Here is a 144,179-nt window from a genome sequence, read left to right on the forward strand (position 1 = left end):
TTTTGCTACTCCAATCCAAATGAATTCTTTTCAAGATTTTTTATACACGATCGTTTACTTTTTATAACAATCGTTTACATTTGGCTACTCCAATCTAAATGATTTTTTTTCAAGATTCTTTATACACAATCTTTTATTTTTTTTACAGAATCGTTTACTTTTTTTACACGATCGTTTACATTTGGCTACTCCAATCTAAATGATTTTTTTCAAGATTCTTTATACACAATCTTCTAGATTTTTCTTCTTTTATTTTTTGTACACAGTCTTATACACATTAGATTTTGCTATTTTGTTTACATAGTCTTGTACAAAGTCGTTTAGATTTGGTTACCCAAATGCAAACGCGTAAAAAAAAAAGAAAAGTAGAAAGGCGATGGAAAGAAATAGAAGCAAAAAAAAAAGGAAAAGAAAAACGATTGAAAGATTAAACTATGTAAATAAAGAATTGAAAAATAAGAAAGATTGGAAATAAATCGCAGAAAAGAAAAAGAGGAAAGAAGAAATACGAAATCTCACGGAAGAACGAAGAAGACGAAATAGAGGAGGAAGACGAATCACGGAAGAAAGAAATATGGAAGGACAAACTTGGAATATTTAAAAAATGGCTAATTTTATGGACTTTGTTACACAGACCGTAAATAGTTTGGTGTTTTGTTACATTTACAATAATTTCCTTATTTTATTCTGAGATTAATTTCGAATTCCACTTTTTGAGATAATTAAACATATTTAAATATTTCAAATTCAGATTTTACTCTCAATTTTAAAATTAAAATTTGGGTTCAAAATCCAAATCAAATTAACTTGCATATATGACCTCTATTTTTATCTCAAATTTAAATCGGAGGCATTAATCTAACTTTATCCCAAGATTGAAGTCTCCTATTTATCTCAAAATTAAAATTAGTTATTCCAAATTCTTGGTGCATCCTCAAGACAAATTAGGATATGGTAGAAACCTCATCCTTATCTCAAATTAAAATTTAGTTAGTTCTAAATTTTATAAAAAAAGTCAAATTTAAATTTTTATGCTCAAATCAAAGTAAGCTAAGGATAAAATCTTGAACTTTTCTCAAATTAAGGTTTGATCATATTCCAATCCTTATTACAAATTTAAATCAAACTCATGTACTAAATTCATAGTTTGATTAATTTGATATGTCTAGTTGAGGAAAAAAAATGCTTCTATTTGACTTCAAATTTATCATTTTCGAGATTCACCTACCCATAGAGGTGCATGAATCTCGAAATGGGGGAATTTGTTAAATAAGAAATTTTGGAACCAATCACAAATTGTCACGTCATTTACTAAAATAATTTGATTTGAGATTAATAAAAAATTGGCATCTGTCCCAAATTAAAATTAAACATATAAATCGACCAATCCGGATGATGCCTCATGTCTTTTAGTATGATTGTTGGATTAAATTAATTATTTTGATCCATTCAAATATTATTTACTTGGACTAAAATTCAATTGAACCTAAAAATAAACTTAATTTAGCCCAAAGGCTAAATATGACCCAAACTCATGTGGTTGAGTCCATGGGTCTAGTCCATGGACCGACTAAGCCCATGTCCATAAAGGTCCACCAGAGAACTCTATGAATAGAGGAATTCTTTTCATTTGTAAGGATTGAAAATTTTTTACTTTGGAAGGTCTAGAGAGGATTCTCCCAAGAGCTAAAGGACTCCCAACTCTTGAAGTCAATCCCCCTCGAAGATTGAAACTCCTTTGAAGATACAAGCTTTCTTCCAAGACTCCAACTACAAGAACATCACGTGCTCCGCTTCCTCAAATCAAGCGTAAGCATCCAACCGAAAAAGAATCTGAGGATCAAATTCTAGAGATCAAACAACAGTACATTGCATCAAATCAACACAAGCACAACATCAACACAAGTTCAACTCCATGAATCAAATTTCTTTAGAAATATCATGTGAGTAGCCATAAATGTCCTCGTTACTCATATACATTTGATGCACCTGATACATTTGATGCACCTAATACATTTGATACACACCTGAAACTCCTTGATACACTTGATATACATTCGATACTTCTTGATAACCTTTGGACCTTGATACACTTGATGCACCATGATACTCTTTAATACACTCGATATCTTTTGATACAATTGAAACACCTTGATACCCTATAGGCCTTGATGTCACACCCCTCCTAGATCACCTACTCTAGATTCTAGAGATAACATGAAGTAAACCATATCGCTCCCCTTCTGAATGATACCAACTGACCTTTGGCCTTTAATCTTAAATGAAATGCAAACGGAAGCTAAGAGACAAAGTTTAAACAAAAATTGTAGTGCAACCCCTTTTATTAAACAATTTTCATAACCTTTAATATTCTTATAAAAGTCATTTGACAATGAAATCATAAAATTACCCACAATTTCTTTTAAAATCACTCATTATAACTTAACAACTCTTTAAATAACTAAAATCAAATTGGCCTAGCAACATTAAGTCTAGCACTCCGAGCAACACAATTTGTACCTTGAGAGTGGAAAACATTTTAAAGAGTGAGCTAAATGAGCTCAACGAGTGATAGGTTTTTTAAATAACTTTTCATAAACCTTTTTAGACAACATTTTAAAAATCATTTTAACACTAAACATCATGACAACATAAATACTTTAAGTAAACATTTAGGAAACAGTAACTTAAATCCTTATTTTTCGTATTTGAATCAAAAGTATCTACTCTTGGGAGGAGGTAGAAGTTACTAAATGCGCACTCCAAATTTCAGATAGGCATTGCCAATCCCTGTTCTAAGGAGGTAGGTGTCCCTAGCTCTAATCTTAGAGATAAGTGTCATGTCAAATTTCTTGGCACCCCTTGTCCTATCCCACTAAGAACTATTTGAGACATCTTGGATTCGATAAAACATTTATAAAATCATATGGTTCCAACCATTTAAGAATCATTTTGCATAAAACAAAACTTTCAAACATAGTCTTGCCGTGATAAACTCATTTTCATATAAGCCTTAAACATTTGACAGTAAACATATTTGAATGAATACATTGATAAAATAACATGCTTTGAACATCATTCATAAATTAGATCATTTAGTTCAAACATAACTTTAAACAACAACTTTAAGAACATAATTTGAAATTACTTAATAAATTCATTTTTCACTCACAACACTTGGTTTGATCCTTGGCTTAGAATTCCTTCCAAATTCTCCTTGACCCCTTTTGGCACGCGCACATCCAATCCTTCCACATGGTGATGCTCGACCACTCAGCCCCTTGGCCGAAAACTGTGAAATTTTCATATTTTAACACTCGACTTTCAATGCTTATAAATAAACCTCGAAATGGAAAACTTTCTTCTACAAATTTTCTTAGAATTTTCTTAACTTTCTTACCACAAAATATCATCTTAAAATTCCACAAGACACGTTCTGTGGCTTTAAAAAACTGAACCTTGCTCAATTTCTCCATGAAAGTGACATTTCCACCTTTTCTTAGCTTAAACGCACTCCTCCTTGCAACAAATTCGTCTGAAAGCCCTTCAGTTATAACCAGACTTAATTTATGATCTTTTGAAAGTAATTTGAGGTAAAACACACAAGTGGATTATGAGAATTTCTATTTGAAGTTGCCTATTTATAGTAAATCCTTGCATGAATTTGAAATGACACCTTCAGCTTCCTTAATTTCCTTAATCCACCTCCTACTTGGTTGCAATTTAAGTCTTTGCATGTCCATACTCCTGGTTCCAACTCCATCAAATAGTTAAATTATAATACTCTCAGTCGGAATAGGTCCAAGATCATCTCGAGCTCTTCAATTAAATCCTTTTCTGTTTCCAGTCTCGGTCAACATAACCCTGAGATATCCCTGAGATCCTTCAAAATTTCTTTATTACCTTCAATCTCGATTGGACTCGAGCTCAAGATTGCCCGAGATTGTACTTTTTAAGCTTTTTATCTTTAATGTTAGTCAAACCAGCACCGAGATGACCTTGAGTTTTTACTTTTGTCTTCAATCTTGCCAAAGGTTCCACACTATTGCACAAGATCCTTATGTAAAAAGCATTATGTCTTTCCTCTCGACCGAGCAAGACTGAGTTTTACCCCGAGGTCAACCTTCTATCTCAAATCTCGATCGAGATCTCAAAATGTTGCCCCAAGATTCCCTTTTGGAGACACTTACTTAGCTACCCACACAAGCCTTGGTCGCGTACCTATGTCTAAAACGTCTAATAACCTCTTAATGCCTAATACACAAGTCCTTGACACTTAGCCAAATTTTTCTCTTTTTTCAATACCCATGACATACTTCTAATGACACTTTTGAATCTCTTATTAACTCCAATAAACACTTATCCCTCCAAGCTCTTCAAAGGACTTAAGTTTCTTTAGGATTCAGAGTTTACAATATGACTTTGGGAACATTTGGATTTTGTTTTTCAATCTCTCTCTTCAATTAATGTTTATGATACTTTTGAAGGGATGAGAGCCTTTGCATAGTGGAAAACTAACCAATACCATAAACCTAATTTAATAGGGAAGTTAAAAATACCAAATACATTGGCAAAAATTATACAGAAACTAATTTTTATTATAAGGCTAAGCATGCTAAAAATTACATACATAGAAGAGGAAGAACACTTACTCTCGTTGACGACTTTGGATTTGCCAAACACCAAATTATTGGAGTACCACCACTTGGAGATCTTCCTATTCTCTAAGCTAGAGATCTTGATTTGTGGGAACTAGAAACGGAAGAGAATATTTTCAGATAGAAATTTTATTCCTTAAAGAATTAGGGTACGCAGAAAATTAAATGCTTCTATCACATTTGTACCTTACCTTTCTCTTCTTTAGGAACTCTTATTCATCCTAAAGAAAGAGGGAGTTGGAGAGATTCTGGAATATGTGGGAAAACCACCCATGTTCCTTAAATAACACCCTTACTTAAGAGAGCTATTAATTTAATTTACTAAAAATAAGCTAAATTTAATTAAAATAATATTTAATTAATTAATTAAATTAAATTAATTAGTTAATTAAATCATATTTAATTAATACTTCATTTAAATCATATTTAAATGAATATCTCTCACATAACCTTTAGTTTTAATTTAATTAATTTAATTTAATCAAGTTTAATTAAATAAAATTAAACTAAACTATTAATTAATTATCCAATTAAGGGGTCTTTTCAATAATATAACAAAGGGGCAAATTATTTACACTTTATAGAACAATTTCATAAAACAAAAAAGCCCACAGGCCTACAATGCGAAATACCAAAAATACCTCAATAAACGCATGATTAATCGTCCGCGCGTGCCCGATTAATGTTAATAAACAATTATTAGACGCCATCGTGTAGAATAATATATAATTGATACACGATCTTGTAGATTAACAAATATGTAAACAATCAAAAAATAAACTCTAAAGAATAACAAAAGACTTTAGATATAAACAATCAAATAGATTATCTTTAATGATTATCTCGTATGTGCTTCTGATCAAGTATGAAAGTATAAACGATCGAAAACAATCATCATACACGAACTTGTACATAACCATATATATAAACAATAAAGTAATAAACAGAAAATGATGGCAAAAAAGTTTAGACATAGACGATCATGTAGAGTAGCTTTAACGATCGTATATGTTAGTATAAACGATCATTTAGAGAAACTAGCTCCAATAACTCATAATTACAAAAATACCATCAAAATCAAGGCGCTATAAAAAGCTGAAGGAACTTGCTCAGACTTTTTATTTTCTTTACAATCTTTTATCTTCTTCACTACTTTTTCATCCATCATCTTCCTCGTCAATCGTTTATATCATCGTAACTACTTCAACAGAATTGTCTCGATCTATCATAATCCTTCTCACATCCAAACAGGTCTGAATCTATATCCTCGTAATCTACATTCTAATCTGGAAAAAAGGAAAATTTAATTAAATATTTAATGGTGAAAGGAAAAATTAGATAGATATCTATCACAGAATAAGAGAATAAAATGTACTAAACAATAAAAATAAACACAATGCAAAAAATAAATAAACGATCGTGCAAAAAAGATAATAAATACTAAATGATCATTTAACAACAATAGACAATCGTATAAAATAAATTAAACCATCGTATAGAATAAACTAAACAACCGTTTAAAGACATTGATCGTTTAAACCATTATTTTGACTTAGATACACGATCGTTTAAAGATGCTGATCATACAAAATATTGAAAATTTTCGTGTTCATAAAGATGAATGATCATGTTCATATAGCAAAAAAATCATCTCTATATTGATAAATGATGATGTTGATAGAGGTAAACGATCAAGTAATTCAATGAAAATTATTGTGAAAAACTTTAAACTATCGATCTTCATAATGAAATACACAATTCTTACAATATTTCTTAAAAGTTCTAAACGAAAAAAAAAACTTTAAATTCTTACAAACAACAAAAAAACAAAAACAACATTCATACTTAAATATAAATTCTTAGTTCAACGTAAACAATCATCAAAATCTTCAACGATCTTCACAAGGAAATACAGGACGTCTTAGATTAATACCTACATATTCTAAACATTCTATCTTGACACCGAAATATATAATTTTGAACGAAATTTTATAATCAACTAAATAGTTCAAACAAAAACAATATTTAGAATACTCACCGAAAACAAAATCACTAAGACGATATTAAGATAGCAATATAGACAATTTTGATTGTCCAAGATGACAAGAAGAGAAACGATGTTATCAAAGATGATGAGTATGAAAGCGAATGTTGTCAAAAATTACGAAAAATGCAAAGAATGATCAAAGAAAGATATATAAAAGATGACATGAATAACTCGGAAACGACGATCGTGAAAAAATCGGGAAGAAGATCTATCAGATTTGAAAAATCGTTATAAAAGAGTAAGGGCAAATAAGGAATTCTAAAAAAATAATTTTCCTTAATGGGCTTATTATATGGGCCGTAAATAGTTTATACTTTTGTTATATCCATGAAAATTTTCTATTAATTAATTTCTAAATTAAATATCGTATATTTAATTTAATCCAAATTTGAATCATATTTAAATATAAATTTCTCTCATAATCTATAATGTGTATCATATATGCATTACACTTTAACCTATAGTTTTAGTATGAATCTAATTCACATTAAATTAATATTTGAACTCGTTCAAATATTTTATTCTCTCATAAATTAATTTTAAATCATATGCAAAATTAAATTTATATAATAAAGTTTAATTAAAATATAAATTTTATATTATAATGTATCACCATACATTATATTAATTCTTAATGTAAATTTGAACATTTCAAAATACAACCAATACAGATAAATCTCATTACCCTTTACAAGCTAGGAAGAGGACCTAATGGACCTACAAATCAGAAGCTACAACGATATGAGATTAATTGGCTAAACTCATTAACCACATTAATTAGTATTCGTTAACTGTGTGTACACCTCCACTAAAGACTTACAACTAAACTCTTCTTGCTGTAGATATATTTCTGTGTCCATGGATATAGACCAATATGAGTAAGTTAGTCATTCACGAATGTTCGTAACACCAGCTGGGTCAAATTACTGCTACCCTTAGGTTACTTCTAGTCCTTAAATATCGGTGCTCCTCTAATGAACAACCTATTTATGGTCCAACTACTAAACAGAAACCCCTCTTGTACCATAGAGAGGGTAGTGCCTTTTATTCAAGTCCCGAAAACACTATTTAAGGAAACACTCATCTACTTACCATAAAGCCAAGAATGAGTGAATTCCATCTTATGTGATTGTGTTCCTAGCTCCCCATTTAGTTTTGTCCTCAAAATGATAAGCATATTGAGTTGGCAATCTGGTGACTCTCACCCATACAAATCAAAGGACAATCCATCGTGAGCAGGTGTTCATAACACACTTAAGATTAATACTAAGTTACCTAGGTCATCCTAATGAAATAGAAACATAACTAGTTAATGGAGTTACATCTAGTGGTTTCTATTTCGTGGTCCAGTCTTATGCAAACTAATTGCATAGGATACCCTTACTCACATGTCACCTACATGAACGAGTTGGATCATTGCTTTTGTATCAAATATAAAATAAGTCGTATCCATAGTGTTACTAGGATAAGGTACTCAGTCTTATCCATATACTATAGACCCTTTAAGTTGTATCTCAAACATTGATCCATGTATGTCTCTACATATTGTTCAAGACTCATCAAATAGTTTAAGATGTTAGTTTTTTGAATTTAGGTTATTAAGACAAAACTAATAATATAACATTTTATTATTAACGGTCAGTGGATTATATTTACTATCTACAAGTTTTGTTTTAGGACATAAAACCCAACAACTTTATCGTTATTGGTCTCATTTTTCCATTTTTCCCTTCTAATATTTTTATTTGATATATAATGGTGTGCAAGTATAAAAGGGAAAGTAGTTAATGTGTTTTACATTGTTGTGTTTGTGTAGAGTTGGTAGAGTACGTTCAAATATTCAAGATTATTCGCTTGGAATAGTATTCTAAGTTTAAAACTTCTAATTTGTAAGAAAACTTAGTTGCTAAGAATCACACCTTCATTACTTGGTAATGATATACTTCTTTTACTGTAGAATTTGGAAGCTAACTTCAAACAACTGGTTTAGAGTATATTTGTATTGACTTTCAAAGTGCTTAAGAATACTTTATTTGCACTTTGGATCACTTATTTAAGTTCTAGAAAGTCAATTCACTCAATGCCTTAATTTTTTAGTAGAAATGTGCATAAACCATTTTCTTAGATGGATGTTTAATCTTTTTATTTGTATTTATTTTGAGTTGTTAGTGTTTGCTCTAGCTTTTTGCTTCTGAACATTACATATTTGTTTTTTGTTTATTTTAGCTCATTTGCTTATGACGAGGCTGCTAAGGAGGTGTCAACCCTAGTTGAAATGTCTAGGTGCTTCTTTTGATCTTTGGTTTCTATACTCATTATATAATCCTTTTATACTATGCGCTTCTGTCTCATTATTTATATATTAATAAAGAAATGGTTTCCTTTAAAAAATAAAAGCAACTGCCTTACCTTTAACAATTCTACTTTGTGCATGACTTCTCAATTTTGTCTATCACATTAGTGTCTATCACATTAGCTGTCAACGTTAAGTTAAGGCCTAAGTCCTAAGTCCTAAACTTTCATGGCAGGCCTTCATTTCTCGCTTGTATGTTGGATTTTTGCATGTTTTGCATTTGGTCGGGAGGTTTCATAGACAAGTGACTAGATGACCACATATCACTGAACATCGTTGACATAAGAACGTTAGGTTTCAATGGAGATGCATATACCGATCACCATCTTTTTTGTAAATTTAATTTTGTATATTTTTTCTTCTTAATGTTGGAAGTTCAAACCAAGAGGTTTTAAACTTAAGTTCTTATGGGGTGGGGGAAGTATAATTTGAATGTACTTGAATTCTCTATGATGGTACTGTAATGTTGAGGTTCAAACAGATTGTTGTGGTGCTTCGACTTGGCATTGTGTTTTGCCTTGGCTTAGAATTCTTTCCGTAGTAGAATTCAAAAACAGGGTCCTAAAAGGTTAAATCAATGTCACTATTGGGCACGTTTCAAGTACGACCCCTTTGACTCTATTATTCTATTAGCTTTTGTTCTCGATTTTGTCTAGTATTGCTCTTTTTCTTATACGAATACGAGTGTCTTTATTAATGTATAAATAAAAGAGACCAATACTCAAAGTACAAGAGAATTATATTAAGAGCGAAAAGAAAGATTGCAAACAAATGTAGAAACGGATGGACCAATATGACAACACAAACAAAATCCTGAGCAAAACAATAGAAAAATAAGAACAAAGCAAAAGTAAAATCTTTGAACAAGAAGCCCAAAAACACTTGAAGATTAATGCAGCCTAAAAACTTCAAAATGGATACGAGGGAAACACCAAGGGAGAGAAAACATCCATGCAGCTTCAAGTTGAGAATTAAAAAATATACCTTCTAAGTAGTCCTTAAATCATGGGTGAGTGACTCGAACCAAAAAATTTCAGGAGTACATTAAAGGTCAAAATAAAAGAAGTATTTAACGAATCTCTCGTGATCCACTATAAATGACTTAAAAAATAATTTTCTGAAAAAAGAACTATTCTAAAATCTGTATTCAAACCAAAATAATTCAGCATTTCTCAACAATTGACTTCAAGTGATTTGAAATTTAACAGTATTGAGCTTGTGAGGGAAATAAAGAGGCTTGTTTCTCATTAATTAAATGCCCATCTGTCTGAAGGTATTAAGATTAGATTCTAAAGTATCCTTAATCAACTAATCATTCTTCTCTACTAACTTTGGCATATGTTCGCTTTCCTCGTTGCTCATACTAAAAGGAGAGTCTAAGTCTCATACACTTCTTTTTCAATGAAGAAAATGGAGTTTTCACATGAGAAGCTCTAAAAAAATTTACCTTTGAATTACATTATTTAAAATGAGGATAAACGGAATTCTAAGGATCTGGCCTGTTTCATTGAGAATGGGATTGAACAAGGACACAATTTGCCTCTAAAATATATCCAGAATCAATTTGTCCTTGGTAAACATTTTTTTAAGGTGTCCTTTACCCTTTTCCTTATAACAAAATGCTTTTGGGGAAGTCTTGAAGGGATGTGGGAGAACCCTTGATTTTGGTATTTTTAGACCTAGCCTTTGTCCCAGATTTGGTCAAGGATCAGAGGAAGACGAAGAAAAGACCAGTGGAGGAAGAGTTGGAAGTAGAAGTTCTTTTAGAAGGGATTTTGGTGGGCACACAACCAACAATGGGAATAAAGGCTAAAGGCTATGACGAAGCAGAGAGAAGTAACTTGCCAAAGGAAGGAAGAATAAACGGCAAAAGTGTTGTCTTCATCTAACTTACCTTTCCACCTATACTAAAACTTGGAATTCTAATTAGCAATAAAGAATCCTCGACCTTAATATTCTTTTTCCTCTTTAAAAGCTTCTCGTTGATTTCCTCTACAATTTTCCTTTCACTTTTGAAGCCCTTTTTTTTTTCTCTCCTCTTTAAAAGTGACTCTTCAGTGACCTGCGATTCTTGGGCTTCCTTGTCAGGGCTTACAATTGGCGAAGTTTGAATACTACTTTTCAGCCAAGAGGATGTGCGACCTTTGGCTTACTTCCAAGAGCTCTAAGGACCGTCATAACCTCTCTTTTCTGAAAAACATGAGCTGAACTTTCCTCTTGAATCTTTAACCATCAGCGAGAAGAAAGTTCATGGGGAGTCTCTGTTTTTAGGTTTCGGTGAGATCTGAATATAGTTTTCTTTTTTAAGCATCAAAGAACAAGATGTTAATGGATTTTTTAAAAATTTTCTAGGTTACAATGGGCAGGTAGATAAAACCCTATCGAAAATTGTAACGCCCCGAATTTTCGAGGTAAATTTTATCTTTTTGTGGGAATACGAAATTTTTTTTGAATTTAATGTTTTGTAAATTGCTATAATAATAATATGATATTAATTATATTATTATTATTATTTATTATTATTATTATTATTATTACTATTATTTAATATTATTATTATTATTTAATATTATTATTACATTATTATTAATTAATATTATTATTAATTATATTATTATTATTATTATTATTATTATTATTAAATATTATTATTATTATTATTATTTCATTTAATATATATATATATATATAATAAGAATTTTTTTTAAAAAAAATAACCCTAGCCGCGCGACACCCCCCCAGCCGCTCCTCCTCCTTCTTCTTCTTCTTCTTCTTCCTACATCGCTCGCCGCCGCCCGCTTTTCTTTTCTTTTTCCTTCCGTTCGCGCACATCTCCATCTCCTTCTCTGTGGTGGTCGTCCGTCTCCGTCTACATCGTCGAACTCTCCAGCTTCAATGTCCGACCACCGCGGCCCCGTCCGTTTCTGATCTCCTCTCGGGCTCACGACGCCAGCCACCGGCGTGCGCCCCTCCTTCGATCGTCAGCCGCATTGGAGCAAGGCCGGTCGTCGAACGCCTCCAAGCTGTGATTCTTCACGGTCGTTGAACGTCGGAGATCCGTCGCTCGTGGTTGCCCCGTTTCACGCTGCAATCCCGACCCGACCCGAGCTAGCCGAGCCACCACCCATACCCGAGCCGAGCCAAGTCAAGGACCGAGTTGAGCCGAGGACCGAGCTGAGCCGAGCCGAGCCGAGTCGAGCCGAGGACCGAGCCGAGCCGAGCCGAGCCGAGAGCCGAGCTGAGCCGAGCCGAGCCGAGCTGTAAACTGATCCAAGCCGAGCCGAGCTGCGAGCTGGCAAACCCAAGCCACCAGCCGAGCCAAGCCGAGCTGGACACCTCCAAGCCAAGCCGAGCTCCCTGTTCACCGAGCCACCTAAGCCTTCCTTCCTCCACTCCGGGTCACGGTGAGTCTTCGGTAAGGATTGTTTTGATGATTTTCCATAATGTTGCTATATCCGATTCGAGTTGAATATTGGAATAAGCTTTGGTCCTATCTTTCATCCCTTGAAGGTATTAAGGAGTTGACGTTTAAGTTCTCGGGTTCTGCGGCAGGCTTGTTTGGAGATAGCTTTCTTTTCCTTGGGTAAGTCAACGGTTGTTGCTTTGGGCCAAGTAAAATGACTTCTACTAGTATCATCGTTTAAAAACCCTTGTGTTCGTTCAGGTGGATCCGTTGAGCGTGGACTCGATCGAGGGGCATAACCAAGTTTCAGGTAAGGGTTTTTCTACTACTGGACCTCGGATCGAGGCTGGAAACGTAGTAATCCACAGGGGATTACACGTTAGTAACTGTACCGAATAAAAGTATGTGTGTTTGACTTTTAAGTATTGTTGCTATACTCTTGTCTGATGTAAAGGTAACGCGACCGCTAGTTGTAGCTTGTGTGCTATCGGGTGTAAGGAGTTGCTTGCGGATAAACCCCGATGCTGGGTGTTTGGTATAGGGTGGTTATGTTAATGGGCTACGTTGTAGATTGGGGTTTTATGTCGATGGACCCTGAAGTTTACGATTAGGTACGTGGTAGTCATTGGTCTGAACATTTATCACGGAGTTTGGTCGGGGAAGGACGGTGAGTCCGATTTTGATTGATTAGTTGACTGGGTCTAGGGGTTATTAATGGTGTGCGAATTGGAAATGCGTATAGAAACTGCGGTGTAGTTGTTTAAACCTATACTATCTGACTGGCAAAGCCTATGGCGGAACTGTAATATGAATGTCGTTGGGGTATGACTGTGTTAGACGGTTTAGTATGGACTGAGGGGTAACGGTTAGCTTCATCTATGGGGTAGTGTGCCTTACGGATATGTGCATCCTTCGGGAGCACTAGACTGACATGTGCATCCTTCGGGAGCACTAGACTGACATGTGCATCCTTCGGGAGCACTAGACTGACATGTGCATCCTTCGGGAGCACTAGACTGATGTGTGCATCCTTCGGGAGCACTAGACTGATGTGTGCATCCTTCGAGAGCACTAAACTGATGTGTGCGTTCTACGGAACCACTAGACTGTTATGTAGGGTACCCCTGAATAGGAAGTTAACTGTTGTTCCCTAACGGGCCCAGTAGTGGGTCCCTTACTGGGTATGTTTATACTCACCCTTTTCTCTTCTTAAACGTTTCAGGTAAGGGCACAGCGAGGGGCAGACCGACGAGGGGCAGGAAGGATGCGTGAAGGCCATATGGACGCGTCTGATTTTCTTATTGCTTCCGCTGATGTATTTTGTTAGAATATTTACCTTTGTGATTTTGAGTTGATGACCTGAGTTTTTATTTGAAACTTTTGTGACTGTGATTTAAAATAGGGCCCGATATTGTTTTTTTTTTGCAATATTTCTAACGTTTTAAGAAATCGTAACCGGTCTGTTATAAATTTTTGTGTTGTATGGTCGAGTCTTAGTACTGAGTAGTGACCTCAGCTTAGTCCGGAAAGTTGGGTCGTTACAGTTGGTATCAGAGCCTAAGTTTTAGGTTCTGTAGACTGACTTATAATGTGAGTCTGTGTTTTGTGTCCTTATGGCTAAAACGATCTTTGCCACTCGTCAGGTACGCTCTCATGAAATTATATGTATAACTCTATATGCATTACCTTACCTAAGTTGAACTGCGAAGTTAATTACCATTTATGACTAAAGGGATCATTGGTGGTTGTTAGGGAAATGCCGCCAAGGAGAGGTGCACGTAGGGGTGGCCGAGGAGGCCGAGGAAGGGGAGCAGGACGCGTTCAGCCTGAGGTGCAGCATGTAGCCCAAGCCACTGACCCGGCTGCGCCAGTTACTCATGCGGATCTAGCTGCCATGGAGCAGAGGTTTAGAGATTTGATTATGCAGATGCGGGAGTAACAGCAGCCTGCCCCGCCAGCTCCAGCACCAGCTCCTGCTCCAGCTCCGGCTCCAGTACCAGTTGCGCCCCAGGTTGTGCCGGATCAGTTGTCAGCAGAGGCTAAGCACCTGAGGGATTTCAGGAAGTATAATCCCACGACATTCGATGGGTCTTTGGAGGACCCCACCAGGGCTCAGTTGTGGTTATCGTCTTTGGAGACTATATTCCGATACATGAAATGCCCTGAGGATCAGATAGTTCAGTGTGCTGTTTTTATGTTGACTGACAGAGGTACTGCATGGTGAAATGGCTTTTTTGAAAAAAAGAATCTATCTTTTGGTTTTTGGTTCAATTCTGAAATGGCTTCATGAAACCATCTAAGCTGGGGGATTGATAGTGATAGGAATATGCTGACTTCTACATCTTCCACTTGAAATGATCCACCTTCTTACCAAATGTTGAAAAGCAAGCTTTCCACTTCCATCTCTGGTTAAGAGTCAAGCGTCCAAAACGGGAAGAGTCTGAAAACACACTTGCTGGAGAACTAAAATCGATGGTCGTCTTGCCAGAAAATTGAGATGAGTGGTGTCGGGGAGGGGAGAGGAAAAGGAGAGTGAACTTTCTTTTCTTCCTCTTCAAAATTGGGGTTCCAAGTGTTGCTGGTATTGCTCTTTGAACCCAGTTTGTTGTGTGTAATGCAATTCATGTTTGCTTGGAAGGAATTTTGATTTAATTTTCTTTCTGTATTTTTATTTCTTGATTTTTGATTTGTAGATTGCGACAATGTAATGCAATTGTCCCAATGTATTTTGTGCTCTATATAGATATAGAACTGGAAGTACAGGATCCTTGTAGTTTGAAATTTTAAATCAGTGTTGAGAATATTTTTGTTTTTCTTGCTCGGGATGAACAAGAGATAAAAACTGATGAGTATCTTAAATTGGTGTAATTATACCTTTAGTGACTTACAACACTTGAGATAATCTGAATTTATTTGGAAGAATTGTGCAAGTTAAGTTATTGAAGTTAACTTTTGATTTAAATCTCAATTGAAAGTTCTGTGTTGTCATGGGTGGAATTGTAGGCTCAAAACAAACAGTAGTTTCGAAGATTGAACTGCTGTTGAAGAACTTGTTGACATCATCCTTAGCTCGCCAACAAGTGTCGTGGTAGGCATACAACGCCACTGAAAAAGCCACACCGACGACAAAAAAGTATGAGAACCATGAGGCAGAGCTTACTCAAAGGCTTCCATGCTCAAGAATCAATTTTACAAAGGTAAGATTTGTGAAAAAATTGCCAACAGGTGATTACTTTTCTTATGCTTTGTTTAGTTCTTAATACTTGTTTTTATCTTACCCTATTTCATTCCTAGTTAATAGTATTTACATTCTTTTTCTGTTTTACGGTTGGTTTGATTTTAATGACTAACTTTGACGAAATAGTGTTAAACTATATTACCTGTTTTGCATCTAAACCTCAATTGAAAAAGTGTGTTGCTTGTACCAATATAAGATTCCCATCCATCTTTCTCAGGCGATCAATGAAGGTTTAGATTAGATGTTTATCTTAGTTCAGCCTCTTTTTAAATGTTAGGAAGATTGCAAGTTGTGATTAAAAAGTGTAGATTTTGTACTGTATAGGTGTCTTGGTTATTATTTTTAATTTTAATTATTCTTTTTTTTTAGACGTTGTTTCCATTTATAATTAGCTCTCTTTAGTTTGGAATTTCAGTAATAAGAGAAAATGTAGTTTTTCTCAAATAACCAAAAGCGATGAGTGAAGGTGCTATGCTAAAGGGAACACAAACAACTATAATATTGAAAATACTATCTTTGCCTATTGAAAGACTTGGGTTTTTTGTCAACTTTGAATACAAATTCTTTTCTAAGTGATTAATAAATATTTAAATGTGTTGATCAGGTTAAGAAGATCTTATATTGTAATTTTGTTTTGCTTCACTTGCAGCATATATTCAAAAATAAGATTAATAAATTATACTTAGACTTTGTACAGCAAATTAGATGAATTCTTCTGTGGATTGACTTTCTAGACTCAATCAACAAAGCAATTAATATATACCTATATTCTGATACCAAATGATACGAAAACTCCATGATTTAAAAATTAGAAACCCAATTGGTGAACCCCTAATGTCACAAATCCTAAAATCCTCAAATCAATTTGATAACAACCCAAGGTTAGATTTGGATTACGCCCTTTGTTCGAGAAGACCCAAGAGATAAGGAGAATTAGTTCCTCACTCCAAGTTTAAACACACCACAAGCAAGGTGATTAAGAATGTTCTTGGCCATGCAACCTTGATTCAAGAGTTGCAAAAGAAAAAAAAGCAAATGGACTATGTGATCTACTAGAAAATTTCTATTCATAGAAAAGCCCTAAATCTTCAATTGTCATAAACTAATTTAGACAATCTAAAGGCAAAACTTAACCTCCCAATAAAATTTGAATGCATTGTTAAAAGACTAAATTAACCCTACTCGAATGTTATTAAAAAAGATAAAACTTAAAAATATTGAAATTACATCACAATTATTAAATTAAAATCTAATTAATAATTTTTATATGTTTAATTAGTAGGTTCATATCATCCTCTCCTTCTTTGGAGGATTCGTCCTCAAATCCAAATCAAAGCCTTATAAAGCAATATTAAAGTCATGAGATGTCAAAGGTCAATTGTTTTCATTATGTTGCGTCAACTGGCTCCAATTATAAATATTTTGATAAATTTTTGTTGCTCGAATCCTCTGAATTGATTGTACTCTTCTTGACAGTGAGAATTTAATGCTAACTCTAGTTTCTTGGCTATGGAACGAGTGAATGGTTCTGAGGGTAACACAGGGGCATCCTAGTTCATATCAAACCTCTAGGAATAGAGTTCTTATTATTAAGTAGAATTAGCCTTGTAATCTTGTTTGATCAACCCATTTCTTGTTATTCTTGAATTTTGAGTTGAATCTTGGCTTGCTGATCTTGTAATTGTATTGATCCTTGATTTCTTGATATTGTTCAAGAATTGATCAAAATCTTAAAATTCTTGGGTGCTTCAATCCTTCAACTTGTCCGAAAAATCTTTAAGTCTTCAAATAGACTTTAGTTTCCTAAGTCTTCCGACATTTGAAAGATTCATGTCTTGAAGTAGTATGACTTTAAAAGTATTTTTGTTCTGAAAAATAACTTTGATTATCAAGAGTTTCAAAGAGTTGTTCACTCTTTAAGAGTTTCAAGATCTTCTAACATTTCTTTTTCATTATTATGAGTTTCTAACGTGTATGAAACTTTAGAATGGAGAGAGCACACCTATTTATAAAGTTATCTATGACCGTTTGAATTTTGTATTAGTTGGTTTAGGGTCTAATTTATTGGCTTTGGGCTTTATTGGCCTTCAATCTACTATACATTTAGATTTGTTTTTTAGGCCAAATTATCGTTTGATGAACTTTGTTAGACTTAATTAAATTTGGATTAAAATTTCATGACTTAATATGTGAAGTTCGGCTAAATGGCCACTAATAAGTTTACTTTTTCGGACTTATTTAGCTGTGAAAACCTAAGTTAATGAATCATTTTAATATTTTCTTTTACTTACGCTAGGAAAAAATTACAAGAAAATATAATTAATTATTTCAAGTAAGTTCATTGGAAAAACTTTACTCCATTATTTTTTGGAGTTTTTATTTATAATTAAGAAGATCAAACTATACAACACTTCAACCAAAACCACACTTGATCAATGCTAGGCCAATTCAAAAAAAAAAAAAAAAACTTGAATGAAAACAAGCTAAAAAGTAAAAGAGGAATTGATCCACTCTGGAAGATTTTAGAATCTGGTTTGTAGTAGCCCCACAACCAAAGAAGGGAAGATCTTCATAGATGACGATGGTGGTGAAAGAGAGACCTTCGATAGCATCAATAAACTTAAAGGACGAAGAGGGACGTCATAGATTTGTCAAAATTAGTTGAAAGCCTCTACAAACAATAATTAAAGCTTCTGACAAGACTACAAATCCATAAGCAACATATGTATGTGACAATCATGAGACATCTAAAGATACTTGGATGATTGTAAACATACATAAAACCACAAACTAATCATTTGGCAAACACAAATGTTAATGGCTTGACCTATGTAAAACATAATGGGTATTGTTATCAAAGATGAAAGTCTCGACTGTAAAAGTAGTATACAGTAATAAACAAATGGTGGTCAGACTTTCTCTATAACCATGATTAAGATTTTTAGTGTTGAGAGATTGTTAGGATTTTCCTTCTTGCGAAAAAATTATATTCTTGTATATTGTTACGTGGTACAATGACATTCTTACATAAAAGAGAGACCATAAAAATAAGGAAGAAGAATAAAAAGTATGGACAAATAAACATTTACTCCTAAAATATTTAAAAGAAATATAATTTTCAAAGTATAATATTATATTTAAACATTTGTACTAAAAAGAAATGGGAGATCTAAAATATTTGTTTGATCCCAATGTTAATATATATAGACTATAAACTAAAAGGAGTCATAAAAAGCTAACTAACAGATTACTTCAGAAATTTGATTCTCCTATTTTACGAAGATCCATTAGATACTCAAAGTGAGTATAGCTTTTTATACAATTATAAATTAGGATTAGTCCTCTACCCATTCCCTTTTCGACCACGATATTGATAACTCACTTCCAATATTATACTACAAATAAAATTCCACTATTTCACAAAGGTCCATTAAACATTCACCAACTGTAACCTGCACCACTTTTTTAATCTTATTAAATTTATTTAACATAATATTCAAACTCAATAATTGATTCTGTTAGGTCACCCATTCCACAAACTAATCATTATAATTTTCAATTTCTTCTTCGATCTTCACAAAAATTTCCCCAAAAAAGGAAAAAAAAAAAAAAAAAAAGAAAAGAAATCGAAAGCAAGAGAAAATAAAAAGTACGTCGTAAAAACTACAGATTGAGATCGAACTTAAAAGCTTATATCAAAGATCAAACATTATTTTCTCTATTTCATGTTTTATTTTTTTATTTTTATTTTTAATTTTGGGGGGGGGAGGGGATTTTAATCCTATTTATTTGCTTGGAAAAATTCTTTCCTTCTCTGGAAAAATCCAATGTTCATCATCGTCAACCAGAGAGAGAAATGAAACGGCTTGCGGATCAAGCAAGAGCCCGGCGGCGGATTTGGTTGTCGGCAGCGGTGGTTGGAGTGGCCGGACTAGACCTCAATGCTCTTGGGGAATCTAAACTCCGACGGAGGATCTGTCTCATAGCACTTATGAGATGAGGCGTCGGGTCCGGCGGAGGGCCGACGGCGGCAGCAAATTTCTTACAAAAACTCATATGCTTTGCTATGGCTTCTTCCGTGGTGATAAGTTCATCGGACTTGAGAATCTCATCTTGAACCGCCTCCGAACACAAACCGCAAATCCATTTTCCGTCGAACCGGCGGCGGATTCCCTCAATATAGGCCCCTGTACATTCCTCTGTCAGCCCACAACACTCACACTTGGCAAATTCAACATCCATTTGCCCGATCAGAACCGCCGCTGCCGGATTTTCCGGCACTGGCGGTGATATAGCCGCCATTGGTTCTGTGATTAAAGTCGCTGACATTTACAAAAAGAAGAAGCTTTAGAAATTGCTCTGTTCTGTTTCATAAGCAGAGAAATCCCCAACCAATTGAGAAATTTAGGATCAAATCAGAAGAGAATAAGAAAAAGGAAAAGATTATTACCTCGGAGGATTTTACTGAATGGTGTTTGAATTTATGTTTCCCTTTCCCACTCTCCAGCTTCTTCCTCAGAAACTTTGTCTGTAAATCTAAAATCAGACATGAAAACCATTTGAAAAGGATTAAACTTTATGGGAAGAAGGCAAAGAAAGAAACTCAAATTAGATCCACTTTGTATTTTCTTTGTTGGAACAATCAAAGAAAACCCCAAAACCTTTCTCTTCCCAATAATTGGGGAGATAATCCAAGCCAGTATGGGAAAGAGAAGAGAAATCTTTTTTTTTTTTTTTTTTTTTTTTTAAATTTTAGTTCTAAAGATAAAAATTTGAGAGAGAGAGAGAAGAGGTAATGATTGATCGATGTTTTAAAGGGGTGAACTGTAGTGTAATCTTCATAGGGGCATCCATTTCGGCGTCATTAAATCGTGAGCGTTGAGTTTTTATGAGCCAGCAAGGGAACAATTTCCTGTTGATCTACCCATAATGAACCCTTTTGTAACGGTTAATTTTTCAGAATCAACTGAGACGACACGTTTCGTATCTCTTTAAAATATTTTAAAATGTCAATTTTAATTCCTTTTTATTACGTTTTCTTTTCTTTTCTTTTCTTTTCTTTTAATATTTAATTTGAAAATGAAATGAAAAGTATGTACTTTTTAATTCTAAATTTGTAGTCTCTGTATTTTAAGCCACTTTCACTTATAGAAAGTTTTTAGTTACTCACTTATCCTTAACTTATCTCATATTCATTCTTTTACAAATATATATTCATAATGCTTTAAATACTATTTTTGTTTTTATATATTTTTAGTTCCCATTCATTTTTTTGTCCTTTTATTTACTTTTTAAACTTTATTGGCTTGTTTTGATTTTATAATTTTAAAATGTTCGATCTGAGTGCATTTTCGTCCATCAATTTTTAAAAACGTGATCAATTTTGATCACTTAAAAATGAAATAAACATGAAAATGAAGGTATCAAAATTGTCACTTTTTTACAATACAAAAACGGAATGAATCAAAATTAATAATACAATAACAAAGTGAACATCTTGATAGTATACAGACTAAAAGAGTGTGTTTGGGCTTCCGATTTAAGGAAAAAAAAAGAGTTTGGCCCAAGTTTTTGTGTAAAACGAGGATTAGGGTTATCCTAATCCCCATTACCCTACTTCTCTATCCCTCATTCTGTCGTACACCTCTCGTAACCCTACCGAGCTGCCGAATGAAATCCCCGTTTTCTTCTCCTTTTCTGTTCCTTTTTCTTCCCTTTCCCTTTGATTGTCTTCCCCTTTTCCGATCTCTTCTCCTTCCTCTTCACTCTTAACCAAAATGAAACATTTTCCTCCCTTTTTCGAAGCATCGAGTCGTGTTCGTCTTCGGCCCACGTCCTATTCTCTCTTATTCTTTTGTTCATGCCTTTGAATCCCATTTTCGTTTTGCGATGGTTGCGTTTCGACGCTGCCTCCGAAACGGTTCGATCAAAATCCTTCTTCTGTTTTTGTTAACCAGTTGTGATGCATGTCGTTACCTATGAAACGTTTCTCATCCTCTCTCCATCTTTCCATACGCTTGGTCTTCCGATGAACCCTTGTCGATCCTAAAATGAGTTTATTGCACTTTTCTTTCCACGAAACAGCCATTACGGTGACAGATGCTACACTAAAATAGTGAAAGGAATCGAAGTAGGGGCATGGTGGAGCATGGTAAGGGTCTTCGGTCTACTCCGAAGGTATGATCAGCCTATGATGAGTCAATTGGTGGTGCCTCTGATTTTTATTTCATATTTGTTTATTCTTTAGGTTCAATATACAATTTTTTTGCCATTGCCAGTGATGAGTTTAATGTTAGGCACTATATGATATGATTCAATTATTGTGTTCTGGAAAATGTATTCGTTTGATTTGCCTCCCTATGTGATAAATTCTGTCATGCATTCCCGTTTCCGTTTTATGAACCTTGCATCTAAATTAAAAGATGAACCATTTTTTCCTATGTTTATGTGTTTCTATTACACTCTGTTTTAATGGTCCCATGTATAGATTAGAAGCTCTTCCATTTCCATGGTTTCATTGACGTGTTGTTTCTGCCTTTTGGTTTGTGATTGAATTCTCTATTCATTACCATCTTGTTTTGAAGATGATGTATGTCATGTCTATTGTGTACTTGTGTTGAAAAATATGACCATTGCTACTTTCTTCAAGTTTGACTATAACTTTTATTCAATTGTCACCCTCGTTTGTCAAAATCTCTATTTTATGGGATTCACTTTCATCTTTAATGCTTGCTGCCCTATTTATTACTATCATCCCTTTACTATATATTTGGCCCTTCCCCTTCTTGCATTCCATTCCTGAGTGTATTCTATATTTGGCAGATTTTCATTCCTCTTTGGTTTGTGCATCAAATGCTATCCTTCTTACTTGTTTTTCACAATATATAATCTACTTCACTTACTCTGTTTTCTCCCTATTGGTCTCCATCTCATTATGTCTAATTTTGCTGTTTTATTTTGCTACTACACTATAATTGTTTATGTCTTACATGCTCACTAACCATGTTAAAGCATCCCATTTCTCACAACTGTTGTATATGTCTCCTATGCTGAAACACATGATGTTAATTGAGCCCCTTTTTTCTGCCTTTTTTGGCCTTGTATTCAATTCTTTAGAACACACTATTTTTTTCACAATGTTTGCTTGTTATTTTGAATGATCCTTTACTCTTTTCAACGATCCATTCCTCTTGGTTTGCTCACTGTTTTGTCATAATGGCTACTATTTTGTTACCATCTCTGTTGCCATTTTTAATGATCTCGGTTTTTGACTCTCTTTGCTTGGTCTGCTTCTTCATATGATGTTATCGAGTCCACCGCATGAAATTCTACCATAAATGCGTTCTTCTCGAATGCCTTTGCAGGAATTTCTTAACTCTGAGGCTACTTTCTTTCCCTTTCATTATCTAACGCTTCTGTTATTTATTGGTATTTTACATGCATTTGTAAGGTTCTCCTTGCAGTTAAGGTATGTTTAGTACGCATTTTTCGTTCATTTTACATTATGCAACATATATGGCACACATATGTAATAACTTGGAATTATTTGGGGTGTATTTTCAGGTTGTCGCACTTAAACAATTCGTAAACGAGGTAGTACGGCTATAAACCTTTTTCATTTATATAGTCGGTTCTTTGTGTGGTCTACTTAATTGAATTTTGTAATAAATTCATTTCTTTCCTTCGTCTTAATGTTTGTTTATTAAAAGCTTTGTATAAATTATGTAAATTAATTGTTATTTGCTTACTATGTTATTTGCTTACTATGTACAATTATAATTTTGTTTATTAATTCATTTGCATACTACACTTACCATGTCTTGGCTTTTGCAATGGCATTTACATTAATTATGTATAGTTTTAAGAAAAAATAATTTCGTGGTCACATGTAGTTGTTTGGAATTTTTTAACCCCCTAGACATAAAACTATTGTTTAGGATTTTCACCGACTTCCGATATAGAAATTAAACAACACTAGGGAAACATAAATAAAGGTTATGTGAATTGTTAGAACATCAATATGTTCTTTACACATTATGGAAGAGTTATAAACTTAGGTCTTTTATAGGGTTTTTACGTACAGCTCGAACGTCTTTTTAGGATTCTTACTAAGTTACGTAAGTTTGATGGATAAAAAAATCAATTGAAAAGCTATTTTTCTTGAAAATGCGCATACTACCTAAAAATATGACTTTTTATAACTAAAGTTAGCTTATTTTAAACGAAATTTTTTACACATTGTGTTTCAACTGAACGGTTGTTTTGAAAAAAAGGCAAAAAGTTGGAGAATTTAGTTAACCACCACGCTTAAAAAATCCATAAAATGCGTTAACTCACCAAACTGTTTTTACGCTTAAAAAAAAATCGCTATATAAAGTGTGTGTCAAATGTCATTATTTTCAAAATGGGTTTACAAGAATATGTCGCAAGATTTTTTACATGGTTTTTTCTACACCTAAAAGTGTTACAAATGCACTTAGTTCATTTACATAATGCGTTTACAAAAAAAAAAATTCAACACATTTTTACAACCTATTTTTAAGAAAAAAATATTTACAAACGCACTTAGTTAATAATCAAACATATTTTCCAATTTCACGTACTTAGTTTATAAAAATGGGTTTCCAAATATATATAATGAAATATGCACAAATGCCTTTTACAAACAATGATAGAAACTCAATTATTTAATTTGTAAACATATTAATGAAACTCACTTACTTAACTTACAAACATATTTTAGCTTTGAAAATATTTCCAACATTTCAAAACCTAGATTGCTAATATGTCATTAGGATAACAACATTCAAAATTAATGTGTTCTTAGGATTCTTTTCCAACAGGGTGTCAATCTAGAATTTATAATGGACGAACACGAGTTGGCGTCTATTGTAAATGCGTCCATAGCATCCCAATGTCAATTGTTACTAATGTCGGAGCTGTTGAAGAACGACACAAAGAGGATAACGCACAACTCGCATGAAAACTTGGCATAGGATTAGACAGTTAGCTTATGTTCGCATGATTCATGCCTCAAACCTTGTGTGTCGCCAGAATACGAGAATGGACCACAGATGTTTCACCATTATGTGTCACCTACTGAAGACCATTGCTAGACTAACGTCGATGGAAGTCGTCGATGTTGAGGAGATTGTAGCAATGTTCCTCCACATCCTTGCGCATGACGTGAAAAATCGTGTCATTCAATGGGAGTTCATGCAGTCGGGTGAGATAATTTTCCGTCATTTTAATATGGTCTTGTTGGCCATTATTCGACTTTATGACGAGCTTTTGAAAAAACCACAACCAGTGCCTAACGATTGCACATATAAAAGATAGAGGTGGTTTGAGGTACACATTTGTCTGAAACTACGTACTTCCAACACAACGACGTTAGTTCTTCTCAATAATTTTTAGTTATGCGTTGCAGAATTGCCTAGGTGCATTAAATGAAAGTGATCGGGTTAGGTATAGAACACGCAAGGAGGAGGTGGCCACCAATGTGTTGGGGTTGATGCCCTAAATCTCGTGGTCTTGTAATTTGTAATTGTATATATTATACAAACTTTTTATTTATCTAATAAAATAAAGTGTTTTATTTTATTTGACATTTCGTTGCATTAACTCACAAAACCAATAAACTAACATCAAAGGTTATCTTCTATAACCTAAACATGTATGTGGAGACATACAAGTGGATCATGTTTAAGTGATAACCTAAATGGTCTGTAGTAAATGGATAAGGCTGGATACCATATCCTGGTGACACTACGAATACGGCCTGCTTTGTAGTTGTTACAATTGTTCTAAAGTGCTACAAATGATTTGATCCTAATCATTCATGTCGAGACATTAGAGTGGGGGTATTCTATACAAAGAGTTTGTATAAGACCGGACCATGAAATGAATAGTCTCTCTTATTAACACTGTTACTAGTTGAGACTACATTTCACCAGGATGACTATAGGTGACTTGACCTGAATCCTGAGTGAGTTGTGAACTCCTGCCTATGAAGGTGATCCTTTGATTTGTATGGGTGAGTGTGGCCTATGTAGCCGGCTCAATATGCCTACCATTTTGGGGATTCGTCTGATTGAGGAGTTGGGAACGCAGCTACACAAGAAGGAATTCACTCCTTCTCTATAGATAGAGTAAGTAGAGAATTTGCTCTCTTAAGGGTTGATTTTAGGGCTTGAACAATGTGGCGCCACACCCTCTCTTGGCCTGAGAGGAGTTCAGTTATAGTAGGACTATAATTATTGTTCATTAGAGGAATCAGTGGTACTTAAGGAGTTAGATGTAACTACAAGGACAAAACGGTATTTTTTGGCCTAGCTGTACTTACGAGCAATTTGTGAAGGGTCATTGCACTGTTGATTGGTTATATCTAATGGACACAGAAATATATCTACAGTAAGAAGAGTGCAACTATTAGTCTTTAGTGGAATGACTAATAGTTAATGAATAGAGATTAATTTAATTAAAGAGTTTAATTAATTAATCTCATTTCATTGGAGCTTCAATCTGTAGGTCCATAAGGTCCACTTGTTAGCTCAATAAGGATAAATGAGAATCAAATTTATTTTGGTTTAATTTGAATTGTTCAAATTGATTAAAGGGAATAAATTGTATATGATACAATTAATATAATGTATTTGATACATTATAATGTAAAGTTTTTATGAGAGAAGTTAATATTTGAATATGATTCAAATAATAATAATAATATGAATAAGATTCATAAATAAACTATAGGTTAAAATTGAATTCGATTCATATTAGAACTATAGATTATATGAGAGATCTAAACCATTGGTTATATTATATATGATATAATATAAAGTTTATATTATATGAGATATAATTAAATTTATATTGATTTTATATTATATAAGATATAATATATATTAATTAAATTTATATTGTTTTTATTTTATTTAATATATATATATATATATATATATATATATATATATAAATAGAATGAATAACTCCCTTGGGAGTTATTCTACGTGGGAAAGAATGGGAAGTTATTTTGATAACTTCCCCTTCCATGGTTAGGATTTGTTTTTAAAAAGAAAAAAAAAATACAATCTTACGATCTCTCTGTATTTCAAAAAAGGAAACAAAAATTCTCTCAAAAGCTTCTTCCCTCACCAAAATTACAGAAGCCCACAACTCTCTGTGATTCTTTACTTGGAGAATAACGAGGAAGATTTAGTGGTGTCTCGAAGCTTGGAAGAAGAATTGGTTCTACAAGGTTAGTTTATTTTCACCTTTTCCTCCATGAGAAGCATGTTTATTATTTTTCTTTGAATTTATTAGTTTCATAAATTGAATTTCACTTGCACGGCGTTCATACGCTTTATCGCTTTAGGAATTCCATTCCTTCACAATGTACTTGGCGTGTGTGACACGATAGGAGATTTCGTTTATGTACTTACCGATTGGGAACGATCAACTGCAGATTCACGCATCCTCCTTGATGCCATTTCAAGACCTAATAGCCTGAAGGTGTCCAAGGGTAACTACCAACGACATTGTACGTATAAATGCAATTTTGCAATTAAAAGTTGCAACATTTTAATCGTGTAATGTGATCACAGGCTATTACTACCTGGTTGATGCCAGGTACCCAAATGCAGAGGGTTTTCTGGCACCCTATAGAGGCCAATGCTACCACTTGCAGGAACGGCGTGGCGCTGAAAATGCACCTTCAACATCGAAAGAGTTCTTCAATATGAAGTATTCGTCTGCTGGTAATGTAATCGAAAGAGCATTCGGTGTCTTGAAGGGTCGATGGGCGATATTGCAGGGAAAGTCATACTACCCTGTAGAAGTCCAATGTCGCACAATACTCGCATGTTGTCTCCCCCACAACCTTATTAATAGAATGTTGACAAATTTTGATATAGAAGACAACATAGATGAGGTTGATTTCACATGCGCGGCCACTGCCGCCGATGACATACATTACATAGAGACGTCTAATGAGTGGACTCAGTGGAGGGGCAAACTTGCTCAAGAAATGTTTAATGAATGAGAGTTGTGTAACCAGTAGAACACTTAAATATCCACCGTTCATTTTCATACTTAAGTAGTGATTGCACTGGGTCTTATTTTGTCATAATTTTCGAAATATATTTGTTTTAAATGTATTGATTACGCAAGTAAATTAATGGCAAACTATTTTTCAGTACGAGTTGAATTTACTAAGTATGTGATCGTAGGAAATTAATGAAACTAATATGTTTGCATTTGATTTCTAGCATGACAAGTTCATTGAGACTACCTAAGTACAATTGGACTAAAGAGGAAGAGGCAGGCCTCATCGTGTGCCTCGTGGAGTTAGTTGATACTGGTGGGTGGAGGTCCGACAATGGGACGTTTCGACCCGAGTACCAAATCAGCTGGCGAGAATGATGGCCTTCAAGATCCCAGGTTCTAACGTCCATGCTTCAACGATCGATAGTCGAATAAAATTGTTGAAGAGAATATTCCATGCACTTGTGGAGATGCGTAGCCCAACTTGCAGTGGTTTTTGGTGGATTGACGAACAAAAATGCATCGTCGCGGAGAAAGAAGTCTTCGATGATTAGGTCAAGGTGCATTACTAGTCATTCGAACAATTACTATAGTATATTTAAAAAATGGACTAACAATTTATTATTGCATTTGTACAGAGTCATCCGACAACCAAGGGCCTCCTTAATTAGTCGTTTCCCCAGTATAATGAACTTTTGTACGTGTTTGGTAAAGATCGTGCAACGGGAGGCTGGGTCCAGACTTTTACGGACGTTGGGTCAAACTATCCTGTTGGGTACGAGGCATTTTCCGCTGACGCTACGCCGGATACGGACTTCTAGCCAATTTACAGTCAGGGATTGAACATGTAACCTGATGAATCGATGGGAACAAGAACCGCTCAGGTAAGTGAAGGTGGTATTTTTCGAGCGGATCTAAGTGGAAACGTGAAGGACAGGCCGCAAATAGTGGGGAAGTAGTTCGCACTGCGATTGAGTACGAAAATGAACAACTTAACCGCATTGCTGAATGGCCTGTTCTAAAACGTCAAGATGCAAGCCAAACACGTCAAGAGGTTGTCCGACAGTTAGAGGCCATCCCTAAGCTGACATTGATGGATAGGTGTTGCTTAATGCGGATACTTATGCGTAACGTCGACGACATGAAAGCTTTCCTTGACATTCCCGACAATATGAAGTACCGTACTGCAACATCATTCTTCAAGAAAATCAATGAACAGTTTGTTTGTTGTATTTGTATAAGTGACTTTTCTAACTTCGACTATATGTTCTTCTTCTTACTTGTTTTGTCTTATTATCTCATGAACTTCTCTTTCTGTTCAAGCTTTATGGTTGTATTTTCATTTCGCTTTCCTATGTAATGGTATCATATTGTTGTACTACCGTATTAATGTACTGTTTTCGTTGAAGTTCTTTTCTAAACATTTCTAAATTGCGTACACGTGAAAATAATTTGTTTAAATGCGTTAATGAAATTACATATTTACGAATTAATTTTGCATGACATAACATAAGAGAAGAAACAAAATTATTAAATGAGAGACTCAATATAACTATTTTAGAAAACAAATATTTTGTTACTCACAGGCTACGTCAAAAAAAAAAAAAAATTCAAAACGTATATACATAAATATTTTTGGGTTATTCTAATTACATAATTGAATATTGTTCCTTTAAAAAAATTTAAATTATATATTTTTTATTCTTATATTAACATTCCTTATTTAAAAAAATATTATAATAATACTAGACTCATAACTCTTCTTCCAAACACATATTATAATAATACTATAATAATAATCCTTCCCCCAAACACATATTATAATAATACTACAATAATAATTCCAAACACATATTATTATAACACTACTACAATAATCATTTTCCCAAACACATATTATCATAACACTACCTTTCATATTTCTTCCCCCAAACACATTATAATAACACTATCAATAATAACTTTTTCCCCAAACACATATTATCATAACACTAGGATTATAATAATCAACCTAGGATTATCATAATCATTTTCCCCATAACTCTTTCCCTCCCCTAAACACACTCAAAGAGTTAAAAGCATAGAGATTTAAATAAATATTTTTAAATTATATTGATTAAAAATAAATCAAAATTGAATGGGGAGTTGAATTAATCAAATTTTAATTTATTTGTTTTAATTTGTATTATATATTTATATTTAGAGGAAATCACCAAAATGTAATTTACCAATAACAAAGAAGAAAGATATAGGCGTGGGTTTTGGAAGTTTCTCTACCAACCCAGAATTTGAGATTCTCGACGCCAAATTTGAATTAAATATTTCAAATATGATTATTCTCAATAATTTGTAACGCACCTTATTTAACTCCTGTATATGGAGATTTTATCAAATCACATGTTTTTACTTCCCATCTAACCACAAAAATATTTGATTCGGATGTGTATGCATTTATTCTATTGAAGATAAATTTCATGTCTTGCGTTATTCTATTATTCACACTATTGTTTTTCGATAATATATAATTAAAATTACTTTTATCTATTAAGTTAAAGCTTTTAAATTTATTGTCATTTAAGATTATTTTTTTTTCGATAAATATTTATTTTCACTTATTAGGTATTCTCTATATTTTAAGTCCACAAAGTGAAGTAGTATTAGATGATTTAAGAATTACCAATATTATTGGGAAGTAGGATGGCCCTTTAAATCTAATAGTCAAGTGGGTTTCTTTAAATTTACTTGAAATGTTGTTGAACGGAGATCTCTACACTTATACTTCTTTTTCCTCTCAATGTCATTCACATTGGTTCCTAAACATCTCGACTGGCCTAGAGGGGTATTTTTTGAGACTTTGGGCCAATTGCTTGGTGTAATGGAATGTACAAGTGCGTAACGTAGATTATTGGAAATTTGTTTTGTATGTAGCTTCATCACTTTATTAGCTCAGATCAGTCTCCGTTTGTAAAATGTCAAAGCATAACATAATTACTATCCTATACTTTGAGAGCTGGATGGTTGAAGGTTAGTATAGGAACATTGGCAAAGAGTTATGCTTTGTGTTGAATGAAGGTGGACCTTCAAAAGGTTTATGACTCTTCATTCTAATTTCATTTTTGGCACCTTTCTAGCTTATGGGTACTTGTCAAATTGCGATTTCGGTTAGGGTCTACATCACATCTCCAATGTACTCGGTTTCTACTCGTATGTCTCATGAGAAGTATTTTCATTGAAGGAGATGCAGTTAAATTTCAAATTTGAGTCATTCATCAATTGCTCTAAAAATAAAATGCAGTTAAATTTAATGATGGAAAATGTATTATTCTTCGTTAGAAAAATAGTAAGATGGTAGTGAAAGTTAATATGTATACATCAAAAGATTTTCACATTGCATCAAAAAACGAAGATATTATTCTATGAAGTGGTCACAAAGGATTTTGTTTCTCAACCTTCTCAACAGGATGAAAATATTCAAGATCCTAATGGGCAACAGAACTAAGAATCTGAGATCACTAACTGGTCAGGTTCTCCTGACCATCAAAGAAGTAATCAAGTTAAGGTTCTAAAACTATATCTTGGAGTTGAAGAAAACAAGAAAGTATAGCCTTATATTCAACTCAAGCAGAATATACAATTGCAACTAAAGCTGCTTGTGAAACAGTATGGTTAAGAAGAATTCTCCCGGATCTTCAAATGGAACAAGTGATGCCAACAAAAATCTTTTGTTATAATGTGTCAACAATTGCAATGACCAAGAATTTTGTATTTCATGCTCGGTCAAAGCACCTAATTGAGTTATGTCGTCACCATTATATTTGAGATTTGGTGAACAAAGAAAGAATTTACTTGGAGTTCATCAACACAAATGATCAACCAACTGATATGTTCACACAAAAGCTGTTATATATGGTAAAGAAATTTGAAAAGTTCAAGAGCTTTTGAAAATTACAAATTAAGAGGTGTGTTAAATGATATTTGTAATTTCCAAATATTCCTATTGAGTTATTCAGTAGGATATTTTGGAATATGAAAAAGATAATTTATTATCCAGAGAAAATATTCTAGGAATATGAAAAGGTAATGTAATTTTTTAGAGTCTATTTCCAAGGTCATTAATTATTGTTTTCTAGAGTTATTTATTGACACCTAGAAGAAAGCTTCAACTGAGCCTAAATGCCAAAACGAATAAAAACTAGAACAAATAAATTTACCTGAAAACTCTACAAAAAAAAACTATAAACAAGAAACAAATTCATTATTGAAAAATTATTATAATCATAAAGAATAATTTTCTTTCTCATGATCTCAATTACAAAAATACTCTCTCAAAGTTTTTCGCTACTCTCACCTTTTACCTGCTCTCCAACTAGAGAATAAAAAAAATATTTAATTAGAGTCAATACGTTAGTTTAAGCTTAAAGTGCTTCTAATTGAAAGAATTGAAAACCAAGGCGTAAGTTCTCTTTACAACTTATGACTTTCCAAACCTTTTTTCAATGCGGATAAACTATGACTTTCCTAATCCTTTATAGTGTAGGACAAGTTCATGACTTTTTTAAACCTTTTCTTTTATGATGGACAACTGCACTTTTAATATTTTTACCGGAAGAACATGACGCCTCGAACGTTCTAACCTTATTAGAGATATTGAATTTTGAATAATAAAGATTGATTTCACCAAACACACGGAAGTGATCAATGTAGGGGTAGGGGTATTTGTTTAGTGATATGATTAATTAAATCCATCTAAAACAGCACTAGTTCCAAAAACATTACCTAATTCTTAATTTACATAGAATTGTTTCTAAGCTTATAAAGTTCAATAATGTCCCATTTGTTTATTAATTTAGTGAATTATCACTTTCAAATGTGGTAAATTAATAAACCGTCGACAGAATTCTATTTGATTTCTTAACAAATTGGAAGTCTCTGATTTAGAATAAAAACTAATATTCATTTAATAAATGAACTATTATTCTTTCTAATCATTGAATTTTTTATTTTTTAAAAAAGAAATTGAAAGGTATACATGAGACGTAGACTGTCATGAGTAATATAAACAATAAATAATTCAAACATTATTTATTTTATTAATTAAAAAAAAGGTCGAAAAAATAAAATTGGAATTGTTAGGACCTCTATTAACAACCTGCAAGATTAATATAATTCTTACGTTATAAATGATCTTCCAATTTGTGAACTCTATAACCTAAGTTCATCACCTATTTGAAATGACTTTAAAAAAATGTTTTTTAAAAATCTGTTTTCATTTTAAACACTTTTGATAAAATCTCTTTACAACAAAAGCATAGGTGTTTTGCAACTCATTTTTCAAAAGAATTAAAAATTTATTTTATTTGTTATATACTAAAATTGATTTTATAATTTCAAATTATAATAAAAAATTTGTCAGTGGAAGTTCTGATGATAGTTGTTAGTTGCCAAGCATCATCAAGGATGGTGCTTGGAGGTGGTCGAAGACGGTCACTATATGACAATAATTAGAGATTCGCGACAATGGTCATCAATAGTTAGCCGAAGTAGTTATCGAAAAACAATTGATGAAAATTGGCCAACAACGGTCATTGAAAACGGTCGACCAACAACTGTTATCGAAAAATGATCGATGAAAATTGGTCAATAACGATCACCGAAAATGGTCCACGAAAGTTGCCCGACGACATTCACCGAAAAACACGATGAGAGTTTGTTAGGCACGATTAGCAAAGAAGAAGTCGACAGAGGCTGGTCGAGGGCAATGCCAGAAAATGATGATCGAAGGTTGAAATAGTGCTCACGAGAGACGATTGTCAAGAGGTGGCCGAATCATCAAAAACAATAGTCAAAAGTGGGTTAATGAAGGTCACTAGAAGGTAGTTCTCAAAGGTTGATCGACAACAATTACAGAAAAAGTGGTACACGAAGGTTGGTCGTCAATGGTTGCCAAAATATAGTTGGCAGAAATGTTCTTCGAAAGTTGGTCAGTGGTGATTTTTGGAAAGAAATCGTCGGAGGATGGGTGACAGTGGTTACTATAAAAATAGTAGACGAAAGTTGATCATCAGTGGTCGCAAAAAACATGATGTTAGCTTTCTTATGTTTTTTTCATGACGACCAACTTCCGTTCAATTTCTTTCATGACAACTTCATCTGGCCTTTATTGGTTGTCACCATGTTTGATTTCTTATGTTATTTCATGCTTTTGTATCTTACTTCTAGACTTCGTATCTTCATCTTTGAAGTCATGACCGCAAATATATGTGTTTTTCAAACATTTATGTTTGAGTGGTGCACAATATTTTGATTGTTGGAAACAATTGTCTTATTCTTATATTGTAACAGTGTCTTAATAAAAAATCATTGGAAAAATTGATTCATGTCATACGGAAAATTGTGTAGTTCATAAAACATTATCCAATAGAAAAAGAAAGAAAACAAAATGGCTAAAAGCATAAAAGAGAGGAAAAACAACAAAAACCTAAATTTAAAGCACTGGAACTTCCAAACACTACACACCATACACAATTTTCTCATTCTCGAGCATCGGAACCTCCCAAAATTTTGACTCCCACAGTTAGGGCCAAACATATCTACATCTTTATACAGTTGATGCCTCTTCCCCTCCCCCCATAAGTTTTGTTGCCTTGTTTTTATCTTTATCACTGTAACGACCCAACTCCTTATGCTAAGTCGAAGTCATTACTATTTAGGAAGAACATATAAGTTTGTAAAGTTTTGAAAATAAAATAAGTCAAAACCTCAAGCTTTCAAATAACATAAAATATTTAACACAGAAAATGTGAAACAAGCGTAAAACGAAGTCCTAACTCGGGCCCTATCTACTTTTAACGAAATAAAATAACCAATAAAAATAAACAAAAAAAAAACTGAAATGCAATACTAAAACCCAATTTTGACACAAGCGGAAGCAAGCGTGTCCCTGTGGCTTACCACGATCACTTCTGGTCACTCGCGAGCTTGCCCTTGTTCCTACCTCTGCCTCTGCCTGAAAAAATGGAAATGGAAAGAGTGAGCATAAAAATACTCAGTAAGGGACCCCTTACTAGTCCCACTACGTACCTGTTAACTCCCTATTAGAGCCCTGAAAGTGGTACACCTGAACTGGCACGTTCCCAAACACGTGCAACATGTGCCCTCGTAGGGACAAGCTGGTCCATAGTAATTTCTAAGGGAATACCTAAGACGCTTGGGCCGCGAGCGGTCTCGTAGGACTACTCACGTCATGTCTATGTCAATGTCAATGTCAGACTGGTAATTCTGTCGGACTACGCAGTCATAAGTGAGAGCGACCCCGTCGGGTCTCTCCATCATGTCAGTGTCATAAAAGTGATGATCCCGAAGGACACCCATGTGCGTACGACTCTAATAAGAAGCTAACATACACCCTACACATCGCATACACACGACATCTCATCAATCACAACATAACTTGCCATGCATATCATAATTCCATCAATACATACTATAACATATCAACCATAACGTAGCAACCCTAACACATCATTTCCGTCATCCTCAACTGCTACTATGTCTCTAGAACGAAGACAGTAGCATTGACATACTATTTACGTTAACCATGAAGTAAATCAGCAGGCAAAACGACCAATCTATCTTTCTTTCTCTCTCTACAAACCTAAGACGGGTACTTAGCCATCATCAATACGTAACCATAAATTCAAACATGCGGTTCCTTTGATGTAAAACAAAGGTCTAGTAGGAGAATCTCTTACCTGGAGATTACTTACCTGAAGATTACTCGACAAGTCTTAGTAGTAACAACACGCTCCCCCAAGCGTCGAAAGTCCTAAAGGATCAAAAGTCCACAATTTAGTAATTTACCCTCAAGGGAATCTGGTCCAAAACTTACTTGAGGTGACTTACCCAAGATCAAGGTTGGACTTGGTTTGGAATTTGTTGGGCAAAACCCCAGCTCAGCTTCCAATTAGCTGAGTCAGTTTAATCCAACGACAAAATTAGTTAGGGTCAAACTACCTTAATTGGATAGGTAAAAATAAAAAGCAAACTACCAAGGCCTACCGAAAAGTGTGGGTCGAAACAGGGCTAAAAGGGAGCTTGGCGGATCAACAGGGAGGATTTCAGCTCACAAATGCGGCGTAGGCGCGGCTTGGGGCGCAGAGCGGGCGCGCGGCTGGGGTGCGGAGCGGGCGCGTGCCTAGCGCAGCTGGGGTGCGGAGCGAGCGCGCGGAATGTGCGAGCGACGCGGGGGCGGACGGCTTCACACGGTGACGAGACGCGGCGTGTGGGTTGGATCCAGTTCGGGCGACGGGTGAGACGCTGGACACGGACCTTCGACGATGCAGCGTTGGCTAGTGGTCGACGGTTGGAGTAGGGCGGCGGCGGCGGCTAGGGTGGAGGGATTTGGGATTAGGGTTTACTTGGGGGAGATGATGAATAGTCTCCCACGCTTCCCAATGCCCCTTTTTAATGATAAAAAAATAATAATATAATAATTATCATTTTCTTTTATCTCTTTCCCTTTTTTTTCCCTCCAAATAACAACCACCCATCGTCTCTCTTCATTTAATCCATCAAATCTCCCATTTACAATCAAAACTCTCCCTCTCTCCATATCACATCACTTTTACCCTTTCAACAAAAATAAATAATTATATTACCTTCACAAATAATTATTTTATTTTATCCTTAAACCTCATCAATTAAGTATCCAATACATAAAATCTAAGGCCAACCAAAACAATCATTAATTCCAACATTTGGACAAATAGATATATATATATTTTTTTCCAAATATCCAATGGGATAAAATCTCCATAAGGTAAAGTACTTCCTCATTAAATAACGCTCAAAATTCCAAATTTACCCTTAAGCTAATAAAATTTAAATTTCTCGGCTTTTGAGGCGTTACAATCTTCCCACCTAAAAAAAAACTTTCGTCCTCGAAAGTCCTAGTCCTCGAACAGCTCGGGGTACTAGGCTCTCATGTCTTATTCTCTCACCCATGTGGCCTCTTCAACTCTGTGGTTTCGCCAAAGAACTTTAACCAGTGAGATTCCTCGATTACGGAGCAGCTTGACCTCCTTTGCCAAAATTTCGACCGGTTGCTCCTCGTAGCTCAAGTCTTCATTAATTTGCAATGGCTCGAAGTCAACCACATGTGTCGGGTCTGCAAAATACCTCCTCAGCATGGAGACGTGGAACACATCATGTACTGCAGAAAACGATGGGGGCAACGCCAGACGATAAGCTACAGGGCCAATCCGCTCTAATATCTCAAATGGCCCACAAACTGTAACGACCCAACTCCTTATGCTAAGTCGAAGTCATTACTATTTAGGAAGAACATATAAGTTTGTAAAATTTTGAAAATAGAATAAGTCAAAACCTCAAGCTTTCAAATAACATAAAATATTTAACAAAGAAAATGTGAAACAAGCGTAAAACGAAGTCCTAACTCGGGCCCTATCTACTTTTAACGAAATAAAATAACCAACAAAAATAAACAAAAGAAAAACCGAAATGCAATACTAAAACCCAATTTTGACACAAGCGAAAGCAAGCGTGTCCCTATGGCCCACCACGATCACTTCTGGTCACTCGCCAACTTGCCTTTATTCTCGAACCTCAGGACACCCTTCATGGGTGCTACCTTCAGAAAGACCATGTCTCCCACCTCAAACTCGAGATCCTTACGCCGTCTATCCGTATAACTCTTCTGTCTGCTCTGTGCTGTCAACATGCGAGCTCTAATCTTCTGTATGGCTGCGTTGGTGGTCTGAACTAACTCGGGGCCTAGCATCCTCCGGTCACCAACCTCGCCCCAGCAGACGGAGGACTTACAACACTTACCATACAGAGCCTCAAATGGTGCCATGTCGATGGTAGCCTGGTAGCTGTTATTATAAGCGAATTTCATTAAGTACAAGTGGGAATCCCAACTCCCTGAGAACTCCAGAACACAGGCTCGCAGCATATCTTCCAAAACCTGGTTCAACCTCTCTGTCTGACCATCAGTCTGAGGGTGGAAGGTTGTGCTGAAGTCTAACCTCGTGCCTAATGCAAGTTGAAGTCCTTTCCAGAACTTCGATGTGAAACGAGCATCTCTGTCTGAAATGATAGATACGGGTACTCCATGTAGTCTCACTATCTCCGTCATATATAACTGCCCCCACTTACTGGCAGTGTAAGTGAATTTCCCTGGCACAAAGTGGGCCGACTTCGTGAGTCTGTCGACGACAACCCAAATGACTGTGTAGCCCTTTAGGGTCTTGAACAGTCCCGTAATGAAGTCCATCGACACGCTCTCCCATTTCCATCCTGGCCCACTCAAGGGTTGCAATAGCCCTGCTGGCCTCTGCCTAGGTGCCTTCACCTGCTGGCACACCAAGCATCTACTGACGAAGTCTGCCACTTCTCTCATGTTCCTCCACCAATAGACACACCTCAAGTCTTGGTACATCTTCGTACTTCCAGGGTGCATAGCAAATGGAGAACTGTGAGCCTCCTTCAAAAGTTCTTCTTTGACTGCGCTGTCTTCTGGCACGCACAAACGTCCATCGAAAGTAAGTTCGTCATTAGAGGATATGGAGAAATCCTCACTTTGCCCTGACTCTACTAATAGACGCTTCTCGACCAAGTAAGGATCATGTAGCTGAGCAACAATAATCCTCTGTCTCAAGGTCGGCTGCACGGTCAACTGAGCCAACTGTGAGGTCACTTCCCCTACAGAGACTACAATCTCAGCTCTCTCGAGATCTCTTAGCAAGGGAGCTTGCTTGGTGATAAGCGCTGCGGAATGCGCAACCTTTCTACTCAACGCGTCAACTACCACGTTTGCCTTACCTGGGTGATACAAAATCTCGCAGTCATAGTCTTTCACTAACTCGAGCCACCTCCTCTACCTCATGTTCAACTCCTTCTGGGTGAAAAAGTACTTCAGGCTCTTATGGTCAGTGAAAATCTGTATCTTCTCACCGTACAGGTAATGTCTTCATATCTTCAGTGCAAAAACCACTACTGCCAACTCCAGGTCATGGGTAGGATAGTTCTGCTCGTGACTCTTCAACTGACGGCAGGCATAAGCAACTACCTTGCCCTGCTGCATCAGCACGCAACCCAGTCCCTTCTTGGAGGCATCACTGTAAATCACAAAGTTACCCGATCCATCTGGCACTATCAGGACTGGTGCAGACACAAGCTTCTGCTTAAGCTCCTAGAAGCTACTATCGCAAGCTGGGCTCCAAACAAAAGGGGTCCCTTTCCTGGTCAACTGCGCCAAGGGACAGGCTATACAAGAGAAGTCTTCCACGAACCTTCTGTAGTAATCTGCCAAACCCAGGAAACTACGAATCTCGCTAACTGTCGATGGTCGAGGCCAACTAGTAACTGTTTCGATCTTTGCTGGATCTACAGAAACTCCCTCACTGAACACCACATGTCCAAGGAAAGATACCTTCTTCAGCCAGAACTCACACTTTGAGAACTTGGCATACAGTTTATTGGCTCGAAGAGTCTCCAACACCTGGTGCAAGTGCTCCTCATGCTCAGCCTCGGTCTTGGTGTAGATCAAGATGTCATCAATGAAAACTATGACAAACGTGTCTAAGAAATCTTTGAACACCCTGTTCATCAAGTCCATGAATACCGCAGGGGCATTAGTCAACTCGAAAGACATCACAATGAACTCGTAATATCCGTATCTCGAACGAAAAGCTGTTCTAAGGATATCACTGTCTCTGATCCTCAACTGGTGGTAGCCTGAACGCAGGTCGATCTTAGAAAAGACGGTGGCTCCCTGCAACTGATCGAACAGATCATCAATCCTGGGCAAGGGATAGTGATTCTTAACTGTCACCTTGTTCAGCTCTCTGTAGTCAATGCAAAGGCGCATCGACCCATCCTTCTTCTTCACAAACAACACTGGTGCTCCCCAAGGTGACACACTTGGTCGAATAAAACCCTTGTCCAGTAACTCTTGCAACTGCACCTTCAACTCTTTTAGCTCAGCTGGAGCCATTCTGTAAGGAGCCCTCGAAATAGGAGCAGTGCCTGGCTCTAACTCAATGGCAAAGTCTATCTCCTTGGGAGGTGGAAGTCCTGGAAGCTCGTCGGGGAAAACATCGGGGTACTCCCTTACCACCGGTTCGGAGGACAGGGAAACTTCTAGTTCTCTGGTATCTACTACACTTGCCAAGATGTTCCAGGTACCCTGGCTGAGTAGTTTACTAGCTTTCATGGCTGAGATGACCTTGGGCATACAAACGATTCCTGCCCCCTTAAATTTGAAGCTAGTCCCAGAGGGAGGGTTAAAGACGACTTCCTTACGGAAACAGTCTATGCTTGCATGGTTAGCAGACAGCCAATCCATGCCTAGTATTACATCGAAATCCTGCATGTCTAACACTAGTAGGTTCACGTCTAACATATGACCCGCTACCCCTACGTGACATGCCTTTATCTTTTCTTTTGACAACATGACCACCTTCGATGGGGTAGAAATCAACAAAATATTACCCAACGGTTCAACTTTTAATCCCATTTGTCGAACAAAGACTACAGATATAAAAGAATGGGATGACCCAAAGTCAAACAGTACAAATGCATAATGCCCCAAGATTGGGAGCGTACCTGTCACCACTATGCCAGCTCGCTCGGCCTCCTGACGGGTAGTGGCAAAAACTCTTCCCTGCTGTGAAGCGGAAGGCTGGTGCGAGGTAGTCCCGATGAGTCTCTATGGACAAACATCGGCATTATGCCCTGCTGCTTGCACCTGAAGCAAACTCCGCTCCCTATAAAGCAACGACCTCCATGAACTCTCCCACACCTCCCACAAGCAGGTAGCTCCCTCAAAGTCTTCCCTGCACAGCCAGCTCCTAACGATGTCGCTGGAAGATACCTCCTAACCTCAGGTCTCGCTGCGGTGCCAAGGCAGGCTGCGACTCAGCCTTCCTCTTCTAACCAAGGTTCAACCCTCTGCTTGCAGCCTTGGACGGGTCAGCCCTCTCCTGCAGGCTCAAGTCCAGTGCTATACGTAGTGCATCAGCATGAGTGGCTGGCCGGAGGGCTCGGACGATACCCTAGAGGTCTAGTCTGAGACCTCTAATGAATTTCTCAGTCCTGGCAGCCTCATCCCTTACTATATCGGGAGCGAAACGGGATAATATGTCGAACTCGGTGTCGTACTGCTCCACGGTCATGTCACCTTGCTCCAAGTTTAGGAACTCTAGCAGCTTGGCGTGCTTCACGTTGGCAGAGAAGAACTTAGCGTAGAAGTTCTCCTTGAATTGCTCCCAGGTTATTTTGCTGACGTCGCCCCCCAGCATCCTCTCAGCAATCTCCCACCAGGCGGTGCCTCTATCCTGCAGGAAGAAAACTGCACACTGCACCTTCTAGTCGTCTAGGCACTTCATGTACCGAAAAATAGTTTCTATGGATGTCAACCACATTTGGGCCTTGGTGGGGTTGTCCATGGATCGTCAAACGTTTTAGGATTATACTTCCTAAAGTCTCTCAAGTGTTTGGCGTCGACTGACAGTTGAACTGGCGCGGACTGAGCTTCCACAGAGGCTAGAGGAATGACGGTCTAGGTCTGAACAGGGGCGGCCTGGTTCTGCTGGGCAGTGAGGAAAGGCGCTAGAGCAGCTTGTAGCATGTCCTGATAACGCTGTTCCATTGCGACGAGATCCGCTTGGGTGACCGGTCCGTTAGGATCGGCCGCCGGCACAGCAGGTTGCTCCTCCGACTGTCCACGTCCTGCTCCTCTGTCTCCCCTACCACCTCCTCGGCGTGCACCTCTACGCGGCGGCATCTTCCCTAAATTGTGGTAAAAACTTTTCACCACAATAACATAACACTCAAATTTCTATGTCTATTCTATTCGGGCAAGGTTATAATCTTAACATTAGCAAAGCTTTAAGACATAACTGGCGAGTGACTAAGGATCGTATAGCCATAGGGTAAAATAAAACAAAACAAAACAGAGACTTACATCGTAAGTCAGTCTACAGAACCCAAAACACTGGGCTCTGATACCAACTGTAACGCCCCAACTCCTTATGCTAAGTCGAAGTCATTACTATCTAGGAAGAACATATAAGTTTGTAAAGTTTTGAAAATAGAATAAGTCAAAACCTCAAGCTTTCAAATAACATAAAATATTTAACAAAGAAAATGTGAAACAAGCATAAAATGAAGTCCTAACTCGGGCCCTATCTACTTTTAAAGAAATAAAATAACCAATAAAAATAAACAAAAGAAAACTGAAATGCAATACTAAAACACAATTTTGACACAAGCGGAAGCAAGCGTGTCCCTATGGCCCACCACGATCACTTCTGGTCACTCGCCAGCTTGCCCTTGTTCCTACCTCTGCCTCTGCCTGAAAAAATGGAAATAGAAATAGTGAGCATAAAAATACTCAGTAAGGGACCCCCTATTAGTCCCACTAGGTGCCTATTAACTCTATATTAGAGCCCTGAAAGTGGTACCCCTGAACTGGCTCGTCCCCAAACACGTGCAACATGTGCCCCGTAGGGACAAGTTGGTCCATGGTAATTCCCAAGGGAATACCTAAGACGCTCGGGCTGCGAGCAGTCCCGTCGGACTACTCACATCATGTCTATGTCAATGTCAATGTCAGACTGGTAATTCCATCGGACTACGCAGTCATAAGTGAGAGCAACCCCGTCGGGTCTCTCCATCATGACTGTGTCATAAAAGTGGTGATCCCGAAGGACACCCATGTGGGTACGACTCTAATAAGAAGCTAACATACACCATACAAATCGCATGCACACGACATCTCATCAATCACAACATAACTTGCCATGCATATCATAATTCCATCAATACATACTATAACATATCAACCATAACGTAGCAACCCTAACACATCATTTTCGTCATCCTCAACTGCTACTATGTCTCTAGAATGAAGGCAGTAGCATTGACATACTATTTATGTTAACCATGAAGTAAATCAGCAGGCAAAACGACCAATCTATCTTTCCTTCTCTCTCTACAAACCCAAGACGGGTACTTAGCCATCATCAATACGTAACCATAAATTCAAACATGCAGTTCCTTTGATGTAAAACGAAGGTCTAGTAGGAGAATCTCTTACCTGAAGATTACTCGACAAGTCCTAGAAGTAACAACACCCTCCCTCAAGCGGGGAAAGTCCTAAAGGATCAAAAGTCCACAATTTAGTACTTTACCCTCAAGGGAATCTGGTCCAAAACTTACTTGAGGTGACTTACCCAAGACCAAGGTCGGACTTGGTTTGAAATTTGTGGGGCAAAACCCCAGCTCGGCTTCCAATTAGTTAGGGTCAAACTACCTTAATTGGATAGGTAAAAATCAAAAGCGACCTACCGAGGCTTACTGAAAAGTGTGGGTCGAAACAGGGCTAAAAGCGAGCTTGGCGGCTCAGCTGGGAGGATTTCGGCTCACAAATGCGACGTAGGCGCGGCTTGGGGCGTGGAGCGGGCACGCGGGCGCGGCTTGGGGCACGGAGCGAGCGCGCGACTGGCGCGGCTAGGGTGCGGAGCGGGTGCGCGGCTGGCGATCTGGCGAGCGGCGCGGGGGCGGGGGGCTTCACGCGGTGACGCGACGCGGCGTGCAGGTCGAATCCGGTTCGGGCGACGGGTGAGACGCTGGACACGGACCTTCGACGATGCGGCGTTGGCTGGTGGTCGACGGTTGGAGTAGGGCGGTGACGGCGGCTAGGGTGGAGGGATTTGGGATTAGGGTTTACTTGGGGGAGATGATGAATAGTCTCCCACGCTTCTCAATGCCCCTTTTTAATGATAAAAGATAATAATATAATAATTATCATTTTCTTTTATCTCTTTCCCTTTTTTTTCCTCTAAATAACAACCACCCATCCTCTCTCTTCATTTAATCCATCAAATCTCCCCTTTACAATCAAAACTCTCCCTCTCTCCAAAGCACATCACTTTTACCCTTTCAATAAAAATAAATAATTGTATTACCTTCACAAATAATTATTTTACTTTATCCTTAATCTCATCAATTAAATATCCAATACATAAAATCTAAGGCCAACCAAAACAATCATTAATTCCAACATTTGGACAAATAGATATATATTTATTATATTTTTTTTTCAAATATCCAATGGGATCAAATCTCCATAAGGTAAGGTACTTCCTCATTAAATAACGCTCAAAATTCCAAATTTACCCTTAAGCTAATAAAATTTAAATTTCTCGAATTTTGAGGCATTACAATCACCCTATATAAAATCGAAATACTTCTCTTTTAAAATGGCATATGGAATAGTCTAAGTAGACTCAAATAGTAATAAAACCCTGATCAGAGAGGAAGATATTAAGTTCATTCAAAATTCAAAGTCATAAGTAGAGGAACAATCACCAAAAGGAAAAAATCATTGGTCCAAATAGAACTCTTGTTGCACTTCGGTCTTTCAATGCACGATAAGTTCAGATTCAGCAACAGGTATGGTAAAGACAAAACAACAATGACACGATGAATTAATTGAGGAACTAATAACTGCAAAACAGAAAAAGATTAGTATCTGAGTCACGGAACACGTTCTCTTTAAGACGTTTCGCAGCTATGGTCTAAATTGTGCAAACTGATTGTCGCCTCGTCGTTCCCAGGATAAAACGGCCTCACCCTTCAGTTGATTTTGCATGGAAACTAAGTGGTAATCAAATAAATCACTCAAAGTGGAAAGACATACAATTGCTTGAATTATAGAAAAGGAAACAGAAGAGAAGAATGAAGAACGAATTTTGTTGTGTATTGAGATGTACACCAAGGGATGTATATATAGTGTGGGGAGGATCAACCAATGGTCAAATTCATAAACGTTAAAACATTTCATAATTCTTAAAAAACGTTATAAAATTAAGAGATATTTTTAATTATATATATATATATATATATATATATATATATATCTCCTCGCATGTGTGGAGATGTATGCATATCCTTATTTGCCTATCTCCTCCCTCCTTCCAAAACTTGGGTGTCCTAAGGGCCCAAACCCATTGGCCAAACAATATGTATATGAAAGAGCCTCCACATTCTAAATTTATCAACGTGGAAATGCTTTTTAGAATAAAATAATATATTTTTTCTTTTTACAAATTTTTCATCCAATAATCCCTCACTTGAAAATTATTTACTATCAGTCCCCCCCCCACGAAATTTTTTAAAAACATTTTCATCGAGTAGTGTCTATCTCTATAGTGTTGTGCTTAAGTAAAGGTGTCTGATGACTTGAACCTTTATGTAGTGACAATAATTTAGAGTATTGTAAAGTAACTCGTAGTTTTGAACTTTACTTCTAACGCTATCACACACATAGCATTATTTGAGTGAAGTTCAAAAACAGCCCGTGCTTTATGGCCTTGCACGTATATCCCAGTTTAGTGAATGAACTAGAAATTTGTCCAGAATTCCATAGGAAGTGGCTCTCACTTCCACATTCACAAAGGTGACACTACTACAAAAACTGACTCTCTTGACGGTTTTAAACTGTCAAGAATGAGTATTCTTGACGCTTTCAAAACCGTCGTTGAATCCAGTGTCAAGAAAGGCTATTTACTTGACGGTTGTAAAAAGTGTCAAGAATTGATATCGTTGACACTTTTTAACCGTCAAGTATTCAATTTTTCATGACAGTTGAGAACCGTCAAGATGATACGTTTTTATGACTGTTTTGAACCGTCAAGAATGAGATGATGAAGCCCGAAAACCGTCAAGAATACGATTATTCATGACATTTCAAAACCGTCAAGAGTGCATTTTTCATGACATTTGAAAACCGTCAAGAGTGCATTTTTCATGACATTTTAAAACCGTCAAGTATTCGATTTTCATGACATTACAAACCGTCAAGAGTTCATTTTTCATGACATTTAATAACCGTCAAGAGTACTCTTTTCCATGACATTTGGAAACTGTCAAGAGTGCTTTTTAATGACATTTTAGAACCGTCAAGAATTTTGTTATTTATGACATTTGCAAACCATCAAGAAATGTATTGTTAATGACATTTGAAAACCGTCAAGCAATTTTTCATTTTTTAATTGTAATTTATTTTATATTATTCTTCCTGTATTATGCTCTCATTGGTCCAAAAATTCAACTACATATAAACGACAAATATACATCAAATGGAAACTAAACATCATCCATTCAATATCATTTCCAAAACTTTGCATCATATTCATATATCATTTACAAAACCAATATATATATATAAACAATTTCAACAGATTTCCAAGAATTGAACTAAACATCATCTATTTAACTAACCTAGCCCAAAAGTATATCATCCCCAATCCATAAACTTTCATAATGGCAACCCCCTACATATATGAACAGTTCACCTATCAACAATTCACCTAAACTCTAATCCTCTACAAAGTCTCAAAAGTATATCAATCAACCCCTCCCCTCCATATGAACATTTCAAAAAATCAGCCACAAAAAATAAAGTTAATTTCCTTTTTCAGATATGACGCCATAAGTCCTAGATCACATGTACGAACCCAAAAACTCTACCAACTCAACCCGCACCTCATCTAACTCGGCTTGTGAGTATGATTTTCGTGTATCAATCTGTAGACATGCAAAATAAATGAATTAGTATTCATGAAAATTATTATACGTACAAAAGAAATAGTTTGATATATAACATACCGAATCCGAGATGACAATGCTTCCCCTATTTACAATTTCTCTCATATACTTCATGACATAGTATCCACACGTAGTGCTCCCGACTTGTAGTGGACACTATAAAAACAATAAATTAGAATAACGGACTAGTCTTAATTGCTAGTAATCTACAAAATACAATTGAATTTAAATATTTATACTTGCCTTTACTGTTCGCCATAAAGTTTGTTTCCTGCTTTTATTAATGTTCTTTTGCGAGTGAAATATTGCTATTGCTCTGTTTTTCCAAGATAAGATTGCACATATCTTAGAATATTGTACATGCATTAGAATTAAGAGCACTACATGATATAAAAGATTAAACTTACGTGTCGGTTACATATCTTGTAGTTGCTTTTGATGTCGTCCTTAGTGAGTCAAGGTAAAACACTGTATCCTCATACGCATTTATAGCAAGGAGTGCCCAATGACCCCTAATTATACAAAAATGTAAGTATTATTTTATTGTCAATGCAACCAATACCCTAACTAAACTTACCCGAGATTAAAAAGAGCAAGAACTACTTGGTCGGGTTTGGACACCATCAATCTACTACACAAGTTTCGAATTCGAGATTCTTGTGTGTTTCCAGAAGAGATTAGGGACGGATCTACAAAGACATACTGCATATTTTCTTTCGAATCACTAACAGATGAATACAAGTACCTACAAAATATATAAACTCGTAAAAGAGATACATAAATTTAGATGCAAAGGAATGAAATTGACTTACATCATATAGGCCACCAATGTAAACGTTTTCACTTCGTTCATGTTACAAAGATCAACGATATCCTCTCGAAGCACAGAAGTCTTTCGACTAACGCCAAAAAGGTCAGCGGGTAGTGAAAAAGTGATGCTGGAATCTTTCTCCATTACCTTCTCAGCATATCTGAGAATCGACTTCAACGCTAATGGCAAAGTTGATGTCGATTCACATACAACTTCTTTTTCTGTAGACATTTTTATTAAGTCCCTCTCCTAATTCAAGAACATCCAAATTCAGTAAGACGTACAATATTAGACATTCGAGTTTAATAGTGGATTACATACCTTCAAGACGTCCAACTCTGGTTCATTCATCTTCATCACCTCCTTCCCTTTCTTTTCCTTATGTTTTGGTTTGTCCAACGATTCCACTTCTATTCTCTTACCCTTCTCTTCAATCCCCTCTAACACTATTGGCCTTGAACAACTCCCGTGTGCAGACAATGGTGTAGATAAGTTTGAGCGAATTTGTGCCTCTAATTCACTAACTCGCCTACGGAGTTCTTCATTCTCAACTAGAATGTTTACCTCATATTTTGATGTTTTCTTAACTGAATGAAAGTACGTTGTTGGAGTAACGTATCCACCAACCCCATGCACACGACCATTGTGCTCTTTCGTACCCAATGCTTGTGTTAATACATCATTCGAACAGTGTCTATTCACAGACGATGAATCTGTATTCATTGATATCTCATCCTAAAAAGATAGCAAAATTAATGTAAGTTATAGAAATGATTGCTTATGTAATGGATAATTGAAATGTGTGATTTACATGTAATGACTTACTATTTTATGGATGACTTGCTGAATGTCGTCGTTGTCGTACTGTCCTTGTTTGTTAACTCGAGCTTTCTTCCATAGTTTAGCTCGATCAACATAAACTTCATTTGAACCCTCCTTCTTCATTCGAGAACATGGAGTTCAAGTGGTAAACATATTAGCTTGTATGCCATTTTTGGTATAAAGCAAATTTACAAGAAACAAACAACAAACTTACAACTTTTTATGCAACCCTTTACAAGAAACAAACAACCCCCCCTCCCCCCTCCAATGACAAATTCGTACAAGAATCCTAGTTACAACTTTTTATGCAACCATTTACAAGAAACAAACAACAAACTTACAACTTTTTATGCAACCATTTACAAGAAACAAACAACCCTCCCCCCCCCCCCCACACACACATCACAAATTCGTACAAGAATCCTAGTTACAACTTTTTATGCAACCATTTACAAGAAACAAACAACAAACTTACAACTTTTTATGCAACCATTTACAAGAAACAAACAACCCCCCCCCCCTCCCAATGACAAATTCGTACAAGAATCCTAGTTACAACTTTTTATGCAACCATTTACAAGAAACAAACAACCCCCCTCCAATGACAAATTCGTACAAGAATCCTAGTTACAACTTTTTATGCAACCATTTACAAGAAACAAACAACAAACTTACAACTTTTTATGCAACCATTTACAAGAAATAACAAACTTACACCACGCAAGCAAAGAGGAGCATTACACCAGATATCCAACCAGACATCCCAAATTCTATAAGGTTTCTTTGGCAACAAAGAAAGAACAAACTACAAAAATGGGTGTTTCCTCCTTAGACATCTAAACATCTTACCATTTCCTCCTTAAGATTGGCATACCCTTTCCTTGAGATTCTATGATTGTATTTATTCTTCGATCGTCTATCTTGTTGTAATTTTCTTTTTTCCTATATCCAAATGTATTTGTTAATGAGAAAGTAGCAAATATTATTCCGAATGATTTTCATGTATAAAAATTATTCATACCTGAAAGGTCTTTGATAACCTTGACCTTACAAACTCTTCCCAGTGATTTTGCTCAATGAAGGAATACTTTTCAGGTGGAACTTGAAGCAATTGTGGTTCATCTTTATGCGGGATGATGTATTTCGTTGTTAGCCAGTTCTTAAACTGACAAAACAAAATACCTGCAGTTTGGAGAACGTTTTTCCTAGATCTTGGATCAATGACGAATGCAGCCTAAATATAATAAAAGTACTTAATCAAGTGTCCATACAGCAAGAACATTATCAAATATAATAAGTTAACATTATCAACAAGAACATTAAGTGTCCATACATAATATTAAAGTTATATATACATCAACTGTAGTGAATATCTTATCTTTCAGTTTTGCAGGCACACTTTTCCAAGACATATATGTGATAGGGACATGATAATGGGTTGCAGACCCTATGAAAGACTTTAACTTCGCTCCATTCTCACCAATAGGTGCTCCGTCTTCATTGTACCTCACCACCTTCTTGTCTCCCAAACTTCTAATGCGAGTTACATCAAACATAATAGTAGGTCCTCGTCGTCGCTTCAACTCTTTTGGGGTTTCTTCAACTGTTGCATTCAACTCACCGACACCAACTTCTTCATTAAGATCGTCCATATTATATTATGCGAAGCTGTCAATCAAAATGAAGAAAAAATTAGCATGATATACAAATTTTAAACAATAATAAACAATAATAAATCAATCATAAATAAACTTATGGTGTACTTGTTTGAAATTGTGAACACACCATTATAATATTATGTAGGTATCCATGTGCCTTCACAATCTGACCTTACGTACGTTGAGACATTTTCATCCAAATCATTGTTTAAATAGACATCTGGCATATCATTGGGTATTCCTTCACACCGGAGTATTGTATCACCAAGTTCATCGTCATTATATCTATCTTCAAAGTCTCTTTGTGGTGGAGTAAGTACAATTGACCATCTAACATCACTTGGATCCTCAACATAAAACACTTGCTTTGCTTGGCTTGCTAGTATAAATGAGTCTGACTTGTGTCCTACTCTATTTAAATCAACTAAAGTATAACCAAGTTCATCGATCCGAACACCACCACTATTCTGAACCCAATCACATTTAAACACCGAAACATTAAACGTATTATAATTGAGTTCCCATATCTCTTGTATCACTCCATAGAATGACATATCTCCAATGACGGGATTTTTATCTTTAGAACTAGACACTTGCATTATTTTTGCAACTAAACTAACTCCACTGTTTTGTACACTTCGATCCTTCTCAGAAGATTTTGTGTGATAGCGACATCCGTTTATTACATAACCACTATATGTAATAACAAATGGATGAGGGCCATGAGCAATCCACCTTAAGTTATCTGAAACTCCACTATTTCCAACTTCAAGCTCAGTTGATACCTACCACAAGAATTATTATTTCAAGTTCAACACATAACATGTATAACTAAATTACAAAGTTGAACACTGTACCTCTTCTCGTAACCAATGTATAAAAGTTCGATTATGTTCCTCTTGAAGCCATTTCTGATTTTTAGACTTGTTCGGATATTGTAGTTGCAAAGCCTTCATATGTTTTCTTTGTAGTCATCATTCAAACATTGTAATATAGTTAGATTTAATTATTTAAAAGTGAATGAAAGAATGAAGAAATCAATGAATAAACTTACTCCATATATGGTTGAACATCAATTGTATTTTCCAACACATATCGATGAGCTTGACGTAGAAGTTCTTGTTCAGGTTTGAATGGAACTCCCATGGACAACGGCCTACCAATGTTTGAAGTGTCTAAATGGTCTTGTGACTTGCGAGTCCCAAGCCCAACGGGATCCACTCCAGATAAGAAATCAGAACAAAATTCAATAGCTTCTTCTATTAAATAACTTTCGGCAATACAACCTTCTGGACGATATCTATTCCTCACAGAGTTTTTGATGACTTTCATGAATCATTCAAAGGGATACATCCATTAAAGATATATAGGGCCACAAAGTTTGACTTCCCTAACTATGTGTACTGTGAGATGAATCATGATTGTGAAGAATGAAGGGGGAAAATACTTTTCAAATAAACACAATGTTACCACAATATCTTCTTCCAACTTGTCTAATTGTTGCGCATCTAACACCTTGTTGCATACAGAATTGAAAAAGATGCACAACCTAGTTATAGCATAACGAACATGTTTCGGTAGCACCGATCTTATCGCAATGGGAAACAACTGTTGTATGAGCACATGACAATCATGAGATTTTAAACTATTAAGTTTTAAATCTGTCATTGACACAAGGTTTCTAATATTGGAAAAGTAACCTTCGGGAACCTTTATTCTTGACAAAGTCTTCAAAACACATCGTTTTTCTTCCTTTGTAAGAGTATAACACGCATGAGGAATGAATATTTTCTTCTCACTACTAATAGGGGCAAGCTCTGGTCGAAGTTTTAGATCAACTAAATCACGTCTAGCATTCAACCCATCCTTACTTTTACCAGGAATATCAAGAAGCGTACCTAAGATATTCATGCAAACAGTTTTTTCGATGTGCATCACATCTAAACAATGTCTAACATGAAGATCTTTCCAATATGGCAACTCAAAAAAGGAAGATAACCTATTCCAACAAATCTTTTCACTTCTGTTCATCGATAGGTTCTTATGGATCTTCTTTCCTTTAGGAAATTCAAGATCTTTTAATTTCAAGTACACATCCTCTCCAAAAAGTGGTTCTGGAATTGTACCAAGTTCTTTTTTACCGTTGAATGACTTTTTTTGTTGTCGATACGGATGATCGCGTGCTAGAAATCTTCGATGTCCTAGGTATGCTATTTTCTTCCCATGTCGTAACCTTATAGAATTTGTATTATCTCCACAAATTGGGAATGCCTTATACCCTTTAACACAACATCCACTGAGGTTACCATATGTAGGAAAATCATTGATTGTCCACAACAAAACCGACCTTAAGTTGAATACTTCTTCTCGATAAGCATCATAACATTCAACACCATTTTTCCATAAAAGTTTTAAGTCTTCAATTAGTGGTGCTAAGTATGTGCCTATATCATCCCCTGGTTGTTTTGGCCCTGAAATTAGCATTGATAGCATCATGTACTTTCTTTTCATACACAACCATGGTGGAAGATTATAAATAACCATCACTATTGGCCAACAACTGTATTTAGAACTCATGTCACCATGAGGATTTACTCCATCAGCTGACAATGCTAAACGAAGATTTCTAGGTTCAGAACCAAAGTCTGGCCATTTAAAGTCTACTAACTTCCATGCTGGAGAGTCCGCGGGATGTCGTAACTTACCATCCTCAATTCTTTCACTAGCATGCCAAGTCAGGTTTTCAGCACATTCAATACTTCTAAATAGCCTTTTGAATCGTGGAATGGGTGGGAAGTACCATATCACTTTTGAGGGAATTTGCTTTCTCTCTTCATTTCTATCCTTAACGTTTTTCCACCTCGATTGACCACATTCAGGACATTCTGTTGCATTAGCAAATTCTTTTCTATAGAGACAACAATTATTAGGACATGCATGAATCTTTTCATATTCCATTCCTAATGCACCTAATGTTTTCTTTGCTTCGTACAATGAATTTGGGAGTTCATTGGTAGTTGGCAGAATTTCCTTCAAAGTTTTAAGTAATTCTGAAAAACTAATATCACTCCATCCATATCTAACTTTTAAATTATACAATTTAACTAGAGTAAACAACTTGGTGTACTTTTTACATCCTTCATACAATGGTTTTTCAGCATCAATAAGCAACTTCTCAAATCCATTTGGGTCTTTTGAATACTCCTCGTGGGCAACTTCAATCATTTCTTTTACACTTCCAACATCATTCTCTTCACATGTATGTGTGTCAAACTTTGAACATTCTCCATAGAAAGATGAGTTAGGAAGTGCTTCACCATGCCAAAACCAAATTTTATAACTTTCATCAATACCATTAACATATAAATGATCTCTAACATCCTTTCTACTATGCTTTTCACAATTCCCACATTTCAAACAAGGACAACGAATGTAAGAGGTACTTGTATTCGAAAATCCAAATTTGATGAAATTTTCCACGCCCAACTCATATTCTTTGGATAATCTACTTTTATGCATCCATGATTTGTCCATAATTGTAAATCTATTGACAAATAAAGTAAATTAAATTAGTTCAAAAAGTCTTGTTGAAATATATGAAAGAATACAAGAAATTTATAATATGAAAGAAATTCATAATATGAAAGAAATTCATATGAAAGAATACAAGAAATACAAGATTTTAGCAACTTCTACTAACAAAAAGAATACAAGTTACTATAGGCCATAACCAAATCTATAACATTAAAATCCAACAATCAAAATACAAAGGAATAAGAAACAAACATCAAGAAACTTCATATCCCCTCAATCTCCTTGCCCAAGTCTATGGATGGTTGAATCAACTTAGAAAATTTGATAGCAACACAAAAAGGGAAAAAAAAGTGACAAAGAAAGTTTGGGATACTATAAGGTTTAGTTACTTTCAACCTTCTAATTTTTGCTAATATCAACTTGTAACATTGCCATTGGTCCTCATTACCAACTATTTTATCCCTTTAAATGAAGGGCCTTCTCTACAATTAAACATAGAGAGATGGACCTTAATGAAATAAAAAGGTATACAAAGTTTTCTTTAGCAAAAGTATTATAAATTTTCCTTAAAATATAGACAACTTTAGAGCACATGTCAATGGTGGGCTTATTGGAAATGGATAAAAGTCACCTAAAAATGCATATAAAACTGCCACATGAATTCATTAGAGTGATATGTTTTTCTATCTAATAATTGCAAGGTGGAGATATTAAATAAATGTATTATTGTAGATTTATAGATATCATTTAATGAATGTAGTGTAAAACATATATGCACAAAAATATAACGAAAGGTAAAGTTTTGGGTGATAGTTTTCAAAACAATGATAAGAAATGAAAGAATACAAGGAAATCTAATCCCATAAAACACCTAAAGATAAGGACTCCAACTGAGTAAAATGTTTCCTAAAGAGTAATCACTAATTACAAAACTCCGTCAACATTGAAGCCTATAGAGATACATTAAACCTCACCGGGGCCCAAAGATCATTAAGGTCCTATACACCCTGAACACTCAAATTTCTCTCCCAAAAGAACCCATAACAAAGCGCACACCCCTGCAAGCAACAAAAAACAGCCTTTCATTGAAAAGTGAATTGAGAAGGAACTTCCTGATTGTATCTAATCTACATTATCCCTCATGTGAGCATGCGTGAACCCAACTCCAGACAACAAACAGAAACTGCTCCCCTTGGGTTTCGCAAACAACTTCAAAGGAATTCATTAACAAAAGGAACAAGAACAGTCTAAAGGGGTAGAAGGTGCCAGCCTAAGTATGACATGAGGGCCCAAATCGAAGATCTTAGTTGCAAAAAATGCATAATAAAAGATCCGAAAACACAGCTAAGGAGATCGTGACAGATACAAATGTCCTACAAAGAAAATTTCTGTGACGCAAGCCATTTGCCTCAATTTGACTACCTTCCAGGTGATTCAACATAAGAGACTGAAGAATTTGTATATGAGGAAGATACAAAAGAATCTTAAGAGTTTATCTTAGTTAATCATATTTCAAGCTTTAATTTAAATAAGTAATTACTATTAGAATCTTTTCCAGCTTGACAAATTAGGAAATAAAAAATAGCTGACTTACGGCTGGGTGGTCGTTGATGAATGAGGCGACGCGGCGGTTGTCGTCAGACGAGAAACAATGGATGGTCGCAGCCCGATTGACGTGATGAATGACGCGAGGCGGTGGTTGTCGTCGAAGCGTGTCGCCGTCGAAGCTGCGGTCGTCGAAGCCTGTGGCCGTCGAAGCTACGGTCGTCGAAGCGTGCAGCCGTCGAAGTTCTTCTCGTGGGAGCGTGCGGCCGTCGAAGAAGTTAGATGAGGAAGAAGAAGAAGACCATCGAAGAAGGTTAATTAGATGAATGTCTAGGGTTTTTTTTTTCAAAAAATAAATTTAATAATAATAATAAAATAAAAAATAATATAAAATAATAATAAAATAATAATATATTTTTAAAAAAAATAGGTTTTTTTTAAAACATTCTTGACGTTTTTAAAACGTCAAGAAACATCAATAAATTTGAAAATGAAATTTTTTGACGTTTTAAAACGTCAAGAATTTATCGACATTTCTTGACAGTTTTAAAACGTCAAGGATAAATATATACATTTGACGTTTTAAAAAACGTCAAGAATATCGAACTCGTGATAATTCTTGACGTTTTAAAAATGTCAAGAATGTAAAATAAACAACTTGACGGTTCCAAAACGTCAAGGAAAAATTGCATATTACTTGACGTTTCAAAACCGTCAAGAATTCTGTAAATTGCCTACCCTCCGCCTTTTAATCAAAATTCTTGACGGTTTTTTCATTAAACCACCCCTTTCTTGACGGTTTTTCAAGAAACCGTCAAGAAAAGAAAAAATCAACCGTCAAGAAAAGAAAAAATCAACCGTCAAGAAAGGGTCTTTTTCTAGTAGTGTGAATCTATCAAGATTACACCTGTAGCTAAGTACCCTACTTGATATCAAGTATAAATTTCATTAAGAACAAAGTTTAGCCTCATCATACGCTTCAAGATTTCATGCTAATCACTAAATCATAAGAATGAAACTTTTAATTATTTAGCATGATTCTCGTCATATTACTTATGATAAGTTATTACCCATTGAACTTGTTTCTTGGGATCTCCAGTCTTTCAAGTTGGGTTTACCTCACAGTAATTCAAATTTTAATAAGCTTGAGTTCCATTCTTTCTGAGGTTTTAAAAACCTTTTCTCTAGCAAGTCCTTTCGTCAAAAGATCAACCAAGTTATCATCAGGCCGTACATAATCCACTATTACTGCACCAGTAGGGAGCAATTCTCTAATAGTATTGTGCTTACGACGTATCGGTCATCTTTTACCATTATAGTAACGATTCTGAACTTTTGCGATAGCTGCAGTACTATCACAATGGATTAGTATGGCTGGTATCGGTCTTTCCCATGTGGAAATCTCTGATAGCAAGCTTCGAAGCCAACTTTCTTCTTCACTAGTAGTAGCTTGTGCTATCATCTCTAACTCCATCATTGATTAGGCTAAGATTGTCTGTTTCTTGGATTTCCAAGCAACAACTCCTCCTGCTATATTAAAAATATAACCACTTGTAGCCTTTGAGTCATCTGAGAGGGAGTTCCAATCAGCATTGTTGTAACCCTCAAGTACAGTAGAAAACTTATTATAATGCAATCCTAGGTTTTGGATTTTCTTAAGGTATCTCATTACTCTCTCTATTGCATTCTAGTGTTCACTGGGTCTGTTGGTAAACCCACATAGTAATCCTACAACGTAAGCTATGTCTGTTCTAATGCAATCGGCAGCATACCTTAAACTACCTATGATACTAGCATACTCGGATTGGTTAACACTGTCACCAGTGTTCTTGAATAATATCACACTAGAGTCATAAGGTGTACAAACTAGTTTACTTTCGAAGTATTTGTACTTCTTTAGAATCTTTTCTATGTAATGAGATTGATCTAAGGAAATTCCATTTTCAGTTCTTATAATTTTGACGCCTAAAATTACATCAGCTTCACCTAAGTCTTTCATGTCAAAGTTTGCACTCAACATAGATTTTACATCATTTATGACGTGTATGTTTGATCCAAAAATTAACATGTCTTATAGGCTTATGGTGATACATAACCTACCTTCAGTCTTATAGTAGATACATTTGTCACTTTCATTTACTTTGAATCTTTTTGACATGAGTAAGTTGTCAAACCTTTCATGCCATTTCTTGGGAGCTTGTTTTAGGCCATAAAGGGATTTATCTAGTTTGCAAACTTTGGATTCTTGGTCGTGAACTATGAAACCTTCAGGTTGTTTCATGTAAATCTCTTCTTCTAAATCACTATTTAGGAAAGCAGTTTTAGCATCCATCTAATGGATTAAGAGATTGTTCAAGGCTGCTATAGATATCAATACTCTAATAAAGGTGATTATAGTGATCGAGAAAAAAATATTAAAGAAATTTATGTTCTCCCTCTGCCTGAATCCTTTTGCTACTAATCTAGCCTTATACTTATCTACTGATCCATCGGGTTTGAGTTTCTTCCTTAAAACCCATTTGCAACCTATAGCTTTACATCCGGGGGTAAGTCAACTAGGTGCCAACTTCTATTGGATTCAAGAGAGTCCATTTCATCATTGGTAGCTTCTTGCCATAAATTGGCATCTACTAAGAATAAGGCTTCTATTAGATCTTTTGGATCTTCTATGTTATACGTTTCGTAGTCTTCTCCAAAGTCTTTTACTGTTCTAGCTCTCTTGCTTCTTCTAGGTTCAGGATCTACTTCATTGTCTTGGGTTTGGATCCTAATTGAAGGTAAACTACTGGAACTTGAGCCCCTACTAGCTTGACCATTTAGGCCCCCACTATTTCTAGATTTAAAAGGAAATCTATCCTAAAAAAATCTACATCATTCGATTTTATGATTACTTTGTTTTCTAGGTCATAGAACCTATATGCTTTACTGTTTTCAGCGTATCCTATGAAGACATATTCATAGGCTCTATTTGCTAATTTCCTTCATTTTGGATCAGGTATTCTAACATAAGCTAGACAACTCCAAGTTCTAAGATAAGACAAGTTTGGTGTTTTATGTTTAAGGACTTCATATGGTGAAGTTTTACTATTTGATTTAGGAATCCTATTAAGGACATAACTAACAGTTGTAATTATTTCACCCCACGAAGATAGTGCTGCTCCTTACTCAAGTAAGATAGCAACTACTAACACAGTTAGAGTTCTATTCTTTCTTTTTCAGTTAGAGTTCTATTCTTTCTTTTTGCTTTTCCATTCATTTCAGAAGAGTAAGGTGTAGTAGTTTCATGTATTATTCCTTTTGACTTATAAAACTAATTGAAGGAAACTGAATCATATTCAGTTCCTCTATCACTACGAAGTTTCTTAACTCTTTTGTTAAACTGATTCTCTATTTAAGTTACAAAAACTTTGAACATGTCATAGACATCACTTTTATTTTTAAGCAAATAGATAAAAGTGTAATCAGAACAGTCATCTATAAAGGTAATTACATGCCTTTTACTATTTTTAGTTAAAGTTCCATCAAATTCACATAAGTTAGAATGAATTAATTCTAAAGACTATGTTACTTTAGTCACAAACTTATGCGAGGTTTTAGTTATCTTTGCTTGACTACAACATGCATATTTCTCAAAATCATGTAGAGATAGCTTAAGTCTAAGATTTAACTTACTGATGTTGTTAATTAACCTTTTATTAACATGATAAAGTCTAGCATGACAAACATTAAAAGAAGTCAACATGTAAGGAGAAGATACAATCTTATTAATTTCCAAATTTAATTTGAACATGCCATCAGTGGCATAACCCTTCCCCACAAATACATTGTTTTTAGTTAAGGTAAACAAGTTTGATCCTATGGTTTGTGTGAATCCAGCCTTGTTGAGGAGATATCCGGAGACCAAATTCTTCCAAATTCCTGGAGTATGCAAAACTTCCTTTAGCACAAGCGTTTTGCCGGATGTGAATTTCAGTTCTACTTTCCAATATCGGCCACTTTGGTTGTGTGATGATCTCCTAGAAGGATATTCTTATCAACCTAATTATATTTTCTAAAAAGACTAAGGTCGTGGCAGACATGACGGAATACACCAGTGTCTAGCCACCAACCTTCAGACCCCCCCAATTACATTAACTTCAGAAATCATAGTTACTAATTCATCTTCTATCAGGTTTGCCTGTGCAGCAGGACGACTCCTATTTGTACAATTTCTAGCTGAATGACCAGACTTATTACAATTATAACAAATAATTTGTACCGTATTTCTGGAATAGGGATTGTTCTGTTTGTTGGATCCTCGTTTCATCTTATTTTCTTTCGGCTTCAGGTCCAGTTTTAGACCCGTAGTGGGCTTCTTTCTGGGGATAACGTTCCCCTCTTCTTTTTTATCATGCTTCCTTGCTTCCTCTTCTATCCTTAGCCTTGTGATTAGACTTTCCAGTGAGAACTCTTTGGTTTTATGACTTAGAGTGTTCTTGAAATCCTTCCATAGTGGAGGTAATTTATTAATAATAACAACAACTTGAAATTGATCATCGAGTGGCGTACCTTCATTGATAATTTCGTGGGCTATTTTCTAGATTTCATGTGATTGTGCCTCCACGGATTTGTCATCAGTCATTTGATATCTCAGGTATCGACCAACAGTATACTTCTTCGACTCTGCTTCCTCAGTATCGTACTTCTTTTACAGCGCGTCTCACACTTGTTTTGCAGTAGTCATGGTACTGTAATAGTCATATAGTTTATTAGTAAGACCATTAAGAATTAGGTTCTTACACATGAAGTCGATTTCTGTCCAAGTGGCAAGATTCTTTAGTTGTTCTTCTGTAAGATCTTTTTCTGAGACCTTCGGCTTTTCAGTAATGCAAGAAGTAGCCACCTTCTTTAATGTGAGGAAAAACAACATCTTTTATTTCTACCTTTTGAGATTGGAAGACATTAAATCAAATTGGAACTATCTGGCCATCACAACAGAGAAGGTCATCTTAAAATTGTTGTTGTACTTCGATTTTCCAATACAGTTCAGATTCAACAATAGGTACGGCAAAGACAGAACAATGACATAATGGATTGATTGAGGAACTAATGGCTGCAAAACAGAAAAAAGATTAGTATACGACTGAGTCACGGAACACACTCTTTTTTAGACGTTTCGCGACTTTGCTTTGAATTGTGCAAACATATTATCGCCCCGTCGTCCCCAGGATAAAACAGCCTCACCCCTTCAGTTGATTTTGCACGAAAATTAACCAGTAATCAAATAGATCACTCAAAGTTGACACACACACAATTGCTCGAATTATAGAAAAGGAAGACAGAAGAGAAGAATGAAGAATGAATTTTTGTTGTATACTGAGATGTAAACCGAGGGATGTATATATAGTGTAGGGAGGATAAACCAACGGTCAAATGGATTAACTTTAACAATTTAATCATGAAATTAATCATAATAAAACGTTAATGGTCAAATTCATAAACGTTAAAACGTTTCATAATTCTTAAAAACATTAGAAAATTAAAAGATGTTTTTAATAAAAAAAAATATATATTATTTTATCTCTCCTCTCTTTGTCATGCAACGGACAACGGTGCATGGAGATTATGCATATCCTCATTTGTTTACCTCCTCCCCCCTTCCAAAACTTGGGTGCGCAAAGGGCCCAAACTCATTGGCCAAACAATAGGTATATGAAGGAGCCTCCACATTCTAAATTTATCAACGTGGGATGCTTTGAAAAATAAAATAATATATTTTTTTTTTTTACAAAATTTTCATCCAATAAGAACCTCAGAAGAGAATGTTGTGGGGAAAGAATTTTGGTCATGTGAGATTGTCAAGAAAAAAAAAAAGATTTGAGACGTGGGTTGAGCAAACTAGGGTGAGTCACAGCACCATAGCCTTTAAAAAGAAATGGGCTCCAAATCGGTGTCTTTGGATATGACAAAGTTTTTCAGACAATAGGTGTAGAAAACCCTCACGTTTATGAGAGTTTTGCAGACTTGATTTAAGAGAAATGGGTCAGAATTACAAAAATTGGAGTTGGGTCACATCATATGTTTGATTGAGAGAAAAATATGGAAAGGTCAGGGTTTCATCCCGGTTGGGTTGAGTAGCTTTCGGGTCGGGTAGGTTGCAAACAACATCAAGCGCACCAGAAAAGCTTCAACGACGCCTCCCATCACCTTCAACCATGGTTTCAACTCCATGAGTACCAATTTTTTCATCATCTTCCCTCAAATCAGATTGCAAACTCGGAAGCATCAAATTTCACGCAATCCCAATTGGGTACGGGATTAAGGCTTCCATTCTTTATTTCTTGCAAATTAACCCTATTCTTCATAACCTCTAACTTACTTTCATGTTGAACAAACTGATTGTGAAATTGAAAAAACAGAGGACAAAACAACTATTTGAAATTCACTATAAATTAAAATTTTAAGACAATGAAGGAGCAAATCTTCAAACGGCAAATAAACTATTAAAAGAGAAGCAAATAAAGGAATCAACAACTTGATGAAATAGTACGATGCCTTTGCATCAAGATTGATAACATTCTGAAGGACAGCTCAGCCAACATGTAATTACCTCATTCAACCATAGTAGTGGAAAACTTTTGCGCTATAAGAAAATCCGTTTCTAAATCAATTGGGGGCCGCAAATCCTACTCTGTACATAAGTTCTTTAATCAAATGTTCACATTTCTCTATAGAACTCTACCTTTCCATTATCTGATTATAACATTCTTCTTTCTCTAATTCTTTAATTAACTTTTCTACCTGTCTTCTATAAGCTGGCATGTAGTGGTCACTTATCATTGTCTGAGATAATCTGAGTTTGCTATACAATGATCTTGATGTAAGGAAAATACCAATCTTACACTCTGCCAGGGGGCTATTTTCTGAGATGCTGGATGTGGAGCTGCTGCTATCACTTTCACAATCAGGGGCATCTGATTGGATATCGATAATATGCATGATCTTCCCAGCGGGAAAAAATCTGTGCGCTTCCTTTATTCCACTAGCAGAGCTATCAGACTGTCCTACTTCTGCCATAGCAGCAGCTTCTTCTACTCTTATCTCCTCTGCAACATCAGGTTCGCCCTTGTCGTATAGTTCATGCTCGAGTTGCTGCCATAATTCGACTTCCGTCATTTGTTCATCTTGAATATTGCTCATGAGGGTTTGACCATCATCATCAAGCTCATCTGTGATACCCTCAGGATTTATCTCCTCAGAATAAGAATATTCTATTTCATTACTCCATTCCATCGCCGTAGTGGAAGATTCAGTTGGTTCAATAGCTTCGACAATTTCTTCGGGGGTTGATCTAAGTGGCTCACAAGATTCCATTTTTCTTGGAGATGGTTTTGGAGAACTTCCACCTTCCTCAGCCACTGAGTGGGAAGCCATGGCTCTACGACGTGGGCCTATGCATGACCAAGATGATAAACGGAGTGAAGGTCGTGTCCATGCTGCCGCAGCCATGCTCTGCGCTCTCTTCATCACAACCTACAGAAATACAAAACACAACCAGGTATAAATTTAAATATTATATACAAGTCACAGGAACTAAACTCTCATAAAACCCCCCCAAAGAATATTATCTTTAGTTGTCGAGTATGTAACTGTATCTAATTGTTCAAGAATTTGGATGTCTGATAGCTTAAGATGATTGTGTTTGTGTTATGTATCAGGTGTACTAAACTGAATTTAGTATTGATTTCAGTGTTAACTAATTATTGGCTAAACCTCTGTTACTAAGCTCTTTGTATAAAGAGGTTGAAGTATTTCTACAATTTTTAAATAGTACAAACATGCTAAGATGCCTGTTCATGTAATCCACATTACAGTAGAAGGAAAATAAATCAAAATAAAATAAAAGACCCCTCCGCTATCCATTTTCATGGGAATCCAAGATAACACCACAACAAAAGGCATCTTATTTGCATTGTATGACCTGTCTATTTGAAGTCTAAATCACAAGGTCCAAAGCCTACATTTCAGAGAACTATTAAGAAGTCAAAGAACCAAATCTCGTGCATTTCAAAATTTGTCAAATTTCAGCTTTCCTAAAATTATTAATATGCACGATGCATGTTACCTGTGTGCCACTGGAGACTGGTCTCAGAATGGCTCCTGCACCAGCAACTTTCGCTCTTGCACTCGCTATGGATGGGAGACGGGATCCCAATGCTGAAGCAGAACGGTAAACAGTGCTAAGAATTCGAGTGCGCTCAATTTGATTTCTCAGATCATTTACCCAAGCAGAAGCAGTAACCTATACCAGAAATTTTAATGGCTTCAGCACAAAATCGGAGGAATGTTGCCAAGTTAACTAAATATGTTTGTCTAAACTTCATTCATCTTCGTGAGTAGAACACACACGCACGCATGTATTCCAACTTCATATGCCTTAAAAGACAGCCTTATTCATAGTATATAAAAAGCCAAGTAAATTCTAGAAGGCAAAGAGTATCCAAACAGATTAGGCACGTTTTTTAATTCATTATTATTTATTGAAAAGGATGGGTTAGGCACAATTGATCCAAACACATTCATTCCTAAACTCTAACTTAAAAGTTTATTCACCAAAAGATAAAATATAATTGAAATTTTCAGGAAAAAAAGACACATAATTCAGAGTAGTAATGTGAAGCAAATAAATTGCTCAATAATTAGATGAACTTGAAACATACCTCACCGCGCAGGTCATCTACTGAAGCAGCTGAGAAGGTAGGCACCAAATCAGCTCCATTAATCACAGAAGTGATAAATTCATTGCCTGACTCTGCTAGTTCCCATGTCATACAAGCAGCTGCAGAGATTAAAGCTAATTAGTAACATGATCGATTCATTAAAAAAGAAAAGTCCAAACATCATGTCATGTACAATGGGCATGATAAAGAAACCACAGAGAAACCATCCAAAACTAATACAGACCTGGGGCAAATGTAACACAAGAAGTAATAGATAACTCCTTCTGCTCTCTTAAAATATAAGTTAGAAGTGCAGCCGTTCCTCCACCCAAAGAATGCCCCACAACCTATTAGAAACCAACACATGATTACTCCATCGATCTTTTTCTGTGTACTTTTTATCTGTTAAAGAGCATCATGGTAAACTAAGAAGAAATATCCAACCTTAATATTATAACCAGAATATTGACCAAGAGCTTTCAAAAGACAAGGAGTAGACAGCTTCGCAATCCAACGAGCGGCTGCGACCATTCCACAGTGCGCATATCCTAAAACCAAATTGCTAACCCCTCCTTCATGCACAACACTGTGATGGAATGGCACCACAGCTCCAGTGGCTGCTGTAAGAGTGTCTTTGATACTGTGTGTTCCACGAATCAACAAGAGGATACATTTTGTATTATGGTCAACTATAATGGTAAAAGCAGGCTTCAAAATCTGCAATCATGGATAAATGTGATAAATGTAGATAATAAATGGAACAAAAATGAGTGGGAGAGCGTATAATGTACAATATCTATTTCAATTATTTGAAGTTCATAAAGACTTACTCCTGCTTTTGGTTCCTGAAGGAGAACATTTTCCTTAGAAAAACCAGTTTCTTCTAGAAACAGCGGAAATGGTTTTTTTGAGAAATGCCAACACAAAGTCAATAAGTGCAAGAGGTACTTCAGCTCAGTAATCATTTCCTTTCCCTTAAGCTGAATACTGTCTTCATTACCAAATACGCTGCCTACATGTAAGTTCCCCTGCACAATAAGCATATCCCATCAAAGGCCAAACCGAAAAGAATGTAGCAGCACTAGCAATTAATTAATTTAGATTGTTCAGATAAAACATTAACTTCTTCTATTGAGGATTTTTTTTTTCTATTCAAAGAAAACAAGAGTTTTTGATTGACGTGAAAAGTTGTAGTCAAGAAAAAAAGTCTTCCTTTAAAGTATTACAATCACAACATTGTACTCGAAAATAATCCCTGAAAAAAAATTACAATATCATCTCCTTCAGAACTACTACATTAATAATCCTAAAAGAACCTCCAAATTCCACAAACTACATCTCAATCAAGAATTTCATATGGAATTAATAATTTCTATCTTCCATCACAATTTGTATCTTATAAATTACCAATGAAACCAGACTAACGTTGGTGAATAATCCGATTATTTGATGCAAGATAAAAACTTGAAGTTTTTCAACAATCCCCCATACCCATTACCCACTAGAAGAAACGTCAAAGTTTTTAAGAAAGAACTCTTAATTTGGAGAAGTTAAAACTCCCCTTTTTTCAGAAGTCATCTTTATCCAAACCCAACAATAAAGTAGGCCTTGCCAAGCACCATAAATTGATAACCATCCTCTCTTTTGCCCCAAAACCAAGAACTCTAAGCCCCTTGATATGCAATGATAATATAATTAGCTCACCTCTATTCTTCTTCCATAAATACATATGAATAACATAATCACAATTTTTTCTGCTTATAGAAAACTAATAGAAGAGTTTAGACATTTCTTTACCTCTGAGTGGATGTATGAAAGATACAACATTAAAATTCTTACAAGAGCATAATTACTCATCATACAAAATTTTGCATACGTTAGCAGAATGAGAGATCCAATGATATGAAGACCACTACATCACGTAACCCAACGTGAAAGATGAATAAAACTCCCTATCGGAAACAAATTGATATCGGTACCTTGAGTTTTGAAGGGAGACATATTGAAAGCAAGAACCAACCAGCTTAAAGCATACAATAGACCACATTATTGATACATCAAAAGTCTTCAACCATGAAAAAGCTCCATACCTGTCTCTTTAAGAGAAAATTAATTCCAAACGCCAAATCCCCGATGGGCCACTTTCCAAGAGTCTCCGAGTATGTAAACCTTAAGGTCTCAGATAATGTTGAAATTGTCTCAAGCCATGTAGCAGGCGCTTGAATCAGTCTATGAGAAACTCGATCACCTCCAAGAAGAGCATGAGTGGGAGCATCATTACCATCTACATCCCCATCATCTTGATCTCCACTTGAGTGCAACTTACGGTTCAATGTATAATATAGAAGTGCAGCTGCACCAGCAGCCGTGGCCATAGTTGCAGTTGCCATGAACTTGTATCCCCTAGAGCAAGAGAGCAGGTAAAATAATGTGTTTCAAGACGAAAAACCCCTAAATTTGAGAAACTTCTCAATCCCTTGACACATACGTGCAAGGGGTTTAATCGATGATACAAAAAAGTACAGTTTTTTAACTTCAAATCTTCTATGGAACAATAATTAGAATCCAGTGAGAGTAAAAATTTCCAAGGGTGCAACAGAAATGGATAGCCAAGAGCACGGTGTCTTCTCTTCCCATATTATCGACGCAAGCCACACAGAAACCGCGAAGATAAATGAAATTATACCATAAAGAGCATATATGAGGAGAGTTCAATTACAGAAATGTCCAGTGCGAAACAAAGACACAAAAACGATAGGGAATTCAGGAATCAATAAGCGAAATTAAAGAAGAATGAAGGAAGAAAAGAGAAGGGAGAATGCGTACCCGGAAAACAACGATTGTGGGCGGAAATCGTAAGAAAATAATGGGTGTGGGGTTGGGAAGGATTTGGGAATTTATAGTGGGTGGAAGAGTTTTTGAGGTTTTGGGGGTTTCGATCGCTGCCTGGGAGAAGCAGTTGAGTTATAATTGATTCGCAACGAAGCAAAAGAAAGATTGGTACTTTGTTTAGGGGTTATAATTTCGTAACTATAATTTGTCAATTACACGCGCCAATTCTTTTTTCCTATTTATTTCCAAGATTACACGCGGCAATCAAACCGACTCTCCATTTCGACTGAATTCACTTCTAAAATTCTAACTAAAATTCAACAAATACCCTCTACCCACAAACCACTAAATTAGAAACAAAAATATATTGATATATGGTGAATTTCTGTTCTCTTTCTTATTTTCTACTTCTCTTTATAAATAGTAAATATGCTACAAATGGAATAATGTGTCCAAAAACTTCTTTTTATTAAGAAATTTATTTCCATAAATACAATCCAAACTAATCAGTGATTTAAAAAGAAAACTATGCTCCCAACAGAAAAGTTGCATGTAGTTTCCAAACTGTTCCCATCGTCATGTTTATGTACCATGGATGATCAATAACATTTCAGGACTTTTATCAAAGAAACCAACAAGAGTGTATCACAATACAAAATAATTTGCAAATGTTACAAATAGCAAAGTTCAATTTAAGCAGCAGTAAAGAAACATATCTAACTTCACTAGACATGGACCTCAACTAAATAGCAATGTTTGATTTAGCCGACCCTTTTCTTAGATAAATTTTGAGAACTCTTATTGTGATTGTTTAAGTGCATGAAATCAGAAAACTAGATCAGACTCGTAACCAGTACTCAAGGTTGAGCAAAGGTGGAAGCTTAAGCTAAAACATTTATGTAAGCTATGCAAGGTCCTATTGATGTGATAAAGTTATGTTCAAGTAAAATTTACAGAGGTAAGTAAGTTAGAAGAATGCAATTGCCACCACCATAAGGGATGGAAGTTTCATTATGAAAATGTGAGGGAGGCGTCCTAACTCCTAAACCCCCAAAGCCCTCCCACAACCAAACTGCACGACCTTCTACCCCAATCTCCTCTCCATTCATTCCTCCCCATCATCTTTTCTTCTATTCTCTCTTCCTCACACGAACATCGGCACTCCACGCGAACGACGACTGGACGCCAACATCGGCACTTCACGTGAACGACGACCGCTACTTCCAAACCTCCGACCTCCTCTGGCTGCTCCTAAACGCCAATTTCGGTGGCCAACCCCTAACCCTGTGCAATCCTTTAAAGGTAAAAATCTTACCCAATCTCCATTGTGTTAGATGTAACAAGGGATTCCTTATGAAATGTGTAACTCTGATGGTTGTTAGGGTCCCGATTGGATATGTTGGCTTTGCCCCAAATGCTTTGGCCAAAGAAGAATAAGAAGTAAGAATGCTCTCGAATTTGTTGATTTTCGATGTTGTTGATTCTATTATTTTTCTCCACCATTTGCTGTGAAATTATTTTGGTGTGTATTGTGTAATCTTCGGAATGTCAGTATCTTTGTGAATTTTTTTTATTTTGTTTATAGACTTTTCTCAGAAGAAGAATATCGATTTTTTTTAGCAAAGCAAACTCAAACTCGATTATTTTGTTTACATGTTCTTCACATTTTTCCTGCACTACTCATTGCAACTGAAACTTCCATTGGAATTAAATTTTTTTGGGAATAGTTGGTGTTGATATTTTAGGAAATCCATTTGTGGGTGAATGGTAGCAGTAGAGTTAACTTCTGTTTTCGCTTGATAAGTGTAACTTTTATTTTAGGTCTTTCATTCTTGTGATTTTCCATATATAAATGCAATTTTTGGAGCAAAATACACGGGTTGGATTGAATATTAATTTTCTTTCTTCATTAACTTATCACTTCATTACTCTTATGATCAATTAACTATATCAATTGATTTTGCATCACTCAGTCAAGATTGTTGTGTTATAGCAACATCAATTAGTTTCAATTAAGGTTTTGTACTAAGTTCTAACCTTGGAACTTGAATGTTATTATTTTAGGAGTCTCTTGATCGTTTGATGAACACTCTTAAACTGTTTGGGTACTTTATTGGGGTTTGTTTTCTTACGTGCTAGCTTGATCCTTGATTTATTACTATTATGCATAACTATAATTCTGAACTGATAATGTGTTCTGATATATGCTTGGGGATGCGCAGAAGCTCTTGTCCAATTGATTTTAGATGAATTAGATTTTTTAGTGTAACTACAAATGGTGTCTTAAGTTCCAACTTCCATGAGGAATTTTTGTAAGTAAAAAACAATACACTATTTCTTTCTTTAATGTTCTTGTATGTTAGATCAATTCATTCTATCACTTATTTCAAGAGTTTGCATTTGTGGATAAGTCAACATCGTTGTTCTTGGTTTCATGCTCTGAATCAATCTTTAATGGTAATGACTTATTTTATAAACACATTCAAACTCTATTAAAGCGATTAGTTTCTAAGTTTTGGGACATATTTATAGTGGTTTCAAATTGGAATACCTGTAGTGGTTCAAACATATTAGTTTGAGCTTTTTGATAAGTATAATTAATCATATAAATATTTGATCTCTCGAGTCTATGCTCGCTTTCTCTTGTATGCTGTTCTGTTCTTTCTCTTTACATTCCTAAGTCTTAGAAGGTTAACATCACTAATGTCTATTTTTGTATTGGTTGGTTGCACATGAAGAACTAACACCATGGATCTTTTATGTAGGTTTTCATCTATGGTGTTGGCATAAAATAGTTTACTCTTCGTTATGGAATATGTAAATGAGGTGGAAAAAAAAAATAAAGATGACTTTCATTTTTTATTATTTATTTATTTTTATTTTATTTTATTTTATTTGTGATTACTACTGTGTGGAATATATTTTTAACTTATAATGTGTTCTTAAACCTTTTTTATCATATATCTATATTTGTTAGTTCATATATCTTTTGATGCACTTTCTGATACTTCAATGTGTTTTGCAGGTATGAATCGTGGGGGAGGGTGGTTAATTGTAGTTTTGGAACTTGGAGTTTTGTTTCACTGTAGATATTTGTTACATTGATCAAAATAATGTTGCTTTTTCAAAACAACCTATTGCCTGCGATTGCAAATTCTTAAACTAGGCTTAGCTCCTGTTAAAATTCTTACCCATTGTTTGTTGTATTTTAGTTTAGGTTGGGAATCCAAGTTTATATTTGAAGCATAGATTATTCAAGGTCAAGGTCGTTGAGTTTCAAGCTTCTTTGAGTTTGTATCTTTTGTTCTATTATATTTTAATTGATCAATCGATTGATTGTTTTATGTTAAAGCATTTGCATTTTAATAGAGTTAGAACTGTTTGTTAGTGTTGTAATATTTTTGTTGGTGTATACATAAAATTATGAATATATATTTGTTTATATGGTTAACAAGAGTGAAAATGTGTGGTTTGTCTTTATATATTTGAATGCGATCGTTGGACCTCAAATGGGAACAAATGTATAGGTAGTTTCTAATAGTTCAGTTTTTTTTTTTTAAAAAAGCACACGTAAACATGACAAATAAAACGTATCGATTATTAATTAAGTTGCTGGCTTTTTAGTATCAATAAGAAATTATATTTAAAAGGTAAAAACGGTCAAGGTTGAAATAATCTTGATCGATAGTAAATGTCAAGATTAGATACTTGGTCAATTGATCTCTTATTTTAACTTGATGCTTATACTTACAAAGCCAAAAAGATTTTTCTTATTCTTAATACAGGGTTATTTAACGTTTTTAAAATGTCAATTACAAAGATACTTGGCTATGAATAATGTTAAGTAGTATAGTTTGTGTAGTAGTGATTTAAGATGTGATGCAATGATGTGTTTGGATGAATGTTTTGAACTTGATGTAAGTAAGCATAGGGACTGTTCAATTCATGTCTTAAGTGATTGTACACCAACAGTCAATGCATGAAAACATGTGCTCTAGTTCATTTCGTTTGGGTAATGATTTCAACTTTTAAGAAGTGATGCAATAATGCGCATGAATGGATCTTGAAGATGCAATTGACATGCTCAATTGATTTTAAGAAATAATATATGATTAGCAATGCTTGACAACACATGCTCTCTCTTTGTTTTAAACGCTTACCATGATGGCAATGATGCATTTGCTCGAGTGTTAGGATGCAATATGTATGCATAATGTGCAAAGACCATTTGCACCAATTGATTATGTTATGAAAAATGATATTTTAGAAATATTGAGCATCTTACTTGATGTAACTACTTCGTAACATTAGCCTCGTAAAGAATTAGAGAAGTTTGAGTAAGAGCTATAACCAAGTATAGTATAAAACAACAAAGGCAACAAATTAAAAAAATCTCTTTCTAATGAGGAATGTGCGTGGAAAATCTTTGGAACAATAAGAGATTGACTGTAATCTCCAACTTTTTAAATAAGTTATCAAAACATCACCAAGTGAATATGACAAAAAAAAGTGATTCTATTTCAACAACTATGAGAACTAGGAGTAGCTCCTCAAGAGTTCATATAATTAATCATACACATATCTTTTCACTAGTACAAAATAGGCTTTTCATGTCAGTTTAAAACTTACATTTTATATGTTCAATGTTAGTTTGCAACATTTTATATGTTCAATGTCAGTTTAAAACTTAAATTGACATTGTACAATGTCTTCCATGTCAAAATTTGTCCAATTTTTTAAAATAATTTTGCAAAATCATATTCAACAACTGTTTTGTTAATATTCGGTCCATTTTTTTTATGTTGATGAAAGAGTTAAAACCGACACTAGATGTCTTGTTTTATGTTAGGAAATATCTGTCATTGTATTTTATGTTAGGAAATATCTGTCATTGTATTTTATAAAAAATAATTAAAAAACTTCTTTGTCGTAATTATGTGTTTGTGTGTGTGCTGTAATATATGTAATATATGTAATATATGTAATATATGTGTGTTTGCTCTCTGCATGGAAAACCAATAAAATCTCTTCCACCATAAATTAACATAACTCAAACCTAATATTCTTCAACACCCTTCCAAAGAACACTACAATAAACAACGTCATATCCAACACTTCTATATAACATATATAACCATACACAAATCCTCCAACAAATAATCCACACAAATCCACATAACAATAGTTGAAACAATCATATAACTTATACTTAATTTACACAAACGGCCAAAGCATGGAAGACTTAGAATCATATAACTTAGACAATCAAGACTTGTTAAATTCTTAGAATTAAAAAAAAAAAAATCTAACTTTCAAGTTATAAGAAGAATATTACAAACAAAATGCATTTTTTTTTTTTGGGTGGGGGTGGGGGGTGCAACTCACTAATTCTTGGGTAGTCACTGCCTCATTTAACTCCAAGAGTGTGATCAGGTCCTACACTCATAATTATAGCTCGAATCAGACCTTAAACACCACCAATCAGCATTAAGTGAGGTTTGTTTTAGACAAATATTAAACCAAAAATCAAATGTCAAACGCTAAGATGAAGTCCCACACCATAACACATAGTTCATCTTAATTATATTAGAAGAAAAAGAGTAATAATATATTTGTTATTATTATTGTAATAATTGTAATAGTGGTAATTATGTTATTAACAATAATGATAATATTAACGCAACAATAATAAAACCTTATCTCTTGTTCTTTCTCTCTATTAGAGGGAAAAAAATGAGGGAAAAAAAATAAGGATAACGGTTTTTGAAAAAGGAATAATGAAAAAATAACTCAAATCAAAAAGAAATTACTTGTTGTATAAGGTGTGGATCCTTAGGAGTAAATCCCTATCAAATGCAATTTAAGGGGGCGTTTGGATGTAGAGTGAGTTATTATAATCTGTGATTGTTATAGTCTATGAGAAGTCTATGTTTGGGGTGCAAATTATTATAATTTGGGTTATTATAGTCTGTGTTTGGGGTACAGATTATTATAGTCTGGGTTATTATAATCTGTGTTTGGGGTGCAAATTATTATAGTCTGTTATTATAATCTATGTTTGAGGTGTAATTATCATAATCTAGGAAATATCAAAAGTGTTTTTGTCACTATTCTTTTTTGCAATACACTTTTTTTTCCCAAAATTATTTTACTCAATCCTCATTAATTATGTAGTTCATTTAATAAATTTAACTATAATCTCCATAATGTAATTTCCTTATTTGTGTAAGTGGTCGTGCATGTTTAAAATTATGTTACACATACATCCCTACAAATTGTCGACAAATTTCAAAAGAGATTAATTCCACAAAATTAAATTCCTCCATAATACGTTCTTAGTGAAATATAAATGTATAAAGTTTCATAACATTTGTAATTAAAACTTAGATCAATACAAACCAAGATTATGAATTCACAAAATAAAAATACAAAGTCATAAAATCGTTAATTGGTCAAACATTATTTTCCAAGAGAACATTGCAATACTCCAATTTAAGTTCTGTTGGAATCGACAAGAATCCTTTAATGCCCTCCACACTATGGAATAGGATTTTTATAAGTTTTCCCCTATCTCGGCTTCGTAGTTTAAGGATACCTTGTAGCTGTTTCACGACTTCAGCACGTAATTCGACCTTCGTTGCACGTTTCTCTTTTTAACAATCGGTAATTGCCTTTAATTGATCATTTTGAAATTCCATTGCACTCCTGATCACCTCTACTATTTCATAATGTTAGCTACCTCGTTTCCTCTTACTTCTTCTTGAAAAATTTCTTCTATCACTTACTTCACCTATACGTTCCAAACATCTCATCTGGTGACATATGCACTCCTTGGCTATACATCGTTGGGATGTCTTCACCAAGGGGAACACCGTCATTAAACATGTTCGACACATTAGATCCTAAATCAGCGAAGGTCTCTGAACGTGCTCCTGTTGCTCGATCTTTGTCGAAGACATATGATAGATCATCATATAATGGAAATGATTTGTGTAGAAGGCCTTTGGCTGTAGGATGACTCTGTAGAAATGTAATTTAGGCTGATGAGTTCACGATTGTGATAATAAAAAGTACATACAATTGCATTGTGAAATTAATACCTTTACCCAACTATCAAACAACTCTCATTCTGCGACGATGCATTGGAATTCTTCATTCAATCCAAAGCCACTACACGATGGCCCCCTCATTTCTGGAATTGCTTGATAGTTTTTTTTAAAAGATTTCACAATCGTGGGCGATCCTTGGATATTAGTATCGAGCAACTTTTTTGCTATCATCCGTTGTAATTGGGCCAGGTACCCAGGTCGAAATGTCCCATTATCGGACCTTCATCCACCAGTTGAAACCAATTCGATCAAGCACTCAACCAGTTTTGCTTCTTCCTCTTTAGTCTATGTGTGTTTCGATGCTCATGACGAACATTCCATTCTATCGTATATATTAGCAGCATTTAATAAAGTGAAAGAAGAGGTGTTAGTGTTTAACATAATTAATTGTAGACAATCAAAATTACATATTTAGTAAACATCACAAGAATGACATAAATTAAAAGTGTTCCTAGTGCATACATTTTACAACACATTAGCAGTTTAGAACAAATGACAAAATAATTTCAAGCAATGATAATAATTAGAAGAGTATTAAGGCACCAGTGGTCACGTAATTCTCAATCACTGAACATCGTATGAGCCAGTTGATCCCTTCATTCACTCCATTCATTTGAAGCCTCAATGAAGTTAATCTCGTCACCTCCAGTTGTAGCGTATATTGAATCATCCTCATCCAAATCATCGGTTATTTCACTATTAGTCATCTCTCTATTAATAAGATTGTGTAGCAGACAACATGCCAAGATTGTTCGACATTATACATTGACTAGGTAGTATGACTTTCCTCTTAAAATTGCCCAGCGACCCTTCAACAACCCAAATGCTCTTTTGATGACATTTCGTGTCGATGAATATTTCATGTTGAAGAACTCTCGAGCTGTTGTTGGTATATTACCACCTCCACGCTACTCTGAAAGATGATATCTCTCTCCCCTATATGGGGCCAAGAAACCCTTTTGGGTACCCAACATCATAGAGATAATAATACCCTGTTCATAACTCGACTATTGAATTCTCATCATATGAATATAAATAGTATGAAGAGATAAAACATTTAGCTATTTAACCTTTGAAACCTTTAGTCCGTTATGCCTTGATATTGCATCTCTAAGAATTCTGGAATCAGAGATCGATCCTTCCTACCCAGATAAAACAAACACGAAGTCACCTTTTGTATCGCAAACACCAAGTACATTTGTCGCAACTCCACCCTTCCCCGTCCTATACCTTGGACGATCAGTTGCACTAATATTGACCTTAATGTATGTGCTATCTAATACGCCAAGACAATTCTACGGTATAATAAAATTACATTTAGTCGTATGCATATTGTTTGCCAGGTCCAACTTGTTGGGTTTTATGTCCTAAGACTCGTAGATAGTAAATATAATTCATTGATCGTTATTAATAAAGTGTTTTATTATTATAATTTCAATAAGTATTATTGATTATATTATTAGTTTTGTCTTAATGACCTAAATCCAATAAACTAACATCATAAACTATTTGATGAGCCTTGAACAGTATGTAGAGATATACGAGGATCAATGATCAAGATCAGCTTAAAGGATCTATAGTATAAGGTTAAGACTGGGTATCTTATCTTGGTAACATTATGGATATGACTCACTTTGTATTTGATACAAACACATTGATCCAATACATTAATGTATGCAACATGTGAGTGAGGGTATCCTATGCAATGAGTTTTCGTAAGACCGGACCATGAAATAGTAATCACTAGATGTAACTCCATTAACTAATTGGGTTTCTATTTCATTAAGACGACCTAGGTAACTTAGACTTAATCCTGAGTATATTATGAACTCCTGTTCGAGAGGGATTGTCCTTTGATTTGCACGGGTGATAGTGGCCAAATTGCCAACTCAATATGCTTATCATTTTGGAGACAAGATCGAGTGGGGAGCTGGAAACATAATCACACAAGATGGAATTCACTCCTTCCCGACTTTAGAGTAAGTAGATAAGTGTTCCCTTAAATGGTGTCTCTGAGACTTGAACAAAGGACGTTGCCCTCACTATGGCACGAGAGGGGTTTCTGTTTAATGGTTAGACCATAAACAGGTTGTTCATTAGAGCAGCACAGGTATTTAAGGACTAGAAGTAACCTAGGGGTAAAACGGTAATTTGACCCAGCTGGTGTTATGAACACTTATGAAGAACTAACTTACCGGTATTGGTCTCTATACGTGGACAAAGAAATATATCTACAGTGAAAAGAGTTCAGTTGTGAGTCATTAGTGGAGTGTAAACACAGTTAACGAATATTGATTGATGTGGTTAATGAGTTTAGCCAATTAATCTCATATCGTTGTAGCTTGTGATTTGTAGGTCCATTAGGTCCTTTTCCTAGCTCGTAAAGAGTAATGAGATTTATTTATATTAGTTGTAACTTAAAATGTTCAAATTTACTTTGGGAATTAATATAATGTATGGTGATACATTATAATATAAAGTTTATATTTTAATTAAACTTTATTATATAAATTTAATTTTGGATATGATTCAAAATTAATTTATGAGAGAATAAAATATTTGTATGAGTTCAAATATTAATTTAATGTGAATTAGATTCATATTAAAACTATAGGTTAAAGTGTAATGCGTATATGATAAACATTATAGGTTATGAGAGAAATTTATATTTGAATAGTAATTAATTAATTAGATAATTAATTAATAGTTTAGTGTAATTTTATTTAATTAAATTTGATTTAATTAAATTAATTAAATTAAAACTATAGGTTATGTGAGAGATATTCATTTAAATATGATTTAAATGAAATATTAATTAAATATGATTTAATTAATTGATTAAGTTAATAAAATAAAATTAATAGGAAATGTGGGTGGTTTACCCGTGTTCCCTGATTCTCTCAAACTTCTCTTTTCTTCGGTCTGAAGAAAGGGGAGTTGCACATATTTTTTAAAAATAAGTTCTATATGCGAATTCTTAAATTCTCTCTGGTGGAAGAATTTTTTCTCTGCAAAATTCCCTACCAATTGGTTCTCACAAACTATCTTAATCCAGAGGATAGGAAGGTTTCCAAGTGGTGGTGCCTTAATTTGGTGTTTTGTAGATACAGAGACGTCAACGATCGTAAATTTTCTCTTCTTTGTTTTTCTCTATATCTTTTTTTAATTCACGATGTTTAGCCATAGCTATAGAAATTATTTTGCCAATGTATTGGTATTTTTTAGGTTTCAATTAAAATTGGGTTAAGGTCTCTGTAATTCTTCCGCTGTGTATAGGACTTTCATCCCTTCACAACTAACATGCTGACAATTGGTATTTACCTCAATTGATTTTGCACACTTTCTATCTTCTGATATTATTTAGCAGCAAAGTTTTAACATTGAGATTGTTCTGTTTTAAATGGAATTGTTGGCTTTCAGTCACCGAAGCTTTGGGACACGACAAAAAACAAGACAAGAACATTGAAAGTTCATAAGAAGTTGGTACCAGCCTGACTTGGCTGCATCAAATGCTACTAGTTTAGTTGCTTCAGCAAGTCACAATGACTGTCAAGATCTGACAGTAACAAAATCGACAAGCTCTCTTTTCCAATTAAAATACTGAAAAGTAAGTTTTGATATTTCTTCAAACCAGGTGCTTAGACTTCCTTAAGGTTGATAGAAACTTCTTTTTGTTCGAGAGAGAATTTTGTGTTGCAAGTATTTGTAGTTAAAATTTCATAATTGGAACTTGCTTTTTTGGCCTCAAGAGAATATTGTTAGTTAGGAGGACTTTGATTAGCTAGGTATATATATCTCAAATGATTCAATTTCGCAGCAGTTATTTCAAGTTCCAAAATTCAAGTACTTAGAAATTTTTGTTTACGCGTCATGTCATTTTTTTTCTCCATTGTTTAACTTTCTCTATAAAAACAATGCTGCCGTTGATGAGTAATTTTCTAAAATTAAGAGTAAGATGCTCTGTAGAGGGACAAACAAAAGAGATTTAATAATGAAGAGTATGTATGTATATATGTAGTTTAAACAGTTCCATTCTGAACAACTGTAAGCTCTTCTTTGGGTCAATTGTTATCTCGTGGTGAGGTGAATACTGCTGATAAAGTTGGTGGTTATGTTATGTTCTTCATGTACTCTTTTGGTTTTTTTTTTTTAAATTCACGGAACGAATTTCTATTTTAGTTTGATATATGTTGAGGGTGTTAAGAATATACCAACCTAGTTGAGATATTCAAGTACACCTTATATATCTTCTAGTTTCTTGCTAAAAAAAATTATACATTATTATTTGTTGTGTACGTGTTATTATTGATAGTGGAGATTCTTGCTACGATTGTTGGACCGATATGGCAACTCTAGATGGGTGAATAAGGTTTAGTTATACATTTTAATAAATTTGTATTCCTTTTACTTCTTTGAAGTCTTGCATTTTATTTACTTTTTTTTTATCAAATCAATGTGTAGTATAAGTTATCATGCTCTTCATTGTGCCCATGTTCTACAAGAAATACGATGACAAGGTGGATGCCTTTGTAGAGAATGTCATGACCGAGATCAAGAAACTGTATGGTTTTAATGTTGATTTGTGCTTTATTTGTGCTTTTATTTGTGTTTCATCACTTTATAATTATATTTTTATTTATCCTCTTTGTTTCATGTGTTTTAATGTTGATATGGTTTCAGGTGCCAAAAAGAAAGAGGAGGGAGAAAAGGATGTCAAATTTGGGTCTCACAATTGGGTTACAAATATTTTTTATTCTGTTAGGATAATTCTGAAGATTAATGGTTTATTTTGATATTGCTTGTAGAATGATTGAAGACATCGGGTTGAAAGCTAAGTGATTGTGTAGATAGACAGGCTATTACTGAAGGATGAAGACTGAGAAGACGTTTAGAATTTCTTATTTAAGTATTGTATTAGGATCTTGTTTCATGTATCATTGTAGAATGTATATGTAAACACAATATTAAAATTTTATTTTGTGTATACAAATGTAAAAGACAAACATTATAGTTTCTAAAATAAAATTAATTATATTGATTTGTTGGAGTGAAAAAATATTTATCTACATGAATCTAATGTTGGTTTATAAAATATGGACAATAATGCAACAATTTAATAAAAATGAATTTGTAAAAATGGATCCAAAATAAGGCTTTAATGTCGGTTTTAAACTGACATTATTGGGATCTATAATGTCGGTTATAAACCGACATTGTTGACCCTTTTAATGTCGGTTTTAAAACGACATTAAAGCCCAACTGACATTAAAGAGCTTCAGTAACACCACCAAAGATGTTGGTTGAAAACCGACATTAAAGGCCTTTAATAACGCTGACAAAGATGTTGATTGCCATCTGACATTAAAGGCCTTTAATGTTAGTTTTAAACTGACATTAAAGACCAAATTTCTTCTAGTGTTAGTTAAGTACCAAACTTCATTGTTATTTGATCACGTGTTTTTTAGGTTTGCGGATGTCTATGGGTAAGTTTTTTCTCTATATGTGTTGTTTCTTGGTCTCAAGGTATTGTTTTTTCTATTCCATTGTTTATTTGTTGTGACCCTTATTTGATTTTTCAATTTTTGGGGTTTTCTTAGCTTTCTTTACACGAATTCAGCGTGTTTGGATTTGGGTACTTGGCCTTGCAAATAATTATTAATGGTAGACTTATCTTTTCAACTCCAAAGAAAAAAATAATAGTTTGAATTGTATACTTTTATTGGGTATTTGAAAGAAAGGAAATGATGATAGTAATAGAAACTTTATTTCTATTTCATTCGTTCATTCTTGTATCATTGTGCTTTTGAAATGGTATGTGCTTTAGAGGGACTGGCATTCAAATAAAAGGGACAACAAATTTTGCTATATCTTTTGTATTATTGAATTTGAGCCAATGTAAGTAGGATCTCAAAGACTTGCTAAGAGAAGTTATGCTACCTATTTACATTTAATTTATTCGCTCCTACTTGTTTTACATTAATTCTCTCGTGTTTTTTTCCCCTGTTATGTCATTATTTGGCTCCAATACACTATAAGAATGATGGAGTGAGTTGTCTATTAAATAGATCCAAGCTTTTCTTAGGTGCTCAATTTACTTTTTGGTCATTCATATCTTGTATGCAATCTGTTTGTAGAAATACCTCTGTGAAGTTTGAGTTTATTTTTTACATGGGAAGATTTATGTCATTCCTTGTATGAAGAGAAGACATTTAATAATATAGTTTTATCTCCTGGGCCTGGTTCGCTAGCATGTGCCAATGGTATAATCAATGAGAAAAATATTAAAATTTTACCCTTCTGTAATCTATTTCAATCAAGGGTCATTGTAAAATGTTGAGCTTTAACTTATTTCTCCCAAAAACAAAATTTAGTTCTAGTTGTTGTCAAACTATTGTTATTCACATTTAATTTGGTTTCCTTGAATAATTTCAGTTGTTTATCCTTGTATTTTTCTTGCTTATTAAGCTTTACTTTCATCGTTGAACATTTAATCTTTCAGGAATATGTCTACGTCTACTCAATGAGTGCGAGGATATTCCCGGTGCTTTATCTTGGGTCGGGCACGAGGTATGTCCTCTTCTCAAGTGTAAGGATATTCCCATGCATGCTATATGCCTTTGATTGTGTTAGTTATATTACTTTTGCCTGATTTCAGAGTTTTAATTTCAATTATTTTGCAAGCTAGCATTGTATAACAAATTATTTATGTTAGCCTGAAGATAAAGTAAACGGCTTTTTTCTGATAAAAACAAATTATTTATGATGAAAACTTATCCATGAGTTTGAAGGGTGAATCACAATTGTTGCATGAATTGAATGACTACATTTTCTTCACCTTACACACAAGGCTTCCTTTTCTAGCATTTCCTTTTCCATGTCTTTCAATGAAGCTATCACTAAATGAATGACTGCATATGCCACTTTTTTTTTTTCAAAGTTGCCTTGAGAATTATAAAGATTAAATGGTTTATTTTGATATTGTTTGTAGAATAATTGAAGTCATATTGGGTTGAAAGCTAAGTGATTGTGTAGATGGCCAAACGACCGTTGAAGGTTGGAGACTGAGAAGGTGTTGAGATTTCTTATTTAGGTCTTGTATTATGATCTTTTTTTATGTACTATTATAGAGTGTATATATAAACACAATATTAAGATTTCATTTTGTGTACACAAATGTGAAAGACAAATATTATAGTTTCTAAAATAATATTAATTTCATTGATTTGTTGGCATGAGAAAAAAATATTTATCTACACGAAAAATGTCGGTCTATAAAAAATGGACAATAATGCAATAATTAAATAAAATAAATTTGTAAAAATGGACCAAAAAACTAGGCTTTAATGTCGGTTTTAAACTGACATCATTAGGGATTTATAATGTCGGTAATAAACTGACATTGTTGGCCTATTTAATGTCAGTTTTAAACTAACATCAAAGCTCAACCGACATTAATGACCTTTAATAACACTAGCGAAGATGTCAGTTGTTAATCAATATTAAAGGCCTTTAATGTCAATTTCAACATTAATGAACTTAATAACAGCAGCAAAGATGTCGGTCGCCAATCAACATTAAAGGCTAGATTTCTTATGGTGTCTTCTTTGTTTTGGGAGTCTATCGTCATGATCCTTTGTTGGAATTGGACAACTATAGGTTTGAAAATTCCAAACTAAATTAAACTTTTCCTTTGATCATAAAACATTGTTAACAATGGAACACTTGAAGTCATCTCGACTGCAACATGAATCGTCTGAGCTACTTCATCAATATCCAACTCGATCTTCTTTTGAGCCAACTTTAGAACCAACTGCTTCAACATGAAACACTTTTCAACAAGGTGATTGATGGCCTGATGGTACTTACATTATTTAGGATCATCTACTTTTCCTACTTGTTTCGGTTGTTTGCATTCTAGCAGCTGAATAAGTTGGATCTCTAGCAGCTGCTCTAACATGTCTGCAACATCAAATCAGAAAATGGATAAACTTTTTCTTGTCTTTCTTTAAGAGTTAGGCGTCACTTTTCATCGTCATCATGCTTTCTTTCAATTTTGTTTCTTTTCTTTTAGAGAGATTTCAAAGGAGTTGCATGAACAACCCATATAATCTTTTATGACACTATTTGTGATCTTTTTAGTGTCATCAATTTCATTCTTGTCACTCATCATTTTTTGAACCAAGAAATTTTTTGCTCCCCTGTTGGCAATACTCAATTCCATATCTTAGGCATCAGTCGCAACTCTTCAAAGTACGAGTTTTATTCCCTGCAGAATATAGAGAAGTTCTAAATGCATGCCTTGGGTGCACATCTTCACTGCAGACAGTTCGATGAGTCGATCCTTACAATCAAGACTCAAAGCTCTCCATCGTTAATGTACTCGATGATTGGCTCTCCCTTTCGTTGTCTTGTATTTGTAAGCTCCATCATGCTAACGATATGTTAGGTGCTGTAGAAGCGATTGAGAAAGCCCCTCTCAAGCTGCTCCTAACTATCAATGGATTAAGGCTCTAGGTCGATGTACCAGTCGAAGGCATTTCCTTTGAGAGTTTGAACAAATTGTTTGACTAACAAATCTCCTCGTGTACCAGTAGTTTCACATGTTTTGATGAAATGAGCAACTTGTTGTTTTGGGTTGTCTTTTCCATCAAACTGTTGGAACTTGAGTGGCTGGTATCCATGTGGCATCCTCAGATTGTCAATCCTCTTCGTATATGGCTTGGAATAGAAAGAGAAAGTTTAAGCAGGTCCACCGTATTGAGTTTTGATGAAGTTTGCAATCATCTCTTGCAACTACTGAATAGACAATGATGTAATTGAGGTCGAATTTTGTGGTTGCGTTTCTTACATAATTGTCTTTCCTTTGTAAACATTCTTGACAGTGTGTGTGAGACTTGATTCAACAGCATCACGACTCTCGATGTGATTCTTCAGCGATACAATCTTAAAATCCTTCTCTTCATCCGCCTTCATAAGCAAGTTAACCTTCTTTTTTAGTTCTGTCATTCTGTCTTCCCTTATACCCATATCAGTCACCATAGTTGAGAAATGTCAAGGCACCTCATCATTTGAGCGTTTAGAAGACGAGTTGTGTTCGTCAATCACAGAATTTTCTTTGATTACATTTCCACCTTTTGGTGCCTTAGACATTTGTTCCTAAGTATTTTTTGCGACCTCAAAGGGTGGCATATTCTTAGATGATTAAATTTCTCTTAAGCTGGTGCAAGTATTTGGTCGCTTGCTGATGTTGCTTAGAGCTTTGGAAGTGTTGCCTTGAGATGTCATGATTTCTTTGGATGTTCTTAAAAAAGAGAAAGATATGAAAGGTAAAGACAATCCCACTGGACGTGCTAAACTATTCACATGAGATTTTTTTAGAAATGTAATTTGTGGAATTGAACTTTGTATATTGATTTATATGATATTGTGGATACAATCTCTAATATTTACTCATTTGATGTTTTCTCTCAAATACAAATTAAGACTTAGAACTTTTTTATCTTCGATGTTTAGGAAGTCGTGGTTGCAAGTATATTTGAGCTTCAATCTTCTGGAATTCAAGAAAAGTTTAATCTTTCAAGTCTTCAATCTTTTAGAAGATGATAATGTTGAAGTTGATAAGAACTTCCACGTTTTGAGATCTTTTAGAAGTTTGAAACTTCAAATTTTCAAAGATTTAGTTCTTTAGAGCTTTAATTTTTTCTTCAACCAAAGATCCCCAAATGAATGGTAAGGATCTCTATTTATAGAGAAGTTTCATGAGCTTTAGGTGGGCTTGAGCCTATTTGCTTGTTGGGCTTGGGCCCATTTTCTTAGTCGGCTTGGGCTCGACCCACTTGTTTGGCGGGTTTTAGCCTATTATTTCTTGACTACCCAAATTCAATCAAATTATAATCATCATAATTTTGTTGTGATGATGTGGCACAATTTAATTGGCCAAAATTTCTTGTTCACCCCATTTTTAGTTATTGTTCTTCTTATTTTTGTATTTTCCTTTCTCTTAAATTTTTTCTTTATTATCTTGTGAGCTTCTCTTTTATATATAACTTTTTTTTTCTTATTTTGTTGTTTATTTTATTATTATTATTATTTTTTTCCTTCGTTAACTTATTCTTATATATATATATATATATATATATATATATATATATATATATATATATATATATATATATATATATATATATATATATATATATATCTTTAATTTCTTTATAATTAGCATTTTTTATTTAATTTTTTTCTTCATAACATTAATTATTGTTTCTACAGTGTTTTCTCTTTTTTTTGATATTGTATTTAATATTATATTTTTCTTCTTATTTGTTTATTTTTCTTGTTTTTATTTCTCCATTTTTTTCTTTTATAATTATCTTTATTATCTTATTTCTACATTTTCCTTTTCTTATAATAAAATTATTTGTTTATGTACATCATTTCATATCTTGTTTATCTTTTTTTACTCATTATTTATTCTTACTTTCTTCTTTCTTTTTCTAGTGGTTTTGTTTTTCTATTTTAGTTGACTTATAGATTATTGTTTATTTTACATTTTTATCCTTGTACATATGCTTATTTAAATGTTTGCTTTATGGTCCATTTAATATAATCTTACTAATAGTTGTTTAACTTTTTCTTGATACTTTCAATTAATTTTCTTAAAAAAACACACCTCCGACGATGGAATCTAAGAAATTTGGGAGTCTAGTTTTTTAGAATTCTTGAGATGAGGAAATTTATTTTTTGGAGTTCGAGATCGATCTCAAATATTTTTTATCAAAATCTCAATATGTTATTTTATATTTGCTTGATTTGTTATGATGTTTCTTTTACTCTTATTTTTACTTATCTAATTTTCCTATTAACTCACATTTCTATTTCTATTTAAAATTTAAAAATCTTTATAATTAAATTTTTTTATTTAAATTTTTCTAAGTTTTAAAATCTTTCACAAAAATTAAACTCTTCTTAAATCATTTAGAAAATTTTGTTCAAAATTTAATCTATGATTTCATAGGGTTTCTTAATCAATTTTTTCTAGTAACTTATATCATTTTCCTTAAATAAATCCTATGACGGAATCTAGAAAATTTGGAAGTTCGATTTCCTAGAATTCTTGACGTGAGAGATCATATCTTTGGAAGTTCAAGATTTTATCCCAAGGAAAAATGTTTTTAATTAATGTTTTAAAGAAAAACATTTTTTTTATTATAGGGCTATTATTCCCATGATAAATTTTGAGAAATTGTACTAATTTCTCACTTTCAATTAGAAAATCTAGTACAATTGATGGAATATATGCTTTTCACTTATTTTATGAGATCATTGCTTCAAATATTTGAGTAACGAGAGTAAAATAAAACATTAGTTTTAAAACAAATTAAAAAATATTTTCAATTCAAGATTTAAAGCTTTGGTCACAGTTTTCTAAACGGGTGTTATAGAGTGTTAACACATTTCTCAAACACAATTGACTCTTAAACTCAACTCTATTCTTTGTAGACAATTTTTTTATGTTTTATTTAAAAATTGTTTATTTTATTTTGACGTTCAATCACACCGTAAAAAAATTGACGATGATTTTTTTTAAACTAACCTTTTGAGGATGTCAACCACTTGGCATGATCTCGGGCACATGACAACATATACTTTGTTTGTGCACTTATCAAACATACTATAGTTTATTCTTTAGAAAAACAAATGCATGATATTTTAATTATATACCAAATATATCTTTGGCAGTTTCTACTTAATTCTTGTTTTCACTTTCTTTTCGGTCAGTTTGAATATCTCAATCTTATATTAACTTTCTTTGAACAATACTCTTTTAGTTAATATTTTATAAAATTTAATATGTTATTTTCTTATTTTAATCCTATTAAAACAAATAAAATATTACCTAATTTCTAATCTTATTAGATATATTTTAACGTAAATTAAAGTTTTAATTGAGTTTTAAAACCTTTATAAAAAGAGAAACTTTGATAAATGTAACAAAACATTAAACTATTTACAGTCTGTGAAACAAAACTCATAAAATTAACCATTTTAAAATATTTCAGATTTGTTCTTCCATTCTTCTTCTCCATTCGTCTGTTCCATTGTCTTTCTTCTTTTCTTTTTTTTTCTTTTCGTTGTCGTCTATTCATCTTTCATTATTTTCTTTTCTTTTTTATTGTTCAAGATCGTGTATCAAATATAAAAGATATATTTTTTTTTCAAACTTTTATTTGTTTGTTCAAGATTGGGTACTAAATATAAAAGACTAGAAAAAATAGAAAAATTTAAATTTGAGTAACCAAATCTAAACGATCGAGTACAAAAAATAGCAAAACCTAAAAGATCGTGTATAAAGAATTTTGAAAAAAAATCATTTAGATTGAAGTAGTCAAATGTAAACGATCATGTAAAAAAAATTAATCATCAGGTACACAAATCTAAACGATCGTTTACCAGGATAATTAAAAAAATCGTTTAACTAAAACTAAACGATCGTGTAGAAAAGGATAAAACAATCGTGTAGCAAAAGAATTAAAAGAAAGCGTGCTAAACGATAGTGTAATCAAATTTTGTTACAAATTTTGAAAAAAAAATCATTCAGATTTGAGTTCAAATCTAAATGATTGTATAACTAAATTAAACGATCATGTAACAAAATTAAACAATAAAATTGAAAAAATAAATTGTAGTCATATCTAAACGATCGTTCACCAAACAATATCCAAATCTAAACGATCGTGTAACAAATATATTACGCGCGCGTTGTTGACGACATGGTTGACGGAATATTTTTGGTATTTTACACGGTGGGCCTCTGCGCTCTTTTCGTTATCGAAATTGTTATATACAGTGTAAATATTTTGTCACCTTTTTATATCTTTGAAGAGACACCTTATAAAATCAATTGAATTAAAACTTTACATCTATCCAACTCTCTTTATCATGAATTTTAATTCCTATGTCATATATACCTTTTATATTAAAGAAATTAAAACCTATAACATGCATCTAATGAGATAACAAATATATATAACAATTATATTTTAAACTAATGTCATGCTTCATGCATCATTCATTTTCATTAACATGATGAAAATAAAACGACCTAATTAATATACATGTTTTAATCAGACATTAAACTATATAATATAAGGACACTCCCCTTAGTCTATAAGCATGATATCCTTAAACCTAAGGTAAATATATTCTATAGGTCACACTTTTAAATTCTAAAATAACTTGGATATATCTATAAAGCTATTTTCATCTAAAGAAATTCTAGACTTCCTTAAAACCTAAAGGAACGGTTTAGAATATTCCAAGAGAAATCTAACTTGCACATTTAAGTCATATAATTGATATTCTAAAAGAATTTTTAGAAGAGGTAGTGTTGTCCTCTACTTTGGTTAACTTAGATTTAGATTAAAAAAAGAGAGATATTGAAGTTTTAAACCAAAAACTCAGTTTGGGTTCACACATTGATTCAAAGCAAGAAGAGTTGTTGTTTCACCACATGTACATATCCCAAAAAGGGGTAGGAGAGAGGGTAGATAGAAAGAATTTATAGATCAATTTAATTAGACGCCAAACGAGGCCTTGTAGTTTGTAAACGTAATTGAAGAAGAAGCTAACGCAACAAAGACGACCATTCCAGAAATGGAAACATAACATAAAATGTTGGTTTTTTCACATTCTTCTACAAACCAAACATATATATTTCTGATCTCATTCCAAATGGAGATCCAAAGTTAGGTAGCCCATGTGAATGTCTTCTTTCCCTTCCCCACATCTTGAAATTTCAAAAAAAGAAATCAAAATTAAAAAGGCTCTAACTTCAACTTTTTAGCATCCCAATGTTCTCTACATATTTAAGATAGAATCGTTTAGTCAACATTTTTTACTTACATATATGTTTTAATGTGCTAAAATACAAAACTAATGCGTCAGAATGTCAAATAATAGTAACTAGATGTGTCGTGACGAACTACTGTCTTGAAAGCAATTTCGACTGACCACAATGCTAATCGTGATGCCGGTTGCTCCCAAGGTTAACATAGTTTCCCAGTTCAGATGTGCACTCATTGGAACATGGAATAGAAACAAAACCATAAACTTAATTAGGACTTCAAAGCAAGAAGAGTAGAGAATGTGGAATGGAGAATGGAAAAGAGAGAGTTGGAGTGAAAAATGATTTTCTGTGTGTTGATTCCAAATGAAATTATTCCAATTTGTAGAGAACCAAGGATGGGATGATGTGGCCAAGAGCTATCGTCGGAAAAGCAAGGTCGAGAGCGAACGTCAGAACGATAAGACCAAGACGGACGTACGCACATTGAACGATAGGAACTAGGCGACCAAAGACTGTGTAATAGTGCAACACTTGTCCAGACTTGACAGTGAACGAAAGAGATAAAAAAGTAAATTTAAATTTACTGAAAAGTATAGGCAATAAAAATTACACACTATTTCGCACGAGCACCCAAGCCCACCCATCCAACCAGATCAATGGCAACAGCGACACACGTGTAGTGACAAGGTTACACTATCACCACTAATACAATTTGAATTCCCCTTTGATTGCTTTGGTGTATATACCCACTTACCACTCCAAAAACTATAAATATGAAATAATTTATCTTAACTTTATTAATGGACCAAAATGCACATATCATTTTTAACAAGTTTACCATGCATGATATATTTTAACTTTGAAGTTAGAATTCTTTCTTACTTGAGATGTTTTATAGAATACCTCCTCAAAACAAATCATAAACTTTTGAAGTAGAGTAAACTTTAAATTTTGCCGACCCCATTAAATTTGAAAAGTACAATGTGAATTATCAACCATGGAAATAATTTGGTATCTTTCTTTTCTTCTTCTTCTTCTTTTTTTTAGGAAGATTGGATGATGTTGATAGGTAAAACTGATGTAAATAATTTTAGTTGGACTATAACAATATCTCATAGTGTTCAAAAGATTGGATACATGCATAATTTTGGAAAAATATTAATCTACACTGCTAAACTAAATTAATTAATGATTGTATCCATATTTGAATTGATCTTAAATGTTAAATATCTAAAACAAAGGTGTAAATTGATATAGTAATTAGGAAAGGTTTAGAGTTATAAATGATGGGTGATCCTAATAGTGTATAATTTAAGAATATTTGTATGCATTTAAGAATGTGTTAAAGGTAGAAAGTTTGAATTAATAGTGAGGATTTGGGTTAAAAAAAAAGGAAAGACAGTAAGTCTGTAGCATTATGAGAAAGGGCCGACACAAGCTTTGAGTAGAAGCATAGTCTTCCACATTCATCTCTCATATGTCCCTCAAATACAAATATTAATTATTCAATAATCCTTTTCTTTTTTAATCTTGAAAACATAACTCTACCACGTGTTTCAAATACAAACAAATACATTCTCCATTTCCTTTCCCCCTTATTTTAATATATATGTATATGTGGTTTCTGTTTTTCTTACTTCTCTAGTACCCCTAAGTTAATAGCCATACACGAACTACTATTTTGTTTATTTGTGTCAACTATTGAAGTGCCATTTCACGTCTCTCTACTCCTGTCCAACAACATTTTAACACATTTTTACCTTTGAAATAATGTTTGAGGAAATTGAGTTTATTATTCTATCCAGATATCATAATATAATTTATTTTCAGAACTAATTTTATCGTAAAATAAAATTTATATTTTAAAATTAATTAGTTAGAACTTAGTTTTCATTGTTAAGATCTATCCTTTGATAAAATTTTCATAAATAATTTATGAATTAGGTAATTTAAAACAATGGGCAATATAATTATTGTATTGAAAATTGAAAAAACAGTTGATTATTTTATTAATCATTTGGGAAAGATATATATGAAAAGATGAGAAAAAGTAATTTAAGTTGATATATTTCCAGTGGAAATTTAAAGTAGCCCACTTTGTCCTTTTAAGCTTAATTGGATCTTTGAATGAAGGTTTTTTCTTTATAGTTAACCCCCCAGAAGGCTTCTCTCCACCATTATACGTATACTTACTTTAAACTTTAAAGTAGCCCTCCAAGGCATTTTCTTTTGCAAAATGAAGGTGAGTTTAACTGTAATTAAACAAATATTGCATGTATTTTATTTATTTGTTTGTTTTTTCTTTCTTTCTTTCTTTCTTTTTTTCTTTTGATCTCCTGACCCTTTAATTTTGGTAATTTTGTTTTTGGGTTTCAGTTGTTGAGTTGGATGCAAAGTAAACTCCAAGGAAAAGTAAAATTTCAGAACAAAGGATCATATAATTCTTCAAACCCTTCAAGTAAAATTAATTTGCACTACACTTTAAATTTCTCTCTCTCTCTCTCTCTCTCAAGTAATCAAAAAACATTTACTTTACTATTAACTCATCATTATTTTACATTACATAATATCGATTATGATACATATGCCATACCATAAACAATCCAGCTATTGAGCAACCAGCTGAAGAATCCAGTGCTTCCTTGCCTCTTGGCTTACTAGCAATTGGAACTTTTGGCAACAATACTAACGAGGTCAAAGTATTGAAGACCGATGTCGAAAACGCTGTCATCGACGCTAAATCTACATCGAATGAAACCGACGATGACAACGACAGTTCTCTTAAAGATGTCCCTGAATTAGAAGAGGAGTTGACAAAACTTTGGCAGCAAAACTCTCAACTTCGTGAAGAGGAAAGTGATGATTTTGATGATGATCAAACAGAAGAACAAGTTGTGAAAAAGAACATTGGTTTAGTGGTGAGGGAATGGCAAGGAGATGTCGAGAAAAATAATGATCCTCCCATATCCATTGTGAAGAGATCTGTAACATTTTTGGTTAAGAAGATCTTTATCTGTGGGAGCGGTTTTGCACCGTTGCCACCGTCGCCACCGCCGAACTTCATGGACAGACCGCAAGACGCAACGATGAAGAAGGTACGTAAACAACCAATAATTGGTTATGTCAAAAGATAATTATTGCAGTAGATGACAATTTTAGGTTAATGAGAAATTGTATACCACACTTTTTAGTTTTTATTTTTAAAATTAGTATATTTTTTTAAATTATTTTTTACGGTCAGCTTTCTTAAAATATTATTAAAATTTCCAATTTATCTGACTGTTTTAGAAAATTTAGTTTTCATGATACATCTAGCTACATAATTTGATTACAATTTTTCAAATCTTATTTACTTTTTTTATCTTTTCAAAATCATTATTCAAATCTTCCCAAATCATTCGCTAAATCTTAACTAATTTCCAAATTTTATTTAATTGTGTTTTATTTTTTCAAAAAATTATTCCAACTTCTCAAATCTTCCACCAAATCTTAACTATTTTTCTTTTTTACTTTGGTGTCATGTCCCGAATGCACCCTAAACCTCATAATCTTGACTCGAGCCTCCTTAACGCCTCATGATGAAATGCCAAAACGATCGACTGAAATCCCTTTTCCTTGAATTGGAGACGATAAGAAATAAAAAAGGATTTAAGTTGAGTGTTCTGCGTTTCATCGCGAGGCGTCAAGGGAGACATTGTCGCGTCACATCTTGAGGTTTAGAGTGCATGCGGGACGAAGCATGCCGTTTGTTGTGGTTGAGTAATGTGAAAGAAGGTTTTGGGTTGAAGAAGAGAAGAATTAGGAAAAGCAAAAATGGTGGAAAAATTGGTAAAAGTAGCAAAAATTAGATACGATTTGGTCAAAGATTTGAGAATGATTGAATAATTTTTGAACATATAAAAAAAATATTAAACAAGATTAGGAAAGATTATTTAAAAACCAGTAGAATCTCGGTCTAATATTGTCTATTGAGATACACTGAAAAATCCAAAACAATCGATAAGTTGAAAATTTTGGAAAAAATTTAATATTTTAGAAAAATATCGATGGTCGATTTCGTCCAAGATTGATCAAGAAAATAGTTTTACAAGATTTAAAAAAATGTGCTATCTTTTAAAACGAAAACCAATTGTATGCTACTTTTTCCAATTTCCGTTAATAATTAAATGTATAGGTAACAATTTTCAAAAATTGGAAGTATAACAAAATTAATTATCATTCATAGATTTTTATTAGTAATATCAGTAAATGTGTTATATTTATTTGTTATATTTACTAATACTTTAAGTTTGATTGTTATGTTTATGCAAGTGGGTGTATGTGATATATAGTGTATATATATACTCAATTATGGTTGATGAATAATGTACGCCAACAATTGACAGATCTTGAGGATGATGCTGGAGAAGAAAATTTACCCTAAGAATTCTTCTCAAATGGCTTCATTGAAGAGATTCCTAGAGGAGAAAGAGAGAAGAGATAAGAGAAATGAAGATGAGGAGAACTAATTATATGATAATTGCAAGAATGTAAATTTAGGGTCAAAACCCATAGAATAATAACGTAAAAGATAGAGTATTATTTTAAATAGCCAATAGCCATAAACTCACATGATCTTATTACCCTTTTTAACAATAATTGTCCCCAAGGGTTGGAAAAAATGTATCCCAACCTCCTCATTTTTACGCATTAGTAACCATGCATTTTCATTCACCTTAATTCTTCTCAGGAAGAACTAATTCTTAATTATCCATATGTTTTACTTTTATCTTTAAAACATAAAAAATTAGGTGGTTTAATTTGAGTATGATTTCAATATATGATATTATATAGCAAGATAACTTTAATTAAGTTAATTTACCATTATAACTTTAAAATATAGATGTAGATTAACTATATACATTAATTCAATGCCGATTAAGTACGTCTTTCACAAAATTACCAGCACCATCACACAAACCATCAACATGACATATATAATAACTAGCAATAAGAAAAAACTAAACTTGCACTCATTGTATGATAAGTATTAATGTATATATATTCTATTGTATTTAAGAAGATATTATCTTGAAGATATCATCCTATTTTGTATTATTTGTTGCCTTTCTTACCTCATAGAACTTGTATTTATCTCCCCTTCTCCTTGATGTAAATATACAAGAGAAAATATTCAATAATAACTTTACATGGTATCAGAGCCTTCTTTAACCTAGGTTACTGTTCAAACCGCCGCTGCCGCAACCCATCCGACGCCCGCGTTCGCTGCTGCCGACACTCATCCGATGCCCGCGTCTTCTCTGTGCACTTCCAGATCTCCGAAGTCGTGCCAGTTTGTGTGCGTGCGAGCCGATCTCCGTGAAACCCAGTTGAACCCGAGCCACCGCATCCGTCGATACTTAGCCGCATCACGCTCCAGTCTTCGACCTCCGTCGACGCTCCGATCTCCGTGAAACCTATCTCCAGTCGTCCGAAGCCGAAAGCCGAAAATCGCTCCATTAGATCTCTTCGCTTTTCGTCTTTGTGTGCCTATCCGACCCAAAAGTCGAGCGTGCGTCTCCATCAGTTCTGACGCTGTCTCTTCACAAACCCGAAGTCGAAATCAGACTCGAAAGCCGAGCGTGCGTCTCCATCAGATCCGACGCCATCTCCTCACAGACCCGAAGCCGAAATTCAAGTGTGCGTCTTTATCTCCGTAAGACCCGAATCCGAAACCCGCTCCATCTCATGTTTCCTCACGCCGAAAACCCGACCCGAAACCGCACCCAGCCCCTAGCCTGAAACCCGACTCGAAACCGCCCCTAGCCTGAAACCCGACCTGAAAACCCCCTTCTTTTATTTAGATATTTATTTAATTATTGTCGTTCGCTGACTTGGTTTCTTCTTGTGAGTAGATGGAGAAAAGTGAAATTGCTCGTCCAATTAGCACAATTCTTGATGGCTCTAATTATATTACATGGACAAATCAAATAAAAAGTTTCTTAATTGGATGAAAATTATGGCGTATTCTCACGGGTGATATTACCAAATCGACCAAACAAGACAAGGAAGATGATGGCAAATTTATCGAACGCCTTGAAGAATGGGACAGCAAAAATCATCAGATTATCACCTGGCTTAGTAACACATCAATTCCTGCTATCCATACACAATTTGATGCTTTTGAAAGAGCTAAGGAGTTATGGGATTTTCTGTCTACACGATTTAAGTCCGTCGGATTAGTGCATTACTATCAGTTTCACAATAATCTTGTTAATCTTAATCAAGAAGTTGGTCAATCAGTCAATGAGTATCTAGCCGTGCTTCAACCTATCTGGACTCAACTTGATCAAGCTAAAATCAGTAAAGATCGTCTTCGTCTTATTAAAGTCCTTATGGGACTTCGTCCAGAATATGAATCTGTTAGGGCTGCCTTGTTACACCGCAGTCCCTTGCCCTTATTGGATGCTGCTATCCAAGAAATATTATTTGAAGAAAAACGTCTTGGCATCAATCTCTCTAAACATTCTAATGTTGTTCTTTCCAGCACTTATTCACCACCTGGAGCATCAAGCACATTTGTAAGAATTGTAAGCTCACTGGTCATAAATTTATTAACCAGGTACTGCCATAAACCAGGTCATATTCTGGATAATTGTCCCATAAAACCACCTCGACCTCAAAGCTATTCTACAAGAGCAAAGAACTTCACTAAACCCATGAACTCCTCTGTTGTTGCTGCTACTTCAGATAATCCTACCACCCCACAGTTTCAGATAAGTGATCTCCAAAGTTTGCTAAATCAGTTAATTTCATCATCTTCCTCTGCACTTGTCATCTCACCAAGTAATCGATGGCTTCTTAACTCTGCCTGTTGCAATCATATGACATCTAATTATTCTCTTATGAACACTCCTAGTCCTGCTAAATCTTTACCTCCCATTTATGCTGCTGATGGCAATTGTATGAATATCACCTACATTGGCACCGTTAATACTCCCAGTTTGAATCTTCCTCATACTTACTGTGTCCCAAACTTAACCTTTAATATCTGTTGGTCAATTGTGCGACCTTGGCTTAACTGCCTCTTTTTCTCTCAATGGTTGTCAGGTTCAGGATCCGCAGACGGAACAGACGATTGGGACGGGTCGCAAAGTGAGAAGATTGTTTGAGCTCCTATCACTTCAGGTCCCTTCTCCTTCCTCCATCTCTACCCCTGTCACTGACTCTGATACATATCAGTGACATCTTTGTCTTGGTCATGCCTCTCCAGAAAACTTGCGTCATTTAATTTCTATTAACCATTTAAACAGTACTACCAAGTTTGTCCTTTTTAATTGTTTAAATTGCAAACTTGCTAAGCAACCTGCTTTGTCTTTTTCTACATCCACTTCTATATCTGATAAACCTTTTGATTTAATCCATTCTGACATTTGGGGCCCTGCCCCTACCTCCACTGTCCATAGTTATCGCTATTATGTTTTATTTATTGATGACTTCTCTCGATTTACATGGATTTACTTTCTCAAACACCGCTCTAAATTATCTCGCACTTATATTGAGTTTGCTAATATGATTCGCACCCAATTCTCTTGTCCCATCAAAACCCTTTGCACCAACAATGCCTTGGAGTATAAAGACTCCATTCTTCTATCTTTTCTCTCCCAACAGGGCAATCTTGTTCAGCGCTCCTGCCCCCACACTTCTCAACAAAATGGACGTGTTGAGCGCAAACATCGCCAAATTCTTGACTCAGTACGTGGCCTCCTTCTTTCTGCCTCATGCCCTGAGAAATTTTGGGGTGAAGCAGCTCTTACATCTGTCTATACTATCAATCGTCTTCCTTCCTCCGTTCTTCAGAATATCTCTCCATTCGAAAAACTATATGGTACTCCTCTCAACTATTCTAATCTTAAAACCTTCGGTTGTGCTTGCTTTGTTCTTCTGCATCCTCATGAACACACTAAACTTGAACCACGTGTCCACCTCTATTATTTTCTTGGCTATGGCACAGAACATAAAGGTTTTCATTGCTGGGATCCCCTTTCTAATAGACTTCGTATATCTCGTCATGTCACATTTTGGGAGCACACTATGTTCTCTCGTTTGTCCTCCTTCCACACCTCCTTCTCTAGTCCTCAACCTTTCTTCACTGACACATCTATTGACCTTTTTCTTCTCTCCGAGTCCCCTCTTGGTAATGAGCTTGCTCAATCTGCACCTACTTCGGCAACCTCGGACCAATCATCCATCTCTGATGGTAGTTCTGAACCTACTCCAGACACCCCTCCTTATCGTTCTACTCGGGTAAGGGAACCTCCTATTCATCTCCAAGATTATCACTGTTTTTCCACTATTGTTTCCCTTGTTGAACCTACCTCTTATCAAGAGGCTAGTACTAACCCTTTATGGCAGAAAGCGATGAATGATGAATTACAGGCTCTTGAAAAGACGCATACTTAAGACTATGTTGACTTACCTTCTGGTAAAAGACCCATTGGTTGTAAGTGGATCTACAAAATCAAGACTCACTCTGATGGTACTTTTGAGCGTTATAAGGCTCCTCTTGTAGCAAAAGGGTATTCCCAAGAATATGGTATTGACTATGAAGAAACATTTGCTCATGTAGCTCGGATGACGTCTGTTCGTAGTTTATTAGTTGTTGCTGCTGCCAAGCAGTGGCCTCTTCTTCAGATGAATGTTAAAAATGCTTTTCTTAATGGGACTTTTTCTGAAGAAGTCTATATGAAGCCACCTCCTGGTACTTCTTCTCCTCCTCACAAGGTGTGTCTCTTGCGTCGTGCACTATATGGCCCCAAACAGGCTCCACGAGCTTAGTTTGCCACATTTAGCTCTGATACCATGTAAAGTTATTATTGAATATTTTCTCTTGTATATTTGGCGTTCTACAACAGGCTACTGCTTCTACTTAGGCGATTCTCTCATTTCTTGGCGTAGTAAGAAACAAAGTGTTGTCTCTCGTTCTATTGCTGAATCAGAATATCGTGCTCTTGCTGATACAACCGCTAAACTGTTATGGCTTCGTTGGCTTCTTACTGATATGGGTGTTCCCCAGCAGATTCCCACTCTCCTTCATTGTGATAATCGTAGTGACATCCAAATTGCCTACAATGATGTTTTCCATGAGCGTACAAAGCACATCGAAAATGATTGTCACTTCATTCGTCATCATCTCTTGAGTAACACACTTTTTTTGCAACCTGTCTCCACCACTGAGCAACCAGCTGATATCTTCACCAAAGCCTTACCATCTACTCGCTTCAATCAATTGTGTACCAAACTCAAGCTGACAGCTACTCTACCACCTTGAGTTTGAGGGAGGGTATTAATGTATATATATTCTATTGTAATTAAGAAGATATTATCTTATTTTGTATTATTTGTTGCCTTTCTTACCTCATAGAACTTGTATTTATCTCCCCTTCTCCTTGATGTAAATATACGAGAGAGAATATTCAATAATAACTTTACAATAAGAATATATTATATAGGTTTGGGAACCATTTAATTTTTCAAATTTTAAGTTTATAAGCACAAATGGACTTATTTTAATTTCCATATATCATCCAATTTTTATAAATGCTTTCAACCTTCAAACCAAGTTTTGAAAAATACTCAAAAAAAAAAGTTTTGTAAAGTTTGGTCACAAGAATTCAAATCTAATTTTCTAAATAAAAATATTGAATGTTAAGAAAAGAAGCCCAAATCTCCCAAAAAAAAAAAAAAAAAAAAGCAAATCGAAACTCAATTTGTTAGAAAGTAAGACAATATTAATGATTCTATTACTCCACAACAAGATTGGCTACCTCATAAACATTGGGCTGATTGAGTTTGTTTTACGGTAATGTAAAATGTTATGGCATCTAGTGATTTTAGGGTATCCAAGGATAACCTATAAAAACATCAGGAGAGGTTTGGATATCTTTTTAAAACATAGGTTTCTGGTTTCTAGAGCATCCGCTTTTTACCTTTTCAACCCTTCTCTTTTTTTTTTTCATATATATATATATATATATATATATATATATGTGTGTGTAAACATCACTCATCTTATTTTTCTTTTATAATTAACACAAATATTGCCAACCATGTATTTCACTTTTTTTATTGTTCTATTATAGTTTTTATCTTTTGAAAAATATATTCAAATTCAAAATTTAATTAATATTTATTTAATAAAAATACTTAAATTGATATATATTATATTTGTCACACTCCCTTCCAAACCCTTTTCTTTCAGCCTAAGAGATGATGTGAAGCTAGAAAGTATCATTCTACTCCTACAACACTTATTGACAACTTGGTAATTTACTAACTTGTAACTTTAAAGAAATCGAATAAACATGCAATCTTTTAATATAAACAAACTTCGAACAACTATATAATACTTGCAACACATAAAACTGAAACCCAAACTCCAAAATATACATCACGACCCTTTCTCACAACATGTCTGACAAAATGTAGGATGAAGATGTACAAAGAACAAAAGAGTCCTAAAAAACAGAAAAGCAAAATGGCAGCTGTAGGTTAGACTCGAGAATCACAATCCCCGCCTGGAAAGTGGAAAACATATGAAAGTATGAGTTAGAAATATGCTTGTAAATCAAATATTAAGAAATCTTAGCAAAACAGTAAATATTTAGAAATACTTATAAAACTTTCTCATTACTGTAATACCTATCTAACTTACATTGTAGTAAGGTTTACCTAATACTCTCAATGTCTTCGTCATAGTGGGGCTTGCCCAGCACTCCCCATGACATCGTTGTCGTGGAGTAAACTCAACATCAACAATGGTCTTTATTTAGACTAGACACATTGTAGTAGAATTTAATCAATACTATCAGCAGTCCTTAAATATTGAAGTGGTGAATTCTTCATCATGCCAATGACAATCTCCCTATGTGTACATGGTAACATTCTCCAACGAGCTTAATATTATCTTTGATTATCTAGGGTATAGAGTAAAACAAACCAAACTTATAAAACTTAAATATAATAACTTGCTCATGTTTGCTTCTAAAACATTTCTTTGAACATATTTAATTTAAGCATGACATATTTTTGCTAAATGTCATGCTTAAAACTTTAGCTAAATCAGATTAGCTAAATCACATGCTTTAAAAACTAAATGTAACATAATAGGAACATGCTACTAACAATACATGTTAGATACTTTATAGCTTGCTTCAATACTTACTAGGAAATCCATGCTTAAGTAGAAGCTTAAATACTTTATTATAATCATTCTTATATAGGAACTTAAATTCATTTTGTCAATCATGGGTATAGGCTAGACCCGTTAGGTTTATAAGCTTGCCCTATCTTCTCTTGGCTTGAAATAAGAGAATTAAATTTTTTAATTAATCCTCTTTGCCTTAAAAAATATCCACATATTTTAGAAGTTTAAAAAATGTGAAAAACAGCATATTGACATCAATGAAACTGCCCAAGCACAAGGTTGGCTGACGAGCAAGGCTGAGCATACACACAAGCCATGGCATAGCCCTGGCGACATATGCTATTAATCTCACAAGTGACCTAGACCGTCTTCCCATGCCATGCTCATCTCGCTTAGTGCCAAAGACCTAAAATGCCTAGAACAACTCACATTAACCTCACTTTATGCGTATATCCTCCCCTAGCAAGTTTTGGTGTCTTAGCTCACCTTGCTCTTGCAATGTCACCTACCACATGCACACTAACCTCACTTGACAGCCCACACAACCATACTACCTGACATGCAACACACTTACTTGCTCAAGCCTTAAATTTGACCTATTTTATCATAATTTCCAGTTTTCACATCTAAAATTCTTAACTTCAAATCTAAGCATCAAATTGAAAAACATCCTTGTACAAAATTGGTTACTAACCCCTTAACTAGCTTACCTAAAAATTTTATCCTAAGATTCCAAGTAGAACGCCAGCTAATTTCTAATCTTCAAAGACTGCTATGAGTTCTTTTGAAAATTGAATTACTTGTGGTTTCTTCAGCAATTCATCATTTTCCTCAACTTTCCTCAACTTTTCTTCTTCCAGTAGTCCTCACATAAAAACTACACTTACAGAGTGTTCGTTTTAGACTAGAACATCAAATTTTCAAGAGGAAATGTGAAGAATTCTTAATCTGAAGTCCACTTATTTATAGAGTCGTCTTCATGGTAACTTTTTGACACCTCTTGCTTAAGTTAAGCTGGTGTTTAACCTTAATCTGCCACTTGTACATCACTGAATCGACATAATGATCCTGTCTCTTGTCTATCGACTCACTTTGGTCCCCGAACACCAAAACATGCTCACCTAAGGCCTTCCCTCTTACTCTTGATGTTGCCTAGACTCACCCCATATTCCAAGGTCAAAGTGCCTAGCTCTTCTTCTCGCCTTCTAACTTGTGACTATACTTAGGTTGCCTTAGAGGTTTTTTTTACTTGCCCCAGCCCTTACTTGACTGCCTAGCTTACTTTTAACGCCTAACAACTCTTCTTTGATGTTTCATAGGGTACACTTGAGTGTGTTGGCTTGCTGCAACTTACTCTCATGTTTGGCCGCCTACACATGATTCTTAAGCGACTAGTCTTGTCACCTTACACACATATCCTTGGCCACCTAGGTGACACTTAGTCTGCAATATTCCTCTATCACTTGGTCGTCTAACTTCTCACATCTTGGCCCTCATCCACACATAGTTCAAAATGCTCTCTTGTTAGCACTTAACCTATACTACCTAACAAATAATATAACAACAAAATCAACAAAAATTCAACAAAACACTAAAGGTAGAAAATAGCAAAGTTTAGGTTTTACAATTTTGTTGACAAAACTAACAAATAAAAGAGTAGTTTTCAAATATAGTAAAATGTTATTGTATATCAATGGTAGATCTTGGTAGACTACTAAGACTACTATCTTCTATCATTCATATAGAGTGACAGATGTCTACTAATGTCTATCAATGATAGAGTGTAAATTTCAATATCTTTAAAAATATTTTCAACCATTTTTTTTCATTTAAAAGAACTTTTCCTTATAAAATAATAAAACTAAGTTAATTTAAATAAAAATAAAAATAAATAAAAACAAATATATGTTATATAAGTTCAATACTTATAAAATTAATTATAAATTCACGAATAATTGTAAGATTAATCTCACAACATTTGGTCAATTTAAGATACTTCCAAATATAAATCCCACTAACAAACATAGTTATCAAAGTATTTCCTGACATCTTCTACAAATATTCCAAACACCACATGTCAAACATTTATAATCTTGAATATTATTTATTGCCGCAAAGAGATCGCGACGCAGAGCGACCGACGTCCTCGGTTATTTCATCTTAATAAATAATAGGGTCAGAGTTGCCACCAACCATATTAAGGTGTAATTGGTCACCGAAAAAACGTTGGTCTACGTAAATTCATGTTTAGGTTCAGGAGTCAGTTGTGGGTAGAGAAGGTGTTAGCAACCTACAACACCCATAAAAATGGTTACCAAAATTTACCTTTTAAACTAAATTACAGGTGTTCACAAAACAAAATTTTTATTTGGTTTTTTTTTAATGTCCAAAGGTCTCAATTCACATCTAAGAAAAAAGCTAAGCATGAATTGATGATTATGGGTGACACAAGAACCATTAGAAAAATAGAATTTATTTTAGTTTCAAAAGATGAGTTTTATTCACCTCGAGAATATTAAAATATCAAACTTTGATATTTTGATCTCTATCATAGGCGTTTAATAGAAAATTTCATATATCTAAAGAATTAATAAATTTAAAAGAAAACACTACTCAGTCTCATTTTAAAATATAAAATTGTTTATATATTTTATTTTAAAATAATTTATTAATTATTTTTTAAAATGAGAAATTTCATGTATTTATGGAATTTAAATCATAAAATCCATAAATGAACATTACTTATTTCTCGTCTCAAATTTGTACATTCATATGGAAAAAACAAAGGAATTTTTCATACATTCCAATTATAGAAATTGAAAAAAAAATAATAGTAGCAAAACATTGTGAAATATAAGAATTACAAGATGAGAAATAATATATAGGTTGGGAAATAATATACAAGTGGTGAAGTAAATACAGAGTGTAATAAGCAGGTTGTGAAATAAATATCAAACCTAACAAACTACTATGACATTCACAGTTAATATCAAACAGACAACATATTTAATAAACAGTAAACAAAGATTTAACAACAGCCAAATTAAACCCTAAATCTAATAAATTTAAAACCAAATTACCCTAAATCTAATAAATTTGAAGCACAGTAAAGCTAGCGAAGCCAGAGTAAACTCAAATGGCATAAATCTAATAAATTTGAAGCACAGTGACATTAATCAGCCTAAATCTATTAAATTTGAAGCAAAGGCACCGTAAAATCAATTAGACTAAATCTACTAAATTTGAAGGACAGTAAACATTGAGTAAACAAGGAGTCACAGTAAACTCAATTGGCCTTAATCTAATAAATTTGAAGCAGTAAACTTAGTTGGCCTAAATATAACAAATATAAATCCACGGTAATTAAAATCAATTCAACAAAATTCCTCGCAGTCAACATTCAAATAGGAAATGAAAGAAAGGAAGTTCATAAATAAAAACCCTTGAAGACCAATTTGGCAGAAAAGTTTCCTTAGCTTTTTTTAATGTCCCTCCCCAATTGATCTCAACATATTCCCCAAAATCATTTTTACTGAAAATCTAACCTCTTCAAAAAAGAAATCCTCCTTTGGTTTTATAAGGCAGTGCAATGGTAGTTTTTTTAAAGTGTTGAGAAGAAGGTACGATCGTGTTTTGAGAGTGGAGAAGATGGGGAGAGTCGTGAAGAGGGAGAGGAAAAAAAAATCGTGGGAGAGAAAATTGGATGAGTTGAGGGAAAATAGGGAGGAGACGTGAGATTCGTATATATTTTTGGTTTTTTATTTTTTTTTAAAGTTAAATTCAAATTCAAATTCAACTTTTTTTAATAAAAATAAATAAATAAAATAAAATAAAAAATAAAAAATAAAGGACATAATACAGTATCTAAAGCTTGTCCCCTTTTTTATCCATCCTGAAATCATTAAAATGTGGATAAAGGAATATATAAAGCATTTAGATCGAATTTTTATTTTTTTAAAGAGAGAAAGAAAGAAAAAAAGTTATCAACCTTAACTCTAGGGTTAGGTTTGATAAATGAAGGACCTGATAGACAGGTTTCGGCCTCAACTTCAGATATGGGCTTGATTTAACCAAATTTGAAAAGACATCAACCTTAGTTCTAGGGCTAGGTTTGATAAACAAAGAACCTGATAGACAGGCTTCAACCTCAACTTAAGATCTGGGTTTGATTTAACCAAATTCGACAAGATATCAACCTTAGCTCTATAACTAAGAAAGGACCTGATAGTCATGCTTCAACATCAACCTTAGATCTAGCTAGGTTTGATAAATAAAGACATCAACCTTAGCTCCAGAGCTAGGTTTGATAAATAAAGGACCTGATGGACAAGCTTTGACCTCAGCTTTAGATCTGAGCTCGATTTAACCAAATTTGAAAAGACATCAACCTTAGCTTTAGTGCTAGGTTTGATAGATAAAGGGCGTGATAGACAAGCTTCGACTTCAGCTTCAAATTTGGGCTTGATTTAACTAAATTTGAAAAGACATCAACCTTAGCTCCAGAACTAAGTTTGATAAATAAAGAACCTGATAGACAGGTTTTGGCCTCAGCTTCAGATCTGGGCTCAAATTAACCAATTTTGAAAAGACATCAACCTTAGCTCTAGGACTAGGTTTGAGAAATAAAGGACCTGGTGGACAGGCTTTGGCCTAAACTTCATAACTGAGCTCGATTTAACCAAATTTGAAAAGATTCAACCTTAGCTCTAGGACTAGGTTTGATAAAATGTGGACTCATCCTACTTTTGGAATGGGTTAATAAAATTTTTGCTTTCCAAAGAAATAAATAGCTCACAACTTCATTTTACCAATCCTATTAACAATTGGTCAGCATGGTCACAGAATAGAATAAGACACATGTATCATGAAAGCTTTTAAGCTGCCAAATTCGCCATCTCTTCGTATCAAATAAACAAATCAAAACTGTGAAAGTTTGTACTATGCTATAAAGACCCAATGTTGTTTTAGTCTTGGACTTTACAAAATGTGAATCCCTTAAGGTGTAGTATTCCAATTACGACAACTCATAATCGTAGCAAAATTTGTCTACGTAGGCACCTATATTTCCTTAAGTCTTATCAAAAGAAAAGCATAGCTTTTACTTGGTTTGTAAATACAATAAGTTGTACTAGATCCTTGTTAATTAACAACATATAAAATAATAGACTGAAGGATCATGAATGTTTAGTATAATTTGATAACATTTTAGAAATGATAAAAGAAAGGATTGACAAATAAACATATGTTTGATAAATATAATAAGAAACGACAAAAAAAAAACAACGATGTTTGGAATAGGAGTATAACAAGAGGAGGTGAGAGAAAGTTTATACATCTGAAAATAACATTCTAAGAAATAAATGTAAGTTTCGTAGTGTTGAAAGAAGTCAATGGTATTTCTAGGAAACTTAAACCATTGACTTCTTTCAACACTACAAAACCTTCTAAAAAAAGGTCTCATGCATAATATCTTCGAACATTATCTAAATTCACAGAATTTTTTAACTCAACGTCATCCATATTGGTTAAAAGCAAAGCTCCTCATGGAAAAGGTTTTTCCACTACGAAAGGACCTTCATAATTAGGAGTCCATTTTCCTCGATGATTCTTTTGAAATGGAAGTATCTTTTTTAACATCAATCTCCTTCTCGAAAGCTTCGAGGGTGCACCTTGAGTAGTATGGCATTAGTCTTCTTTGGTAAAGTTCTCCATGACTTAATGTTGCCAACCGTTTTTCTTCAACAAAATTCAACTGCTCATAATGACCTCGTATTCATTCAACTTCGTCTAACTTAGCTTCCATGAGAACTCTTAATGAAGGCATCTCAACTTATAAAGGTAGGACAACTTCCATACCATAAACCAAGGAAAATGGCATTGCCCCTGTTGAAGTACGAACTGACATGCGATATCCATGCAGCGCAAACGGTAAAATTTCATGCCAATCTTTGTACTTTGTTGTCATTTTCTCAATGATTCTTTTAATATTTTTGTTGGCTACCTCAACTTTCCCATTCATCTTTGGGCGATATGGAGTCGAATTTCGAAGATTGATTTTGAACTGCTCATAAAGTTTGTCCATCATTTTGTTATTTAGGTTCTTGGCATTATCCGTAATAATACCCTTTGGGAGAACATAACGACAGATCAACTCTTTCTCGATAAACCTGAGCACTACTCTTGTAACGTTGCAATAAGATGCAGCCTCTATCCATTTAGTGAAGTAATCAATAGCCACAAGAATAAAACGATGACCATTTGAGACTTTAGGATCAATGGGTCCAATAACATCCATTCCCCACAAAGAAAATGGTCAGGGTGCTGACAAGACATGAAATGGAGATGCTGTTGCGTGGATCTTTTTCATATAAATTTGACACTTTTTACATTCCCTTGCATATTTTATGCAGTCTAATTCCATCATTGTCCAATAATAACAAGATCTAAGTATTTGTCTGGCCATCATATGTCCATTAGCATGTGTTCCACATATCCCTTCCTGAATTTCTATCATAATTTGTTTTGCTTCCTCTTCATCAATACATTAAAGGAGCATCATATCGTGGTTTCTTTTATAAAGAACTTTGCCATTTAAGAAAAAGTTAATGGCCAACCTTCTTATTGTGCGTTTGTCATTCTCTGAAGCTCCATATGAATATTCTTTACACTTTATGTACTACTTGATGTCAAAATACCATGGCTTGTTATCATTTTCAACATTCATGCAATATGATGGCACATCTTGCTTGGTAATTTGGATTGGATGAAGTTTAAATTCAAGATTAAGATCAAACATCACTATCAGGGTGGTTAATGCATCTGCCATTCGATTGTCTTCCGTATGAACGTGGACGAATGAATTTTTCTCAAAATTTTGAGATACTTTTGTAACGAATTGTCTGTAAGGCACCAATTTAGCATCTCTTGTTTCCCATTCTTCCCCGACTTGATGTATTACTAACATTGAGTCACCCAAAACTTTCAACTTTTTAATACTCATGTCACATGCTACTTGAAGTCCCATATTGTAAGGTTCATATTCAGCGATATTGTGAGTGCATTCAAAATATTATAACTTGGTTGTTAGGGGGAAGACCTTTCCTTATGGAGAAATTAGTACAACTCCAATTCCATGTCCCAACTCATTTGAGGCACCATCGAAATTCCTAATCCATGTTTCATGATATATAGCAACTCTTTTTATTAGAAATATGTTTTCATTCGGGAAATCAACCCTCATAGGCTCGTAATCTGCTACTAGTTGGGTAGCGAAATGATCAGCAAGTGTGCTTCCTTTTATTGCTATTTTAGTAACATAAACAATATCATACTCTGACAACAAAACTTGCCATTTTGTAATCCTCCTAGATAATGGTGTTTTCTCAAAAATGTATTTTATTGGATCCATGTTTGAAATAAGCCATGTTGTATGGTATAACATATATTGCCTCACACGATGAGCGGTCTATACCAAAGCACAACAAATTTACTCTAACATTGAGTATTTAGACTCATAATTGGTGAATTGTTTGCTCAAATAATAAATGGCATGTTTTTTCTTTCCTAATAAGTCTGTTGTCCTAGAACGCCGTCCATATAACTTTCTAATACTGTTAAATATAAAATTAACGGTCGCCCTGGAGCTAGAGGTATCAATACAGGTGGGCTCTACAAATACTGCTTAATTTTGTTGAAAATTTCTTCACAATTCCCATTCCATTTTCCTGGGTTGTTTTTACGTAAGAGTTGAAGATTGGTTCGCATGTTGGTGTTAAATGTGAGATAAATTTGGATATGTAGTTCAATCTTCCAAGAAAACCTCAAATTTATTTTTCTATTTTAGAGGATGACATTTACATGATAGCCCTCACTTTATCTAGATCTACTTTGATCCATTCTTCACTGACAAAGAATCCCAATAGCTTTCCCAAGGTTGCCCCAAATGTATATTTGGATGGATTTAATTTCAATTGATACTTTCTCAATCGGTGAAATAATTTTTGGAGTGGTTGTATGATCTTCATCTGCCTTGGATATTGCAATCATATCATCAACATACACCTCTATTCCCTTATGCATCATATCATGAAAGAGTATAACCATTGCTCGCTGAAAAATTCTAGAAGAGAGGATGTATAAATCGCAAAGAAGAAGAAGAAAGAGGAGACGAATCGTTCACAATATTTAAGAGCAAATCTGAAAAATTATGAAAATTATTTTACTGACTTCATGGACTTTTGTTTTTTGTTATACGGGCCATAAATATTTTTGAATTTTGTAAATTAACCTAAGTTTAAGATAAAAAAAGAAAAGAATATTAGGTTTAGTTTTTCCTTGACCTAATATGGATAAAATATTTCAAAAAATGTCTTAAATTCTCAATTATTTCATTAATAAGTTTTAGGAAATTTTATGGACGAATTTGATCTTATCATACAACAAATGTGTCCTTTAATAGCATCCAACCATATCATTTCTAATGACATGCTATAAAAAGTAGAAGGGAAAAAGGCAGAAAAGGAAAATACTAAAAGTGAGGTTTTTTTTAAGGTTTGCCCGCTTTACGCTTTCTCAAATGCCCCTTTTTAATTTTTTTCAGACTTTCGGTGAGATCTCTCCCTCAATTCGATCCTCTCTTTGATTTCGTTTTCGTTCCTTCATGCCCCACCCTCAATTCGATCCTCTCTTCAATTTGATCTCTTCCCACATTCACTCTTCGATTTCGTTGTTCACGCCTATTCACTCTCATCTCGCTGTGGGTCTCAAACCTCTCTTCGATTTCATTAACGCCCAAGGTCAGAAAAATAACTCCCTTGGTTTTTGTTCAAACTAAAGTCTCCAGCCTCTCTTGTTTTCGTTCTCATCTCGCTTTCTGGTTTTCGTTCGCGTCGAAATTGGTCGTTGTCCATGAATCAAGTGTAATGGTGTGTTTCACTCTTAGTCTTGGTTGTTTCTCCATATCTATTGATCCACATAAGTGTTTATTTGTGCGTTTTACTCCTCCTTTCATCACTTCTGATGGTGTCTTTAAAATTCAAGCACTCATTTCCATATCTCTGAAAGTTCGAGCATATATGATGTTAACTTTAATTTCATGATTATACAATAAAATCCTATCATTGTATATAACAATAATTTCTAAGATCTTTGAACTATATAATTTTACAAATTGAATTTAGTTAAAGAACAACATACCATGATCCATGAATAATCTTCTTGACGAATTGTGTTTATCTCACTTGCCTTCCTTTATGACTTAATTTAGGTTTCTTGATGGGAAGAATAAACTACTCAACTAATCCCTAAGATTTTATTTATAGACACCACTCATCATGATGTTTAATTAGGACATTATCTTTTAACCTAATGAACCTAATAAAATAATAGATGCGAAAGAGATAAATAGCATATGAAGCAATTGGATCATATTAATAATAATATTATATTTAAAATAAATCTAACATATCCAGCTCAAAGATTCCAATTGTTAGATAAATAGCTAGGTTTCTACTTTATCATTTATTGTTGCTTCCAATTTTATTTCCTATTCCATACTATTGATGTCGATCAAACGGTTATCTAAGTTTGACTAAAAGAAAGTAATTGTTAAATTTTTAGATTTATTTTAACTACAAATTTCAAGATTTTATTGTCTCGTCAACTTGGGTTTAGATGTATTCAAAGTTCTTGAACTAGAAGTACGCGAAACGCACTAACCAGATTGGACAAAATGTTTAGCATAAACTAGAGCGCACCAAGTTTATGGTTAGGAAGCGCACTAAATTTAAGGTTTTGAGTTATATATTTCAATGGGATTTGTATGATATTTTTGACTTAGTCATTCAAATGAAACTTTCGAATTTCTAGTCGTTAAATGGTTGTTTCCAAGTTGGATTAACACCTTGGTTCTTGATAATTATTATGTCAGTTACGGACTTCATGTTAACATGGAGAAGGTGGAAGATGTTTTGTTACATCATAAGCTTCTTTCCCTAGAAAAGGTTCCAGATAAGTGCCCTGTTTATCACATTCGTTTTCTAGAGGTATTCTTTCAATTTCATTTGTATAATTTTTAGAGAAAACTAATGGGCAATGTTGCTTGGTTCTAAACATTCTTATACTTTTTTCCTTTGATTGTGATTATGCCAAACTTATGGTAGAAAACATATAACCTGAGGCAAAAATTAGAAAAATGGCTTCCAGAAAGAAGGAGATATTACTAGTTTCCTATTGATGACGAGTTAGAGAGGGGTGACAATTTGGACTTAGTACTTGTATCCAAAACGTTATGAGCATCAATCGGTGGCTAAAAAATCACTGGATCTTTTTAGTGTAATTTGATGTCAGTTTGGTTTATGTCTCTCTCCACCTTTTCTTCTCTCTCTCCCGAACTTTGTTTGCTAAGTATTTTTCCATGCTTATTTTAGTTTTAGATATTTAGTCATTTTGTTCCTTTCTTCCATCACTCTCTCCCTGATCAGCAATGAAACATTAACTGCAAGATCGAATGGGTTAATAGTTGTGCAATCAGCTATGGTTCTCTCTTCATATGTCCTATAATTGTGTTGTATATGTAAGTGTTCTTTTGTGACGCTACTGTTCATTTAATCATGTTCGCCTGATTTTCAACCGTTGATTTATTTATCAACCAAGTCCATGAAATTGGTTTAGTTTGGATATTGGAGGACTAGAATAGAGTAATTTGACTGAAAAATTGTCTGCCACTTTCAATGAACTTTATTAAATACTAATTGTGTGTTTGTGCGGCTAGAACTCTCAATTGTAGTTATATATTCCCTTATGTTACTTCGACGTGATTTCAGGGGTTGAGTGCTCCATATCTCCAAAGCACACCCACTGTGTTGTTGCAGGTGAGCCTAGGCTGAACCTTTAGATGATTTGACAAATTGTTGTTCTTGCACACTTTTTCTTTTGGATAAAATTGTTGATTTAACACAACTCCTACGATTCTATAATATTGATTTCACTTGTTGAGTTTTCCACGTATTTCAAAACCCAGAAGTGGGTGAGAGGGTTAGATGATATTAAATTTACTGTCACCCATCAGCTCAAGCTTGTAGGCAGTCTTGAAACTCGAGCCTATCTTTCATCTTCCGATGATCATTTTCACTGCTTTAGATATTAGATTCAAGTCTGAGTGATACTTTAACATCAGAATGTGTAAATCTCTTTGAATATTTATCACAAGGTTTATACTGGTTTTTTGTTAGGAGGTGGAGCCATTCAGCCACAACCTGAGGACCATAGGCCTTTGTCTTGTTCCAATCTTGTGTATGCTGGAGTTGCACGGAGCAACGATGCAAATATTTGGGCTACTGAAGACAATTTCTCCAAATTTGAGAAGCACATCTCACCCTTCAGCTGACCATAAAATCAACGCTCAGCAGCTTCTGCATACGGTTGCTAAAAAAAGGATAATTATATAACTAGTTATTTTCATATCTAATATAATTTTATAACAAATTTTCCCTCCGGAAGAGTAGGAAGATGAATATTGGTATCAATAATTTGGCATGGTGGCTGGAAAATGTAATTCTTCGATCTGTTGTTACAAAAAAGAATAGGTAGAGTTATGAATCTCCAGAACATTCTAGTTTTAACTAGTGAAGAAGAAGGGTGTAGTTTATTATCTTTGTAGTGTATTTGGTGTATTAAATGGTGGAAATGTGTATATTGTGAACGAAATTATATGATGAGATCCGAAAGAAAAAATTCATGGTAGAGTAGCATTTGCTACCTGCCTAGGTAAAAAGCAACTTTTCATTTATGTTCACGTTGGTCTATTTGATTCTGTTTCTTTGTTTTGAATATGGTATGGTTGCCTGCCAAAAAAAATTGCTAAAAAGAGAATTGATGTCTTTTCTCCAAAGTGTACTAAATCTCGCTTTCTTGGCACCTTATTAATACTTAGTTGCTTTTTTTTTTTTTTTTTAATCTAAATTTGGCATTCCATTTTTGTTTTCATTTCTTAATAGTGCAGTTTGTTAGATTAAATGTTAGTTTCTTATTGGTTATTCGATCATTTTATTTTGGAAGTGTCTCAGTGATTTAGAAAATTTGTAAGATTTTTTCAATGCTATGAAGTTTGATATAATGTTTTCAAGTTCAACACCACACCCTCACTTAACTGGTTGAAGAATTGAGATTGATCTATTTGATTTTGTTCTTCGGATAGTTTAGTTTTGATTTAATATTGGTTGGTTGAATTCGAATAGGGAGTGTCTAATTCAAAAACACTATACGTGTTGCATAGAACACTAACACGCAGCAAATTCACTTTATTTTTAATAGAGTCCAATTGATTTATCAACGTACTGGTAATGATCCATTGAAATCTTAGAGTTTTTTGTTGTTTAGAATACTAGTCGAACTATCTATGGATCGGATTTTTTGTTGCTTGTTCTGAATCCTGATCTGATGCTATGATTTTGTTTCCGTGTTTTTGTTTTGTTTTTGTTTATAATTATATTGCTTTTTCATTAAAAGGCTTGATGGTGAACACTTATAAAATCCTTAACTCATACATGTAGTTCAATCCATCGTGATGAAGGAAAAGAATCGTACGAAAGCTTTGAAACTTTCAACTACTAAGTCAAAGAAAGTTGCACTACTACAATAGAAGGTGAAGTTGTTTTCTAAATGAAACTTAAATTGCTTCTATACGTACATTGTGAGGTGGTCGTCTACCTAAACTTTCTTTCAACCTGTGATATTTCTTTTTTAATTTTGTCTAGATCGTGATGTTTCTTTTTAAAATTTTATTAGGTGATTGATATGAAGACAAACACTGGACCAACATATATAATGGGAGAATTTTGGTGTCACCACAATTTAAAAATCTCTTTTGGTTCTATCAACTTTTGAGGATTATATATATATAGTCATTTATTTTACTTAAGAATTTAAAACTTATTCTATGTGGTATGATTTTTGTTGGAACATACTTTTGATGATTATATCAAACATTTTGAATGACTATAGTACTTTATTTCTTTTGTGTATGTTATAAATTTGAAGATTTTCATTATAATTCTTATCGTAGATTTTGTTGAAATGTGAATTACATCTTTCTTTGCCTAGACAAATGACTTCTATAAATATCTATATGGTTATAATTTGATTTTAGAATATTATTTGCAAAATAAATTGTAAAATAAAAAAATGTTATTAACAAGTGTTATTAAAAGTTAATTATAGCACTGTTTTTGTTACTTTTATAGCTACAGAAAATGCTATAGAAAGTCCATTAACATTAAAATTCATCCTCATTATGATGAAATATGCTAAAAAAAAAATAAGAAACTTCACTACAAAAAATCGAAGCTCTGCCAATGCAGAAACAGGAGTAGGAAAAAAGGACGTCGTAAGAAGAATCTTTTCGCAACGCCATGAAGAAGGCATCAGCAGTGTGGAGCTGTGGCGACATCGAACAGATAACATCAGCAGAGGATGAGGTTTCCATAATGCGGAGTAAGGAGACATCGCGAAAACGTTTAATTTAAATAATAATATAGACTTTTCGCTATGCCATGCATGTACACGTCGTCGTTGCCCCAATAACTGCAGACGTTGCAAGGTATCGTGAGAGGTCAACATTTTATCGACGTTGCTTTGACTGCGTCGATAAAGGTTGAATATTTACAAAATTCTAACAACCATCTCACGACACCAAAATACATGGCGTCGTGAGAGGTCGAATCTTTGCCAACGTAAGGTAGGTAACGTCATGAGATATGTGACATTTTGACTACTTTTGACAAGGTTCTCACGACGTCATAAGTGACAGTGTCGACAGTTCTTTAAGAAATGATGATGCCATAAGTGACGATGTCGCGAGTGGGGGGATTCTCCCAACGTTTTTTAGCTGCGTCAGGAGATCCTCTCTCATTTTAGTTAAGTGTTCCAGAAAACACAAAACCACACCAAAAAAAGAGAAAACAGAAAAGAGAGAAAGAAAAGAGATGAGAGGAAGCCATCCTCCACCGCACCGACATCTGTCGCCACTTTCATGTTTGTCGTCGTCGTTGTCTATCGCCCACCATCCTCATGTTATCGTCTATTTAGTTCGTCGTCTCTACCGGTAAAAATGGTGTGTTTTGTTCTTTTTTTGGTTTCTAAAAAATATATATTAGATTATATGTATAAATTGTATATCGTATATTTTATATTATATATATAAATTAGATTGTATTAATAAATTGTATATTGTATGTGGAAATTATATTGTATGTTGTATATTGTATAAATATTGTATGTGTATGTTTGAAAATAATGTATATTGTAGATTGTATAAAATTTTGTAGATTGAATAAGTAAATATATTTGTAATTTAAATTGTAAATTGAAATTGTTAGAGGTTTTTAATTATAATGTATATTTATTTGTTTAACAACCAACAATTATACATGTGAATGAAATTTTAACAATTGTAATATGTTAGGTTTAGAGAATAATTATTATTGAAATTATGATAATAATTATTGAAATTGTGATTTTGATTGCTATTAACTGTATTGAAAATTTTAAATTATTAATTGATTAAGAATGCTCAATACAAATTGATTTTCATCTTAATTAATATAACATTTATATTAAAAACATTTCATGAAAATCAATCAAGCATACACAAGACATTAATTTGAATACAACAAATTATATTCAAGCTTATCCAATTTCATATATTTAAAATATCAACATATTTTAAATTACTCGTGTAATTTATAATCATGCATTAATTTCATATATTATAACACTTATAATATATAAAAATACATGAACATGCTTAACTTAAGGTGAGATTTATCTAAATGACATTCACAAGACATTTAAATAACAATTGAACTTGTAAAATTCGCCCTTAGGATAAATAAAGCAACAATTAAAATAATTAAGCTTTAAAAAATCCTAAAAGTTCTTTAAAAGCTCCAAAATCAGTCTCAATAACTTCAAAAGCTTTAAACAGGACCTAAAAACCTTGAACCAATAAAAAACAACACCATATCGGTCAAAAAATCTTGAACCACCCCAAAACATGAAGAACTGCCCCAAAATTAGGTTGAATCGACGTCAACCATGTGCCAGATGATGAACCGGAGCCAAACCAGAGCCAAATAAAAGCCAATCGCAAGCCGAACCACATGAACCAAAGCTAAGCCATCTCCGAGCCACCAGTCGAGTCGTGTACGCCGTCAGCCTAGTGCTTGTTGACACCATGATGACATCATCATGACATCAGTCCTTTTTCCTCCTCCAGACACGTTGAGTTTGCTTTTTTTACATTTTGGTTTTCATGTAGTGTTGAAAAACACACCATTGGAGGCCTTCCTGTTGTTCGTTTTGGAAAATTTGGTGTCGAAATTTTCATTACAACACCTTGAATCCAAATTTGGACTCTAATTTACAAGAATTAGAGTAAAAAAAATGCCTAAAAACGCATACAAAAAACATTAAATCTATGGCCAAATTTTACAGAAAACATTCAATTGCAAACATTCAATTGTAGAGATTCCACCAAACCAATGCAAATTTTTAAAATTCTCAATTAAAATTGAGATGACTCTGATACCAATTGAAGAGATAAGAGCCCTACGCAGCGAAATAAATAACCAATACCTGTTCATATGAGATTTTCGGAGAAATTTGGTTCGTGGAGTTGAACTTGTGTTGATGTTGTATTTATGTTTATTTGATGCGATGTGGTTCGATTTCTAGAATTTGATCCTCTGATTCTCTCTCGGCTGGATGCTTACGCTTGATTTGAGGAAGCGAAACACGTGATGTTCTTGAAGTTGGAGTTTTGGAAGAAAACTTGTATCTTTTAAAGAGCTTCAATCTTCGAGGGTGGTCGGAACTTCGATCTTCAAGTGTGGTCGACTTCAAGAGTTAAGGAGTCTTTTATCACTTGAGAAAATTCTCTCTAGAGCTTTTAGAGTCAAAAAAATTCCACTTCCACAAATGAAGAGAATTTCTCTATTTATAGAGTTCCCTTATAAAGTTCCCTGGTGGGCTTTTATGGACTTGGGCCTAGTCTAGTTCATGAACCATACCATGAACTCAATCACATGGATTTGGGTCATATTTAATTTTGGGCTATAACTTGACTCAGCAGTTTCACGAGTCCAATCTGCTCTCTCAAAGCTATGATTTTGTGGTCTTGTTCCTCCACAACCTTCATCAGAAGGTTAATTTTCCTCTCCATTTCTGCCATAGCAGCTTTGGCCGTTATATCAGCCATCATGATAGCATCACGTCAAGGTGTGCTTACTTATTTGACTTGCTAGAGGCAGAATCAGAATTATCATACAAAGGATTTTCTTTGAGGACAATTCCGCTTTAGGAGACTCCATTAATTGCTTAAAAATACTCTGTGCGATAGTAGAACCTTGATCCTGCTCCTGGGTGATTCCCTTAGAACAACTGCGGGTGATGGGTTTCGTGTAAGCGTCACTTGCAGCAGAAAACTTGGATGCAACCTTCTTTGATGCCATTGATTTTTTTGTGGATTTGGATGACAAGAGAGAGATGGGAGGTAGAGAGGTCCCACTGGACGTGCCAATTTGTTCACACGAGATTTCTGGCGAAATTTGGTTCATGGAGTTAAACTTGTGTTGATGTTGTATTTACATTGATTTGATGCGATGTGGTTCGATCTCTAGAATTTGATCCTCTGATTCTCTCTCGACTGGATACTTACGCTTGATTTGAGGAAGCGAAGCACGTGATGTTCTTGAAGTTGGAGTCTCGGAAGAACGCTTGTATCTTCAAACGAGCTTTAATCTTCGAGGGTGGTCGATTTCAGGAGTTGGGGAGTCTTCTAGCTCTTGGGAGAATTCTCTCTACACCTTCTAGAGTCAAAAAATTCTCTTCCAACAAATGAAGAGAGCTCCTTTATTTATAGAGTTTCCTGGTAGGCTTTTATAGACTTAGACCTGGTCTGGTCCATGTATCATACTCATGGACTCAATCACATGGATTTGGGTCATATTTAATTTTGGGTTAAATTAAGCTTATTTTTTGACTCAATTGAATTTTAGCTCAAGTAAATAATATTTAATTAAACTAAAATAATTAATTTGATCCAAATGTCGTTAAGACATGTGACATTGTTTCTTTAAATTTAATTTGGAACACATGCTAATTTTAGTTAGTAGCTGTTGTTACTGCTACTACTACTACAAAAATCAAGAATAGAGAAAAAAATGGGACAAGAGCGTTGAGGGCCATTGATCCTGAAAAAGAGTAAATCGTCGAGGGCTTAAAAACTTAATATCTACGCACGAATAGATGTCCTTAGGAATATTAAAAGGAAACTCAATAGTGAACAATTAAAATCATTTAGAAAATTAACCTTTGGTAGTTTTCTAAACTTGAAAATTTCAAAATTCCAAAGTCAATTGTTGTACCACATTATAAGACATCAATGCACATTGACTAAGAAGGATGAACTGTGATTCAACTTCGAATGAATTTTAGTCAAATTTGGTATTAGGGAATTCAAAGCGATAACTGGATTGAATTAGGGTATGTTGCCCCCATTGGATATTTCTAAAGTAAAGTTGCCCTATTAGCTCAGATGCTCAAAATACATTAGAAGCTGCTTGAGTTTAATTATGTCATTTGTGGGATTCTATTTCATTTATTCTAAACGAAACGAACATGACACTCAACCCCAAATTCCTCTAAAGAAATCCACCCCCAATATTACATGTTTTTTAAAATATATATATATACACAATATTTGTCGTTTTGTACTTTTATCCATTTTATATTTTATGCATCATTTTCTAATGATTATGACAATAACAATCCACACTACCTCTCACAGGTTTCTACCTCTCACAGGTTAAATTAAAGTTGAGAATCCCTAAGGCTCTTAGGTTTATGCTTATTAGATATAATAATTATCAAAATGAATTCAAAAGAATCTTAAGCTTATCAGAAAAACCACAACTGACAACTCCCGTCTCCTCCACAATGAGAAGAGGGAGACTACAATCAAAGAAAGACATCTTTTCTTCACAAAACAAAGAAAGAAATGTGTATAATTTTCACAATCACAGAATGTATGCATAGATGAATTATTATCGGGATGGAGCGGGCAGCAAATGAATGGATAATAATAATAATAAGAGCAGTTGGATGAGGGCAATACAATTGAACAAAATTTGCCATTCCATTCTCCAAAAATAAAATAAAACAAAAGCAAAAAGTTTAATCAAAATTGCTTCTCTTCAGTCTTCACTGCTTCCAGGCTTTCTTCCCTCTAAACTGTTTGCCTGAACGTTGATTCTTCTTCTTCTTGTCAAGTCGAGATTTTGCAACTTTAGATCGTTTTGCAGCTAATGGCATCGCCTTCTTGTGTTCTTTCTGCCGATTGCTTAAGCCTCCAGTCTTGTAGTTATAATAACAATAAACAAAAAACGGTTAGCTAATAACATGGCATAGAGTGGTACCATATGAATAAACAAAGTAACATATTGCTAAAAGTTAGCTTGCAAGTAAATTATATTGATCCATTTCATTATCATAAAGCTTCTTTTAATGCAAAATGGGTTTAGTTAAGGAAAAAAATTTGAAATCCAAAATTTGAATATTCCAAGTAGTTTCGAACTTAACAGTTCCATTTTACTGTAATTAGTACTTCAAAAGAAATTGGAAAGCAATTCTTTTAATAATAGGGAGCTATCAACAAAATTAAGCATAGAACTTGATTATGGACCCAACACATTTCAAAACATGATGAATTTAGAAAATAGCTAATAGGAGAGGAGACAAGATATGGAAGAACATATCGAGAATATCAAAACACAAACCTTCTTTTGTTTGACGGCTGCACGTGCTTGGTACTTTCCTCTATCCTCTCTCCCAGCCTTAACTAATGCTAATTTTTCTTCCTTGGTTACCCTTCTCCGGATATGAACCTAACACCATATCCACTCAAGTTCAATAAATCAAGTCGAAGCTTTCCAAGTTCGAGAATTACATAAATCAGAATTTGCAAGCAGAACAGTACACATATTCAGTAAACTAGAATCGCACCTCGAGTTTGGCAGGATCCACTCGCTTTTTACTCAATTCATCGGTATTTGGAACCTTAGGAGCTGTCCGCTTGGCATCTGACGCATTTCTCAACAAACCATGTTGAGTCAAAGCACTTTTCGCATCTTTCTTTGCCTAATAATTACCCAAAATAATAGTTACTGGTTGGGATGTATTTCTACTTGAAAAGAAGATGTTACAAAGCCTGTAAAGTTGCACAATCGTGGTTACCTTTAAATCCTTGATCCTTTGAAAATCTTCATTGGAAAGAATGCCATCAGTTGGTTCTGATGATTTTTCCACAGCTGTGCTTGCTAGTCTCTTCAATGCTCGAAGGCTTGAATCGGCAGAAACAAGTTGTTGGTCAAAATCAGAATGTTTTCTTTTCTTCGGCTTAGAATCTTGAGAACTAGTTGTGGCCTCCAGGGAACCAGTCTCAACAATCTCATCTGACATAGCCTCACTTTTATACTTTGTGTCTTGTTCCTCACTACTATCCTCAAGCTCCTCATCTTCCCCCCATTCCATCTCACTAGAATCATCGACATCTTCATCATCTGTACCTTCATCAGAATCAACTTCAGGTGCTGAATCCGCATCTGTCAATTCCTCCTCGTCGCTGGACATTTGATTATCATCAGCATAACTGGAATCAACCACTTGATCGAGGTCATCATCAGATCCACTTGCTATAGCCTCACTGTCTTCATCACCGTCGTTGTCATCACTATTGTCACCATCAGCTTCGCGTAATAACTCAATACCAGGAATATTGGATGCTACAGCTACCTCCCCATACGCTTTAGGTCTTGCCTTTAGATCAGTAGGGCGCCCACGATCCTTCTTAGCCAGCAAAGATGGACAATACTACATACAAAGAAGTTGTCACTTCTTGGGTATAATCATAAAAACGAAAAGCAAAAAATAGAAAAGAAACAGGAAGCTGAAATTTAAAAAAAATGGAGACCAATCCTATGCATACCTCTCTAAATAATCCAATAAGTGATCGTGCAGCTATTGAAATTGCCTTCTCATGAGATTTCTTGTACAATGCAAGATCTTGTAACAAATCTTCGGTCATTAACTAGTTGGCAAGAATACAAGAATACAAAATTACAATGAAGTTTATACAAGAGCCAAAAAATTGCACCATATGCATAGTTGCGGTACTTGTTGCACCATATGCATAATGCCGGCACCATATGAAACACACGATAGAATTCTATTGTAAAGAAAATGTTTAATTTAATCTAACTCCACTTTGAGTATATATTAGAACATAGGAAAGGTACAATATCTTATCTCAGAAAATTCTTTAAAAACCAATTTTATTTCATCAAAATAAACTAAGTCTAAATATTAAACACAATTTCTTTTCTGTAGCTTCATTTTGGGATTTTGGGTTTATGCCCACTCTCTTATGTAATATTTGCATAAATCAGATATATGGGGTTTCCTCTAAAAAATAATACTGAAAGAAAGATCAATACATAAAATCCGGATAATATAACATTTGAATACCATAGTGCAAATGGCAAATAATGATAGTTACCAAAGGCATTCGCATACATATCTCCCTTACTACATTGAGTCCAACAGCAATAGCCTGAAAAAGAAAAAATAGACCTTTGAGTCAAAGTAGATAGGCCCAATGTAAAACATCACCAATCATATAAGCACCTCTGTTCGTGAACGATCATGTACAAATTGATTTACAATCTGCTTGAACAAAGGTTCAACTGCATCAGGAGGAACCTGAAACGAAGAAGAAAGGCTAAAATTACTAACAGGGAGTCAATCATGAGAGTTGACCACAGAAAAATATAACTAATTCAACATATACACTTTCCAATTATAAGATTGTAATGTAAGCTAAACTTTGTTGATTTTGAAAATCAAGCTTAAGACGACTACTTCTGCAAATGTGGTTTGTTTGTCTTGTTATCCACCTCCTAAGGTTGTCTTCAAAAGCTAAGCCAAGTTTTATAAAGTAAAGAAGAAGGGTTTAAAAGCTTGTTTTGTTTTTAGAATTTGGCATATTTGGGTAAGAGAAATGAAAACTATAACAAAAAGACAGGGCAGAAACAAACATAATTTTCAAAAGATTAAAATAAAATGGGTCATAGGAATTTGAACATAACATACCATATCATGACAAGCCTGAACTGCCGCTGCAAGCAAATCTGTGATATCACGTTGATGGGGCTTCATGAATAAACCCAAACATTAATTACATGTTAAAGGAATTGCCACATTCAACAAGTCAAAACAACATTACACACCTGGACATACTTCTGAAGGAAAGGGTAGAAGTTTAACACAATCAGGCGGTGAAGCCCAACTGCTCTAGCAATAACTTTCAGCATCATCATCTTAACCTGAAATTTAAATAAAATTATTTAATTCTAAAAACATCATAATTAAACAAATGAATACAAAGCTTTAACGCACCAACCATAGTGTTCATTGAATCAGAATTTCTCACTATTGTAACATGTTTAGAAGCCAGACATCAAACTGTAATAGACAAGTAAGGAAATGAAAGATTGCATGAAAAATGAAACAAGTTACTGATAGGACACCACAAAGGTGTTCATATATATTTATGTAATATGGAAAATTACAGAGAAATATAGACTACTATTCGTTGAGCAACAGATGATTGACAACGATTACAGATCAAAATATAATTGCAGCAACTAAGAACAATTAACAAGAAGAACTTAAGAACAAGGAACAAGGAAAACCCAGACCCTCTGCTTCCCGTCTCTGTCAAGGAGTAGTGCAGACTCTTCCCTCAAAAGTTCCACACCTTTTTCCCTCCGTAACTTCCCTATTTTAATCCCTTTCTTCTAACTCCTGGCCCCACTAGTGTGGACCCCTCCCTATTATTCTCACCTTCACCCGCATGTGTGTTATTATTTTTAATTCTCATGCTGTATTTGAATCACTCCTCCAAATTCACCTTGTCCTCAAGGTGAAAGTCTGGAAATTGCAGCTTGAAATCATTGCATTCTTCCCATGTAGCTTCATGTGGAGGTAACCCTTTCCAACTAATCAATACTTCCCATTCCTTTGTTGGTGGATTCTTTCAATAGCCAAAGACTTCTTCTGGTTTAGTCAACCACTCGTAATTCTCATTCATGTACGGTATAAGTTGATTCAGTTTAGTATGATCATCCAAGGCTTTCTTCAACTGTGATACATGAAAAACAGGGTGTACTGTTGATGTAGTTGGCAGTTCCAGGTTATATGCAACCTGCCCTATCTTCTACAGGATTTTATAAGGGCCAAAATACTTTGGAGATAACTTATCATTTCTTTTCTTTCTTAAAGACGTTGGACGATAAGGCCTGATCTTTAAGAATACCATGTCTCCTACTTGGAACTCCACTGCCCTTCTCTTCATATCAGCATATTTTTTCATCTTATATCCTGGGCCGTCTTGAGATGTTCTTTCAAGGCTCCTAGTGCAATATCCCTTTCCTTCACTGTTGATCAAGTGTAGAATTAGGAGTCTCCATATCTCCATAGTATATTAACGGAGGAGGTAAGCGTCCAGAGACTGCCTGGAAAGGGGTTACTCCAATGGAACTCTGATACGTGGTATTGTACCAGTACTCTGCCCAGTGCAACCAGTTTATCCATTCCTTCAGTCTCTCTCCACAAAAGCATCTCAAATACGCCTCAACTCCTCTGTTTACCACCTCTGTTTGGCCAACTGATTGCAGGTGGTAGGCTGAACTCCTGTGCAACTTGGTCCCTGCCAGTCTAAACATTTCATTCCAGAAATGATTGATGAAATACTCTATCACACTCGGATACAATCGAACATGGATATCCATGTAAACGAACCACCTCCTTCACAAACACCTCAGCCACTGATTTTGCTCTGTGTGGATGTTTCAAGGCTATGAAATGCGCGTACTTACTCATCGATCAACTACAACCATGATCATTTCTCACCCTGCTGCTTTAGGAAGTTCTTCGATGAAATCCATGGAAATGTCATTCCAAATGGCTTCGAGATCTCTAATGGCATCAACAGTCCGACTAGAGACAAGGCTAGAGTTTTGTTTCTTTGACAAATTAAACACTCTTCAAAATATTTCTTTACATCCTTCTTCATCCCTTCCCAGTATAGTTCTCCCACTACTCTCTTATATGTTCTAAGAAACCTGGAATGACCCCCAAATATGGAATCATGACATGTATGTAGCACAAGGAAATAAGACAGATGTTTTCAGAAGGACTAACCTCCCCTTATATTTCAGAACTCCTTGCTGAATTGAAAAATCAGATATTTCTTGCTTCTGGTCTTCTCTCTTGGTCTTGATATCTTGCAAATAAGGGTCTTTCTCCACTTCATCCTGAATTATAGCCAAATCTAATAAAGCTGGTGCCAAGATATGGTTCAAATGGGTTGTTGGAGGTACTCTATACAGGGCATCTGCTACCTTATTCTCTAAACCCAATTTATATGTCACCTCAAAGGTGTAGCCCAGTAGCTTGGCAATCCATTTCTAGTATTGAGATTGCATTATGCCTTGCTCTAATAGGAACTTTAATGATCTTTGATCTGTTTTCACAATGAATTCCTCCCCAGTATATAGGGTCTCCATCATTGTACTGCAAAAACAACTGCTATCAATTCCCTCTCATAAACCGGCTTGGCTGTCTCGCATAGAATAGAAAGTATCCAGCTAAAGTAGGCTATAGGCCTTTCTGCTTGAGTCAGAACTACACCAACCCCATAACTTGAGACGTCTGTTTCAATCTCAAATGGTAAGCTGAAGTCAGGCATTGCTAAGATGAGTAATGTCATCATGGCCATTTTTAGTTTCTGAAACACCATCTGTGCCTCTTCTGTCTATCTAAAGGCTCCTATCTTCAACAGTTGAGTTAAAAGGGGCAGCAACACTTCCATAATTTTGGACAAATCTTCTACAGTAACCGGTTAAACCCAAGAATCCTCTAACTTCTCGAACATTGACTGTAGCTGGTCACTCTTTAATGGCTCTAATCTTTTCTAGATCTACTTCAATCCCCTTTCCTAAGATGATACGCCCCAGATATCCTACTCGCGTTTTGGCAAAGTTACATTTTCCCATATTAGCATACAATTCATTTTCACGCAGTACATCCAACACCACTTCCAAATGTTGCATGTGTTCCTCTAGATTCTTGCTGTAGATTAGGATATCATCGAAGAAAACTAGCACGAAATGTCTCAAATATGGTTTGAAGATGGTGTTGATCAAGGCTTGGAAGGCAGATGGGGCATTGGTTATCCCAAACGACATGACCAAAAATTCATAAGGGCCCTCATGAGTTTGGAAGGCTGTCTTCTCAACGTCATCGAGATTCATTCTAATCAAGGTCTATTTTAGAAAACATGTTTGCACCATTGAGCTCATCAAAAAGCTCTTCTATTACATGTATGGGAAACTTATCTGAAATGGTGACATTGTTTGAAGGCCTATAGTCCACATAGAACTTCCAGCTCCCATTCCTTCCTCCTTACTAGTAGCACTAGACTGGAATAGGGGTTGTTACTTGGTCTGATGATTCCAAAAGTCAACATCTCATCCACCAACCTCTCCATCTCTTCCTTCTGTTGATGTGCATAAGGATATGGTCTCACATTTATTGGATTTGTCCCTTTCTTCAAATGAATATGTTCTATTCCTCTTTTAGGTGGTAACTCCTCCAGCCAGTTAAATACATCACCATACTTGTTCAACAAAGGTAGAATAGATTCATTGATAATTGGTACTACTTCATCATACATTTCTTCCACGGTTAAACTCCCTTCCATTGCTCTGCACTCAATCAAGAAGCCTTGATCATCTGTACTCCAAGACTTCATCATACTTTTCAGGCTGACTCTGGTCTTTGTGAGACTCAGATCCCCTCGTATAACTATTTTCTTCCCCTCTTGTTGAAACATCATACTCAGGTTCCGCCAATCTACTCTTGTCACTCCCAAGGAATGTAGCCACTACATTCCTAAAATTACATCTACCCTCCAAGTTCTAAGGGTAAGAAGTTGTCTACTATCCTCCAATATCCCACAGGCAGTTCTACTTTTCCACAAATTCTCTTCCCTTTGATTGTTGTACCAGAGCCCAAAATCACCCCATATTTCGAAGTTTCCTTCATAGGCAAGTTCAGTGCAGTTATCAGAGATGAAATTGTGAGTTACCCCACAATCGATCTATACCACTACTTCTTCATCCTTTACCTTCCCTTTCACCATCATGGTCCCTGGGTTAGTCAACCCTACCACATAAATTATTGATAACTTTATGTTAAGATTTTCCTCTATTACTACCTCCATCGTTTTTACTTCAGTTTCTCCTTCATAATACTCTTCCTCAATTATTTCCAACTCCTCTCCATTCTCGTGAACCATGAGCGGTTTTTGTTCTTTCACCTTGTAACGGTGTCCAAGCATAATACTTTTCTTCACATCGGAAACATAATCCCATTTCTCTTCTAGACTGAAACTCTACATCAGACAATCTTTTCGATGCTCCCTCTCGCCGATTATCTTCGGCCGTCACTCCCTTGAGCGTTATAGTTCTCATTGCCAAGTTCCCTCCGGTCTAATTTTCATTTGAATTCACCGCCAAATTAGATTTATCATTAGGTAAAGTAATTTGATACTTACCTCCATACACGCTTTTTAGTCCTGCCTCTCTTCGGATGACTTCTCTGTTATCTATCTTAAGGGCCAGTTTCATCATTTGGGTCAGTCCAATGGGCTCTAGACATTCCACCTTAGCTTTAAGCCATGGGCTTAACCCATTCATGAAAGTTTCTTCAAGAACTTCCTTCTGCAAGAATGGCACAGGTGCAACAAGTTTGTCAAACCAATTACAGTATTCTTCAACGGTGGTTTCTTGTTTGATCGCTAAGAATCTTCCCACTAAGGTTCCGTCCCTTATTGATCAGAATCGGACGAGCAATCTTCGTTTTAAATCTGGCCAGTCCTAAAATGGTTCACATTCATCATAAGATCTATACCAATCGAGTGTCGAACCATCGAAACTGATCACTGCCGCCATTATCTTCTCTGAGTCAGTTAGACTATGAATTTTGAAAACCTATCGGCTATGAAAAGCCATAAATCGAGATCGTTATCGTTGAACACTGGCATTTCCACTTTCTTAAACTTGCTCCGATCATTCGATTTCTCCTCTTCTTCGTTTTTGTTTGATTTCGCTTCCGGTCATCGTTCCGATTGACCTCACCTTACTTCCTCCCAGGTCACCTTCAATTGGCCTTCCCTTGCTCAACGAACCTTCTGTCTTCTTTGTCATTGTCGATTTCTCTCTAATCATCCCTTTAATGTACTTCAATAAGAGTTGTTGTTGCTGTTTCTCTGCCTGAATTCCCAACCTCTCGATACCTTTGGCCATTGAAGATATATTTTCATCGATCGTCGGAAGTTTATGTAATTCACTTCAAATTCAAGAGATGTCTTGATCGAATGCTTCCAACTTCTCCTCAATCCTCTTCCGCGCCATTACAAAGTGTTTCCCAGGTGATGTGCTCTGATACCAATATGATAGGACACCATGGAGGTGTTCGTATATATTGATATAATATGGAAAATTACAAAGAAATATAGACTAATATTTGTTGAGCAACAGGTGGTTGACAACGATTACAGATCAAAATATAATTGCAGAAACTAAGAACAATTAACAAGAACTTAAGAACAATGAACAAGGAAAACCCAGATCCTCTGCTTCCTCTCTCTCAAGGAGTATTGCACTCTTCCTTCAAAAGTTCCACACATTTTTCCCTCCATAACTTCCCTATTTTAATCCCTTTCTTCTAACTAACCCTTGACCCCTCTAGTGTGGACCCCCTCCCTATTATTCTCACCTTCACCTGCATGTGTGTTATTATTTTTATTTCTCCTGCTGTATTTGAATATAATAGGGGGCTTAACATGTTTAGAAGCCAGACATCAAATTGTAACAGACAAGTAAAGAAATGAAAGATTGCATGAAAAATGAAATAAGTTACCCACCAAACCTGGAATGATAAAGTGGTATACTTATGGGCAGACGAAATGGAAATCCAAGAGGATACACGCATCACCTTCATTAAAGATACTAAATTTGTAGTTTGTTAAAATGTAAAACTGAGCTTCAATTTTATTTCTCCCCTCAATTTTTTCTTCTTCTTCTTCTTATTCTTTTTTTTTTCTAAGGATAACAGAAAGCCCAGTATTTAAGGGAATACAAAAGATTGTTCCAATTTTCAACAAGAAAACTTAAACTGTGATATTTAAGAGACTTATTTGTTTGCATCAATAAAGAGCAATGAAAATGGATGCTTCTATGATATCCTTGATGTCGTTAGAGATGTTCTTGAAGATTTTAGCATTTCTTTCTTCCCATAGCTTTAGACAAAGCCATGCAAAAGAATTGGTCCATAGAATAGCTTCTGTGTCTTTAAAGGGATGGTCCAGTTGAAGGTACTCAAAATTCATTCCAAATAGCATTAGCAAACGGGCAGTGAACAAACAAATGGGTCATAGAGTTGCTGTTGTTCTGGAAAAGGTAGCACCAAGAGATATCTAGACAGGAGTGGCTAATCTTCCAAAATTTCCCATAAAAGTCACTCTCAACGGAGGAATTGTTAAAGGAGAACTGTGTCAGTAATGATCTCGTAGGGTTGGTCGGGCTCTCTGCTTTAGTTTCTAAACATGAATTTATGGACTTTTTTATGAAATTCAGTCTCCTATCAATCTTATCAATGATGGGCTGCCAAAAGGTTATTGATGAAGGCTTACCAAAAAAATGTACTCCCAAATATTCAGTTGGCCAACAGCCCGTCTTGGAGTCATATTTCTTAGCAATGTCTTCGACCAATGATCCTTCACAATTGATGCCCATTGCCCAAAAATGCAGATTTTAGGCAATTGATGTTTAAGCCAGATGATTGTAAAAAAATCTAACCAAATTCAAGAGATCAATGTGAACTGCATTGTTGGAAGAAAAAGGATGGTGTCATCCCCAAATAAAAGGTGTCCCATTGTTCAAATTGAAGCCTTTAATAAAACCACAATCAGCCGCCAATGATAGCTTCCTTTTCTTCTTTTTATCAAGTAGATCAATCAAAATGTTTTCCCATTCAAATTCCTGCACTTTTCAAAGGAATTTAAATGCTTCTAATATATTTATTTCAGAATGGTTGAGTTTTACTTAGTTATATGTGATCTGTGTTCTTAATTGAAAAAACAACAATACTCTGTTATCATTTAAAACAAAAGTATCAACAAAATTAAAGCTAGTGGATCATCTGGCTCTTCTAATTTTTTGTTGGCATTTATAGTGACTTAGCTTAAGCACAGTAAGTGAGCTTGGTGGAGTTTATCAAGAACTTTCGCTTCCTATGTACTAGGATCATTATCCTACTATGGAAAATGTTCCAAAGCATCTCTACACTGAGAGAATGACAGTTTGTCAGAAGGTTGGAGACTTAAATGATAAAACACTTCATCTGATCTCATTTTGACTGGGACTCTCCTATTTGCTTTGAATCTTAAAATTTCCTTCTGCCACTTTTTATAAGTTAAAGAAAGATACAAGGGAATTTCACGGGAACTGGAAGTGTGAGTTTAAATTGACCTCAACGAATGCCTCTCCTTCAGTTGTAGCAGATAGCAGTTCATGGTATATGGACTCTGGGCCATCTAATCACTTCACTCCTTACATACACTATGACTCACAATTAAATGGGAAGGAAAGGGACATTGTTGGTCCTTTCCTCCAATATATTGGAAGACTGGACTAATGAGGTTCTCTCTGCTGACAGTTCCATCTTCGATCTAGCATCGACAAGACTTTCCTTTGCTTTCTTCGGAAGGAACGAAATGCTAGAATGTTGTAGAGAGTCAAATTATTTGGGATTCTTTTGTGAAACTCAAGGCCTCAAATCGGAGTATCCAACATAAGACTTTTAGAAACTTCACAACATTCGCCATTAACCTAGATTTGGGAGAGCTTTTTTCTGATCCCTCTCAGAAAAGGAGATGGCTTACCCATTAGTCTTTTATATTGTTCATTTTTTTACTGGCTTTTACACCCCCCCCCCCAGCAACAACAGGAAAAAAAAAAAAAAAAAAAGAAGAGCTAATATGGTAATATGGTAAGGACTGTCTTAAACTTCAAGGTGATGTGTGTCCATTTTCTTATATCATAGGCCAAGATAGGTATGCAATGATTATTTATGCCATAAGTCACCAAGTCATATGTGTTTGTACCATATATTATATGCATTGTGATGATGTGCTTGTCAAGAACTCAATAGTCAGTGATGATGTGTTTGTCATGTCTTTCCCCACAACCACACGTAATTATGAAGTATGTCACTTTCCCTTCAAGTAATCAATAAATATGATAACTTATGTATACTAAATAGTCACAGTTAGCATATTCACCTCAAATCGCTCATTGCAAGCACGAAGTCGAGAGAACAACTTTTCTGCAAACCCCTGCAGATGCAGTGAAAATTTTTAATCATCGCCCCAAATTGTAATCCTACGAAAACAACCTAAATTGAGAAAAAAAAAACAGCAGAAAGAAATAAACCTGTGCATCTATCAAATGGTTAAGTGGAGAATAACTTGAATTGCTTCTCTCTGATGACATGCGTTGCTGCCTCTTAATACTACGCCTGACTCGTTCCAGTTTTGCCTTTTTTTTCTTCTTGCTAGCTGATGTACCTTTATTGTGTGCCTAAATTCCCAAAACATAACGACAAAAAGATTTAAACTAACTACAATGCATTCATACTTTTCGAGGTTGACAGGTTTGAAAAAGCATCCAAATAAGTGAAAAACTATTCTTAGTTATATTATTTTCTAGTTTGTGCCTTCACCAACCTTATAAACCAATTCCTTACTGAGAATGACTTGAGAAGTTTGAGAAGCCACATCATCTTCACCACTTTCCTCATCACTATCATCCTCACCATCTTCAATCTTCTCATAATCAAGAAGAAAGGATAGGGCGGCAATCATAATCCTAGAGAGATCAAACGAATTGTAATCCAAAAAAAGTCACCAAAAGAATATCACTGAATCAACAAGTCCAGTACCTTGGTGATGAATGAAAGCAAGCAGTACAGATAGCATTTGCTGTTCTTTCATCAAACCACACCTTTCTTCGATGAAGTTCACACAGAGTTATCAGCGATCTCTTTGCTTTCGCTTCATCCTCTTGCTACAACAGAAGTCAAAGTTTACCATGCATCCAATTCCTGCCAAATGTTCTTATATGCAAAAAATGAAAAGTATACTTTACCTGCAGTAATACGAACAAAATTTTCTGGAGAGCTCGATTCTTTGCTTCATTTTTATGCTTTTGATTCATTCTTTTAATGCTGTGAATTACATGAGAAAATGTCAATTTTCTTAGTGTCCGGTCACCTAAGGTCTGTAACTCCACAAACAACGCAAGATTTTCCTGAATATCAACCATCTGAACAACAAAGCAAAGAGCAATTAACAAATGAATTTCACTTAATACAAAGAGGAAGATAAATGCAACAATAAAAAAACTTAAACGAGTGATTATGTGGATTTAAATTCAATTTAAGAAATTTTAATTAATTTCAATGCAAAATCACTTTCGATATGAGCTTATACATAAATTTCAATCTAAACTTATACAACTCTTGGAAGTTAAATTTTCTAAATTACCATATTTTACGCAGAAAACTATCCAACCTTTGAGAAAAATGGTATGATAACCAATTTGGTTACAAAATTTTAACTCTACCTTTCGATTAATAAGAAGTATAAGCGCCTGTGCTATGTGGCAACGTAAACCCGAAGGGAGCGACTTTGAAGATGAGTTAAGCAAATCCGCCAACTGTTTGGGAAATTCAATAAGATGTTTCGGGTAAAGATGAGTAACATGAGCCAAAAACATTGCCCTGTCACTAAGATCCTTTGCCACGGAAGGGTCGCTGCCAATGCCACCAACAGAGGTGAAGTGAAGAGAGGCTTGCTGTTTGAAGAGCTCCATGGATGATTTGAATTGGTTGTAGAGGAGAACCAACTCACACTCGTACCCTTCAGGGTCACACTTCATCTTCGACTGCAGCAAGGGCAAAGTTAGCTTCTCAGGAGCTGAATTCATTGCTTCTGATTCGGTTCGATTACAGTACTAATTTAGAACCAATCAAAGAGTGGATTTTCAAATTTGAGGAGTGGGAAATCTGTGCGCAGCAGGCGACGGCAGAAGCAGAAGGTCTACCGAATGGTCACTATTTGGAGTTGCAAATTACCTTCACAATTTAAAAAAATGCAATTATTAATAAACGAGAATAATAATAACAAAAAAATAAATAATACTACAAAACGGCCCCGGCCTCTCTTTCTCCAGCTACTAGTGTCCTTCCATCATAAAATAACAAACAACAGAATTCCAAGCTAAAATTCATTATAAACTAAAAATTGTTAAGGGTAGATAATAATGAAGACCGGCTAGGTGATCTCTAGCCCTTAAAGGGAAACTACAATTTAAAAGCACTAACTTAACCAACCTTATGGCAAATTATAGTTTAAAGGCACTAAAACTCTAAGGTAGCATCCTAATTCTACTACCACACCTACAAGCACAAAAAAAATGCATCCTATCTACTACCACGCCAACAAGCATCAAACAAATGCATGCCATCTAGTCAACTATAGGAGCATCCTATGCCTCCTAGCAAACAAGTTTGAGCAAATATGCAAGTCAGACATAAGCATACAATCAATTAATGCATCAGCTATTGAAATAGAAAACCGTAAAACCCACAGCTTCACCCCTACCACAAAACCCAAAATTTCACGGCAAGGCAGAGGCAGCGGCTCAGATTGGGTGCGACGGACGGAGCTTAGGCTAGGCTTCGGATGACCGACGAGAAGCTTGCCGCGAAGAGGACGACGCCGGCACGAAATAGAAGAAGCTCAGAAGTTTCGGCTCGGGTCAACTCGTTAAGGCGTGACGGAAAACGACGACAGAGAACCGGACGCTTGACGAAAACGAAGGCTTCCGACGGGGCTTTGCGGCGGAGGTTGGTGGAAAGTGAACGGCGGCAAGGCTGGGGTATTGGGAAGGAGAAGAAGATAGTGAGAGAGAGAACGATCGCACGAAACGAGAAAGAATTTAAAATAAAAATAATAATTTAACAATAACGATAATAATAACAATAATATATTATTATATTATAAATATTATTAATTTTGTTTTTCTTTTCCTTTTTCTTTTCTTTTCATTTCTTTTCTTTTATTTTCTTTTTTTTTTTTTTTTTCTCATCAAACTCCAATAAACTTAACACCCAAAATTTAAAAACTTAATAAAATACAATTTAAGTTGGAGAAATCCCTCAAAATTTTGGGACATTACATCTTTTGTTGAATACTTATTGGAGCTCTATTCTAAAAAGTACTCAACTACATATATGGATTTATTAGAACCTTTCATAGCATTTCATCGAGTTCTACTTCAGGTTTTAAGAAGTATGGTTCAACATCTTTTGCAATCTGCTTCCACCTTTTGCAAGGTACATCATACAATACCTTTTGGAGGTTTCAGTCAACTTTCTTTTTTCCTTTTTAATTTATAGGTTTATAAATTTCAGAGATCTAGATATTCTCAAGCAGTTGTCGCCTTACATGAGTTTAAGTCTCTCTATCTTAAAGAAGCATAAGAGAACACGTCATTGTATTGGCTTAGAACAGTACGTGACCTTTGTTACTCTTCAATGTTGTTGAACTTGGTAGTGCCTAATATTATGTTCATTCATGTCAAGATACTAAAGTGACAACAGTTTTCTTTTTACGAGACACATATCAATGCTCAAAGTATAGTGAAAGCTCAAACGAAAGCCTAAACTTAGTTAAATGACAATGACGGATAAAAGAGTAATAAGCTTCTATATTTACATAATATGTTATAACAACTGACCACAAGATACTTATCTATTTGCGGAGATATATTACTTTTTGTTGGTTTAATTCTCAGTAAATGTTAGTGGTGAATATTTATGCCAGTTGCAATAATCTAATGTTCATTTTATTCTTATTCTTTTTTTATTCCTTGTACGGGGAGTACCCCTAAAATAAGATGGTTTCTTTCCTTTTTTGTTTATACTTCAGGAATACAAATATGATGTTCCTTTCTAACTTAGACCTTTATACAACAATATTTTATTTGCACTTTGATATAGGGTGAATATTAATGTTAGCTATGCTTCAGTGTTTGTGGTGAATATTTATGTCAGATGTGTTTTAGTGTGTTTCAATATTTGTTTAATTGAAAGATATATAGGAATTACAATTTTATGGTGCTTCCCTAATTCAGTGCTTCAATTTTATGGTGCTTGAACGGTCTTTGAGGGCAAAAGTCAGCTATATGCCTCGCTTACATCTATAACAAACTTTTCTCTCTACTAGACAATGACCTGTATGAGTCTTCTTACAACTACGATAGATAGGTATTTCTCTCAAGGTCCCATCTGCCTCAGCAATCTCCTGTCGATGCCATTGAAAAGTACCATTTGACCTCAAATTTCTCTATGGCACTACAGCAGGTTGCTGCTCAGCCTTTCTTTTCTATCCGGAGGTTGACCCATTTTCTAAAGTCTTGGGTAGATCAGCCCTCTCGTGTATACTCATGTCCACTACCAGGTGTAGTGCTTCAGCTTGGGTAGCTGGCCTAAAAGCTCGAACAAAACCCTGGAGATCCATTCTAAGGCCTCTGACAAATCTATCGACTCTGGCAACCTCAATCTCTACTAACTAAGGAGCAAAACGAGACAGCATATCAAATTCTCGATCATACTACTCTATAGTCATCTAGCCTTGCTTCAATTCTAGGAACTCCTGATACTTTGCATCTTTTAGGTTTGCAGAGAAGAATTTAACATAAAAATTCTCCTTGAATTGTTTCCAGGTAATCTGATTCACATCCCCACCTAGCATCCTCTTTGCGGACTTCCACTAGGCTAGGCCTCTCTCCCTCAATAAAAACACGGTGCACTACACCTTTTGGTTGTTAGGGCATCTCATTTAACGAAAAATGGTTTCCACAAAAGTCAACATCTCTTCCATGGTGGGGTTTTCCAAGGATCCACTGAAAAGTCTCTATGGTTCGTATTTCTTGAAATTTCGCAAATGTTTCACCTCAGTTGATAATTGATCTGGTACATTCTGGGGTACAACTGGGACCTGAACAAGTGCAATTAGGGCCTGAACAAGGGGTTGGCTAGGCTGGCTGAAACTGCGCCAACGCCTGTGTTAACATATCTCTGAATCTTTGCTCCATTGAAACAAGGTCCATCTGTGTAACCGATGTAGAGGGGTCAGCAGCTTACCCAACGGGCTGACCTTTAGGCTGGTTCCACCCAACTCCTCTGCCTCCCCTACCGCCTCTATGAGCACTTTTGCATGCGGCATTTTTCTTAAATTCTACCACCAAAAGTTTTTCATTATAAATTCATGACATTTATACTAATCTAGTTTAATACAAGCAAGGTCATATACATATTCATAAATTTGTATCATAAAACATATTTGGCGAGTAACCAAGGACCGAATTAGCCATAGGGACAAAAATAAGAAACTTACATTGTAAGGACTGAATTAGCCGTAAGCTCTGATACCAATTGTAATGACCCAACTCCTTATACTAAGCTGAGATCATTATTATTAAAATAAATAAAGATAACCAAAGTTCTTAATAAATAATTTCAAATTCTCATTCATAAATCATAATTTCAAAAATAGAAATAAATACTAGAAAATTTAATCCTAGTTTGGGCCCTATTTAACTTTTAAAGAACAATAACATAGAATAATTCATGAGTTTGATAAATTCAAATAAAAATACTAAAATTTAAAATACTGTGAACATAAAGTGGAAGTATAAAATTTTCTCTTATGGCAAGTCGCGGTCACTTCATGTCAACATTCTCTAATGCCACAAGATGGAAAAACAAGACATGCACAATGGAATTATGAATTTATTTTACTCTAATTACATCTAAACAATTTTAGAGATTAACATGCATAAACTACCCTAAATCAATTAAATTAGGGTTTATAGAAAATGTGTACCTTTGTAGCTTCCCTTTCCTCGAAATCTTGTCACAAGCACGAACGCAGGACCACCACTAGTGTTAATTCACTATTCTCCAAACTTAGAACCTGGTGGTGAATCCAAGATTAACTGGTTAAACCCTTTTAGACCAAGCTAATCAACATTCGTTAACTAATGAATGATTCCACTAAAGTCTTGTAGTTGCACTCCTATAACTATAAATATATTTATGTCCATTAGATATAACTATGATTAGTAAGTTAACCCTTCATAGATAGTTCATAACCTTGGCTTGGGTCAAATTACTATTTTACCCCCTAGACTACATCTTGCTCCTTAAGTCCCACTAAACCACTATTGAACAATTGGTTTAAGGTTCAACCTATAATCTGAATTCCTCTCGGGCCAATGAGAGGGTGAAGCACCTTGTTCAAAACTTGGGTTCAGTCCTTAAGGGAATAATCTATCTACTAACTCTAAAACGGGTATGAGTGAGTTACATCTTACACCCTAGGTCCCTAGCCATCCATCCGGTCTTACACCTAAAATTGGTGGCTTATTAGGGTAGTTTGTTGAATTTTCCTTACTTATAAAAATCTAAGGATAATTCTGTGTAAACAGAAGTTCATAGTTAGCTCACAATTAAGATTAAATAACTTAGGTTATCAATAATCGAAATGGTAAGTTTTATATAGTCAACGGTGTTATAACTTAAAAGTGACTATTTCATGATAATTTCAATCTTTATGTAAACTTTTTACCTACGATGTCCCTACTTTCATGTCTCTACATGAACGATTCAGAATCACATCATTTATATTAATTACAAAGTGGGTCGCATCCATAATATTCCTAAAATAAGGCATCCAACCTTATTCATATACTATAGACCGTTTGGGTTATATACTCGAACTTGATCCATGTTTATGTCTCTATATAAAGTTCAAGTCTACACTAGGTAGCCTTGGGACCTTAGTTTATTGGATTCAAGATTATAGTATTATATTTTCACTAATAATTTCTCAATAACCGCTTTATTGAATAGAATATAATTTTAAACTACAAACTACAAGTTTTAGAACATAAATTCCAACAAAATCCCAAATAGATAAATAAGTGTTCCTTACCAAAAAGGCCCCAAATTTTTTGAAAATTTCAGCAATTTCTAAAAATTGAAAATAAGATTTTCTGGGAAAGAACAAGGATATTTTGAGACTTAAGCTTGCCACATTCTGAACCTGGAAATATTTTCATAGTAGGAATTACGCGACGAGAGTGGAACCAAGTGACGAGTAAGACTAAAACGCATTTTGAGAAGTTTAGTGGATGTGAGGAGAAAGATGAGGCTTAGGCATAGAGTTATGCTTGAGGACAAGTATTGTTTTAAATTTGAGAATATGATAACTTGGAGAAATACAAGTTCTTGTAGCTTTTTAGGTAAAACAATGGAGTCAAAACGCCAGATAAAGTATCAAAATGCATAGTTTTTAGTGTAAAATTATAATATCAAGAGAATGCATCGTAAATAAATCTTCACGTCTGATTAACTATGCTTTCAAGTGTTTTCCACGAATGAGTCGTAAAGAAGAAAGAAAGCGAGGATCGCGCATGAACTCAGTAATAAGAAGTTGCCTGGCAATTCACGAGTCGTAAGGCGAGATGCTAGCACATCAGTGTGCGAGATGATTCACTAGAAGACAAGAACGGTAGTTAGGGCTGATGTGACAAGGAACGACTACTTTCTGCGTTAACATTTATAGGCAAGGACAATTGGCAGCGTAGGCAAGGAAGGATGTGAAACATGAGCATTTAATTTTTTGCCTAAAGTATGCCTATAAAAGAAGCTTAACTTCATCGAGAACAAGATACAAATAGAGGAGGTCATTCCTTAAAGCGGTCAGTGAAGGACGAGTTTTAGCATCCTTCACCGTTTGTAGTAGTGTTCTTTCCCTCATCCTTTCTTCGGTCAACATTTGAGTGAGAGCTTAGAGAGAGAGAAGCCCCGCCCTCCATTTTCCCTGACTTGTAAAAGAACTAAAGAATGCAAACTAATGCATTTTGTGGCTTGACAAATCTCTTTTCTTTTCATTTTTGTATTTTATGATGTATTATATGAACATTCTTCATTTCATGACTGAAAGGCCTACACTATCGATATAATGCATTTTTATCAACTGTCTATCTCTTAATTCCCTATTATCCATCTTGTTGATGTGTTTTAAGTAGTTTAAGTTTATGTTTTGTACTTGATACAGATTCTTTAGTTATAAGTCTCATCATGTTTAGTTGAGCTGAACTCGATCGCTTGGCCATCGTTGGTTGTCAACTGCTCGAGAGAGTAAGTAGCAAGGACATAGCTAAACATGCACATAGGGGAGTTTGTAAACAAACTCCATTCTGCTGTTTTGACCAATCATTTGTGTCTCGAAAAGAGAACAAGTGTGGTGTTTAGGCGTCAAGAGGTTGCTCGCCTTAAATAGAGAATTAATATGATGCTTAAAAGTAAGAAAGCTTAAATGTATATCGTTTGGTTTATCTTTACTATTTGTGTCTTAAAAGAAGAACACATGTGGTGTTTAGGCACCAAGAGGTTGCTCGCCTTAAATAGAGAGTTAATATGATGCTTACAAGTAAGGAAGCCTAGATGTATATTGCTTGGTTTATCTTTACCATTTTTGTCCCTAAAGGAGAATAAGTGTAGTGTTTAGGTGTCGAGGGTTGCTTGCCTTAAATAGAGATTCAATATGATGCTTACAAGTAAGGAAGCCTAGTGTATATTGCTTGGTTTATCTTTACCATTTTTGTCCTTAAAGGAGAACAAGTGTGGTGTTTAGGCGCCAAAAGGTTGCTCGCCTTAAAAATAAGATGGTCAAGTGATCTATATCGCTTACCCAGGAAACCTCTTGCTTTACTTACACTTGGGCAAGTGTAAGGAAAACTTGTACTTAACATAGATTATCATGAAAATAACAACACATAGGTAGCATATGCACCTTTTATTACATTCTAATAGCCTAAACGCCTGCATTAGTCATATTATTAGAGCCCAACATGATTTATTTACAACTAGGTTTGCATAAGACTAAACCAAAACCAGCACAAGCAAGTTTTGGCGTCGTTGGTATTGAGTGTTGCGTGCAAAATACCAAGTACCATATTCCAATGCTAGATCATATAACAAGCAAATTGCATTCTATGCCAGATCACATAGCAGGTATGAGACATTTTATGCCAGATCACACATAAAAAATAGAGCATCTTATCTGAGATCACATAATAAGGATAAGGCATCCCACACCAGAACACTCAACAAGTGTGAGACATCTCGTTGCATAGGGTACAAAAGATCATCTTATTTCATCATTTCAATTTATAACAAATTTCAATCATTTTATAAATCACATGCATTTGAAAAGCATCATAGAAATCATATATCTCAAGCATCCAATGGAGATATCTTTAAGGATTTAAACACATTGGAAATCCTTTTTGTTTTTTTAAAACATTTTATATAAGAACCACTCACAATCATAATCGACTAGCTTCTTAGCCATGAGCTCCCTTTCACTTCCTTGCAATGCTTGTCAAATTCAAGCTCGTCTTGAATCTCTAAAAATCTTGGAAATTTTCTCAATTATTTCTTAAGTAAGCTTTAGGGTAAAAAGCAACTTCAAAATAATTGAGATTCATGTATTTATAAGCCTTTTTGGTGAAGTTTCCCCATGTCGAAATGATTACTTCAGCCAGTGGTGAGAATTGGTCCAATGTCAGAACGCCATATGTCCCTGCTAGTTCTTTATCCTTAATTTGGATTGGGTGACAAGGTCAAATCAATCATCAACTTGCTTACACAAGGATGACATCACTACTTCTTGATGAGGAAGCTTAAAACGCATAACAGCTTCTCATGTAATCACTTTGTTGCGTAACAATCTCATCCATAGGCCAATTTTGTTGGATAAAATCTGGTCGTGTTAGGTAGATGTGATTAGAGCCTCACACTACAACTCACTAGTATCTTAAATCAACTCCAACTCCTAGTGTTCTTGGAAAACACCTATCTATGATCTTCGATGGAACAACCCCCCCTCTTGAATCCATTTACTTACCAAAATATAATAGGAGCACTACAATATTTAACAACCACTCATTCTGATATTGTAAACCACCTTAGTCAGTTCCTACAGAAACCAACCGGGCTACACTGGCAAGCAATCAAACGAGTACTCTGTTACATTAGTGGCATAAAGCCCTTTGGGCTTCTATTTCAATCGGGAGCTGACTTATCTCTATATGTGACTACTCTGATGTTGATTGGACATCGAATATTGATGATCAAAAAGTCAATTGTTGTTTATTGTGTATTTATCAGTCCCAATCTGGTTTCATGTTCTTCCAAGAAGTAAACAGTAGTTGCTCGATCCAGTGAGTCAAAATATAGGGTCTTTTCTCTTTCTATGTTGAGGTCATATGGCTCACTCAACTTCTTGAAGAAATTGGGGTTTTCTCAAAACAAAAGCCCATTTTGTGGTGTGGTAATCTCAGCGCTAGTGCACTTGCAGTTAATCATAGTTTTCATGGTCGCACTAAACACATCGAAATTAATGTTCATTTTGTTCATGATCAAGTTCTTCAAGGTAATCTTACAATTCATTATGTACCCTCTTCTAACCAATTAGTTTACTGCCTCACAAAGACCCTCGGGCATTCTCAATTTCAATGTCTTCGTTCCAAACTCGGAGTGATCAATCTATCTTATCATTTGAGGGGGGATGTTAGGGGAGCATTTCCAGAAGCATCTATTGGTTAAAAGGAATTTTACCAGAACCAATGGTTATCGTCCACCTGTATTACCATTTCTATATCGATTTTATATCGATAAGAAAAGTGAGAAAGATTTTCTTCCAAGATTTCAGTATTCTTCGAACCTTGTTTCTGTGAACTAAAGTGCGAATTTCTTCTTTCTGTTTGAGTCATATTTTACTTTGCATGCTATTCTAGTTTTCCCCTTTTTCTTATCGGCATAAGGACTACCTACGATTAGATCTGAAGCTTATGGCAGGGTAATCTCAAAAGAGGTAGGACTTGCAAGCATCAGTAAAGTGACACTTGTTGGGAATGCATTTACCATTATCCAAGCATGTTGCAAAAAACCTACATCTTTCTTTTTGTTTATGAGTCAGTCCATCTGTTGCAATTTATGTCATAAAACTCGTAGTTTGTAATTTAAATTATATTCTATTCAATAAAAAATATATTTTATTTAATAAAGTGGTTATTAAGGACTTATTAGTGAAAATTGAATACTATATGTAGAGACATAAACATGGATTAAGTTTGAGTATATAGCCCAAACGGTTTATAGTATACGAATATGGTTGGGCGTCTTATTCTAGGGACACTATGGTACGACCTACTTTGAAATTAGTACAAATGATGTGATCATGAATCGTTCATGTAGAGAAATGGAAGTGGAGGCATCCTATATAAAGAGTTTATCGTTGACTGTTTAAAATTGACTATTTCAATTATTGAAGACCTAGGTAAGTTAATCTTAATTTTGAGATAACTATGAACTCTTGTTCAGACGAAATTATCCTTAGATCTGCATAGATAAGGGCAACTCAACAGCGTTGGTCCAATAAGCCTACCATTTCAAGGGTAAGATTGGGCAGATGACTAGGGATATATGGTGCAATATGAAATTCACTCCTACCTACTTTAGGTTTAGTAGATAGGTTATTCCCCTAAAGATTGAATCCAAGTCTTGAACATCGAGCCTCGCTCTCTCATTGGCCCGAGAGGGCTTCGATTTATAGGTTGAACTTTGAACCAGTTGTTTAATAGTGGATTAGTGGAACTTAAGGAATAAGATGTAATTTCGGGGTAAAACGGTATTTTGGTCCATCTAAGATGATGTACAGCCTGTGAATGACTAACTTAATGATCATTGTTAAATCAGATGGACACAAATATAGATGAGAGTACAATTACGGGACTTTAGTGAAATGACCCGTTAGTTAACAAATATTGATTAGCTCGGTCTAAAAGGGTTTAACTAGTTAATCTTGGATATTTGGAGTGCATGATCTATAGGTTCATTAGGTTTCCATGCTAGCTCATATGGAATTAACTTAGAACAATATATTCGAATTGTTCGAATTAGTTAAAGAGAAAGAAACTGACAAATATATGTGATATAAACGTCGGTTATAAGTTTGAGATAGAGCTTTATGTTTAAATATGATTTAAATATAAAAAAATATGACCGCGGATTCATATTTGGAAGCTCGAATTGATGAAAATTGTCAAAGTTGTAAAAAGTCAAAATGTTGATATTTGACTTTGAAAAGTCAAAATTTGACTGACTTTATGTTCAAATGTGATTTGAATTTCGAAAAATGAATGCAGATTCATGTTCGAAAGGTCAAAATTAGTTAAGACAAACAAAGTGGAGGCATCATATAAAAAGAGAGCTATGAGCTGTTTTTCTAAAAGAAAATTTTGTCATCGGGTGCAATTTTCCTAAGTGGAATGAGAGGTGTTAATCTAATGTGATGTTTTTACATGCATTTTGCATGTTAGTATTTTATAAAAGGTTTTGAAAACTCATTTTTCCAAAAATTGTGATCATTTTTTGAAATTATTCAATTTTTTTCACGTCTCTAACACCAAAAAGTTGGTTCTCCCTAATTCGATTTTTATATCTCTCTCCTTCAATTTCCTTCGCTTACTAGATTCCACAACCCGATTTTAAATTCAAAGAATAGTGGGTCAACATTAGTCGTGGTCCTCAATTCGAGTTCGTGAGAAGATTACGAGGATTGGAAGCTTCAAATCTACATTTTCTATTAACCCTAATTTTGTTTAATTAGGGTAGTTGTTGCATGTTAATTACTAAATTGTTTAGTTACATTTAGAATAAAATTGATCATATTATTTCCGTTGTGCATGCTTCATGTTCTATCACCATCAATTCTCCATATTAAGTTTGTTTGATGGATTATTGTTTCAAGTGTTACTCCAATTAGACTTATGTCAAGATATGAATCAACTAAGAGAAAAGTGAATGAAATTCTACTTTTATGTTTTAAAAAAGTAATAAAAATCCCAACTAAAATGGTGTTGTAAATTTAATTGACAAATCACAATTGAAAATCTACGATTTTGCTCGATCTACAATTTTCTAAAGAAAAACTTGGAAACCGTATTAGTCAACTTTTCTAACTCTTTTTTTTCGTTTTATAATCCAAATACAGAATTTTAAAAGGTTCTTTCAAAAATATAAAAAAGTGGGCAAAATATTTAAACAATTCCAAAAACTTAAAAAGTCCAGATGTGCATCGTGTAAAATACAAAAAATGTCCCGTCAACCAGGTCGTCAACAACGTGACTACAATTTATAAGCGATGGTTTAGATATGACTACAATTTTTTTAATTCTTTTGGTATACGATCGTTTAGATTTCTTTACGTTTACTTTTTTTTTAAACGATCATTTATATTTGGCTACTCCAATATAAATGGTTCTTTTTCAAAAAAATTTATACACAATTTTTTATTTTTTTTACACGTTCACTTTTTTTACGCGATAGTTTACATTTGGCTACTCCAATCTAAATGATTTTTTTTTCAAGATTTTCTTTACACTATCTTTTAGTTTTTACTATTTTTTATACACAACATAAAAAAAAGAAAAAGAAAAAAGACAATGAAAAGAAATCACAGCGAAAAAAAAGGAAAAGTAGAAAGACAATGGAAAACAAAAAAAATAAAAAAAGAGGAAAAGAAACTATGGAAATATTAAACAACCTAAATAAAGAATTGAAAAATAAGAAAGATGATGGGAAAAAATTGCAAAAAAAAAATAGGAAGACGATGAAAGAAATAGCAGCACGAATCGCAAGGAAGAAAAGAAAAATGGAAGAGCAAACTTCTAATATTTAAAATACGACTAACTTTATCGGCTTTGTTATACGGCCAATAAAGTTTGATGTTTTATTACATTTATAAAAGTTTCCCAATTTTAAATATATCTATTTTAAAAGTTTAATTCAACAATAATTGATAACTCATGCCAAATATTAAAGGTTTGGTGTTTCATTTTCACAATCTTTATACTAAAAAATGAAAAATAGAATAAAATAATTTGAGGGGAATACTTTATTGGAAAAGGGATTATTAGGGGTTGGGAGAGAGTTATTTATATAAGGTTAATTAGAGTGAGAGTTTGAGCAAAAATCATATCATACGATTGAATTGAGAGACTAAACAATGGATTTGCGAAACAAAAAAGATATGCCAAGAAGTGTTACGTCAATTGTGGATGAAGGCTTTTTCTATATTCGCGAATATGTAGACCGTAATTACATGAAACATCCTCTCTTTCAAATTTCTTGCTTTTCTTTCCACTATTTTTCTTATTCTATTGTCATGTTACGTACACAGGCAAATTGCTTGTACTGCTTCTAGATGGCCGAAGTATCTTTGGCATTCTGCGTTCCTTCGATCATTTTGGTATTACTATACCATTACATTTTTCTCTATTTTCTTTCTTTCTTTCTCTCTTATATTAACCTTCTTTCTTTAAAAAATAAATAAATAAATAAATAAATAAATAAATAAATAAATAATTGTGTAGGGAATCTTGTTCTTGAGACAGTTTTTGAAAGAATTGTTGTTGGCAATCACTATTGTGATAACCCCATGGGTGGTCTTTTGGTTCTTCGAGCCGAGAATATTATTCTAATTGGGGAGCTCGTAATCTCATTTCCCTCCCACCTTAATTTCATTACTACTTTTTTTTTTTTTTTTTTTTTTTTTGTTTGTTTGCAGTCTCAATTCAATTCTTAATTTCAGGACCCCTGCTTGCCCCAACTTCCTCCACATATCACTTCTCTCCCACTCCCTCAGATTCTAACTGTAAGTAAACTATCCAACAGTACTCTCTAATATAACAAACTTACCCCGACTTTCATACTTATTTACTTTTCTCTTTAATTAACCTTTCTTCCCCTACTACAACATTACTTACCAAACATTTTCAAATCATTTCAAATAATGAAAACAACTAACTTTAACATAATTTTGAACCTTACGTTCAAAGCAATTCTAAAACCCTGCCAGATAATGATTGCAGGCTAGAAAAGCAGAAAGGGATTCATTAGTGCTTAAAAGAAACTTGAAGGCATGGATCGAGGAGCTCCTTGAAGATATGTGATTCATAGGAAATAATCTGTCCTTCTCCAAGAAATCCAATCTTCAGTCCCATCATTTCCAAGTTTTTTTTTTTTTTTTTTAATTAAATTTTCTCTTTCAATGAATGAAAAAGTCCCTTAAGAAATCAATTACCATGAATTCAACACTCAACGGGTAAAAACATGTATCTTTAGCCAACAAGTCAAATCTTTTTATCTAAATTTAATCAGTAGCACAAGTTTTGGTGATTGTTCGTCCTAGACTAAAAGGGTTATACCCAAAAGAAGTTAAAAGAAAGGGTAAAATTTTCACTAGGGCTTAACTTTGCTCTTAAATTTTCAGAATGGAGAGATTTTACCTACATAAAGTGTTAGAAGATAAAATTATTGGTCCCCTGCGGTGATTTCCGATTCCACCCTGTATACAACTAAAGAAAATTAGCAACCTTTATTTCCTTTTGAAAAAAGTATATCATTATTCATTATTCCACAATTAGAGATCTTTTTTTTCCAACTCAATACCATTACCATTACCATCCAATAACCTGTCGTTTCAGAGGAGCCTTTTGGAACTCTTAAAGCAAAATACTACGTGGCCACTGAGTCACTAAAGTAGAAAAAAATGATGGATCATAACCTATCAAATCCAAGAATTAACTGTTCTTTACGTGAGATAAGCCTATAATCCATCCATCAATTACAACCAAACAAATCACTTCTCTTCTTTTTTTGGATATTAATTTCATTGTTATGTTCAATACTTCTTTAAAACAATAGTTAAAGAGACCAAAAGATGAAGACCAAAATGAGAAATTATTCTAACATGACTACTATAAGGATTGTTTCATAAGAATCAAATTCTAGAATTTGCATGTCTCCTAAAAATTAATAACCCCTAGATGCAAATTTGAGATACTTTTACTATTTCTCTCAAAGTAGACAGTCTAGTGACTTCCTAAAATAATTTCTCAAATAGAAAAGTTTGCTGTCTGATGAGCTTACTCTAGAAATGATAGGAGACATCAATGAACAACTATATCGTGTAAAAAGAAAATATCTCATTTGGCAATGAAGCCAAATCCTAAGGCTCAAGGTTGCAGGTGCCCAACTCCACCCATTTGTTCAACTACTAGGAGGGGAAAAAAAGGCTGAACAAGCGTAGATGACCGTACAATCACAATTATTTACAAGTATATATATCTCATCTATTACAGTATATTAACAAATTATTGTTTTTCCTTTTTAGTGCAAACAACACTAAAACTAGGAACAGGAGGAATCTATTAGAACAGCCTGAGAATGTGTAAACTGAATCAATGATGCCTACGTTTGAAGGTGCACAATGAAAGGAACAGATTTAAGATTTCTGGGCAGTAAAAAAGCAA

General features: G+C 34.6%; 5 protein-coding genes and 4 long non-coding RNA genes across 11 annotated transcripts; 5 read left to right on the forward strand and 4 right to left on the reverse strand.

The window, feature by feature from the left end:
* Window positions 1-12,567: 12,567 nt before the first annotated feature.
* LOC127149066 (uncharacterized) lies at window positions 12,568-13,722 on the forward strand. The gene is made up of 3 exons (XR_007820314.1): window positions 12,568-12,641; window positions 12,723-12,771; window positions 13,684-13,722. It is a non-coding gene; the product is annotated as an uncharacterized LOC127149066 (long non-coding RNA).
* Window positions 13,723-19,200: 5,478 nt separating this feature from the next.
* Window positions 19,201-20,613, reverse strand: LOC103499169 (uncharacterized). The gene is made up of 2 exons (XR_001763948.2): window positions 20,150-20,613; window positions 19,201-20,021 (listed from the first exon to the last, which is right to left on the reverse strand). It is a non-coding gene; the product is annotated as an uncharacterized LOC103499169 (long non-coding RNA).
* Window positions 20,614-21,326: 713 nt separating this feature from the next.
* Window positions 21,327-23,507, forward strand: LOC127149067 (uncharacterized). The gene is made up of 3 exons (XR_007820315.1): window positions 21,327-21,876; window positions 23,064-23,167; window positions 23,263-23,507. It is a non-coding gene; the product is annotated as an uncharacterized LOC127149067 (long non-coding RNA).
* Window positions 23,508-24,825: 1,318 nt separating this feature from the next.
* On the forward strand, window positions 24,826-27,742 carry LOC127148952 (uncharacterized). Its single transcript, XM_051083391.1, has 3 exons — window positions 24,826-24,925; window positions 27,167-27,223; window positions 27,306-27,742. Exons 1-3 carry the CDS (start codon window positions 24,826-24,828, stop codon window positions 27,740-27,742), a joined length of 594 nt encoding a protein of 197 aa, XP_050939348.1.
* A 16,528-nt stretch (window positions 27,743-44,270) lies between these two features.
* LOC127148953 (uncharacterized) lies at window positions 44,271-47,914 on the reverse strand. The gene is made up of 4 exons (XM_051083392.1): window positions 47,513-47,914; window positions 47,193-47,440; window positions 46,958-47,125; window positions 44,271-44,277 (listed from the first exon to the last, which is right to left on the reverse strand). Exons 1-4 carry the CDS (start codon window positions 47,912-47,914, stop codon window positions 44,271-44,273), a joined length of 825 nt encoding a protein of 274 aa, XP_050939349.1.
* A 13,334-nt stretch (window positions 47,915-61,248) lies between these two features.
* LOC103499170 (uncharacterized) lies at window positions 61,249-66,482 on the reverse strand. Its single transcript, XM_008462089.3, has 8 exons — window positions 66,276-66,482; window positions 65,540-65,852; window positions 64,280-64,477; window positions 63,894-64,166; window positions 63,694-63,796; window positions 63,450-63,568; window positions 62,855-63,031; window positions 61,249-62,262 (listed from the first exon to the last, which is right to left on the reverse strand). Exons 2-8 carry the CDS (start codon window positions 65,837-65,839, stop codon window positions 61,468-61,470), a joined length of 1,965 nt encoding a protein of 654 aa, XP_008460311.2. The 5' UTR covers window positions 65,840-65,852; window positions 66,276-66,482; the 3' UTR covers window positions 61,249-61,467.
* Window positions 66,483-67,033: 551 nt separating this feature from the next.
* On the forward strand, window positions 67,034-69,723 carry LOC103499171 (uncharacterized). Its single transcript, XR_539719.3, has 3 exons — window positions 67,034-67,583; window positions 67,664-67,721; window positions 69,307-69,723. It is a non-coding gene; the product is annotated as an uncharacterized LOC103499171 (long non-coding RNA).
* A 37,286-nt stretch (window positions 69,724-107,009) lies between these two features.
* On the forward strand, window positions 107,010-110,212 carry LOC127149068 (uncharacterized). 2 transcript variants are annotated; one of them, XM_051083841.1, is made up of 4 exons: window positions 107,010-107,348; window positions 108,353-108,467; window positions 109,248-109,295; window positions 109,656-110,212. In XM_051083841.1, the coding sequence occupies exons 2-4, from the start codon at window positions 108,372-108,374 to the stop codon at window positions 109,869-109,871; spliced, it is 360 nt and encodes a 119-aa protein (XP_050939798.1). In that variant the 5' UTR covers window positions 107,010-107,348; window positions 108,353-108,371; the 3' UTR covers window positions 109,872-110,212. The 2 variants fall into 2 exon arrangements, with proteins under 2 accessions (XP_050939798.1, XP_050939799.1); XM_051083842.1 differs by having other exon boundaries at window positions 107,010-107,219.
* A 6,133-nt stretch (window positions 110,213-116,345) lies between these two features.
* On the reverse strand, window positions 116,346-130,688 carry LOC103499173 (uncharacterized). Of its 2 annotated transcripts, none has more exons than XM_008462092.3 (16): window positions 130,328-130,688; window positions 129,288-129,798; window positions 128,811-128,987; window positions 128,605-128,729; window positions 128,390-128,531; window positions 128,097-128,243; window positions 127,946-127,999; window positions 119,766-119,861; window positions 119,629-119,688; window positions 119,164-119,238; window positions 119,036-119,089; window positions 118,466-118,567; window positions 117,715-118,350; window positions 117,484-117,618; window positions 117,258-117,365; window positions 116,346-116,835 (listed from the first exon to the last, which is right to left on the reverse strand). In XM_008462092.3, exons 2-16 carry the CDS (start codon window positions 129,648-129,650, stop codon window positions 116,683-116,685), a joined length of 2,427 nt encoding a protein of 808 aa, XP_008460314.2. In that variant the 5' UTR covers window positions 129,651-129,798; window positions 130,328-130,688; the 3' UTR covers window positions 116,346-116,682. The 2 variants fall into 2 exon arrangements, with proteins under 2 accessions (XP_008460314.2, XP_008460315.2); XM_008462093.3 differs by having other exon boundaries at window positions 130,314-130,674.
* Window positions 130,689-144,179: the final 13,491 nt, after the last annotated feature.

The sequence above is a fragment of the Cucumis melo genome, chromosome 4, assembly GCF_025177605.1.
Source record: "Cucumis melo cultivar AY chromosome 4, USDA_Cmelo_AY_1.0, whole genome shotgun sequence".
Taxonomy (NCBI): domain Eukaryota; kingdom Viridiplantae; phylum Streptophyta; class Magnoliopsida; order Cucurbitales; family Cucurbitaceae; genus Cucumis; species Cucumis melo.

Excerpts from the sequence above, each read along its gene's own strand:
- LOC127149068 (XM_051083841.1), top strand. The coding sequence starts at position 108,372 with ATGGAGAAGGTGGAAGATGTTTTGTTACATCATAAGCTTCTTTCCCTA. Across the intron at positions 108,468-109,247 it reads ATCACATTCGTTTTCTAGAG|GGGTTGAGTGCTCCATATCT; the intron begins GTATTCTTTCAA and ends ACGTGATTTCAG. Across the intron at positions 109,296-109,655 it reads CACCCACTGTGTTGTTGCAG|GAGGTGGAGCCATTCAGCCA; the intron begins GTGAGCCTAGGC and ends GTTTTTTGTTAG.
- LOC103499170 (XM_008462089.3), bottom strand. The coding sequence starts at position 65,839 with ATGGCAACTGCAACTATGGCCACGGCTGCTGGTGCAGCTGCACTTCTA. Across the intron at positions 63,797-63,893 it reads ATTCTGGTTATAATATTAAG|GTTGTGGGGCATTCTTTGGG; the intron begins GTTGGATATTTC and ends GGTTTCTAATAG. Across the intron at positions 63,032-63,449 it reads TAGATGACCTGCGCGGTGAG|GTTACTGCTTCTGCTTGGGT; the intron begins GTATGTTTCAAG and ends TTTCTGGTATAG.
- LOC103499173 (XM_008462092.3), bottom strand. The coding sequence starts at position 129,650 with ATGAATTCAGCTCCTGAGAAGCTAACTTTGCCCTTGCTGCAGTCGAAG. Across the intron at positions 128,730-128,810 it reads TTTTGTTCGTATTACTGCAG|CAAGAGGATGAAGCGAAAGC; the intron begins GTAAAGTATACT and ends CTTCTGTTGTAG. Across the intron at positions 128,532-128,604 it reads TGCTTTCATTCATCACCAAG|GATTATGATTGCCGCCCTAT; the intron begins GTACTGGACTTG and ends TGATCTCTCTAG.
- LOC127148952 (XM_051083391.1), top strand. The coding sequence starts at position 24,826 with ATGGAAGTCGTCGATGTTGAGGAGATTGTAGCAATGTTCCTCCACATC. Across the intron at positions 24,926-27,166 it reads ATGGGAGTTCATGCAGTCGG|ATTCACGCATCCTCCTTGAT; the intron begins GTGAGATAATTT and ends GATCAACTGCAG. Across the intron at positions 27,224-27,305 it reads TAGCCTGAAGGTGTCCAAGG|GCTATTACTACCTGGTTGAT; the intron begins GTAACTACCAAC and ends ATGTGATCACAG.
- LOC127148953 (XM_051083392.1), bottom strand. The coding sequence starts at position 47,914 with ATGAATACAGATTCATCGTCTGTGAATAGACACTGTTCGAATGATGTA. Across the intron at positions 47,441-47,512 it reads CAGAGTTGGACGTCTTGAAG|GAGAGGGACTTAATAAAAAT; the intron begins GTATGTAATCCA and ends TTCTTGAATTAG. Across the intron at positions 47,126-47,192 it reads ACATTGGTGGCCTATATGAT|GTACTTGTATTCATCTGTTA; the intron begins GTAAGTCAATTT and ends TATATTTTGTAG.